Consider the following 144,179-nt stretch of genomic DNA (forward strand, 5'->3'; position numbering starts at 1 on the left):
ATTTTTTCCCTTTTTTTTAAAGGAAAGGCCCCCTGCCTATATTCAATCAATAATAAATGTGTTGTGGCCCTGCAATGTGTCACAGAACTGCAGTCTTGCACTGTTATTAACTGCAGCAGAGCGGTGATTTCCCAGCCAGGAAATAAATTGGCGCAAGCCTGCAGGCCAAATAGAATTTTTTCCCTTTTTTTTTAAAGGAAAGGCCCACTGCCTATATTCAATCAATAATAAATGTGTTGTGGCCCTGCAGTGTGTCACAGAACTGCAGTCTTGCACTGTTATTAACTGCAGCAGAGCGGTGATTTCCCAGCCAGGAAATAAATTGGCGCAAGCCTGCTGTTAAACTTAGCTGGCTGCGTATGATTTTTTTTACGTTCTCCACCCAGCACACACGTACCCAGAACGATGAGGACTGTCAGAGGCAGGCCAAATAGAACTTTTTACCCTTTTTTTTTAAAGGAAAGGCCCACTGACTATATTCAATCAATAAAATATGTCTTCTGGCCCTGCCTACACAATTCTGTCCCTGGAGTATTACTGCAGGGCGCAATGCTCTGCACGGCCGATTTTGAAAAAAATAAAAATGTGCAACACTGCTAACAGCAGCCTCCACAGTACTGCACACGGTTAGATGTGGCCCTAAGAAGGACCGTTGGGGTTCTTGAAGCCTACACTAACTCCTAACACTCTCCCTGCCTAACCACCACTTCTGTCCCTGTAGTATTACTGCAGGGCGCAATGCTCTGCACGGCCTATATAGCAAAAAAAAAAAAGTGCACCACTGCAAAAGGCAGCCTCCACAGTACTGCACACGCTTAGATGTGGCCCTAAGAAGGACCGTTGGGGTTCTTGAAGCCTACACTAACTCCTAACACTTTCCCTACAGCAGCTCCGGCACCAGCAGCACTGTCCCTCAGCTATTTCACAACGCATCTGAGGCGAGCCGCGGGAGGGGCCGATTTTTATACTCGGGTGACACCTGATCTCCCCAGCCACTCACAGCAGGGGGGTGGTATAGGGCTTGAACGTCGCAGGGGGAAGTTGTAATGCCTTCCCTGTCTTTCAATTGGCCAGAAAAGCGCGCTAACGTCTCAGAGAGGAAAGTGAAAGTAACCTGAACATCGCGTGGTACTCGTTACGAGTAACGAGCATCCCGAACACCCTAATATTCGCCCGAGCATCAAGCTCGGACGAGTACGTTCGCTCATCTCTACTTACTACTTTACTAAGGCTGGCCTATAAAAAGGTGGTCTTTGTAAACGTGAACCTATATTAGGTGGAGGGGTATCTCATCTGCCCAAGACTGTTGGCAGTCCTTTGGTTAGGTGACAATCTGTGCACAACCGCTATAGAAGTATCATCTCCCTCCCAAGGTTTAATATTTCCTCCAGGTATTGTCATGCTGCAGCTGGCAGACGGTCATGGGTCCAAGGTGGCACCTGGGTGTGCACATGATGCACCGTGTCAGTGCGTATTAATTTTCTCTTGGCGTTGGTCAGTAAGGAGTTAACTACTCTGCAGGTAAGTGGTTAATTGGCTGGTCGAACATAACAGGTATTATTGCCCCTTCCTCTTGCATCCCCCAGAATATGTCACAATTGGCACTCAGTGTGCATGTGAATTGGGTATGACTGTAGGGGGTTACTCACCTATCGTATGAGGCTAACAAGTAAAGTACATCCCCAAAATCAGTCCAAACTTCCACAAAAATGCTGCTACCACTTGGCCGCACCCGCGAATTGGCCGCACTGAACATCCGCGAGAATTCTGCTGGAAAACCACAGCTGGGAGTTTTGGAGCGGCTTTGCCGCCCGTATTTCCTCTGCGACCATCTTTCCCTATATAGAGGAGAGAGACCGCTAGGGAAAAAAAGGAATTGACACGCTGCGTCTTTACAATCCGCGCCGCCTGCCCATTTCCGCACGGTTTGGCCGCAGCGTGTGGATGAGATTTTTGCAAAACTTTGTCCACTTTGCTGGCCAATCTCGGGATTAGGAGCCACGTGCGGACATTCCACACGAAAATTCTGCAGCAATTCTGTCCCGTGTGAACCCAGCCTAAAGGTTACAGAACATGCTAGAATAACATAGAGATACATATAATACAAAAAAGAACAATAAAAAAGACAAGAAAGAAAATCAGATTTTTTTTGTTTTTACTAATTTGATCAATGAGAGATCCTGTGGAAATCTGCTATAACTTGGACAGAACTGCAAATCTGGGTTGCATCTCCTGTTGTCCGACCCCAGGTAACCCTTGAGATGCAAAGTGTATAGAGGTCTGAGTGAACCAAACAGGAATAGGACGTATTTATAACTTGAGCCAATATTGAAATCCATGGTTCCCCGAAGCCGAAACTTCCAACATTTGATATGAAATGGGGCTAAGGTCCCTGCTTATAAGCACAAAGCTGGGTTGTCGAAAACATGAATTAGAACAGGGAAATCTTTGACATATTTCATATTCCTTTGTACCTTATAGACATTTCGTATCAAAGTGTAGTTGGAGTCTTGCTGTCTAGCCTCAGCACTTCACCTCTCCTTTGTTAACAGCTCTATGTTAGCTGGAACCCACAGAGTCTGCACATGAATATTCTGACCTTTCATTTAGGGCCCTTTTACATGGGACGACAGTTAGCTAAACGATTGCATGATGTTGATGTCACTGCTAAGGTCGTTAGCACTTGTGCAGAGCATTTACAAAGGTACAGGTCGCCGCTGGACCATGTGCTTCTTGGGCAGCACTTCCGTTTTTATGCTGACTGAAAGTCAGCAATAACGACTTGCGAACGAATGTTAAGCAAGTTTTGGGGGCATATATTGCTTACATTTGTTTGAGTGAATTTTGAATGATAAATGTTACATGTAAATGGGCCATTAGCCAACTACAATGCTGCCTGACACCTATGAGGGGCAAAACCCCTGAAACAGCTATCTACAGTACATATGGATATTATGCTTTGACTTAGAATCCTATTACTATTGCAAAGCCTGTTGAAAAAGGTTGGCTGTTGATTCATGAGGCAGCTACCATTAAAAGGGGATTGGAAAAGTTCACCAAGCATAGTTGGGTTAATACCATACAGTTGAAGTGTAGTTATAGAGATTTAGTATGACACTACTAGTTACAAGGGAAATGCTCTCGGTGTATATTTCTATAAGGATTGAAAACTCTAAATGATAGCCTACCTTGTGGTAAGGTAAGGTGGCATAAGTGCTGCGTTTCCTAGAATTTAGTTGGTGAAGTGGTGAAAAAAGCTAATGTTCGTGTGGGGGGTGGGGAGGGGTGGGGTTAGTCAACAAAGTGAGTGGATGTCTGCTTGGTTATCTTCCAACATCCTGCCAAATCTTGAGATCTACAATATCCTTACTCACCTTGGCTACCCATCTTGTATTAAGTGGAGCATTTTGAAGGGTAACTTTTGCTGCCCAGGGATCTTGCATTGGTGCAGCAGCCGGAGCGTACTCAACAGCCGAAGTAGCATACTTTCCTAGCCACTCCACTTGGTATCCTCTTCACTTGGATTCACTGGCTTATGTTCCCCCGTTGGGTGCCAGCTGCTCTCTCCAGCTCTAGCACGTAGCTGCATCAATACCTGGAGCCTCTTCCTGGGGGTGTAGCTCTTGGTGGAGGTCCCCTGGTGGACCTGGGGAAGACCTCACCTTACTTTAGTGGCTGTTGTGGACTCATTTTGGAGGTAGCGGATGGAATGCTCTGTGGCGTGCGGACCCCTAGCTAGCTGGCCTGAATCTAAGGGCCCCAATATGCCATGCCAATGTGCTGTTGGGTTTTGCCCCATTTTCTGGGAGCATATTTGCCTACCACCTTTCAAAAATATTTACTTGCCAAGGAGGCCCATTGGAGATTGTGCAGTGCCCAACACGCTGGCTGCACTGTAGTGGTCCTGAAACCTTAAGAGTGCGGGACCCTGCTTGGACAACTTTGGAACACTGCATATGCATCTGCTGGGTGCATCTATCCTCAGCAGGGAATGGACTGTTTTGTGGAGGTGAAATTCCATCTTAGATACTTTTTTTGCTACAACCAGCATACTAAGGATCTGCCCCTACTCAACTCCTCCCCCCTCCCCCTTGGATTATAATAATAAGGGTCACTGTCTTACTTTTCTAACTGTTATCAGGACCTTTGCCCTGAAGGTCTGTATTATTTTTCTATAAAGTGGGTGATTCTGACCCCTTCTTGAATGGTCTGATCAATACTGAAACAGATTGATGCTAATTAGAGATGAGCGAGCATACTCGCTAAGGGCAATTACTCGATCGTGCATTGCCCTTAGCGGGTATCTGCCCGCTCGGAAGAAAAGATTCGGCTGACGGCAGAGGGCTGGGAGCAGCTGGGGAGAGCAGGGAGGAACGGAGGGGAGATCTCTCTCTCCCCCCGCTACCCACCTCTCACTCACGCCGGCAGCTGAACCTTTTCTTCCGAGCGGGGACATACTCACTAAGGGCAATGCTCAGTCGAGCAATTGTCCTTAGCAAGTATGCTCGCTCATCTCTAATTCTAATCAATTCAAGAGACTGATAATCCAAAACTTTATGTAAGAACTGACCTATATTTCCAGTAAACTGATCGCTTAAAGTTACTTAGTTGATCAATAACAACCGATAAATATGGAACCCTTATTACATTTATAGAGCCATAAACTACTGCTACTGTTGAAAAGTCCTATCAATGTTAACTATCTACTGTTCATCTCAATGAGATGTGTGTGAAATAGATGTAAAGAAATGATAGCCTAATCCTTTAATGAGACTTAATGCTGACACATGTGCGGTTGTATTATTCCTGGATGTTATGTCTAGGCATTATGCTCTGCTCTTACGGGGACATGTGATACTTTTACGGATATTCCATACAATACCAAAAAAACCTCCAATGATCCCCAATCACAAAGGGGAAAAAAATTCACAGAAGGCAACCATATACTTACTGTTATACAGATTCAAGAGGGCAGGTAAAAACACCACATATCCCTCAACTTGCAGACAGCCAAACTGCCAAACTGAGGAGCAGATAGCACATGTGCAAGGCACTGATCAACAACCACTCACACATTCCTTATAGTGAAGGGGGCAGCTGCTTAGTACTTATTCCTGCACGAAAAGCAAATGCCACATGGTATATGTAGTGCATCAATTGTATGAGCTTTAATGACAATGGAATTGTATGTTTTTAAGTGAGAAAGTGAATTGTAGCAAGATAATACTACGTAGATTCCCAGGGGCAAATTCCGCAGCATTTCCACATCCAAAACAGAGTCAAAAACTGCACCATTGGATCTGATCTAATTTCAGCAGATACGGTGCTTACATCCAAAGTGTTTCATTCCCAGCACACTTCGGTAACCAGTTGCCAGTACTAGATGCAGTGCTGCTGGTCAGGTGAGGCAGAAGTGCCATCACCTGACTAACTGTGCTGCACTCACTTATGGCCGACGGATACCGGGTGAAGGAATGCGCTGACAACCGAATAATTCGGAGGTGCTGAAATCAGTTGCGGGTACAAAGCTTATTTTGGTACGGATTTTGACTCTGTTTTGCTTGCAGAAATGCTGGAGAATTTGCTGTGGAATTTTATTCTGTGCACAATTTGCAGTATTTCACCCTCGTGTTAAAAGTAGAGGTGCTCTGCTGATCATAGACTGCAAATCAGAGAAAAGAGATATATCAATGGAAAAATCACAGAAGGTGGCCATACTTAGGTTCCTTTCACACTAGCATTTTGTCTCCGTTGAGCGTTACCATCTCTCTGTTCCATTTTTGAAATCTAGAATGGAATAAAAACTAAATAAATGTTTCAGTTGTCTTCCTTATTGATTTCAATGGGTCGTCAAAATACTGAATACTTGGGGGCGTGGCTTGGTGAGGCTCCAGAGCGGTCGCTTGAGTTTTGTGCTCCGCTCAAGATAAGGACTCCAGCTACTTTAAAGCGTCGGAAGAGGGAAAAAAAAAACATCCCAAAGCGCCGGTAAACCTCCCCAGCACCTGGAGATGACAAAGCGGAGGACGACTAGAGGAAAACCGGCAAGACTGGAGGATTTATTCTCAGCGCGCGCTGCTTCATCTAACATGGCGCCGGAGGAGACGGAAGCTGTCGGCGCGCTGATGGAGGAGCGGCAGACAGCCCTGAACGCTGCAGAGCAAGGTGAGCCGATGACAGCTGGGGAAACACCAGCAATCACAGAAGCGGGCTCCGTTGTGCAGTTAGAGGGACAAGCGGCAGATGCAGGCAGCGAGGGAGATAGAGGGAAAGGGGATAAGAGACACACAATGGCGCCACACACGAGGCTGCAGACCCCCCCCCCCCCTCTCCCACAAACAGCCCAGAGAAGCAAAAGCAAAGGCTGTCAGACGAGCCCTGTTTAAACAGCTCTGATACCACATACATTCCCTCCGATAGTATGAAAGAAAACAGATTGGCTGATCTGTCTGCTTCAAACAAACCAGCCTCGGAGCTATATATTAAAGAAATCATCATGGCTCTGCACAACACTATTCATCTCGACATTAAAAACCTAACTTCCTATGTCGATTCCTCAGTCAAAGAAGTTAAAACCCGCATAGAAAAAACGGAAACAAAGATGGGAGAATTGGTCAGGTCCCATAATTCACTAATAGACTCTCACTATGATCTAGAGGCGAGCGTCACAAAATTGCAACAAAAGCTAACTGACCTTGAGGACAGAAACAGACGTAACAACGTCAAGATAAGGGGTGTATCGGAGAAAGTTCCCAATTCTGAAATTATGAGCTTTATGTTGCGCTTCCTCCGCAAAGTTCTCCCGTACGTTCCAGAGCAGGAGCTAAAAATCGATAGAGCCCACAGGCTCCCTCTCCCAAAATTTTTGAAAGAAAGCACTCCGAGAGACATTATTATACGCATTCACTATTATAGTACTAAAGAGGCTCTGATGAGCGCCGTCAGGAAAATGAGAGTTCTACCAAGCCCATATGCGGACCTCCGTGTTTTCATAGATCTATCTCAGGCCACAATGGAGGCAAGAAGGAGCTTTGCGAAGGTGACGGCGACACTCAGGGAGGCTAGTGTTCCTTACAGGTGGGGATTCCCCACGAAACTTATCGTTTCCAGAGAGGGTGCAACGCACGTGCTCCTAAACCCCACTTCTGCATCTGAAATTTTACAATCCTGGGGCATTCGGATCCCGGAGCGAGTTCCAAACAACCCTGCCAGCGGAGGTCTGGGAAAACCCGACACAAGAAGCAGGAACGACAACACCAACTCTCGTGAGTAAGAGGCGAACCAAGACCCTCCAGGGACTCTCTCTACTCCTCTTCCCCCCCCCCCCCCCCACACTCTGTCTGAAAGTGAGTCTACTCACCACAAGGACTTATCCCCCCCAAAACGGGCATGCAAGCGAAAGCTTGTAAAAAATTCAGGACTAATTCACTTTCCTGCCGTGCTAGGGCTTATGCACAAGGTAACCTCACCCGCCAAGAAATGTGTAATGACCCCGGCGAGGAGATGTTACTAACCATGCTACTCACTATACTGTATGTCATGGATACTGTTGTTATCTGTTTTTGTAGTTTTCTGTTTTGGCAGCATCACGCAGATCTTTTATTCCCCCGAACGTCTATAACCGAAGCAATACCAGGATAAGATGTCGATCAAAATAATGTCACAGAACGCCAACGGCCTGAACACCCCCTTTAAAAGAAGTGCAATATGGAAGGAAGCCGTCCGCCACTACGTGGATATAGTATGTATGCAAGAAACACACCTGCTAGCCACTGATAGCCATAGACTGTCACATAGAAAATTTCCACAAATTATACATGCATGCGCACGTAAAAAACATGCAGGGGTCGCTATTGCGTTTAGAGACACAACCCCATTTAAAATAGAAACACAATTATGTGATCCGAAAGGAAGATATATAATCTTGGTAGGCTCTTTAAAAAATTCACAACTCACAATAATTAATGTATACGCCCCTAATTCTAAACAAATACATTTTTTTAATAAAATTCAAAAAAAGGTGAACCGGGTGGCCAAGGGAGCGTTGATCGTCAGTGGTGACTTCAATCTGGCTCCAGACAGGGCTATTGACACCTCAACATGCGAAACTAGAGGGGGCAGATCTCTGAACGAGTGGATCAGAGGAGCTGCATTGTACGACACATTCAGGTGTCTTAATGCATCGGCCAGAGAGTACACCTTCTTTTCTCCCCGCCATAGGTCCTTCTCCCGTATAGACCTAATTTTAGTGGACAAATCGCTTATAACCACAGTGGTTAAAGCAGAGGTGGGAGTTATAACGTGGTCGGACCACGCCCCAGTTGTAACATCCCTGGCTTTTGGAGGAAACAGATTGACCAATAAGCAGTGGAGGAATAATACTTTTCTGATGAAGTTACCAAAATTCCAAGACGAACTCCAAAGAGAATTAAAAAACTACTTCACATCAAATGATACACCTGATGTCGATCCTGAGACCCTCTGGATGGCTCATAAGGCCTACATGAGGGGCATATTTATAAAAATTGGGGCGAGATACAAAAAGGAAAAACAAAAAAACATAGAAACATTAACGGTGAAAATTCAAAAGTTAGAGAAACAAATACAAGCCAAACCCACTCATACATTATTCTCAGAACTATTCAGAACCAGGTTAGAAATGCGCAGAGTGTTACAAGGAGACTTTGACAGAGAAATTACCTCCCACCGAGCCAATATCTATGCCTCAACCAATAAACCCACAAAGTGGATGGCCAACCTAATAAAGAAAAAAACAATTAAAGCTAACATCCCTTATGTTTGGGATCCCAACAAAAAAGAATGTAAAATTACTCATCCAAAACAAATTCTCGAGTCATTCCGCAGCTTTTACAGCAAATTATATAATTTAAGGGAGGACCCGCACCTTTCTCCCCCAACTGAGGCGAATATCCACTCCTTTTTGAATAGGGTAAACCTCCCACAAATCAGCAAACCACAGTTAGCCACCCTAGATAGCCCAATAACACTTCAGGAACTTTCGGACACAATCGCCTCCACGAAGGGCCAGAAGGCCCCTGGGCCGGATGGCTTTTCGTCAGAATATTATAAGCTGTTCTCGAAGTACCTCTCCCCATATTTGGGGAAAACCCTAAACTCTATAATGACCAAAGGCATATTCCCAGAAGAAATGCTCCAGGCCACCGTGGTGGTGCTGCCCAAACCGGGCAAAGAACCGAACAAGCCTGCAAATTTCAGGGCAATATCTTTGCTCAACACTGACACCAAAATATATGCAAAAATATTGGCGACTAGATTGCTCAACATACTTCCTAGCATTGTGCATTCGGATCAGGCGGGCTTTGTAAAGGGGCGGCAGGCCTCGGACGGCGCGAGAAGATTACTCAACCTCATTCACTCAGTAAAAACTTCGGGTACCCCAGCCACTATACTAGCCCAGGACGCTGAGAAAGCGTTTGATAGGGTCCATTGGGGATACGCTTTCCAGACCCTAGAAAAATTTGGTTTTGGGGAGGGGGTGATTCGCGCCGTCCGGGCCCTGTACTCCTGCCCTACCGCCAGGGTGTTGATTGACGGAGCTCTGTCTGACAAATTTGTGATATCTAATGGGACCCGACAGGGTTGTCCCCTTTCACCCATTTTGTATGTCCTAATGGTGGAGCCATTGGCGGAGACGTTGAGGTGCTCTCCTGACATAAGGGGTATCAACCAAAATCTCCGACAGCATAGGATTGGCTTATTCGCTGATGACATTGTCCTCACGCTATCATCACCCCTAGAATCCCTGAGAGAGGCCTACCATATTTTACAGCAATTTGAAAGAGTTTCATACTACAAGCTTAACGTAGATAAGTCCATAATATTGGGAATGAATATCTCAAAGGACCTCAAACAGAAAATTCAAACAGAGTTCCCCTTCAAATGGAGACCGGAGGGCATTCCATATCTAGGCACAATACTATCAGCAAACTTAAAAGATTTGGAGGAGTTAAATTTTACACCACTCATGATTTCCATCCAAAAAGAGCTGGACCGCTTATCGGAGATTGGCCTTTCATGGCTGGGGAAAGTAATGACATATAAGATGAAGATCCTGCCTAGGATCCTGTACCTCTTTAGAGTACTACCAATCCCAATCTCTAACAAAACACTTAAAGGCTTACAAAAGCAACTAACAAGCTTTGTCTGGCCTGGGGGTAGACCGCGGGTGGCCCTCTCGATTTTGTCCCTACACCGCAGAAAAGGGGGAGCGGATGTGCCGTACATAGGGAAATACTTCACTGCCACTATCTTAAACCAAACAAAAAACTGGTTGAGGACCAATGGAGCGATGGCTTGGGTCGGAATGGAGACGTCTTACCTCCATCCCCTCAAGGGAGACTCGTTACTACTGGCTGCGTCGCTTATAGCGACCAAAAACCACCCCGATTTAAAAATCATCCTGGCGTCCATGCCCCCGATGGTAGAAGCCTCTATAGAGGCCTGGAAGGAATTTACTAAAAAAGCGGCCTCACAAAATTCAAACAAGAAACCGATTCTCCTATTGAGAATATTAAGTTTATTCATACCAGATATAAATATCGAATCCTGGGTCCAGAAAGGTATGAAGACACTGGATAATCTCACCACAGAAAGAGGGATAAAACCTTTTCACGTATTACGGTCGGAATTCGATCTGACAGGTAATGACTTGTTTAACTATACTAGAATATCAACCTTTTTAAAGAAAAATCCCATTTTCAGAACCAGGATCCCGACGATTGTTCTTGGGAGGATCTCCCCGCCTTCCCCGACGGGCAAATCAGATACAAGGTATTTTTACGATATTCTAACTGACAATCTCACCACACACAAAAAATCCCATATTCTCAACTGGGAGAAAGAATTAGGTAAAAGTATCCCAATGGAGAAATGGGAAGCAGCCTACAAATATGCTTGCAGTTCTACAAAAGGAATGGGCATTCTAGAAACACAACTTAAAATATACCTAAGATGGTACTATACACCTAGTTTGCTTGCCACCAGATTCCACCACAACAACGATAAGTGCTGGAGGGGTTGCAATCAAAGAGGTACAATCTCCCATATATTCTGGTCTTGCCCAAAACTGAGCAACTTTTGGAACTCAATTCTCAACCAAGTAGGAAAAACCCTAAATATCCACATACAGAAGGAAGGGAAAACCGCCCTTCTATTGTTAGGGATGGAACATTACCCCCCTTGTACTAGGTATTTGTTATCCCATGCAATGATGACAGCTAAAGCACTTATAGCTAAACGCTGGAACTCCGCTCTCTCTCCTACATACAGTGAGTTTATGGACCGTATGGCCGAACAAAAAACATTTGAAAACTGGTTAGCCCTTAGAGACAATTCATTAAAAAAACACAAAGAGGTTTGGGGATGCTGGAAAATAACCTAACACAACTCTATGATCTGCCAATGTTTTAACATGTTTTAATATGTTATGTTTAGTGCAATTGTTTATTCTATAGTGTATAATGCAAATTTACAAAGGTACAAGAAGATAAGTTAGACAACTGAATTTCAAGTATATATACCGTATACTGTGCAACGTTTTATGTAGTATAAGAAAATATACAATGCAACAATTTTACTGTTACTAATATGTGTTGTCACTCAACTTTTAATTGTATGTACACAAAAAAAGCTAATAAAAAACCTAATGTTTAAAAAAAAAAAAATACTGAATACTTTAAGTTTGCTTCAGTTCTGTTTTGATTCAGTTTTTTTATTGGAACAAATTTAGACTTAGTTCACATCTGCGTAACTAGCTGCTTAGTATTATACTTGCATATAGATAAAGCAAACAAAGGGTGTCAGGCCCACCAATATGTGTAGTGCACCACAGGCTTACAGCCTATTAATGGCTCTACTTACGATTAAGTCCCGCGGGTTGCCCTGCACCTTGGAAGTGAACCACACTGGCATCGGCATCACAGGATCTCCCAGCATTTAAAGCCTGACTGTCTGCTGCAAAAATAATTGTAAATATTAATAAGTATGGGGTATTGGTTAATATTTTGGCGCATGTATGAACAACCCAGACAATTTCTGCTATGTCTGCGGACAGTTCCCAACAAAGACAGCGGAGGAAAATGACATCTTTGGTAAAGTCTGCCTATCACAAGTATTTTGGAATAAAGCTTGGTTACCAAGATAAGAAGTGAGCGCTGCACATCATCTGTGTGTAATGTAACACTCATCTCACACAGTGGCTGAAAGCAAGAGTAGAATGCCATTCGCCATTCCAATTGTATAGCGAGAACAAAGAGACCATCATACTGACCATCATTGTTCTCCATTGTATAAATTGTCTTGTATTATTTGTATCGTCTGCAAATATTGATATTTTGCTTTGCAGTTCCTTTATCAGGTCATTGATAAATATATTGACCAGAACAGGGCCTAATACTGAACCCTGTGGCACCCCTCTAGCAACGGTGGCCCAATCCGAGTATGAGCCATTTATTACTACCCGCTGTTTTCTATCTCTGAGCCAGTTCTTTACCCAGATACACACATTTTTGCCCAGTCCAAGATGTCTCATTTTATATATCAACCGATTATGCGGCACAATCACAAAAAATGGCCATATACTTACTGACTAGGGAGTGCATAAAGATGCATCCTCTCACCGTGCAGGTAGCAGACTACCAAATGAGGGAGCTAATTGCACCTGTGAGGGACACCGATGAGACAGCCACTCACACTGCCTCTTGATATAGAGGGGGGTGGCTGCTTGGTGTATACTCCCACACAGAGTGGATACAAAGTGGCAGACCATTCTGATATATGTAATTCACTATGCAGACCAGCAACCTATTAATGACGCCATAATAATTCGTCGGGTTGCCCTGCACTTCAACCAGTGAACCACATTGGTACTGCCACCATTGGCTCCCCCTAGAGTCTTAAAGCCACACTGCATGTGAATAATAGATAATAAATGCAAGGCATTAGTTGGATTTTGGCTAAGATACATCAGCCCACTAACCACGTCTCGGTTCCTTGGATGTAGTGGGTCCCTACACTAATATAAATATATCACAGAAGGGGAAATATAGAAACATAGAAACAATAACAGAAGACGGCCATATACTTACTGACTAGGGAGTGCATATAGATGCATCCTCTCACCATGCAGGTAGCAGACTACCAAATGAGGGAGCTAATTGCACCTGTAAGAGACACAGATGAGACAGCCACTCACACCGCCTCTTGATATAGAGGGGGGTAGCTGCTTGGTGTATACTCCCACACAGAGTGGATACAAAGTGGCAGACCATTCTGATATATGTAATTCACCATGCAGACCAGCAACCTTTAGAGAAATCCAGATATACGAGATCAATAGACTATCCCAGGTCCAGCCTAGAATTTACTGTATCATAGAAGCTGATGAAATTGGTCTGACATGATCGACCTCTCTTTAACCCATGCTGATGAGGGGTTATAATGTTGTTTTCCTGGAGGTATTCTAGGTTCGCATCTCTCATAAACCCCTCAAATATTTTTCCCATTATTAAAGTGAGACTTACCGGCCTGTAGTTACCAGTCTCTCTTTTGGACCACTTTTTGTATATTGGAACCACATTGGCAATGTGCCAATCCAGAGGTACAACCCCAGTCTTTATAGTGTCCATAAATGTAAGAAAAAGCGGTCTAGCTATTATGTCACGTAGTTCCCTTAGAACCCTTGGGTGTATTCCATCTGGGCCCGGCGATTTATCAATTTTAATCCTCTCTTAACAGGTTTTGCACTTTTTCGTGTGTTAGGCATGTAATATTTAGCAGGCGAGTTGTTTTTATTCCCCTGCATCTTGTGTGACATTTCTTTCCCATTCGTGAATACACTTGAAAAGAAACTATTTAATAGATTTTCTTTCCCCCATTGTCTTCTATGGTTTCTTCTGCATTATTTGTTAAATGGCCAGTGCTTTCAGTGCAAATCATTTTACTGTTTATATAATTGAAGAATAGTTTATGGTTATTTTTGCTTTCTTTGGCAATCAAACTTTCTGCCTCCTCCTTAGCAATTTTGATCTTTTCTTTACATATTTAGTTTTTTCCATGTGTGATTTTAATGCTTCTTCACTGCTTTCTTGTTTTAGTAGTTTAAACGCTTTCTTTTTTTCATTTGTTGCCCCTCTTACAGTCTTGTTAAGCCACTTTGGTTTCCTTCTACTTGTGGTTATTTATTTTTAAAGAATATGAACTGCTCACATGAGTTAATTACAATGTTTTTAAACGTCTCCCATTTGTCATCTATGCTTTTTTTTTATGTTTGAGGACTCTTTCCCAATTAATGTTACCGATAGTAGTTCTAAGCTCATCAAATTTTGCTTTACTAAAGTTTAGTTTTTTTGTCACTCCCTGATAAGGCTTCTTCTTGAATGACAGCTGGAAATTAATTATATTGTGTTCAGTATTTCCCAAGTGTCCCTCGACCTACACCTCCATTATTCGGTCCGGTTTGTTACTAATAAGTCCAGAGTGGCCTCCCTTTAGTTGGCTCCCGCACAAGTTGGGAAAGGTAGTTGTCTTTAAAGGAGATGTCCCGCGCCGAAACGGGTTTTTTTTTTTTTAACCCCCCCCCCCCCCGTTCGGCGCGAGACAACCCTGATGCAGGGGTTAAAAAAACCACCCGCACAGCGCTTACCTGAATCCCGGCGGTCCGGCGTCTTCATACTCACCTGCTGAAGATGGCCGCCGGGATCCTCTGTCTTCGTGGACCGCAGCTCTTCTGTGCGGTCCACTGCCGATTCCAGCCTCCTGATTGGCTGGAATCGGCACGTGACGGGGCGGAGCTACACGGAGCCGCTCTCTGGCACGAGCGGCTCCATAGAAGACTGCTGAAGACCCGGACTGCGCAAGCGCGGCTAATTTGGCCATCGGAGGCCAAAAATTAGTCGGCACCATGGAGACGAGGACGCTAGCAACGGAGCAGGTAAGTAAAAAAACTTTTTATAACTTCTGTATGGCTCATAATTAATGCACAATGTATATTACAAAGTGCATTATTATGGCCATACAGAAGTGTATAGACCCACTTGCTGCCTCGGGACAACCCCTTTAATTAATCTCAAGAACTTAAGAACTTATCACCCTTGTGAGATTTGCAGGTTTAGTCTTCCCATATTATATCCGGATAATTCAAGTCCCCCATAACAATTACTTCATTGCGGCTTGACACCTCTTCTGTTTGCCTTAATAACAAGATTTCCATTTCTTCTGTTGCTTTTCACAGCCTAAAGAAAACCCCAGGATTTTGTTGTTTTTTTTTCTCCCTGAATTTCTACCCACAGAGATTCCACCCTTTTATCTCCTGCACCTATATATTTTCATAGCCTCGGCATTAGGTAGGATTTAACGTACAGACACACCCCTTCCTGTTACCCACGGTCTCGTTTAAAGAGATTGTAACCCTGTAAATTCACCGCCCAATCACACTTATCATCAAGCCATGTTTCCATTATTCCCACTATGTTGTAATTTTCATTAGTCATTCTGGCCTCAAGCTCACCCTCTTTACTGATCAGACTTTTTGCATTAGTTGCCATACAATTTATATAGTTGTGGTTCTTTATATTAATGTTTCTACTAATGGTACTATTAACTATTCTGTCAGTTCTAACTGTACTAACCGACCCCCTGCTCAACCTCTATTCCCATTACTTGGTCCCAGGTCGCTATCTACACTGTCTACCCCCCTGTTTCTCTTTTTGCCCTCCCCCCAGTCCCTAGTTTAAACACCCCTTCAGCCTTCTAGCCATCTTCTCCCCCAGCATAGCTGCCCCCTCCCCATTAAGATGCAGCCCATCCCTACGGTAGAGCCTGTAGCCGACAGCAAAGTCAGCCCAGTTCTCTAGGAAGCCAAACCCCTCCTTCTTACACCAACTCCGGAGCCACTTGTTTACCTCCCTAAGATCCTGCTGCCTTTCTAGTGTGGCTTGTGGTGCAGGTAGTAATTCCGAGAAAACCATCTTGGAGGTCCTCGCCCTAAGCTTGGATCCTAGATCTCTGAAATCATTTTTGAGGGCCCTCCATTGACCTCTAATTCATTTGCTGGTGCCAATGTGCACCATGACAGCTGGATACTCACCAGCCCCTCCTAGTAATCTGTCAACCTGATCCCAGATGTGTTGAACTTGAGCATCAGGAAGACAACACACTGTTCGATGATCACGGTCTTTGTGGCAGATTGCCCTATCTATCCCCCTTATAATTGAGTCCCCCACCACTGAGACTTGTCTAGCCTGCCCTGCACTCCCTGTTCCCTTCTTGCTGCAGCAGTCATCTCCCTGGCGTTCAGAGGGCATGTTGTGTTGCAGCTGTGCTGGCTTTGAAATAGCATCCCCCTCATCTGCCAACTTTGCAAACTTGTTGGGTTGTGCCAGTTCAGGACTAGCCTCCCTGGTTCTCTTCCCTTTACCCCTTCTAACTGTCACCCAGCTAGCTGCCTCCTCCCCCTGCTCTTCTGTACTACCATCTGCCCCTGCCTTTACTCAAGCGAGTGCCTGCTCAGTGAGCAGCAAACTCCTTTCCATGTTGTCAAAGGCTCTCAATGTTGCCAGTTGCTCATTTAGATCCAAGATTTGGGCTTCCAAATGTGCGACGAGCACGCATCTTCCGCAACAGTATGCACCTTTGATCAGTTGATCAAGGACATTATACATTTCACAAGTAGCACACTGGATGACATTGTCAAGCGTGGAGCTTATTCTAATGGGGATCTACAATTTACCTCTGGAAGTAGTAAGGATAGACTAGATCATACTCCAAACAAGCCTCTGCCCACTCGTAACCGCTCACACTTTTTAAAAAAATGCTCACACACTTACTGCTTGCTCTCACTCAATTATGATTCACTTACACTGCACTCGCACCCAGACGCTCACTAATTGGCACTCACCCACAGACGCTCACTGATGGGCACTCACCCCCAGATGCACACTGACGGGCATTCCCTCCAGATGCACACTGACAAGCACTCACCTACAGATGCTCACTGATGGGCACTTACCCGCAGATGCTCACTGATGGGCATTCACACACAGGTGCTCAATGACAGGCACTCACCCCCAGATGCTCACTGATGGGCACTCACCCCCAGATGCTCACTGATGGGCACTCACCCCCAGATGCTCACTGATGGGCACTCACCCCCAGATGCTCGCTGATGGGCACTCACCCACAGATGCTCACTGAGGGGCATTCACCTACCGACGCTCACTGACGGGCATTCACACACGGGCGCTCACTGACGGGCACTCACACATGGGCACTCACACACAGACACTTACTGACAGGCACACACACAGACACTTACTAGCAGGCACACACACATAATACACTTATCAGTCTTTAGCAGCAGCAGACTCCTGTACAGCAGCCAATGACGTCACCCTCAGACTCAGCGTCGGGACCTCTCTCCCTGCGGCCACACTCTCTGACCTGATGCTGCTCCGGGACCTGCTCAGTTGCTTTTGCCCTCTAGATGGATCCTTCAGTGGGCAATCCTCCAGTGGCTCCCTCGGTCTCCTAGCGATGGCTCCAGTGCCGCTCCAATGTCCCCTGCCGCCTTGCTCCCTGCTCGCTTCTGGCTTCTGATGACACTTCCTGTCAGATGCTTCCGGATCTCAAGAATGGCTTAGATAGCTTTTAAAAGCTGTGTGCTGAGCAGCGTGCTGAAGTAGAATGAAATTTTGAGATTCTGTGCTAGAAGAGTGTGAAATGCGACACCCACAGGGGCATGCATGCTAATGAGTGGAGTGTGTCTAGATTTGAATTCAGAATGAGGGGAGCATTGCTTAGAAGGCCCCTATAAGATTGACATGAAGTCATGTACCTTCATGTCCTAGCATATCGAGCCCCCACCTTTTTAATTCACAAGAACATAGTATAGAGATCACACATCAGCCTTTTTATAAAGCTTTATTGAATGCACATGTCAATACAATGAATGCATGTATGAATACACAGCCAATTTAGCACAGATATTGTTACATTTTTACAATAATTTACAAATTTAAACATGTATTTTGAAGCAGCGTTAGAGTCCTCTTTTTAGGCAGCAAGCAGGCCTGTGTTACTCCTAGAGGTGTGAAAGCCAAAGGATGTTTTTTTCTCTGTGGGCTAGCTTGTACAGAACCAGCATTCAAATCCATTTTCAGAGTCTGGAGAATTTCTCTAGTGCTGTGGTGCCAATGACCGTAGAAGGTATATTAATGTCGGCTATCGATTACATAAGTGTCCCAACCCAGAGGTAGAATTTTCTTGGTAGCGCTTGGCATCGTATGACGGATTAAGTCCAGTATGCTGGAGCCATGGATGGAGCTCCCCTTGCAGATGCACTCATCTTTATCGTTCCAGCCTGTAATATCACCATTTGGCGACAGTCTGTTTAGCAAAAGTTCAGCATTTTTTTGAATCGGGGATTGACATGATTTATAATTTTATGAACAGGTTTTCTATTATCAGGCTCCCTATTTTACAATTGCTGATGACCAGTTTCACTCGGAGTTACAGTGTTTAAAGTTACTAGCACTTTTGCGTCCTGTTTAGCATGAACCAAGTATCTTTCTAATTTTCACATCATCACTATGTTGTAAAATAGTGCTAATCTCATCATCAAGGCCATGCATAGCAGCCTGACATATGTAAGTGGGTCGTTGTAACTGCTTGTCTTATCTTGTTAAGCTTGTGTTTAGGGACTAAGTACATTTTCTCTAAATGTTCCACTTTCGGTTGGCAAGCAGACTCGTTATTATCGGGATTGCAAAATCCAAGAGTGAGCTTATATATTCACCAACCTGATTCACTACATGCTTCTTTTTTCTTTACAATCAGGTTTTATCACCCAAACGTCTCATAGCGCGGTGCCACTTTTTTTAGTATATTTCTTTGACGTTCTTTTAGGGGTATTCAACTTTTTAAAATATTGAAAGCAATCTCCGCTATGGCTGTAATTAAATCATTGCTTGCTTTGCGTAAAATAGATTTTTTGACATTATATTTTGCTTTCACCAACCTTTTCAAGAGACCCCAATTGCGGCGTATTCTCTCAGACATCTTGTCATCACAAAGCGCGGTGAATAAAATAAGCTACATAATTATAAACTCACTTTTTAGAGGTGTTTTTCTTGCGAATATACACAGCTGGTAAAGCTGGTGGAAACAAACCCATTCTCAACCGTAGTTCCTCAGGCGTATTGCCCCTTAAATCTACTAGCAGATAACTATAAGGATCGCATGCGACATCCTCAAAAGCTTCTAAGAAAAAGCGCGTCTTCCCGGGGTACATCTTTCTCGCTAGTGTGACAATTTGCAATTTATTGCGAGGGTTATTAAAAAGGACCATGTACTTGGTGTTTAAATTGATTATTCTACTTTTTAAAAAGGTGTTATTCAAGTCATAATAGTAATCGCTGCTGCTGGATATGAAGAATTCCAATGGAGCGTTGTGAGCCGGCACCACTATTGCCTGGATTTCAACAAATAGTGATTTTTCAATGCTCGTTTACGTGGGCAGTATGTCGAAAATGTCGAATTCAGATTTGTCACTGCACAGATCCATCATATATGAAAGCAATATTAATGAATTAGAAGATCACCTAATGGGTTTGTCCTTTATGCAAAGCGCTCTTATCCATGAGCATCGCATGAAATGTTGTGGCAACACGTCTTTTTCATGTATTTTTTGCGATGTGAACAAGGCGAGAGCCTAGCTGTTCTTGTGTGGGTCTGCGCCTGAAGGGAAAATGACATCCACAGGTATTTAACTACCTGCGGATGTCCAACGCATCCCTATGGGGCGTGGATCACGCTGCGGGAAAAACGCTGCAGATTTTTAATTACATTAACCAGTGGACATGAGGCCTTAATCCAAAAGAAATGTGCTATCTAAACTACTTTCTCAAAAAACAGATATCATAAGCATATTGCTTGAACAATATTGTATTTCAGAGGTGTCACTTGAAGCTGTTGGGTCTCATCTACCTTGTGCTATTAGTAATACTATTATCTTCTTATGTACAAGAGGAGCAGCAGGGCCAAAGTATAGCATAACGCTCTATAGCTATGCCCCTACTGGCTCTCAAAAATTCCTATTTGTAGTTTACTCTGGTCAGAGTGGTAGCCAGACTTTGCTTCACCTGGGTCAATGATTCAGTTTGCTTACCTTGCTCTATATATGCACTGTGTTTTGCCTATATACTCCCATGTTACCCACCACCTAGTCCCAGACTTTGATTCACACGGATCAAAGATTCAGTTTGCCTACCTTTTTTATATGTACCCTGTCTTTTACTTATTGACCCCCACAGTACCCAACACCTAGATTCTATACCTATTCTTGTACACCTCAGCAATATTCATGACTTAAGAAACAATTGTTTCAGCTTTAATGACAATGGAACTATATGTTTTGATGTGAAAAAAGTGAATTGTAGCAAGATAATACTTTGAAGATTTCCAGTTGCAAATTCTGCAGTATTTCCGTATCCAAAACAGGGTCAAAATCCATAGCATTGGATCTAATCTGATTTCAGCAGATACAGTGCTCACCTCCAAAGTGGCCTGTACTGGATGAAGTGCTGCTGGTGAGGTGATGTGGAAGTGCTATCACCTGGCTAGCAGTGCTGCAATCACTTAAAGGGGTTGTCTCGAGGAAGCAGTAAAATTTTTTTTTTTGCCCAGTCCCCCTAATTAAGCAAACATTACTAAGCCCCCCTGTAAATGACTTTTCTAGCTGGTTTGTACTTACAGTTCCAGCGTTTCAGCAACTTATAAAAAGTTTCCCCAAGATGGCCGCCGGCTCTTTTCCCGTCGCTTGCTGTAGCCCAACGTGCGCGCTCCCGAGACGCTACCAGCTGTGTCTCCCTGACAACCAGACGCCCCGCAGCTGCCGACCGGACCCCGGGATTGAACGCGGCCGACCAGTCACCCACCGCCAGGCAGCAGGTAACTGGCGCTAGCCCCCGGCTCCCCGCGCTAGCCCCCGGCTTCCCCGCGCTAGCCCCCGGCTCCCCAGCGGTAGGCCCCGGGGCCCAGCGGTAGGCTCCGGGGCCCAGCAGTAGGCCCCGGGGCCCAGCGGTAGGCTCCGGGGCCCAGCGGTAGGTCCCGGCTCCCCAGCGGTAGGCCCCGGCTCCCCAGCGGTAGGCTCCGGGGCCCAGCGGTAGGCTCCGGGGCCCAGCGGTAGGCTTCGGGGCCACAGCGGCACGCTCCGGGGCCACAGCGGCAGTCAGTCACGCGTCACCCCCGTCAGTCCGTCACCCATCACTTACCTGGGTGGCTGGGCGGCTCTGCTGGGCTGCTGGGCTGGGCTTCTCGGCTGGGCGGCTCCAGTTTCTGCACCTTCCTCTAACAGAGGATGGTAGCAGAATGGCCGCTCCAGCGCGCTCCCGAGAAGATACAGCTCGTCTGCGCATGCGCAGAAGAGCTGTAGCGGCGAGCACACTGAAGCGGCTCGTGCTCAGAGCAGAAGACCGGACTGCGCAAGCGCGTCTAAAAAAGCAAGCCGCCAGCGAATTTAGACGGAACCATGGAGACGAGGACGCTAGCAACGGAGCAGGTAAGTGAATAACTTCTGTATGGCTCATAATTAATGCACGATGTATATTACAAAGTGCATTAATATGGCCATACAGAAGTGTATAACCCCACTTGATTTCGCGAGACAACCCCTTTAAGGCCGACAGATGCCAGGTGAAAGAGTGAGCTGACAGCCAAATACTTCGGAGGTGCTGAAATCAGTTGCGGGTACACCGCTGATTTTGGTACAGTTTTTGTCTCTGTTTTGGTTGCAGAAATGCTGAAGAATTTGCTGTGGAATTTCCTTCTGTGCACAATTTGCAGTATTTCCACCTCGCGTTAACATACCCTAAAAGTTGAGTTGCTCTGCTGATCATAGACTGCAAATCAGAGAAAAAGGATATATCAATGCAAAAAATCACAGAAGTTGGCCACACTTAGGTTCTTTTCACACTAGTGTTTTGCCTCCATTGAGCCTTTCCATCTCTCTGTTCCATTTTCGGAATCCAGGAACGGAATTAAAACTGAAATAAATGTTTGTTTTTTTCCTTATTGATTTTAATGGGTTGTCAAAAAACGGAATACTTTGCTTCAGTTCTGTTTTGCTTCAGTTTTTTTACTGGAACAAATTCAGACTTAGTTCACATCTGCGTAAGTGGCTGCTTAGTATTATACTTGCACATAGATAACGCATAGAAAGGGTGTCAGTCATACCAATATGTGTAGTGCACCACTAAGGTGTATAGACTATTAACGATGTCACTTACGATTCAGCCCAAAGGGTTGCCCTGCGCCTTGGAAGTGAACCACACTGGCAGCATGGGCTCCCCCAGCATTTAAAGCCAGACTGCTTGCTGCAAAATTAATGATAACTATTAATAGGTGTGTGGTATTGGTTAATATTTTGGCCAAAATATACAAGCTTGCAAATCATGTTAAAGTTCCTCATTTTCTTGTAAGTTTGCCCTTAAAAAATTATACTTTATTCAATAACAATTAAAATACCCACAAATAAACAGAAATATAAATATACTGAAATTATGTATGTGTCACTGACATATCAATGCTGCAGCACAGGTGACAAGTACTATATAACTTTACTATATTGTAGGAAACTCCAGTTACTCACATTTTGGTTAAATAAATGCCCATTGCTGATATTTTTTTCTTCATGTCCAATGTCTATGGCAGCATGTTTCACTTCTTTACACACATTCTGAAGCATTAATTCTTAATGAGATTAGTATCATTAAGGTTTCATAAAGAAATAGTAAGAGTGTGCCGTTCTATAATTAGTGGAGCCGCGCTAACCATTATATTTGGTTCATAGCGCATAAACAAAAGGCCCCATGAAGAGGTTCCCCCACTGATCCTTTTTGTAAAGGGGAAACCTTGTTATCATGTAGTCCCAAAAGGGCTTCAATTACATGTTGTTTGTTTCTGTTGGTGTGCCCCAACGTGGTTGAATTTTAATAGTTGAAATAAAATTTAGTTTTAATAAAAGAAATAGTCTATACTGTGAAAGGTCTTTACACACATACCATTCACAGATGGATGTTCTTCACTCGAAAGATGGTTAAAAGGAGAGTTTTAGTGGCAAAAACTATATAGAAACAGTGTGTTAGGCTGAAAGAAGACAATGTCCATCTAGTTTAGCCTGTTTCAACCCAGCGTGCCCTTGTTGATCCAGAGGAAGGCAAAAAAAGAGGCAGAAGCCAATTTAGCCTTGTTGGGGAAACAAATTCCTTCCTCACTCCATAATGGCAGTCAGAATAATCCCTGGATCAACGTTTGAAAGTTCCTACCTGACTCCAAGTCCCGGATCAACAACCCTGCTGGTTATTTAATGTATATATCTTGTAATATCACAGCGCTCTAAAAAGACATCTAGTCCCCTCCTAAACTTCTCTATCGATTTTTGCCATCACCACATTCTTAGGAAGAGAGTTCCACAGTCTCACTGCTCTTACAGTAAAGAACCCCCTTCTGTAATAGTGATGAAACCTTCTTTCCTCTAGACGTAGAGGATGCCCTCTTGCTACCGTCATAGTCCTGGGTATAAATAGATCATGGGAGGTATCTATTTATATTGTATTGTCCCCTAATGTACATAGTCATTTGGTCACCCCTTAACCATCTTTTTTCCAGGGTGAATAACCTTACATTTATCAATATTGAACTTCGTTTGCCATTTTTCTACCCAAGCCTACAACTTATCTAGGTCAATTTGCAGCCATTGTATTAACTATCTTGTATAATTTTGTATTGTCTGCAAATATTGATATTTCACTGTGCAGTCCTTCTTTCAGGACATTGATAAATATATTGAGTAGAATGTGACCTAGTACTGAACCCTGTGGCACACCACTAGAAATAGTGGCCCAATCAGAATACAAAGCATTTATTACCACCTTCTGCTTTCTATCTCTGAGCTATTTCTTTACCCAGTTACACACGTTTTTGCCTAGACCGAGCTGTCTCATTTTACATACCAACCTATTATGTGGCATGGTTTCAAATGCTTTAGAAAAATCCAGATAAACAAAATCAATAGACTCTCCCAGGTCCAGCCTAGTACTTACTTCATTTTAGAAGCTGATCAAATTGATGTGACATGATCGACACCTCATGAACCCATGCTGGTGAGGTGTTATTTCCTTGAGGTATTCTAGGATGGCATCTCTCAGATACCCCTCAAATTTTCCAATTATTTAAGTGAGACTTACCAACACGTAGTTACCAAGCTCTCTTTTAGACCCCTTTTTGTTTATTGGAACCTCATTGGCAATACGCCAATCCAGTGGTACAACTCCAGTCTCAATAGAGTTCCTAAATATTAGAAATAGTGGTCTATCTATCACATCACTTAGTTCTTTTAGAAACCTTGGGTGAATTCCATCTGGGCCCGGTGATTTGTCGATTTTAATCTTTTTTACCCGACTCTGCACTTCTTCCAGCATTAGGCAGGTGATATTTATCGGGGGGGGGGGGGGGGTCATTTTATTCCCCTACATCTTATATGACATTTCTTTTTCCTTCATGAATACATTTGTAAAAAAACTATCCCTCGCCACTATGAACACCCTGCATAACTGTGGGACGATCATCCTGAAAAGGATGCCCCACTCTGGGCAGCTGTCACATATTATGTGCCTATTACACCCTTTAAGGATCACATACAGTTACATGTCCAACTCGTTTCTCCCATTCAGATCATCACTGGGATCATCAAAGGACTAATACAATGGATGAAATGATCAGATAACCTCCTGCATAGATTGTGATGACTCGTTTCTGCATGGATGGTCTAACAAGATCCACCAGCGGTAACAGTCAATATAAATGAGATGATAGCAATCCAAGGGCAGCGGATGGTGGGTGTTGGGGTCGCGGGTTAGACTGAAAAAGAGGATGAAAGGATTCAGTAAGACGACAGAGCAAAAGGGGAAGTTTACGTCTGTTATGAGGGACCCCTAGGAACACATTTAAAAAAAGAATTCAGGGAAAAAATGTGGCAAGATGAATACGTGAAATTTTTTTCTCTTCTCCCATTGGAGAAATTCAACTTGGACAAAGGTAAAACAATGGAGTATAAGAAGGAAGAACAGGAAAAAAGCAGATGGCGATTGATCCCATTGACAAATTGGCTGCAGGCTTTCGCCATCTTAGTGAGCATGATCGGGAAAAAAGCGCCAGAGAATTGCTCTCCGCTATTTTGCTATATGGATTCAATTAGTGAGTCCTATAGAGTGTATGCAGAACAGACCTGGCTGCAATATGAGGAGTGGTTCAGGCAGAGAAAAGTGGTCCACCCTGCTTTCAGGTGGGACCAGAAGGATATAGGCCTTTGTCTATGAGTTATGGCCCTGGTACAATACGGATAGCCCTTTAAAGCTGGTTATTTGACCAGCTAGTGGGTCAAATAACTCAAGCCAGGCGGGGAAGCAGGGGGACACAAATTGGGATTATGCTGACAGTTTAACGACGCACAGTGCAAATTTGAGGCCTCCTACAGGTTTATGCACATCTGCTCTCACTGCTATGCAGGGTCACAAGAGGCAACAAACTGCTTTAAAAAGGGAAACAGAAAAGGAACAACAACATTTGCAAAAAGGGATGATGCCGGTGAGTTCTAACGAATATGGTGCTGTTTCTAAATAGATATCTAGACGCAGACAAAGCGAAGTTATTGTTGTTAGGTTTTCAGAACGGTTTCAAAATCCCCACGCCAAATTATACTGTTCCTTTTACCATTAAAAATCTGCAGTCGGCCCCTCAGCTATCCAGAGGTGGTTACTGAAAAAATTGGAAGGGAGGTTCAGTTTGGTTGAATTGCAGGACCCTTTATGGAGCCCCCCCCCCCCCCTCTTCCTTCCAAAGTTTATAGGCAGTAGTTCCTAAGAAAGAGCCAAATAAATAAATTTGGTTAATTCACCATTTATTGCACCCAAAAGAGGCTTCGATCAATGACAGCATAGACCCTGAGCAATGTTCAGTGGTCCATACATCATTCAATGCGACGGTAGGGTGGGTAGTAAAGAAATATTGAAAGGGGGCACTGCTGGCAAAAACAGATGTTGAATTGGCTTTTTGTCTACTCCATGTACACCCCCAAAGCATTCAGCTATTGGAGTACTACTGGGAAGGGAAATACTATGCTGACTGATGTCTGACCATGGGGTGTGCTATTTCTTGCACATACTTTGAGGCATTTAGTTTCTTCATTAAATGGGTGGTAAAAGACACGTCGGGCATTGCATTGGTGATCCACTACTTTGATGATTTTTTATGCGTTGGTCTGGTGAGAGTGCCTATTTGCTCAACATTACTGGCTACAGTGCAGTGGGTGGTGCAGGAATTCGGGTTGCCATTAGCACCTGACAAAACGGAGGGACCGTCAACGTGTATGAATTTTTTAGGGATAGCCTTTGACACGGAGGTGATGGAATGCAGACTGACAGCAGAAAGTTACAGGACTTGCAATGAGAAGCGCATATGGCTCACCAGACAAGCAAAATTATGCTGCAGCAGCTACAATCATTATTAGGCAAGCTTAATTTTGTATACAGAATAATGCCAATGGGAAGGGTATTTTGTAGAGATGAGCGAGCACCAAAATGCTCGGGTGCTCGTTGCTCGAATCGAACTTCCCGCGATGCTCGAGAGCTTGTTTCGAGTCACGAACCCCATTGAAGTCAATGGGCGACTCGAGCATTTTTGTATATATCCGATGCTCCGCTTAGGTTTTCACTTGTGAAAATCTGGAAAACATACGAAAGTCATGGAAACACCACAGAAACGGATAGGGCAGGGCAGGGGCAGCGTGCAGAGCTGCATCTCAGGCTCCCAGGTCTCACTATTAAGCCACAATAGTGGCAAGAGTGTGCCCCCCCCCTAACAATTTATACTTCGGACAAACCCTCATTGACAAGGCACACCTTAGCTGAGCACTACACTACCTCCAACCAAGCACAATCACTACCTGCCAGTCACACCACTGCCTCTTCTCCAGGGTTACATGCTGCCCAACCCCCCGCACGACCCAGCGTCCACAGCGCACACAAAAGTGTCCCTGTGCAGCCTTCAGCTGCCCTCATGCCACACGCTGGCTGCATAGCCACACCACCCTCATGTCTATTTATGAGTGCGTCTGCGATGAGGAGCAACCGGCGGCACACACTGCAGAGGGTTGGCAGGGCCTCTTTAAAAGGGGGTGCGATAGCCCACAATGCAGTTCAGAATCAATGAGAAACTGATGTTCGATCTTCATTCCAATAAAGTGCCAACCTCTGTCAGGAGCTGCAAACGTGGGCATGAGTTACATAGCTATGGGGAATCCATGTGCCCACACATTATTCATTCTGTCTAGGTGTTGGATAGCTCAATCGACACCGCAAGGGGAAAGCCATCTGCACTCTGCCCCCTACCCAAGTCAGTCAGTGTCTTTGTGCCAGACAGGTCAAACACCGCAATGGGAAGTCTGTGTGCACCAACAGCATAGGTGAATCCTAGGCAACCCAAGACATGAACAATAAAGAAATCAGAGTGGCCAAACATGGCAGACTTACACTGCGCCAACGACATAGGCCTTGGCCCACAGCTTCGTAGGCATGAAGCGGACTTCGATGCTAGTACACCTGTGAAGGTCTCATTAAATCAGTTACGTTTTCTTTCACCGCTCCAAAGACTGTATTAGCCAGGAAAAAGTTCCACAGGCCCAACCCGGCGCAGTTGCATTTCCCACCGGGACATAGGCCCCGGCCAACAGCTTCAGCAATCGTGGGCATGAAGTGAACTTCGATTCTAGTACACCTGTGAAGGTCTTATTAAATCAGTTACGTTTTCTTTCACCGCTTCAAAGACTGGATTAGCCAGGAAAAAGTTCCACAGGCCCAACCTGGCGCAGTTGCAATTCCCACCGGGACATAGGCCTCGGCCAACAGCTTCAGCAATCATAGGCGTGAAGCAGACTTTGATGCTAGTACACCTGTGAAGGTCTCATTAAATCAGTTGCGTTTTCTTTCACCGCTCCAAAGACTGGATTAGCCAGGAAAAAGTTCCACAGGCCCAACCTGGCGCCTTTGCAGTTCCCCTGGGACATAGGCCTCGGCCAACAGCTTCAGCAATCGTAGGCATGAAGCAGACTTTGATGCTAGTACAGCAGTGAACGTCTCATTAATGCAGTAACGCTCCTCTCCTTTGGCCCAAACAAATATTCCTCAGATAACTGTGGTAACACGAGAGAAAATACATGATGCGCAATGCTGATCCCTTGACCCCAAGCAGGAGGAGGAGGGGGCCTTACAAAGCCAAGAAACCAGGACCAGGACCCGCTGTAGCCTGTGTTGAAAGGATGTGAGCGGGCACTTGGCCAGGCTCGGTCCCAGCAAACACCTTGAGACCCAAGGTGCCGCGACTGACATAGCAATGGGCAGTCCATGTGCCCACACAGTATTCATTCTGTCTAGGTGTCAGATAGCTCTATCGACACCGCAAGGGGAAAGGCATCTGCACTATGCACCCTACCCAAGTCAGTCAGTCACTTTGTGCTGGACAGGGAAATCACCGCTATGGGAAATCTTTGTGCACCCACAGCATAGGCGAGTCAAAGGAACCCAACGACAGCATTAAATATAAAGGAATCAGAGTGCCCAAATAGGGCAGACTTTAAGTGCGCAGGGGCCATAGGCCTCTGCCCACACCCTTAGCAATCGTGGGCATAGAGCGCACTCCGATGCTAGTACAGCAGTGAACGTGTCATTAATGCAGTTACGCTCCTCCTCTGTGGCCCAAACGAGTTTCTCAGATAACTGGTAACACGAGAGAAAATACATGATGCACATTGCTGATCCCCTGACCCCAAGCAGGAGGAGGAGGTGGCCTTACAAGGCCAAGAAACCATGACCAGGACCCGCTGTAGCCTGTGTGGGAAGGATATGAGCAGGCACTTGGCCAGGCTTGGTCACAGCAAACACCTTGTGAGACCCAAGGTGCCGCGACTGACATAGCAATGGGAAGTCCATGTGCCCACACAGTATTCATTCTGTCTAGGTGTCGGATAGCTAAAGCAACACCGCAAGGGGAAAGCCATCTGCGCTATGCACCCTACCCAAATCAGTCAGTGACTTTGTGCCGAACAGGTAAATCACCGCTATGGGAAGTCTTTGTGCACCCACAGCGTAGGCGAGCAGAAGGAACCCAAAGACAGTAATAAACATGAAGAAATGATAGTGCCCAAACATGCCAGACTTTTACTGTGCCGAGGACATAGGCTTCTGCACACACCCTCAGCAATCGTGGGCATAGAGCGGACTCCGATGCTAGTACAGCTGTGAAGGTCTCATCAATGCAGTAACGCTCCTCTTCTTTGGCCCAAACCAGTGTGTCAGATAACTGTGGTAACACGGGAGAAAATACATGATGCCCAGTGCTGATCCCCTGACCCAAAGCAGGAGGAGGAGGTGGCATTACAAGGACAAGACACCATGACCAGGACCCGCTATAGTCTGTGTGGGAAGCACGTTAGCGGGCCCAGGGTGAGGCTCGGTTTCGAGCCTCCACCTTGAATTTTGCCTCCATGAGCAAAATCAAACCTTCAGATACGAATATGAGCCAATGGACAAATGTAAAGCCATCGAACAAAAGTGGAAGCGACAACAGCTATGTGGAAAAGCTACTATTTTCTGAGACAAGAGGGGCATTTGATAGCAATGAAAAGGATATTCTAGGTACTAAAAGTCAGAACTCCTCCTCATCTCAACCTGAAATATGGAAAGGCTTCATTCATATGTTTTCTATTAAAGGGGTTGTCCCGCGCCGAAACGGGTTTTTTTTTTTTAAACCCCCCCCCCCCCCGTTCGGCGCGAGACAACCCCGATGCAGGGGTTAAAAAAACAACCCGCACAGCGCTTACCTGAATCCCGGCGGTCCGGCGTCTTCATACTCACCTGCTGAAGATGGCCGCCGGGATCCTCTGTCTCCATGGACCGCAGGGCTTCTGTGCGGTCCATTGCCGATTCCAGCCTCCTGATTGGCTGGAATCGGCACGTGACGGGGCGGAGCTACACGGAGCCCCATTCAGAAAAGAAGAAGACCCGGACTGCGCAAGCGCGGCTAATTTGGCCATCGGAGGGCGAAAATTAGTCGGCACCATGGAGACGAGGACGCCAGCAACGGAGCAGGTAAGTATAAAACTTTTTATAACTTCTGTATGGCTCATAATTAATGCACAATGTACATTACAAAGTGCATTATTATGGCCATGCAGAAGTGTATAGACCCACTTGCTGCCTCGGGACAACCCCTTTAAGGATTTCAAAGTGTTTGCAATGCAAGTTTCTGGCTATACCTCTCATGTTTGTCACGAATTACCAAAGATGATCACAAGTAAAGGCTTCATCTGTCCAGAATCAGTCTGGGAGCCCAACGATGGAGCTTTTTTCTTTTTGAAAAAGAATACAGGCTATATAGTGTGTATATGACTTTCCCTCTTTCAGTGGCTGTGGCACTGCAGACACAGACGGGTGTAAAAAATTATGGAATTATTGGCATACAGTTTGAGGCTGACAGCGGTAATGTAACGCAAACTGCTGGCAGAAAAAAATTCTACGGAAGGCTGCAAAAAGGCCTAGCTGTGCAATAGTGATGCACTACAACTCCCACCAGACAACCTGTTAAATGCAGATGGTCAGAGGTAGTCCAACAAAGGAGATTTTTTTTAATTTTTTTTGAAAAAGAATACAGGCTATATAGCGTGTATATGACTTTCCCTCTATCAGTGGCTGTGGCCGTGCGCTGTGCGTTAAGTTCACAGCAGACACAGACCGGTGTAAAAAATTATGAAATTATTGGCGTTCAGTTGGAGGCTGACAGCGGTAATGTAACGCAAATTGCAGGCAGAAAAAAATTATACGGAAGGCTGCAAAAAGGTCTGGCTGTGCAATAGTGATGCACTACAACTCCCACCAGACACCCTGTAAAATGCAGACGGTCAGAGGTAGCCCTAAGAAGGACCGTTGGGGTTCTTGTAGACAGGATCCTTCACTACCACTGTCCCTGTCTCAGCACCACTTTCCCTATACTCTGTATTACAGACTGCAGACTGAGAATGCTATAGCTGTAATAGCCTCCACAGCCATAGATGAAAAAAAAAAAACATTGGTGCAAAACTGCTCCCAGCAGCCACAACAGTAAAGCACACGGTCAGATGTGGCCCTAAGAAGGACTGTTGGGGTTCTTGTAGACAGGATCCCACACTAACACTCTCCATATAGCAGCAACAGCACTTTCCCTATGCTCTCCCAGTGTGTGAGTTGTAATGCCTTCCTTGCATGTCTATTGGCCAGAAAATGGCGCTAAACATGCAGGGAAGAAAATGGAATTGACTTGAGTACCGCGTGGTGCTCGTTTCGAGTAACGAGCATCTCGAGTACCCTAATACTCGAACGAGCATCAAGCTAGGACGAGTATGCTCGCTCATCTCTAGTATTTTGTAGAAGGCATGGGTTAAATCGTCCTATCAATTAATTTGCCTGGGAAAGCAGCATAAAGCCAATTTGAAAGTGTGGTTGTTTTTCCTTGAGCGCTATAATGGAAGGTCAGTAATGATTAGGGAGGTCATAGAGATTTGCGACTGGCAGCAGTATACAGATGCGACAGGCAGTTCAGGTTTTGCGGCCTATTTTCAGGAACAGTGGTGCATCGGCCGGTGTTCTTGGAGCTATTTCCTATTATTGCTGCAGTGCTGTGGGGAGACAGTTTTCGCAACAAAAAAGTGAGGTTTCACTGCAACAATGTGGGAGTGGTGTAAGCAATAAATAATTTAATGGCATCCTCCCCCCAGTAGTCAGTGTGCTGCACCAATTGGCTTTAGACGCATTGTCTCTAAACATGTGGATGGTGGTAGTTCATGTCCCGGGAAAAGATAGCTCAATTGCGGACTCTTTTCCCGGTTTTAGTGGGACTGGTACAAGATGCTGGCACAAGAAGCAGAAGTGGAAGTGAGGACTTGCCCTCCACATCTTTGGAACCTGGTCGAAGAACTAAGAAGCAATAGGATTAGTGTGTCAGTAGCTCCGGATATGTTGGCGGGATACGATGTAGCGGCTAAAAGGGTCGTACATTCTCACAGGCAAATTCTTCTTTTTGTTCAGTGTTTATTTATTAACACAAGGTTACAGGTTTTGAGTTCTTAATATAGTGAATCAATACTTTGCATAAGGGCTGTTTAATATTGTGTTCTTCTTTTTTGTTTTAGCATCCAGATATAAATTTATTCAAATTCTTTCCTTTGCAGTGGTTTTTCCAGGCTTCCCTGTTGGAAAGAAATTATATAAATTATAAGAAATATCAGCATGACTTTCTTCTGTTTGTCACCTAATTAAGTTCAATAAGTGGACGGCTGAGGATCTGGGCTTAGCCTGGATGGAAAGGCTTAACTATACTTGTGTTCTTTTGCAGACAGTCCACTGGGGGCGCTCCTGCTGCAGTCAGTTGTTTTAGGTTTTCCTTGTAACAGAAGTTACAACGGATGTCGTAGAGTTATATTTGGTTATATCAGAATTCATAGAGATTTAACTCTATCAGGAAGGAAATCAATAAGAGCAGGTGAGTGTGAAACAAGGCGTAAAGAAGAAAGGGCAGGACGGGAGGGATTTGGATAACATACATAGATTCTCTCAGAAGTGGCTCTTAATTTCAACTGTTTTGCTGCCAGGGCAATTTCCACACTTTTAAAAATTACAAATACCTAAATAATCAAATGAAAAGTTATATTATACCCCCTCCACCAAATATGCCCTAAAAGTAGGCACTTGGCACATTGTGAGAATGCTATGGAGCACTTTAGGCTGCTTTCACATGTGCATTAGAGCTCAGTTCAGGGTTTCCATCTCTTTGCTACATTTTTGGAGGAAAGAAACTGAAATAAAACAGAAAAATATGATCCGTTTTTACCCCATGATTTCAATGGTTTTTGTTTGCTTTAATTCCATCAGGTTTATTTATTTTTTTTAATGGGAAAATAGTGCTGTCTGCAGTGTTATTTTTATGTCCAAAAAAATGGAAACCTGACGTAATAGAAGCAAGACGATGTTTTTCCATTCTTTTTCTGTTTTTTTTTAAACTCCATTGAAATCTATAGGGAAAAAGAGGATAGTTTTTTTTTCCCATTTTTATATTAAAGGAGATGTCCCGAGGCAGCAAGTGGGTCTATACACTTCTGTATGGCCATAATAATGCACTTTGTAATGTACATTGTGCATTAATTATGAGCCATACAGAAGTTATAAAAAGTTTTATACTTACCTGCTCCGTTGCTGGCGTCCTCGTCTCCATGGAGCCGACTAATTTTTGGCCTCCGATGGCCAAATTAGCCGCGCTTGCGCAGTCCGGGTCTTCAGCTTTCTTCTATGGAGCCGCTCGTGCCAGAGAGGGGCTCCGTGTAGCTCCGCCCCGTCACGTGCCGATTCCAGCCAATCAGGAGGCTGGAATCGGCAGTGGACCGCACAGAAGAGCTGCGGTCCACGAAGGTAGAAGATCCCGGCGGCCATCTTCAGCGGTAAGTATTGAAGTCACCGGACCGCCGGGATTCAGGTAAGCGCTGTGCGGGTGGTTTTTTTAACCCCTGCATCGGGGTTGTCTCGCGCCGAACGGGGGGGGGGGGTTAAAAAAAAAAAAACCCGTTTCGGCGCGGGACATCTCCTTTAATTTCTCTCCTCCGAAAAAGGAGCAGAGATACAGAAACCCTGAACTGAGCCCTAGTTTACATGTGAAACCAGCCTTAGGGCTTTTACCCACTAGTGTTTTTTTATCGCTGCGATATTGGTGCCTTTTTTTTTTACTGCAAATGTCAATGGGACATTCTAATGTTAAAATTGCAGTGCACAAAAATCGCAAGTTTGCCCTTTTTGTGCAATACGATTTTAACATTAGAAAGTCCCATTGACATTTGCAGTAAAAAAAACGCAGTGATATCACAGCGTTAAAAAAATGCTAGTGGGTAAAAGCCCTTACACTTCAAAGATCCTTTTATGTAATTTCACATTAATTTGTAATATTTTGTAGAAAAAAATCAAGAAGGTTCATTTCAAGTCTAAGCCAAGAAGAACCTGAGGTGCGTAACACCTCCTAAATGTAAAAAAAACAGACATGCAGCGTTCATGTATGTCATGTATGGGGGGAATGTCGCAAGTGTCATTTACCGATATGTTTACCAAGAATAACACAGGCCTCATTAAAAGAGTTTGCCCAATACCCATATGCGGAGGTAATGCGGGAGTGCTGTATAAATAAACACCATGCCGTGAACGAATCAGTGAATGGGATATCTTTTTAATTGTAAGGATATTACAAAATAGGTGTTAGGCCTCGGTCAGACGGGCGTTTTTTGCCGCGATTTGCGGATCGCATGTCGGATGCGCATCCGCAAATCGTATGACCGGGGCCAACAATTCGCCGAAAAATCTGCAGCTAGCAGCGTTTTCGGCGAATCAGGCAGACACGAGGAATCGCAGATCGTGCCTATCTGCGATTCCTTGTGTTCTCAAAAATGCGCTCAATGGGTCCGGCGGCAGCAGCGCCGACCCCATTGAGAACATATACTACACAAATCATTCTCCTCTGCCACAGCTGTAACAGCTGTGGCACAGAAGAATGATGTTTGCCCATTGAATTCAATGGAGCCGGCAATACAGCCGGCTCCACTGAAAGCAATGGGCTGCCGGCGAGCGCAGGATGAATTTTCGGGAAGGGCTTAAAAATATAAGCCCTTCCCTGAAAATCATCCAAAAATGTGTAAAAATAAAAATATATATATATATATACTCACCTTGTCCCTGCAGCCGGAGTTCAGCCGTGGCCGGACGGCAGTTTTCCTGAACTGCTGTCATTCAATAGCTGAGCCAATCAGAGGCAGCACTCACTCACCCATTCATGAATTCATGAATGGGTGAGTGAGAGCTGCCTCTGATTGGTGAGGGCTGTGACCAATCAGAGGCAGCCCATTCAGCAGGCGGGGATTTTAAAGGCGCGATCTGCGATTTCTTGTGTCCTATAATTTATCGGATAACTGCATAAAAAGCGGCCATGTGTCCGATATCATTGCAATGCAATGGTTCTAAAAAAGCGCAGATCGCATGCGCAAATCGCAGGAAAAAACGCCCGTGTGACCGAGGCCTTAGACAACTCCTTTAAGTCCAGATACAGCTGTATCCAATAACACTCTGAAATTTGCACATTTGGTAGGTCCTAGGCAAATAAAGCTTTAGCCGAGGTCATGTAAGGTAACCAGCATTTCAGTAATATCTCAGCACTTCCATTTGAAGTCCAAAAAAATTTAGTATTTGCTCATGTTTCATGCAATATTTTACTGCACAGGAAAATGTCCTATAGTAGGACCGAAACGTTTCATTGAACATGAGTAAATAAACCAAATTTTTATTCCAAGTCCTGCAATAGTTTTTTTATATATATATATAATGTACCAGTCTCAATTCCCTCTTCCAATATCAGTCATATTTGCTTAGACAATAGTTTTATACACTACTCTATGTGCCACCATATGTGTATGTATTAAGAGGTGGCCATGTGCCAGACTGAAATCTACTCCGGCTTATTTTTACCTATCATTTATGGCAGTTTCTAGTATATCACAGGCCCACAAGGTTATGCCTCATTTAAGAAGTATGGTGGACACATCATGAAAAGTCCAGCTATCTGGCCTACAAGAGTTCATCAATATACCCCACTGTGTCTGTATGAACAACGGAAAGACTCCTTAATTGTGTTGTTCAGTGCGGGTTTTGGCTATTGGTTCCTCACTGATCAAACATTGATGGCCTTTCTAAAGGATCATGAAGAACCCCTTTAACTGTAAAGAAAATATTTATTAGACTATATATAAACATCTTACCAAGCGCTGATGCCCTTGGGGTTTCGTGCAACTCGTTTAGCACACTCGATATCATCATAAATGTTATCATCCAACAAACCTAAAAAAAACATGTAAGTTATGGTTAAAACTGTTTATAATTATAAAATTATAGTGAAATTAATTATGTATATTTTTCTATGCCTCATATCACACTGCGTTTGGATACTACATTTTGTCTATCCATTTTCAAATGGTCCTGACTAGAGATGAGCGAGCATGCTCGGTTAATGCAATTACTCGAGCGAGTATCGCTTTTTTTGAATAACTGCCTACTCGTCCGAAAAGATTCAGGTGGGGGGGGGGGGGAGTGAGGGAAGGGGGGGGGGGGGAGGGAGAGAGATCTCCCTCACTCTCCCCCTGCTCCCCTTCTGCCGCCCCCCGAACCTTTTCGGATGAGTAGGCAGTTACTCGAAAAAAGCGATGATCGCTCGAGTAATTGCCTTAACCGAGCATGCTCGCTAATCTCTAGTCATGACATAAACATCGAAAATACTGATATACTTTTGTAGTCTACATATCTCTGAAAAGAGTTACCTGTGATGGGTGTCTGGTGACACAGTTATAACACCCTTAAAGTGTTGAACTTAACCTGAAAAGCAAAAATAAGTACATAAAAAGTATAGTTATGCGAACCCATTCCATGGGGAAGGAAATTCTGAAGTATGTGTTTTTTTTAGAGATGAGCGAGCACCAAAATGCTCGGGTGCTCGTTACTCGAGACGAACTTTTCGTGATGCTTGAGGGTTCGTTTCGAGTAACGAACCCCATTGAAGTCAATGGGCGACCCGAGCATTTTTGTATTTCGCCGATGCTCGCTAAGGTTTTCGTTTGTGAAAATCTGGGCAATTCAAGAAAGTGATGGGAACGACACAGCAACGGATAGGGCAGGCAAGGGGCTACATGTTGGGCTGCATCTCAAGTTCCCAGGTCCCACTATTAAGCCACAATAGCGGCAAGAGTGCCCCCCCCTCCCAACAACTTTTACTTCTGAAAAGCCCTCATTAGCAATGCATACCTTTGCTAAGCACCACACTATCTCCAACAAAGCACAATCACTGCCTGCATGACACTCCGCTGCCACTTCTTCTGGGTAACACGCTGACCAACCCCCCCCACGACCCAGTGTCCACAGCGCACACCAAACTGTCCCTGCCCAGCCGTCAGCTGCCCTCATGCCACGCCACCCTCATGTCTATTTATAAGTGAGTCTGCCAGAGGAACCGCAGGCACACACTGCAGAGGGTTGGCACGGCTAGGAAGCGACCCTCTTTAAAAGGGGCGGGGCGATAGTCCACAATGCTGTACAGAAGCAATGAGAAATCCAATCCTGTGCCACCTCCATCTGGAGCTGCACACGTGGGCATAGCAATGGGGAACCTATGTGCCACACACTATTCATTCTGTCAAGGTGTCTGCATGCCCCAGTCAGACCGCGTTTTTTTATAAATAGTCACAGGCAGGTACAACTGGGAATCCCCAACTCCACAATAGGAATTCCGTGTCCACCCACACCATGGGTGGCTCCCTGGAACCCACCGGCTGTACATAAATGTATCCCATTGCAGTGCCCTGGACAGCAGATCTAACGTCAGATTAAATGCAGGTGGGCTTCGGCCCACACTGCATGCCCCTAGTCAGACTGGGGTTCTTTAGAAGTGGACACATGTAGTTACAACTCCGTGTGGACCGACAGCATGGGTGGCTCGCTGGAACCCACCGGCGGTACATAAATATATCCCATTGCAGTGCCCAACACAGCTGATGTAATGTCGTGCTTAATGCAGGTGGGCTTCGGCCCACGCTGCATGCCCCAGTCAGACTGGGGTTCTTTAGAAGTGGACAGATGCAGTTACAACTCCCTGTGGACCCACAGTATGGGTGGCTCCCTGGAACCCACCAGCGGTACATAAATATATCCCATTGCATTGCCCATCACAGCTGAGGTAATAATGTCATGTTTAATGCAGGTGGGCTTCGGCCCACACTGCATGCCCCAGTCAGACCGGGGTTCTTTAGAAGTGGACTGATGCATTTACAACTCCCTGTGGACCCACAGCATGGGTGGGTGCCAGGAAGCCACCGGCGGTACATTAATATATCCCATTGCATTGCCCATCACAGCTGAGTAGAGATGAGCGAACGTACTCGTCCGAGCTTGATATTCGTGTGAATATTAGGGTGTTCGGGATGCTCGTTACTCGTAACGAGTACCACGCGGTGTTCCGGTTACTTTCAGTTTTCTCTCTGAGACGTTAGCGCGCTTTTCTGGCCAATTGAAAGACAGGGAAGGCATTACAACTTCCCCCTGTGACGTTCAAGCCCTATACCACCCCCCTGCTGTGAGTGGCTGGAAAGATCAGATGTCACCCGAGTATAAAAATCGTCCCCTCTCGCGGCTCGCCACACATGCCTTGTGACTTAGCTGAGGGAAAGTACTATCGTGCTGGAGCTGCTGTAGGGAGAGCGTTAGGAGTTAGTGTAGGCTTCAAGAACCCCAACGGCCCTTCTTAGGGCCACATCTACTAGTGTGCAGTACTGTGTTAGCACAGTATTTTTATTTTTTTTTTCCAAAATTGGATCTGCAGAGCATTGCGCCCTGCAATAGGGACAGAAGTGGGGGTTAGGCAGGGAGAGTGTTAGGAGTTAGTGTAGGCTTCAAGAACCCCAACGGTCCTTTCTAGGGCCACATCTATCCGTGTGCAGTACTGTCCAGGCTGCTGTTAGCAGTGTTGCATTTTTTTTTTTTTTTCTCAAAACCGGCTGTGCAGAGCATTGCACCCGGCATTAATACTACAGGGATAGAATTGTGTAGGCAGGGCCAGAAGACATACATTATTCATTGAATACACGCAGTGGGCCTATCCTTTTAAACAAAAGGGAAGAAAGTAGATTTGCCCTGCCTGTGTCAGTCCTAAGGGCTCTGGGTACGTGTGTGCTGCGTGGAGAATGTAAAAAAATCAGATGCAACCAGCTACGGTTGAGTGCAGACTTGCGCCAATTTCTTTCCTGCCTGGGAAATACCTGCACTGCCACAGTTAGTAACTCTGCAACAGTAAAGTTCTGTGACAGTTTTGCAGGGCCGCAACACAGTTATTAAACTTATTATTCAGTGAATAGACGCAGTGGGCCTATCCTTTTAAACAAAAGGGAAGAAAGTATATTTGCCCTGCCTGTGTCAGTCCTAAGGGCTCTGGGTACGTGTGTGCTGCGTAGAGAACGTAAAAAAATCAGACGCAACCAGGTACGGTTGAGTGCAGCCTTGCGCCAATTTCTTTCCTGCCTGGGAAATCAAATCACTGGTAATACAGCATGCTGAGGGGTAGGGGTAGGCCTAGAGGATGTGGACGCGGCCGAGGACGCGGAGGGCCAAGTGAGGGTGTGGGCACAGGCCGAGCCAGTGCGGTGGCCAGGGGTAGAGGCAGGGCCAGACCGAATAATCCACCAACTGTTTCCCAAAGTGCCCCCTCGCGCCATGCCACCCTGCACAGGTCAAGGTGCTCTACGGTGTGGCAGTTTTTCACAGAGACGCCTGACGACCGACGAACAGTGGTGTGCAACCTTTGTCGCGCCAAGATCAGCTGGGGAGGCACCACCAACAGCATGCGCAGGCATATGATGGCCAAGCACCCCACAAGGTGGGACGATGCCCGTTCACTGCCTCCGGTTTGCACCACTGCCTCTCCCCCTGTGCCCCAACCTGCCACTCAGATCCAACCCCCCTCTGAGGACACAGGCACTACCGTCTCCTGGCCTGCACTCACACCCTCACCTCCGCTGTCCTCGGCCCCATCCAGCAATGTCTCTCAGCGCAGCGTCCAGACGTCGCTAGTGCCACAGTTTGAGCGCAAGCGCAAGTACGACGCCACGCACCCGCACGCTCAAGCGTTAAACGTGCACATTGCAAAATTGATCAGCCTAGAGATGCTGCCGTATAGGCTTGTGGAAACGGAGGCTTTCAAAAGCATGATGGCGGCGGCTGCCCCGCGCTACTCGGTTCCCAGTCGCCACTACTTTTCCCGATGTGCCGTCCCAGCCCTGCACGACCACGTCTCCCTCAACATTGTACGCGCCCTCACCAACGCGGTTACTGCCAAGGTCCACTTAACAACGGACACGTGGACAAGCACAGGCGGGCAGGGCCACTATATCTCCCTGACGGCACATTGGGTGAATTTAGTGGAGGCTGGGACAGAGTCAGAGCCTGGGACCGCTCACGTCCTACCCAGCCCCAGAATTGCGGGCCACAGCTCGGTGGTGGTATCTGCGGCGGTGTATGCTTCCTCCACTAAAGCACCTTCCTCCTCCTCCTCCTCCAACGCAACCTCTGTCTCGCAATCAAGATGTGTCAGCAGCACGTCGCCAGCAGTCGGTGTCAAGCGGCGTGGCAGCACAGCGGTGGGCAAGCGTCAGCAGGCCGTGCTGAAACTACTCAGCTTAGGAGAGAAGAGGCACACGGCCCACGAACTGCTGCAGGGTCTGACAGAGCAGACCGAGCACTGGCTTGCGCCGCTGAGCCTCCAACCGGGCATGGTTGTGTGTGACAACGGCCGTAAGCTGGTGGCGGCTCTGCAGCTCGGCAGCCTCACGCACGTGCCATGCCTGGCCCATGTCTTTAATTTGGTGGTTCAGCGCTTTCTGAAAAGCTACCCCCACTTGTCATACCTGCTCGGAAAGGTGCGCCAGCTCTGCGCACATTTCCGCAAATCCCACACGCACGCTGCCACCCTGCGGACACTGCAACATAGGTTTAATCTGCCAGTGCACCGACTGCTGTGCGACGTGCCCACACAGTGGAACTCTACGCTCCACATGTTGGCCAGACTCTATGAGCAGCGTAGAGCTATAGTGGAATACCAACTCCAACTTGCGCGGCGCAGTGGGAGTCAGCCTCCTCAATTATTTACAGAAGAGTGGCCCTGGTTGGCAGCCATCTGCCAGGTCCTTGGAAAATTTGAGGAGTCTACCCAGGTGGTGAGCGGCGATGCTGCAATCATTAGCGTCACCATTCCTCTGCTATGCATCTTGAGAAGTTCCCTGCAAAGCATAAAGGCAGACGCTTTGCGCTCGGAAACAGAGCCGGGGGAAGACAGTATGTCGCTGGATAGTCAGAGCACCCGCCTGTCTATATCTCAGCGCGTTGAGGAGGAGGAGGAGGAGGAGCATGAGGAGGATGAGGAGGAGGGGGAAGAGACAGCTTGGCCTACTGCTGAGGGTACACATGCTGCTGGGCTGTCATCCTTTCAGCGTGTATGGCCTGAGGAGGAGGAAGAGGAGGAGGAGGAGGATCCTGAAAGTGATCTTCCTAGTGAAGACAGCCATGTGTTGCGTACAGGTATCCTGGCACACATGGCTGACTTCATGTTAGGATGCCTTTCTCGTGACCCTCGCGTTACACGCATTCTGGCCACTACGGATTACTGGGTGTACACACTGCTCGATCCACGGTATAAGGAGAGCCTTTGCACTCTCATTCCCGAAGAGGAAAGGGGTTCGAGAATGATGCTATACCACAGGGCGCTGGTGGACAAACTGATGGTAAACTTCCCATCCGACAGCGCCAGTGGCAGAAGGCGCAGTTCCGAGGGCCAGGTAGCAGGGGAGGCGCAGAGATCAGGCAGCATGTACAGCGCAGGCAGGGGAACATTCTCCAAGGCCTTTGCCAGCTTTATGGCTCCCCAGCAAGACTGTGTCACCGCTCCCCAGTCAAGGCTGAGTCGGCGGGAGCACTGTAAAAGGATGGTGAGGGAGTACGTAGCCGATCGCACGACCGTCCTCCGTGACGCCTCTGCCCCCTACAACTACTGGTTGTCGAAGCTGGACACGTGGCCTTGAACTAGCGCTGTATGCCCTGGAGGTGCTTGCTTGTCCTGCGGCTAGCGTCTTGTCGGGAAGGGTATTTAGTGCGGCTGGGGGAATCATCACAGATAAGCGTACCCGCCTGTCAACCGACAGTGCCGACAGGCTAACACTCATCAAGATGAACAAAGGCTGGATTTCCCCAGACTTCTGTTCTCCACCAGCGGACAGCAGCGATACGTAAGCAATACGTAGGCTGCACCCGCGGATGGAAGCTACGTTCTCTCTCACCATCCAAAACGGGGACATTTCTGCTTCATCAATCTGTGTCTAATATTCCTCCTCCTCCTCCTGCTCCTCCTCCTGAAACCTCACGTAATCATGCTGAACAGGCAATTTTTCTTAGGGCCACAAGGCTCACTCATATAATTTTTCTAAACAATTTTTATATGTTTCAATGCTCTTAAAAGCGTTGAAACTTTTATTTGAACCAATTTTTCGTTAAACTGGGCTGCCTCCAGGCCTAGTTACCACTTAAGCCACATTAACCAAAGCGATTAATGGGTTTCACCTGCCCTCTTGGTTGGCCATGGCCAATTTTTTGGATGTACATTAGTACTGTTGATACAGCAATTTTTGTGGGCCCTCGCCTACAGTGTAATCAAATGAATTTTTAGCCCACCTGCATTACAGCTGACGTTACATCCGCTGTGTTGGACAATGCAATGGGATATTTTTGTGTATCGCCGGTGGGTTCCAGGGAGCCACCCATGCTGTGGGTCCACAGAGAATTATAAATGCATCTGTTTCCACATCTAAAGAACCCCAGTCAGACTGGGGCATGCAGTGTGGGCCGAAGCCCACCTGCATTAAGCACGACATTACTACCTCAGCTGTGTTGGGCAATGCAATGGGATATTTTTATGTATCGCCGGTGGCTTCCTGGCACCCACCCATGCTGTGGGTCCACAGCGAGTTGTTACTACATCTGTCCACTTGTAAAGAACCCCAGTCTGACTGGGGCATGCAGTGTGGGCCGAAGCCCACCTGTATTAAGCACAACATTACTACCTCAGCTGTGTTGGGTAATGCAATGGGATATTTTTATGTACCGCCGGTGGCTTCCTGGCACCCACCCATGCTGTGGGTCCACAGGGAATTATAAATGCATCTGTTTCCACTTGTAAAGAACCCCAGTCTGACTGGGGCATGCAGTGTGGGCCGAAGCCCACCTGCATTAAACATGACATTACTACCTCAGCTGTGATGGGCACTGCAATGGGATATTTTTATGTACCGCCGGTGGGTTCCAGGGAGCCACCCATGCTGTCGGTCCACAGGGACTTCACAATAGGGAGTTGTACCTGCCTGTGTCTATGAATTAAAAAGCGCGGTCTGACTGGGGCATGCAGAGACACCTTGACAGAATGAATAGTTTGTGGCACATAGGTTCCCCATTGCTATGCCCACGTGTGCAGCTCCTGATGGCGGTGGCACAGGATTCTATTTCTCATTGCTTCTGTACAGCATTGTGGGCTATCGCCCCGCCCCTTTTAAAGAGGGTCGCTGCCTAGCCGTGCCAACCCTCTGCAGTGTGTGCCTGCGGTTCCTCCTCATGGCAGACGCACTTCTAAATAGACATGAGTGTGGCGTGGCATGAGGGCAGCTGAAGGCTGCGCAGGGACACTTTGGTGTGCGCTGTGGGGGGGAGGGGGGGGGCGGTTGGGCAGCATGTAAGCCAGGAGAAGTGGCAGTGGAGTGTCATGCAGGCAGTGATTGTGCTTTGTTGGAGGGCTTTTTAGAAGTAAAAGTTTTTGGGAGGGGGGGGGCCCACTCTTGCCGCTATTGTGGCTTAATAGTGGGACCTGTGAACTTGAGATGCAGCCCAACATGTAGCCCCTCGCCTGCCCTATCCGTTGCTGTGTCGTTCCCATCACTTTCTTGAATTGCCCAGATTTTCACACATGAAAACCTTAGCGAGCATCGGCGAAATACAAAAATGCTCGGGTCGCCCATTGACTTCAATGGGGTTCGTTACTCGAAACGAACCCTCGAGCATCGCGATAATTTCGTCCCGAGTAACGAGCACCCGAGCATTTTGGTGCTCGCTCATCTCTACAGCTGAGGTAATATGAGGTAAAATGTCATGTTTAATGCAGGTGGGCTTCGGCCCACACTGCATGCCCCAGTCAGACCGGGGTTCTTTAGAAGTGGACAGATGCATTTACAACTCCCTGTGGACCCACAGCATGGGTGGGTGCCAGGAAGCCACCGGCGGTACATTATTATATCCCATTGCATTGCCCATCACAGCTGAGGAAATAATGTCATGTTTAATGCAGGTGGGCTTCGGCCCACACTGCATGCCCCAGTCAGACTGGGGTTCTTTAGAAGTGGACAGATGCATTTACAACTCCCTGTGGACCCACAGCATGGGTGGCTCCCTGGAACCCACCGGTGGTACATAAATATATCCCATTGCAGTGCCCAACACAGCTGATGTTACGTCAGCTGTAATGCAGGTGGGCAAAAAATTAATTGGATTACACTGTAGGCGAGGGCCCCCCAAAATTGGTGTACCAACAGTACTAATGTACCTGAGAAAAATTGCCCATACCCAACCAAGAGGGCAGCTGAAACCCATTAATCGCTTTGGTTAATGTGGCTTAATTGGTAACTAGGCCTGGAGGCAGCCCAGTAAAAATAACAATTGGTTGAGGTGAAAGTTTCAACGCTTTAATAAGCATAGAAACGCATAAAAATTGTTTAGAAAAATTATATGACTGAGCCTTGTGGGCCTAAGAAAAATTGCCCGTTCGGCGTGATTATGTGAGGTTTCACGAGGAGGAGCAGGCGGAGGAGGAGGAATATTATACACAGATAGATGAAGCAAAAAGGTCCCCGTTTTGGATGGTGATAGAGAGCGATGCTTCCATCCGCCGGTGCAGCCTACGTATTGCTTAGGTATCGCTGCTGTCCGCCGGTGGAGAAGAGAAGTCTGGGGAAATCCAGGCTTTGTTTATCTTGATGAGTGCAAGCCTGTCGGCACTGTCGGTTGACAGGTGGGTACGCTTATCCGTGATGATTCCCCCAGCCACACTAAACACACTCTCTGACAAGACGCTAGCCGCAGGACAAGCAAGCACCTCCAGGGCATACAGCGCGAGTTCAGGCCATGTGTCCAGCTTCGACACCCAGTAGTTGTAGGGGGCAGAGGCGTCACCGAGGACGGTCGTGCGATCGGCTACGTACTCCCTCACCATCCTTTTACAGTGCTCCCGCCAACTCAGCCTTGACTGGGGACCGATGACACAGTCTTGCTGGGGAGCCATAAAGCTGGCAAAGGTCTTGGATAATGTTCGCCTGCCTGCGCTGTACATGCTGCCTGATCTCTGCGCCTCCCCTGCTACCTGGGCCGCGGAAATGCGCCTTCGGCCACTAGCGCTGTCGGATGGGAAGTTTACCATCAGTTTGTCCACCAGCGCCCTGTGGTATAGCATCATTCTCGAACCCCTTTCCTCTTCGGGAATGAGAGTGGAAAGGCTCTCCTTATACCGTGGGTCGAGCAGTGTGTACACCCAGTAATCTGTAGTGGCCAGAATGCGTGTAACGCGAGGGTCACGAGAAAGGCACGCTAACATGAAGTCAGCCATGTGTGCCAGGGTACCTGTACGCAACAAATGGCTGTCCTTACTCGGAAGATCACTTTCAGGCTCCTCCTCCTCCTCCTCCTCCTCAGGCCTTACATGCTGAAAGGATGACAGGCAAGCTGCATCTGTACCCTCAGCAGTGGGCCAAGCTGTCTCTTCCCCCTCCTCCTCATGCTCCTCCCCCTCCTCCTCCTCTGGCCATACACGCTGAAAGGATGACAGGCAAGCTGTATCTGTCCCCTCAGCAGTGGGCCAAGCTGTCTCTTCCCCCTCCTCCTCATGCTCCTCCCCCTCCTCCTCAACGCGCTGAGATATAGACATGAGGGTGCTCTGACTATCCAGCGACATACTGTCTTCCCCCGCCTCCGTTTCCGATTGCAAAGCGTCTGCCTTTATGCTTTGCAGGGAACTTCTCAAGAGGCATAGCAGAGGAATGGTGACGCTAATGATTGCAGCATCCCCGCTCAGCATCTGGGTAGACTCCTCAAAGTTTCCAAAGACCTGGCAGATGGCTGCCAACCAGGCCCACTCTTCTGTAAATAATTGAGGAGGCTGACTCCCACTACGCCGCCCATGTTGGAGTTGGTATTCCGCAATAGCTCTACGCTGCTCATAGAGCCTGGCCAACATGTGGAGCATAGAGTTCCACTGTGTGGGCACGTCGCACAGCAGTCGGTGCACTGGCAGATTAAACCGATGTTGCAGGGTCTGCAGGGTTGCAGCGTGCGTGTGGGACTTGCGGAAATGTGCGCAGAGCTGACGCACCTTTCCGAGCAGGTATGACAAGTGTGTGTAGCTTTTCAGAAATCGCTGAACCACCAAATTAAAGACATGGGCCAGGCATGGCACGTGCGTGAGGCTGCCGAGCTGCAGAGCCGCCACCAGGTTACGGCCGTTGTCACACACGACCATGCCCGGTTGGAGGCTCAGCGGCGCAAGCCAGTGGTCGGTCTGCTCTGTCAGACCCTGCAGCAGTTCGTGGGCCGTGTGCCTCTTCTCTCCTAAGCTGAGTAGTTTCAGCACGGCCTGCTGACGCTTGCCCACCGCTGAGCTGCCATGCCGCGCGACACCGACTGCTGGCGACATGCTGCTGCTGACACATCTTGATTGCGAGACAGAGGTTGCATAGGAGGAGGAGGAGGAGGGTGGTTTAGTGGAGGAAGCAAACACCGCCGCAGACACCACCACCGAGCTGTGGCCCGCAATTCTGGGGCTGGGTAGGACGTGAGCGGTCCCAGCCTCCACTAAATTCACCCAATGTGCCGTCAGGGAGATATAGTGGCCCTGCCCGCCTGTGCTTGTCCACGTGTCTGTTGTTAAGTGGACTTTGGCAGTAACCGCGTTGGTGAGGGCGCGTACAATGTTGCGGGAGACGTGGTCGTGCAGGCCTGGGACGGCACATCGGGAAAAGTAGTGGCGACTGGGAACCGAGTAGCGCGGGGCCGCCGCCGCCATCAGGCTTTTGAAAGCCTCCGTTTCGACAAGCCTATACGGCAGCATCTCCAGGTTGATCAATTTGGCAATGTGCACGTTTAACGCTTGAGCGTGCGGGTGCGTGGCGGCGTACTTGCGCTCGCGCTCAAACAGTGGCGCTAGCGACGTCTGTACGCTGCGCTGAGAGACATTGCTGGATGGGCCGAGGACAGCGGAGGTGAGGGTGTGGGTGCAGGCCAGGAGACGGTAGTGCCTGTGCCCTGAGAGGGGGGTTGGATCTGAGTGGCAGGTTGGGGCACAGGGGGAGAGGCAGTGGTGCAAACCGGAGGCTGTGAACGGCCTTCGTCCCACCTTGTGGGGTGCTTGGCCATCATATGCCTGCGCATGCTGGTGGTGGTGCCTCCCCAGCTGATCTTGGCGCGACAAAGGTTGCACACCACTGTTCGTCGGTCGTCAGGCGTCTCTGTGAAAAACTGCCACACCGTAGAGCACCTTGACCTCTGCAGGGTGGCATGGCGCGAGGGGGCGCTTTGGGAAACAGTTGGTGGATTATTCGGTCTGGCCCTGCCTCTACCCCTGGCCACCGCACTGGCTCGGCCTGTGCCCACACCCTGACTTGGGCCTCCGCGTCCTCGGCCGCGTCCACGTCCTCTAGGCCTACCCCTACCCCTCAGCATGCTGTATTACCAGTAATGCAGAAACAGAACGCTGTAATTAAATGTGCCGCTTATTGGCCTGTGGTTGGAGGCTGACTTTGCTTACGGAACGCCAGGAAATAATTTTGTGCAAGCCTGCTGTAACACTTAGATGGCTGCGTATGATTTTGTAGAACTACTACACCCAGCGCAGACCGACCCAGAACACTGAGCACATTCACAGGCAGGCCAAATAGATTTTTTGTCCAATATTTTTTAGAAAAGGCCCACTGCCTATATTCAATGAATATGTCTTCTGTCCCTGCCTCCACACTTCTTTCCCTGGAGTATGTCACAGAACTGCAGAGTGTCGCACTGTGGACTGCAATACAGCAGTGATTTCACAGCCCAGACAGAGCCAGGAAATAATTTGGCGCAAGCCTGCTGTAACACTTAGCTGGCTGCGTATGATTTTGTAGAACTACTACACCCAGCACATACAGACCCAGAACACTGAGCACAGTCACAGGCAGGCCAAATAGATTTTTTGCCCAATATTTTTTAGAAAACGCCCACTGCCTATATTCAATGAATATGTCTTCTCTCCCTGCCTCCGCACTTCTGTCCCTGGAGTATTACTGCAGGGCGCAATGCTCTGCACGGCCGATATACCAAAAAAAAGAAAATGTGCAACACTGCACAAAGCAGCCTCCACAGCACTGCACACGGCTAGATGTGGCCCTAAGAAGGACCGTTGGGGTTCTTGAAGCCTAAAATACTCCTAACACTCTCCCTATAGCAGCAGCACCAGCAGCAGCACTTTCCCTCAACTATGTCAGAGCGCATCTGTGGCGAGCCGCGGGAGGGGCCGATTTTTATACTCGGGTGACACCTGATCTCGCCAGCCACTCACTGCAGGGGGATGGTATAGGGCTTGAACGTCGCAGGGGGAAGTTGTAATGCCTTCCCTGTCTTTCAATTGGCCAGAAAAGCGCGCTAACGTCTCAGAGATGAAAGTGAAAGTAACTCGAACATCGCGTGGTACTCGTCACGAGTAACGAGCATCTCGAACACGCTAATACTCGAACGAGTATCAAGCTCGGACGAGTACGTTCGCTCATCTCTAGTTTTTTTGTTTCTGCAGGCATTTTAGGCTGTCAGTTGACATCACAAAGTGACATCACTCTCATGTGGGGTGGGTGTGTGAGGTCGCTACTGACAGAGCGTTTCTTTCTCGTTACTTTTTCTCGATCACCAACGCAACTCAGGAAAGGGCAGAGGAGGACTTTGAGCTCACTCATGCACACCACTCATTTGCTCTACTGTCATCTTGCCTGTGAAGGTGCCTGGTCCAGCGCAACATATAGTAAGGTTCAAATATACTTTGGAAATATTTTACTGATCAATTTGTAATAAGACTGCTTTATGAATATTGAAGTGCTATTTCTCTACACAATCTGAGACTATTCAGGCATACATTAGGGACTGCTCTTGGATCCTTTTAATATAAATGACTACATGCTCACAGCTAGGAGAAAATGGATTGCTTTTAGGCTGGGCTCATATTTTGTGATTGTTTTTTAGTATCCTCATTTGTTTCAGAAGATTCAGTTAATTTTGTGAATGCAACATGTAGACGGAGACTTAAAAAAATACATAGTGCTGCTATCTTTGTAATCATACTGATTTGCTGAATAAAGTTTTCATTTAATCTATACGACATGGTGAACACTATGAGAACAAACCCAGAAACCAAGGAAGGAATTGCTTCTTTTATTACATTGTCCACCGAAAGTATTAATTAAAATTCTAAAATACATTTTATATACCACATAGAGATGAGCGAACGTACTCGTCCGAGCTTGATGCTCGTGCGAATATTAGGGTGTTCGGGATGCTCGTTACTCGTAACGAGTACCACGCGGTGTTCCAGTTACTTTCAGTTTCCTCTCTGAGACGTTAGCGCGCTTTTCTGGCCAATTGAAAGACAGGGAAGGCATTACAATTTCCCCCTGCGACGTTCAAGCCCTATACCACCCCCCTGCAGTGAGTGGCTGGCGAGATTAGGTGTCACCCGAGTATTGAAATCTGCCCCTCCCGCGGCTCGCCTCAGATGCATTCTGACATTAGTTCAGGGAAAGTGCTATCGTGTTGGAGCTGCTATAGGGAGAGTGTTAGGAGTATTTTAGGTTTCAAGAACCCCAACGGTCCTTCTTAAGGCCATAAATCTTCTCTATATGCGCTCAATGGGGCCGGCGGCAGCAGCGCCGACCCCATTGAGAACATATAGAAGACAAATCCTTCTTCTCTGCCACAGCTGTAACAGCTGTGGCAGAGAAGAACGATGTTTGCCCATTGAATTCAATGGAACCAGCAATACAGCAGGTTCCACTGAAAGCAATGGGCTGCCGGCGATTGCAGGATGAATTGTTGGGAAGGGGTTAAATATATAACCCCTTCCCTCCAATTCATCCAGAAATGTGTTACAATAAAAATATATACCGGCGTATAAGGCGACGGGGCGTATAAGACGACCCCCCAACTGTCACCTCATACGCCGGCAATACAGTGGAGCAAAGAATAAAAAGCATTACTTACTTCTTCTGACGTTCTGCGGCGCTCCTGCAGGCTGTCACTCCCTCCTGGTGTTATGCGGTGCTCCTGCAGGCTGTCGCTCCCTCCTGGTTCCCGGCAGAGCATTGATTTCTCTACGGAGGGCTTTAAATCCCCGCCTCCAGAAACACACGTGCCTTCAGCCAATCACAGCCAATGAAAATGATGTCATTGAATGGCTGTGATTGGCTGCGTTTCTGAAGGCGGGGATTTCAAGCCCTGCGTCCAGAAAGCAATGGTCTGCCGGGAACCAGGAGGGAGCGACAGCCTGCAGGAGCGCCGCAGAACGTCAGAAGAAGTAAGTAATGATTTTTATTCTTTGCTCCACTGTATTGCCGGCGTATAAGGTGACAGTTGGGGGGTCGTCTTATACGCCCCGTCGCCTTATACGCCGGTATATATTTTTATTGTAACACATTTCTGGATGAATTGCAGGGAAGGGGTTATATATTTAACCCCTTCCCGACAATTCATCCTGCGGTCGCCGGCAGCCCATTGCTTTCAGTGGAACCTGCTGTATTGCTGGCTCAATTGAATTCAATGGGCTAACATCGTTCTTCTCTGCCACAGCTGTTACAGCTATGGCAGAGGAGAACGATCTTTACGCTGACAGTGCGGGGGGGGGGGGAACTCTTGCCGCTATTGTGGCTTAATAGTGGGACCTGGGAACTTGAGATGCAGCCCACCATGTAGCCCCTCGCCTGCCCTATCCGTTGCTGTGTCGTTCCCATCACTTTCTTGAATTGCCCAGATTTTCACACATGAAAACCTTAGCGAGCATCAGCGAAATACAAAAATGCTCGGGTCGCCCATTGACTTCAATGGGGTTCGTTACTCGAAACGAACCCTCGAGCATTGCGAAAATTTCGTCCCGAGTAACGAGCACCCGAGCATTTTGGTGCTCGTTCATCTCTAATACCACACAATGGTGGTATATAAATTGTAAAAATACAACTAGTTTTGCAAAAAAACAAGCCCTCAGGCAGCTATGCCAATGCAAAAAAAAAAACAAAAAAAAAACTTAGAGCATTTGAAAAGTGGAGATGAAAAAAATTAATTGTTGTGTCGTAATCTCCAAAATGGGCCATCTTCTTAATCGGTTATTTTGCATTCAATACTTTAAAATATCTCAGAATTGTGGTCCAGGCTAGCCTAGTTAAACTGCAGTTGTGGGAGGCAGTAAAAATGGTCAGTAAAGACATAGAGGGACTGGGGACATGGGCTATACTCATAGTTTGCACTGTAAGAAGCACAGACTTCTTAGCAAGATATATTCTTGTTAAAAAAGCAAATCTTATAGACCAAAAAGTATAATATATACAGGATTGTGGCATCCTGCTGAGTTTTTGCTGCATTACAATGCAAAGACCGGGTGGCATTTTCTCAGTGAAGCTGTGTATACATTAACTTACTTTGGCAGCTAATGTGACAAGCATCTACAGCTCCTGCTGTCTTTCCATCTTGGCACCACCATTTGCTGTTGATCTGAAATATTCCATAGTCACGGCTTGGCCCATTGTTGTTTACAGCTGTTGTGTTATAGCGGCTCTCATGGTAGGCAAGGCACATCCCTGTGATTTGAAATGAATAGGTTCATATCCCAGCATCCTCACAAAAGCACACCTACTACCCAACTACCCAGTAACTCTGAGGTTAGACATTATGTGGGCAGCACAACAGATATGGTGAAGAATGACAAAAAAAGTTAGATAGTATACCCAAAATGATATAAATATATTGTCTCATCTGTGCAAATCATATTAAATGTTTTTGACTCATCTATGTAAGGGCTCAGTCACATGGGCGTCTTGACACACTAACTTTTGAACGCATCAGTTATGTGTCACGGTGGAAGAAACACTGCTGGCAGCATTTATCCGCTCAAAGAGAGTACTGCCCACTATCTCCTGCTGCGGCTGTGACAGCCGCAGCAGGGGATTCCTTGGATGTGAAACCCCTGAATGCTGTCACATCCAGGGGTTTCACCTGTGGTCAATGGGTCCGGCGGCAGCTGCGGTGGTCCCATTGACATATAGAGAACATTGCGATCCTTTGCTACAGCTGTGACAGCTGTGGCAGAGGGTTTCTTCATCTTTGCTGGGAGTCTCATTGTCACTGGACACTGTGCCAGCATTGTCACAGTGTCTAGTGAAAATGGGACTCCCTGCGGAGATGAAGAAACCCTCTGCCACAGCTGTGACAGCTGTGGCAGAGGAGAGCAATGTTCTCCAATTGAATTCAATGAATACAGCAATACAGCCGACTCCATTGAAAGCAATGGGCTGCCAGCAAGCACTGCAGTGATTTTTGGTGAAGGGCTAAAAATATAAGCCCTTCCCTGAAAATCAATCCAAAAATGTGTAAAAAAAAAAAAAAAGTCTACTCACCTCTCTGCTGCTGCTGCTGCTGCTGCCAGGGCTCAGCCAAGTCCAGCCGACTCTTCTCCTGCACTGCTCTGAGGATTTTTCAGCAGGCGGGGATTTAAAATCGGCGCTGCTGCTGCCGGCCCCAATGAGCGCAAGGTGAAATGTTTTCGCATACACAGAACACCGGTTTGCCGCAGTTGCATGCATTCTGCGAACTGGTGTCCTATAATTTTCGCGGAATGCGTTTGTGCGCATGTAAAATTCGCACATGTGCTTGCTCCCATTGAAAAGCATTGGTTCTATTTAGATGCGGCCAGCGAACACAACTGACAGACGCGCGTACAAACGCCCGTGTGACTAAGCTCTAAATAATAGCTCCAATGAACAGATGCCAACATATTCCACCCTCTAGCCATTCTTTTATTATCTTTGGGAACACTGTAGCGCTGGTCTCTGCCACATGGCAACAACATTGAATTAGATTACTAAAAAATTGTAATGGCGTATAATTTTTAACAAGATATCAAGGGACGGCACAATTTTGTGGTAAAGAGAGAATATCCAGCGCAAAATTAAAATGCACATTACATACAAAGTGAGAGTATCAGAGGCGGACATGTCATCTCATCTGGTTTAACATGGAAGCACATAATTTTTAGCCAGAAGTCACCCTGTGATTTATAGTTTTCACCCTGTTGCTGGTGAAAGGGGCTAAAAATGGGTCGCAGATAAAGAAAAAAAATCACCCGCTATTTATTTTAATAAATAGCAGTCTGTATACTTACTCTCGTCACTTGTGGGTCTTGTTCACCTCTGGGCACTGCTGCACTGAGTCTTGATGTCATCCCGCATGATGATGTATCATGTGGAAGTCAACACAACATCCCCAAGCTGGACAGTATCAAAACCCAGTGCAACAAGTGCTCATAGCTGTGCAAGAACCGGAAGTAAGGTCTGAATGAAGTTAGCAGTTTATTTTGGAGCCCAAAACTAATATAGGGGTTTGGCATGAAGTTTGAATTAAGTTAGGGGTCCAATAGAAATATAGGAGATCTGAGGCCAAAACATTTTTGGGGAGTCAGTTTTGGAGTCTGATATTGATATAAATATTTTGAATAAATTTAGGGAGTCTGAATATATATATATAGTGGGTCTGATGTCTGAAATTGATGTAGCAGCCTGTTCTGGGATTTGATAGTAAAGGGGTTGTCCAAGATAAAATTATCTTGCAACAGTGAGTCCCCCATGGGGAAAACATAATAAAGAGCTTATACTCACCTCTTCTGGCTCTCTGAAAATCCTCTGCTGAGGCTTTCAGTCTCCGCTGAGGTGTGTTGTATACATGTTGCAGCAGCCTGCGACATCCTGTAAACAAGCTGCTGCAGCCTGTAAACATTATGTCAGAAAATAGACCCAGAGCCACAGCGGGGCACATGCAAGGAGAAGGGAGACATGAGAATAAGCTCTTTATTATAGTTTTCCCATGGGGTACCTGTTTTTGCAAAAATCATTTATCTCTGATTACTCCTTTAATAAAGGGGGTCTGAATATATTTAGCTCTGTCTTATTATATCCATCTGAAAGGTCACTCACATTTTGTCACAACCTGCTGCTCAAATATCACCTTGTGATTAGCTGATGAAGTGTAATGTAAAATTCGGGGGGGGGGGGGGGGGGCGTGGCTTGGAGAGACACCAAGATGGTCGTGTTTGCTTAGGCTCCGCTCGGTAGGACACCCAGCAACTATTCACAGCGACCAGCGGTTATCCCCACTCACCATACTGTCGGGGGAAACATCCAGGACGGAAACCATGTCCAGAAGGAGAGTCTCCATGGCGAAGCCGACGAGACTTGAGAAGTTCTTTGTGCCGCGCGGCTCTCTCCCTGCAATGGCGGCGGAGGACGCTCTGGCAGCTGTTCCCACAGTAAGAGATCATCGGGACTCCACAGAGCCCCCGCTCATAAGTGAAGGATAGAATGCCAGCGATCATTATATGGACGCAGGGTCCGGACAGGCAGAGGGGGGAGCGGCAGGGGAGAGCACACAGATGTCGGGAGACTCCACAGCGCAGCATTTTGACAAAAAGGTAGTGCAGACCACGCTGGGGAAAAGCTCCTCTGCAGTCAGTAGCCCAGGCAAGCAGAGGCAGAAACTGTGTGTAGAAGCAGAGGCAGACGTCCCTGAGCCTCTCGGCTCTGACAGTGAAAGTGGCTTGGCCAGCCTCTCTGCATCTAACAAGCCAGCCTCAGAATGCTATATTAAAGAAGCAATAATGGCACTTAGAAACACCATCCAGGCTGACCTAAAAAGTCTAACACACCATGTGAATACTTCTGTTCTGGAGGTCAATAACAGATTAAATAATACAGAAAGCAAAATGGAGGAGTTGGTTAAGTCACATAACTTATTGATGTGCACTACGAGCTGGAGGGGACGTTCACCAAACTACAAAATAAATTAACAGATCTCGAGGATAGGAACAGACGCAACAATATTAAAATCCGCGGTGTTCCCAAAAAAGTCTCCAACGCTGAAATCTCTGATTATCTCGCCTTATTCGAAAAATCCTCCCGAATCTCCCTGAACAAGATCTCAAAATAGATAGGGCTCATAGACTTCTTCTCCCTCGATTCCTTAAAGAAAACAGCCCCCGGGACATCATAGTGTGTATCCACTATTACAGCACCAAGGAAGCCCTACTGAATACGGCAAGGAAGTTGAAAATGCTACCGAGTACTTACACTGACATACATCTTTTCAACGACCTCTCTCAGGCCACCATGGAGGCAAGACGCGGTTTTGCGGGTGTAACTTCTGCTCTAAGAGAGGCGAACATACCCTATAGGTGGGGCTTCCCCACAAAAATTATTGCAACAAGAGAAAACTCAGTTCATGTCTTCAAAAACCCAGCTTCGGCAATGGACACTTTGAGATCCTGGGGAGTAAAGCTGCAAGACCCCACCCTTGGCTATGCCGGAACGGGCCCCAGGAGCTCTCGAGACAAACAGTCCCAAAAAAAATTGAAGCAAAAAAAAATAAATAAATAAAAAAAGAAGAAACAAGTTTTCCTGTAATGAAGCTGTAGACCTTTCCATTCTGGTCCCGCTGCATCACAGACATTGCTTGATAGAGTGCCCACACACTCCTGCGAACTTTCGTACCCCAAACAAGAATACAAGCATCAGCTTGTCCTGCTTACTTTTTAGGGTTTTGCTATTTTTTTTGCAGCAAGACTCTTACACTTGGCTTATTGCTGCAATCACTTGAGATATACAGCATGGTTCATGTTTGTCTTTGTTGTAGTTTTCTGTTAACAGGCATCGTTTTCTACTCCTGCTCTTCTGCTCTCCGAATCCGATCGCTGTCACCACAGAAATGGCTACAAAATTACTATCTCTGAACGCCAATGGTCTGAACTCTCCATACAAGAGAAGATCCATCTGGAAAGAAGCATTATATAGTAACACCGATATAGTATGTATCCAGGAGACACACTTGCTAGACACAGACACGGCCCGCATGACACATAAAAAATATCCTCAGATAGTGTTTGCTTGTGCACCCAAAAAGCAAGCAGGGGTCATGGTAGCATTTAAGGACACTTCACCATTCACTGTAGAGAAGCAAATATGCGACCTTAAAGGCCGTTATATAGTCCTGGTTGGGTCTTTAAGAGACACATAGGTGGGGGCGTGGCCTAGCCGAGCTTGAAGATGGCAGCATAGTCCGTACGCTCTGTGCTGATACCACCGAAAACCAACTAAAAAAGCAGCTCTTTGCTCACCTGTTACAGCGCAGTGCAGCCCCCGGCTCTCCTCACTACAGCAATGACCCGATGCCGTCCCTTCAGGTCTCAACCGAGACACTTAGAGGAGATATTCCTTCCAACGGAGGTCCCGCGCCTGAGAGCCGACAGCCTCCCGGCTTGTCCCATCTCACAAACAGCGTGCAGAGAGGAGGAGAACACCAACACCGACTCAGACCACGCAGAGCGCTACCCCCTGGACCGGGAGTCATGGGACCTGGTGAGTGAAACTTCTTCATCCTCACCACACAGCCAGAAAAGCAGGGAGAGACAGAGCCTCCCATTACAGTCTCACACTAAAATGGTGGCGGCCATCTCAGCCTCCACAAAGCATGGTTCTCTTCCTCCGGCTGAAATCCCTCCAGACAACTCACTCAAACAGCGTTCCAAGGCAGAGCGTGTTAAGACCTGCCTGCTGGACTGGGAATCCGGAGATCTGGTGAGTGAATGCCCACACATCTCACCTCACAATCAGACGGGAGGAAAAAGACAGAAATCCCCCTCACAGGCTCACATCAAAATGGCTGCCGCCAGAGCTGAGCCTACAAAGCATGGTCCCTGTCCTCTAATTAACTCTCCCTCGGATAGTCCATTGAAACAGCGCCCCAGAACAGATGAAGGGAGCACCCCAGACAACCAACCAGAATCTCTACGCAATTTTATAACTTCCCTAACATCGTCATCTCAGCTAGCCTCAGAGGCTTTCATCAAAAACATGGTAGTAGCTCTCAGCAATTCTTTCCAAGCCAGCTTCAAATCACTCAACTCATCCATAAAAAACACCATCGATTCTATTGGAGAGAGAGTGTCGCACGCTGAAAATAAAATGGGAGAAATAACACAATCCCATAATGCCTTAATCGACGCGCACTACGAATTGGTAGAAGTAACCCAGCTTAAAACTAAGCTTGCTGATATAAAAGACAGAAAACGACGCAATAATATAAAATTTCGCGGTATTCCTGAGTCTATTGCAACATCTAATCTGTCCAACTACTTAAAAAAGTTCATGTCAACTCTTCTCCCGGAGGCCACTCCATATGATTTAACCATTGACAGAGCCCACAGGCTCCCCAGGCCAAAATTTGTACCTGACTCTAACCAGAGAGACACTATAGCCAGAATTCACTTTTATCATATAAAGGAAGCCCTAATGGCCTCGGCCCGCAAAAAGAATCAGCTTCCAGCTCCTTTCTCCAACATCCGACTCTTTGCAGACCTATCACAAGTCACCATGAGTGAGAGAAAAAAATTCCTACCAATCACCGCAGCCCTACGTCAAGCCAACGTTCTATACCGCTGGGGTTTTCCAGCAAAAATAATAATACGTAAGGATAACTAACACTCATGTCCTTCAAAAACCAGAGGACGTACATCAACTACCAAAGTCCTGGAGAGTAAAGATACCATCTCCACAACACTCCCAACCTCTTCTGAGGAAACAAGGAAAGCAAACCCAAGAATGGATCCAGACCTGAATTCTCAAGCGGAACTGACATTCACCCATAACAACCATTAAGGTGGTTGCGCCTTTGGAAAGCTCCTCAACAGGCGAACTTTTCCGTCCCCCCACTTATTCAGCGTGCTCACGCACTTGGCTGAGCCGACGTGTTTCATGTCTACTACCCCAACCCCAACCAAGATTACTAACTCTAAAATTGTTTGTTGTTCAAGATTTTTCTTCTTTTACATTACAATGCTACGGAAACCAAACAGTTATGCAAATGCTAATGTAATTTTCTATAATTACAAAACAAATGTTACATTCTTAAATGTTGCTTTTCTTCCTTTTTTCCACACTTCACCGACCTATACAAGGCTTCCACGGACCCTCAAATCAATGCTAAACAAACAAAAATGTCCACAAAAATATAATCCTTAAATGTAAATGGGCTAAACTCGCCATTTAAAAGGTCATCCTTCTGGTAGGAGGCGCTCAATTCAAAAACCGAAATTATATGCGCTCAAGAGACACACTTTGCCTCTGACGCATGCCCAACTGTATCACATAAAAAATTCCCAAAAATCTTCAAAGCATGCTCCTCCAAAAAACAAACAGGAGTCTTGATAGCCTTTAAAGACTCACTGCAAATAGATGTAACTCATCAAGAAGTGAACACCAAAGGCACATATCTGATCCTGACAGGCCACATCAACGGCAAGCCGTTCACAATCGCCAAGATCTACACCCCAAACTTTGCCCAACTGCGTTTTCTAAATAAGATAATGAAAAAAATAAGAAAATGTGAGAAAGGCACCCTACTAATATGTGGGGATTTCAACTCTGTACCTGATAACTTACTCGATTCTACAAAGGCACTGACGAGATCCACTCCCCCCCTACTTCCCTGGCTTCACAACAACGCCCTATTTGACACCTTCAGATGCCTCAATACATCATCAAAAGAATTCACTTTCTACTTCTCAAGACATAAGTCATTCTCAAGAATCGACCTAATCTTAACAGACAGATCTGCTTTACCCCATATCAAATCAGCACAAATAGGAACGGCCACGTGGTCCGACCACACACCCGTCTCAATATCAATCTCCCTTGGTCAAACAAACGAAATGCCAAGATCATGGAGAAACAATGTGTTCCTCATGAAACTACCCAAAAACCAAGCAGATATCTCCTCCGCTATAGAAGAATACTTTAAAATTAACACAAACCCGGATATCTCCCCCGCCACCATCTGGAACGCCCATTAAAGCCTACATTAGAGGAACTTTAATTAAAATTAGTGCAAGACATAAAAAAGAAAAAAACCACCAACTAAACGAACTCTTAGCACAAATCACTGAAAAAGAAAGCCAAATGTCCAGATCCCCCTCTGATTCCCTCCACAACGAACTATTCAAACTTAGACAAAATCTTAGAAATCTACTGATTGACAATTATGAAAAAGAAATGAGATCCTCAAAAGCAACTTACTATTCATCAAATAACAGACCCACACACATGATGGCAAACTTAGTCAAAAAAAGATCTCCAGAACCAAAATCCCATATCTCTATGACCCACATAACCACAACAACAAAGTATACCACCCCAACCATATAATAGAACTCTTCCGCCAATACTACAAAGAACTATATAACTTAAAAGACGATCGCTCCACCCCTCAACCCCACTTATCCAACATTGAACAATTTCTCAAAGGAATAAACCTTCCTTCACTCTCAGAAACTCAGCTCAACCTCCTCAATGCCCCCTTAACACCCAACGAAATCATAGATAATATCAAAACTTTAAAACCTCATAAAGCCCCAGCCCCTGACGGGTTTTCTAACGATTACTATAAACTCTTTCCAACACCCTTAGCTCCACACCTATCTAAAGCATGCAACCAAGGAATTAATGAAGGTTCCTTCCCAACTGAAATGTTAGAAGCCACAATAATAACAATCCCCAAACCAGGGAAAGACCCCACCTCTCCCTCCAACTTTAGACCAATATCCCTATTAAACTGTGACATAAAAATATACGCCAAAACATTAGCACTAAGACTTTTAAACATATTACCCAATTTAATCCATTCAGATCAAGTCGGATTCGTAAAAGATAGACAAGCCTCAGACGGAACTAGAAGGATACTCAACCTTTTATACAAACTCGAAACCACACACACTCCTTCAGTCTTACTTGCCCTCGACGCTGAAAAAGCTTTTGATAGGCTCCATTGGAATTATGCCTTTGCCACCCTACAAAAATTCGGATTCTCTGGCAACATACTTAAAGCTATCCAAGCCCTGTATACTTCCCCATCGGCAAAATTTTTTGCTGACGGTATGCTATCATCCTCCTTCCCAATCACTAACGGCACACGCCAGGGCTGTCCGCTTTCCCCCCTAATATTTACCCTGGTTATGGAACCCCTAGCGGAATATATAAGAACCTGCCCAGACGTTCAGGGAATAGTAGCTGGCTCGAGACAACACAAAATAAGCCTATTTGCCGATGATATCCTTCTTACGCTCTCCAACCCAATCTCATCCTTAAGAATAACGCAAAAAATACTAAAAAAATTCTCGGAAATCTCCTATTATAAATTGAATATTACCAAATCACAAATTTTAGGCATAAACATACAGGAAAGTCTAAAAAAGGATATACAAAAAGAATTCACCTTCCAATGGCAACTCAAGTCCATCCCATACCTAGGTATAAACTTAAGCTTTCCCACATCGCGCCTAATAGCGGCAAATTTCCCCTCACTCCTTGAAGACCTTCAAAAAGAACTAGACACATATCAGTCCTACCTTCTCTCATAGCTAGGCCGCGTCACCATATATAAAATGATGACTTTACCTAAAATCCTACACTATTTTCGCACCCTACCAATACCTATACCTAAAACCCTTCTCAATAGATTTCAAAGACAACTATCCAACTTTGTGTGGCAAAATAAAAAACGAAGAATCGCACTCTCCATCTTAACCTTAAACAGGCGCCAAGGAGGTTTGGGTCTTCCCAACCTAGACTCATACCGCAAATCTACTATCCTCAACAACTTAAGAGCCTGGACAAGACATAACTCAAAAATAAGCTGGCCCTCCTTGGAAAAGGACTTTAATAATCAAAAACCCTTAAAACATCTTCTAATCACATCTATCATAGGCATTATACACCCCACAATATCGAAACCTTTTAAAAACTCACACTTCTCTCCCCCAATGAGAGCATCGATAGAAGCCTGGTCTGATCTGATACGCAACCTCGATAACTCCACTCCTCCTACCCCCCTGAAAATACCTTTGGAAACCTTAGAACTTCTGATTCCCAACCTAAATATAGGGTCATGGTCCAGGCAGGGCCTCAAATATATACCTGACTTTTTCCTCTCAAATAAACCCCTCCCCTTTCGGGACTTGACCAACAATTTCCATCTCCCAAACTCAGACATTTATAAATACATTTAAATTTCCTCCTTCTTACATAACCACCAACTAGAAAATATCAGAATCCCTAAAATAATTGCTTCGTTCTTAGATGAACCACAAATCAAAATGAGCACCCGAATATTCTATGATATCTTCTCAGAAAACCTGAGACCACCAGGCAAATGTCATCTCATTAATTGGAGCAAAGATTTCGGGAAGGAAATACCCCTAGACCAATGGTTCAGGGCCTTTGAATGGGCTAGACAATCATCGCAGAGCGCAAATCTAATCGAGACACATCTGAAGCTGCTCACACGTTGGTATTTCACCCCTCTGGTTTTAGCCAGAAGGGGACTTTCTGATAGCGACAGATGCTGGAGAAACTGCAAAAATAAAGGCTCTCATATTCATAACTTTTGGTCATGCCCTCTCCTAACCCCATTATGGAAAGAAATATATAATCTCATATATAGACTTACAGCTTTCAAACCCCCTTTTTCTCCAGAATTTGCCTTGCTGCTCCTAAACACAGCCAAAATGCCCTCCCATCATAAAAAAACTGGTAGGCCATATACTTTTGGCAACAAAATCCCTTATAGCCAGACGTTGGAAATCTGAGACAGTCCCAACGCTGACAGACCTCATCAACCTAGTGTGGGAGCATAGCCTATACAAAAAGATTTTAGCCCTCAGAAACAATGACATCAATAGATTTGAAATGATGTGGAAGCCTTGGATCAACACATTCCATCCCTAACAACAAAAATTTCGGTGAATCTATGCTTTTCATTCTATCACTATCAAACTTCCCTTGCTTTCTACCTTCCTTAAACCACCACCGCACCCCAACCCTTCCTTCCCCCACTCCCCTCACCCCCCCGCCATTCACAAACACGCTTACATTATGTTTCAAATCAGTTTCAAACTGTTTATTCTTCACCAACTAATATCGAGCGGTTACTTGATAGCTATGAATACCGTTTTAACTTCTCTTATTCATAAATGAGTACCACTTATACAAGACCTACTGTATGTATACTGTCTATACTCAGAGCGTGATTTCTATTTCTGTAACCTTCATTATAAAATAATAAAAAACTATTGAAAGAAAAAAGAGACACATTGGTTACAATAATTAACACCTATGTCCTAAACCAAAAGCAAATTAACTTCCTAAATAAACTAAAAAAAGAAAATACCCCAGGTGGCAAAAGGCTCTCTGATTTTTTGTGGGGACTTCAATTTAGTTCCAGATAGACCTGCCGACTCCACACAACAAACCGCAAAAAAAGGCATTTCACTGGGCGGGTGGCTGCGGAGTGTGGCACTATATGACACCTTCTGCTGTCTCAATGCATCAGCAAGGGAGTACACGTTCTATTCCTCACGTCATAGAACATTCTCCCGAATAGATCTTTGCCTGGTAGACAAACACTTAATAACTTCAGTAGTTAAAGCTGAAATTGGTATAGCCACCTGCTCGGACCATGCTCCGACATTGACAACAATTGCACTAGGTAGCCATCGCCAAAAAACTAGACCATGGAGAAATAACACCTACCTAATGAAAATCCCCGACTACAAGAAAGAAATACAAAAAAACCTGAACGAATTTTTCTTTTAATAATACTCCAGATATAGACCCTGTGACACTTTGGAATGCCCATAAGGCTTATATGAGAGGAGTTCTTATAAAGCTAGGCGCCAGATATAAAAAAGTAAACTCAACAAAACTGAATCCCTCGTGGCTAGCATCCAACGTCTAGAAAATGAGCTAGAAAAAAACCCTTCCCAGTCCACCCATGATAAATTATTCAAAGCAGGACTTGAACTCCGTAAGGTGCTACAGAGTGACTATGACAAAGAAGTTAACGCACACTGAGCTAACATATATTCCTCACTAAACAAACCGTCTAAATGGATGGCCAACCTCGTAAAAAAGAAGACAATTAAAGCTAGCATCCCCTATGTGTGGAACTGAAGAAACAAAGAGTTTAAAATCACTCACCCGAAACAAATCGCGGACTCATTCTGTTCTTATTACAGCAAACTGTATAACCTAAAAAACGACACCCACTTAGAACAGCCCCACAGTGCTACGATAGAAGAATTTTTAAACAAAAATAAACAATTCACAGATAGAAGCGCTAGATAGGGAAATGACAATTCCCGAAATCACGGACACAATCTCAGACATGAAAACCCAAAAAGCCCGAGGACCTGACGGGTTCTCAACTGAATATTATAAGCTATTTCTAGGGTCATTGTCCCCTCATTTAATAAAAAAATTTAATGCAGCTATGCAGCGAGGCTCTTTCCTGGAGGAAGCGCTTCAGGCCACCATTGTAGTTCTACCTAAACAAGGGAAAGAACCGGACGACCCAGCAAATTTTAGACCAATTTCGTTACTCAATACTGACATTAAAATATACTCAAAAACGCTGGCCCATAGATTACTCAGTATTCTCCCCGAAATAATTCATTCAGATCAGGTCGGTTTTGTTAAGGGGAGGCAGGCCTCGGATGGCACAAGAAAAATCATGAACCTTCTGCATTCTCTGAAAATGTCCCGCTCTCCGGCCGTTATGCTAGCCCTAGACGCTGAGAAAGCTTTCGACCGCGTCCATTGGGACTATGCATTTAAAACCTTATCTAGGTATGGACTGGGAGAGGGGGTGCTACGTGCCATCTGGGCCCTGTATTCGTCACCTTCGGCCAAAATACTGATAGATGGAGTACTCTCAGAGCCCTTTAAAATAACAAATGGCACGAGACAGGGCTGCCCTCTTTCTCCTATCTTATACGTTCTTACAATAGAACCATTAGCGGACGCAATCTGGTCTTCACTCGAGATAGAAGGAGTGCCCCTAAATCTCCGTTAACATAAAATTGGCCTTTTTGCCGATGATATTATCCTTACTCTGACTCATCCACTAAACTCCCTGCGAGCGGCCCAACGAACTCTATCACAATTCAGTAGCATATCACTATATAAACTCAACGTGGGGAAATCAATGATTTTGGGAATAAACGTTTCAAAGGACTTAAAGATGGCGATCCAACGAGAATTTCCTTTCGAGTGGAAAGAAAAAGACTTATCATACCTGGGAGTTCATATGACACCTGACTTAAAAAACGTAGAAAAAAAATAACTACATATCACTGCTAGATTCCACTCAGAGGGAGATAAGGGGCCTATCCAAACTGAGCCTTATGTGGCTAGGAAGAATTATGACTTACAAAATGAAGATCCTGCCCAAAGTCCTTTACTTCTTCAGAGTCCTGCCAGTTCTAATCTCAAAGACCACGTTGCGAAAATTTCAAAAACAATTATCAGACTTTGTTTGGGGGGGGGGGTAAAAAGCCTCGCCTAGCGCTGTCAATTTTAGCCTTGCGTCGCACTAGGGGAGGGGCGGACATACCCAACATAGAAAAATACTTTAAAGCCACTCTTCTGAACCAAACTGGTAGTTGGCTACACCAAGGAGATAAACTGAGCTGGGTGGGCATGGAGAACAGCTTCACCAAGCTTTCTTCGAGCAAGCCGCTCTTATACGCAGCTTCCCTTGAGGCTCTATCAGGTCTCCCTGACCTAAAAATAAAAATTGAAACGCTGCCCCCCCCCCCCCCCCCTACATTGGCCTCTCTTGAGATCTGGAAGGAGCTAACTCAGAAAGTAACCACATACGACACTCTTAAGACTCCTCTTCTGCCTCTTGAAATTTAAATGTATACATACCTGAATTGGAACTAAAAGAATGGAAGAAAAAGAGCATGAGAGAACTAAATGACCTTATATCAGGAAACTCAGTCAAACCCTTTGAAGAGCTCAGAACCACCTATAATTTACCACAACAGGATATATTTAAGTACTCTAGAGCCAAACATTTCCTAAAAAAGTCTCAAATACACAGAATGAAGATCCCAACCGAAATTATTAACAGAATAATTTCAACACCTAAGTTAAGGAAATCTGACACCAGGGTATTTTATGATACCTTGACAGGTAATAATAACTTGACGAAAAAAACACAAATGCTGAATTGGGAGAAAGAATTGGGGACAGTTATTCCTATTGAAGCATGGGACAAAGCATAGACTGGCGGGAAAATCAACCAAGGGACTAGGTATACTTGAGGTACAAATGAAAATTAACATGAGATGGTACTATACCCCCACACTGCTAACGAGTAGGCTCCATAGGGGTGACGGCACTTGCTGGAGGAACTGTGGCCACAAAGGCTCTCTCTCACATATATTTTGGTCATGTCCTAAATTAAACCGCTACTGGCAAAAAATACTGAATCTGATTGACGAAATCTTGCAAATTCATATTCACAGAGAAGCAAAATTGATTTTGCTGTTGGTGGACCTAGATAAATACCCACCATCATCCAAATACCTAATTGGCCACGCTTTAATGACCGCAAAGACTATAATTGCAAAACACTGGAAAGGGCTGAGAATGTAAAGATATGCTTTGTATTTGTTACTCAACATTCTTGTATGATTATGTTTGTAATGCATATCAACGACTGTACTGTACTACTTTCTTAATCCTCAATAAAAAAAAATCTAATGGTTAAAAAAAAAAAGTGTGGGGGCGTGGCCTAGCTGCCGAGAAGTGAGGTCGCAAGTAAAGGAGCTCTCGGTTAGTCAGCACAATCTAGTGCGATAAAGGCCGACAGAAAACTTTTCAAAAAGCTCACCAGTCAGTCTGAGTGTCCCCCGCAGCTGAGGGAGAAGACCAGTGCTCCCGTGCAGCTCCAGCTGAGTAACCCGGTGAGACTTCGTAGTCCGAGGCCTAGTAGATCGCTGTGCCGGAGGCGCCATCTTGGACTGCATCTGCCGCGGCTGAGCGCGGTGAGTAGAGAAACAGTAGCGCAGCAGTGAACGAGCGCTTACATCTCCCCTGGGCATCTCGCCTTCGGGAAACTTGCAACAGCTAACTCTCCCACATCAAAGAGCCAAGCAAAAAGAAGACCCGTCGGCCATACAGCGGTAAGCTGATAACAGAGACAATAGCGCTGCAGCGCTCGAGCACCAGCAGCGGAACACTCAGGACCTGATACTCTCCTACACCAGAGCTTGCAGCCCTCACCAGGGATACAAAGATCTAGCTCCAGTGAATAGTGATCTGAGCTCAGACACATGAAAGTGCTTATACCATCTTGCCTGCACTACCACTGAACCTAACAAAGCTATAAGAGAACTTGTAGCTGCCCACTGAGCACACTGGAGAAGCTTCTTTCCCTGAAAGCAACTGACCACAACCCCCCCCCTCTTTCTCCCCCCCCCCCCAGCGGGTTAACTAGGTAACTAAGATCTAGTCCTCGAACAGGAGAAGAGGGGATAAAGGAGACGAGGGGGAGAGGGGGAGAGTCGATTGGGAGAGGGAGGGGAGGCAGGGGGAGGGGAGGAGAGGAAGAGAAAATTAAAAATTAAAAAAAAAAAATTAAAAAAATAGAAAAGAAGAGAGAGGAGAGGGGAAAAGAAAGGAAAAAAAAAAAGAGGAGAAAGAAAAAATAACAAATAAATTTAAAGAAGAGAAAAAAAGAGGACACCAGAGTACCCCAAGTACGTCCCTCCTCTCTACAGCAACAGGGATTTGGGACCAGACATGCCCTAATCCCTAACCACACCTGTGCCCTACGCAGTTAGCGACTGTACAACTAAAACGACAAAATGGTTAAAACCGGCAAAGAAAAAAAATCGGTCAAACCTCCGGTCAACACTCCACTTCAAAAAACCAGGCGGACTTACAGCGATACTTAAAAAAGAAAAGCGTTCAGTCTCCTGCAGGGACTTCCAAAAAGACTCTAGCTTACTCAAACGAAGGTGACAATCCTACAGAATCTGAATATGAGAGTGACAACGAAGTGGAACAGAGCACCTCACTGAAAGCTAATATATCTAAAGAATTCTTGAAGAGTGCCCTCGCACAAGCCATTCAACCAGTCCTCTCAGAACTTAGCGTTATCAAAACCGAAATCCTACATATTGGCAACAGAGTGGAGGAACTTGAAAACTCGTACTCAGATGTCATCACCAAAACAAACGACCTTACGGACCATATCACTAAGCAGAGAGACCAAATTGACAGAGCGCTGGTGCTGATAGAAGATCAGGAAAACAGGAGTCAGAGACGAAATATTAGAATAAAAGGCCTCCCTGAATCCCATGCACCAGACGAACTCAGAAATATTGCTTCCACCATCTTCTCGGAACTACTGGGGAAAGAGAGAGCGAGCGCAATCACAATTGAAAGAATCCACAGAGCAGTGCGCCCAAAGCCAAAACCAGGCGAATCACCACGCGATATAATTTGCGGCCTCCTTTCTTTTAACGATACTCATGCAATATTAGCTGCCTCGAGAGAAAAAGGCCAGTCAACTTACCAAGACTCTCCAATCCAGCTCTATCAGGACTTAGCCCCTTCTACACTAGCAAAAAGAAGGCAGATGAGACCCTTGCTGGAAGCTCTCAGAGCTAAAAATCTACAATATACTTGGCTATTTCCCTTTGGCCTCTTGATCCACAAAGATGGTAAACGCATCACCATCAACACTCCTGCTGACTTGGAAAGAGCATGGACTGTCCTAGACATAACACCAATCCAGATTCCATCCTGGATGCCGCTGGGGGAAAAAGCGGAATTGCCTAAAGCAGCAGCTCTAACCCCATGGAATAGAGTCACCCGCTCTAAGTCCCCAAGAAACAAAATATCACGCACGAGACTAGACTATCCTCAGAACACTCCGGAGACACCAGCGACGCCACACGATGCCAAATGAGCCCCTTACCTGATACAGCACTAAGTCCATGATCCCTGCACACGCTTCGTTGGGACAGACCGTCTTTAGGAGGGAGCCGCCAGTGCCAGGACAGATGAGAGACTAACTTTGCACCCTCTCTAAGTGCATCAGCTCCTGCAGTTCTCTCACCCCCCCCCCCCCCCCCCCATGTTAAGCTCTTTATTACAGACTCTAAACTCCTGAAGCGGAACGGTTCCACAGGCGTTTGTGGCTCGGAGGCGTGCTTCACGAATCCCCACCATCAGCCAGAAAGAACTAGAAGGCTCCACGACAGATACCGATCACCAGGACAGCTCACATCCCCCCTATAAGTATTGAAACACTTATATTTGAGAACTGTTTTAATTGTTTTAATTGTTTCATTTACTTGTTTTACTCAAGACCCCATTGCATTTGCCTTGGTGAGCCCGGCTCTAAGGCGCGCCTGTCCCTCACCTCCCCTCCCCCCATCCGCCGGCTTGCCCTCGAGACCACTGTCATCCCACCGACCCCCATAGGGACTGCTGGTGGGAGCTGGGCCTCGGGCGTAGGGCGGGGGTGGGTGGATAGGATCCCCGTTTGGAGATAGTAGTAGCTGTGCTGAAGTCCCTGTACTTGATTGCTAAATGAACCTCGAACCAACACAAAACCGCATAGCAGAGAGGCCCCTATCAGTAGACATAGCCAGCATATCTCCTGGTAGTGGAGATGTTTGACCCGTGTGGCCTGCCCGCCCCGCCCCCTTCCCCTCCACCGGAGGTGTTGTCCGGTGAACCAGGTAACTGAGTAATTTTCTACCGAGAACCTCCCCTCTCAAAGTCTAAATACAGGTTCTAACTAAACTGCATATTAGTATTTCTTAGCAAGTCGCATACTTGCATTATGTAGGTGCACGACAAGTTGTACTAAACCTAGTACCAAAACTCTTGTTAACTACACAGTTTGTTTTACGTTTTCCTTTTTTTTTTCTCATCTTCTTTTTCTCTCACTGGTTGGATTGCTATATTGCAGACCCAGCCCCTAGTGTTCTGATTGCTCCGAGTTCTTATCTCGGCCAATCCCTCATTCCTCCCCTTCGTCCTCTTAAAGGAGAAGCGAAACCAGCAGACCCCCCCCCCCCCAGCTCCGAGAAATATAACACTAACCTCTCTCACACACGTAAACCAGAACCCATAACCAGAATGACCAGCGAACTTATCTTCACCTCTCTTAATGTTAAAGGCTTAAACACACCTCAAAAAAGAAATAGAGTGATGTGGCTCCTGAAGAGACTAAAGACCTCTATTGCATTTCTCCAGGAGACTCATCTCAAAGAATCAACACCTCAGAGGTTCCCCCAAAAAATGTTCGATAGATGGTTTTTTAATAATCATCCAAAGAGTGCATCTAAGGGTGTAGCTATTGCACTTCACCCTTCAGTACCATTCATCGAGACTGGCAGCCTCTCTGACTCAGAAGGCCGCTTGCTGTTTCTAAAAGGGAAGATCCTAACCGAAACCTTTACCTTAGTCAACCTATACGTACCAAATAAAAATCAGGTGTCCTGGTTGATAGAAGCTTTAAACAAACTATCACTTTTCGCCGAGGGCAAAATAGTCATAGGTACAGACCTTAACCTTACCCTAAACCCTATCCTGGATTCGTCCGCGGGGAGATCCCAGATCTCACAACGAGCACGAAAAAGACTCCATAAAGCTCTTGCTGAATTAAAAATCTCTGACGCTTGGAGAACCCTGAACCCCTCAAGTAAAGACTACTCTTTTTACTCTCCACCTCACAAATCGTTCCAAAGAATAGATTACGTTCTTATCTCCTCCTCCCTGATTCAACACCTAAAAAATGCCAACATAGGCAACATAACAATCTCAGATCATGCCCCAGTCACAATCTCACTCAATTTAGCCCCCCCCCCATCGCACAAAAATTGGAGTTGGAGATTAAATGAATCGATCCTGGAAAACCAAAAAACTTCCAAAAATATCTCCACTCATCTGAAAAATTTCTTTAAAGAAAATCAGTTAAACCCAGACAAATACCCGATAGTGTGGGAATCACACAAAGCGTATATAAGAGGCATACTCATCTCTATTGGTTCAGCACAGAAAAAGCAAAAACTGAAAAAGATAGAAGACATATTATCTCAAATTTCTAGTCTAGAACAGCTATCAAAACAAAATAAAGTAAAAGAAGCCCATCAAAAATTAGTAGACCTAAGGGAATGCCTTAAAGATATATTAAACAGCAACTTTGCAAAATCCTTCCTATACTACAAACACCAATTATATACTCACGGTGACAAAGGTGGCCGACTCATGTCTGCGTTAATAAAAAAAGCTAGGGGAAAAACACATATCTACAAAATAAAGGACTCGGAAGGGAAGACACACAGCGAGACACCAATGATAGCAAGAACTTTCCAAAAATTCTACGCACAGCTCTATAACTTGAACCTGGCTGGAGAACAGGCGAAAGAAACAAAAAGTAGAGAACTGAGAGAATTATTAATCTCCCTGGACCTCCCCTCTCTGAGTCAATCAGAGGCAAACTCTCTGACTTCACCTATTACACTAGAGGAATTAACCTCTGTTTTGAACAGTTTCCCCCTTCATAAAAGCCCAGGCCCAGATGGGCTACCCCTAATATATTATAAAAAATTTCAAGACCTACTTCTACCACACCTAGCCTTATCTCTTAATGCTCTGCTAGCAGGTGCACAACTACCCAAGCAGACGCAGGAAGCCTATATCACCCTCATTCATAAGGAGGGAAAAGACCCGCTTCTATGTGGCAGCTATAGGCCAATCTCTCTCCTAAATTTAGATATCAAAATCTGGGCGAAAATTCTCTCTAGGCGAATCAACAAATTTATACCCAACCTAATTAATGAGGAACAATCCGGGTTTGTCAAGGGAAGGGAGGGAAAGGACAATTCAGCTCGACTCCTACACATAATCAGCTATGTTAAAAAACAGAAAATCCCCTTAGTTTTCTAGGAATAGATGCCGAAAAGGCTTTTGATAGGGTTGATTGGAATTTCATGCGAACAGTCCTGGAAAAATTTAATTTCCCCCCTCCCCTAATTAAGGCAATTTTCACTCTGTACTCAAACCCTCACGCCAAAATTAAAGTAAATGACTCACTCTCCCCAACCTTCTCTATCGCCAATGGAACACGCCAAGGCTGCCCTCTTTCTCCTACTCTCTTTATTCTCTCATTAGAAATACTACTCCAACCGGTGCGTCAGACTAAAGAAATTCAGGGAATCCGCCTTAACCACCTCTCTCTCAAATCTGTAGCTTTTGCAGATGATATACTTTTTATCCTAACCAACCCAGAACAAGCCCTTTCAATTCTAAAAAACATACTTGATCTCTATGGATACTTTTCCAACTTCAAAGTTAATGTAACTAAGTCAACTATACTAAATATATCGCTACCCCCAGACACAGCTATAAAACTGAAGAGATCCTCTGGTTTTACATGGTCTGAGACATCCATAGAGTATTTAGGTATCAAGATAACAAAAAATCTCGAACACCTCTTTGACAGCAATTTTGCCCCACTTCTTGAAAACATCTCCTCATCTCTGGAAACTTATGATCTACCAGTGATCTCATGGTTCGGCCGCAGAAATCTCATACAAACCTATCTGGTACCTAAGATTCTATACATAATGCAAATGTTACCAATCTCTCTTCCAGACTCCTTTTTCAAAAAGATTAAAATAAAATTCTCAAGTTTCATATGGAAACATAGGAGACCCCGCCTAGCACACAATCTTTTGGTCCAGAGAAGAGAGCTTGGGGGAATCAATCTACCAGATATGTCCCACTATTATAAATCAATCCAACTAACCAGATGGCTGGAATTAACTAATCCATCAAAAAACAAAACAGTGAAGAGCTTGGCACAAGCCACCTACGGTAAATATTTTCTCAGAGATATGTGGCTACCTAAGAAAAAATTCTATAGGAAATCCACCTTTGACCCTCTCCTGAAAGGTGCTTGTGCGACTTGGGACTCTATCCGAGCGGATCTAGCTCCCCACCCATCTCCCGCTACCCCCCTGACTTTAATACCAGAATATCTAGAACTGAAACTAGATACCCACACGGAAAAAATATGGTTTGCACTGGAGAAGCTCTCTATTTCAGACCTTTGGCTTGCACGCATTCACCAAAACGAACAATTTGTAGAGAATATAATCTCCCAGACAGCAATGCCTCCCCTTAACTCCCTATCATATTTACACCTTTATAAAACCTTAAAACAATTTAATCAAAGTTATCCATCCTCTAGACCATACTCAGAGCTAGAACGTGTAATGATAACATGTATCAGCTCCAGTAGAAAACTCTCTCTGATTAAAAAGAAATTCATTACTCCTCAAGTAAAGGGCAGACCAGCCTTTATTCACTCATGGGAGAAAGAACTTAACATAAAACTATCTGATGAGGATTTAAGAGTTGTGTTGGGTAACTCACATGGCCACTCCAAATGTGTCAGGCTTCAAGAAAACCATTACAAGTTATTAACAAGATGGCATAGAACATCAGAATGGCTGTTTGCCTATAAATTAACTGACTCGAACCTCTGCTGGCGCTGTGGTGACCAGGTGGGCTCGTTAATGCACATTTGGTGGTCTTGTACAGCAATAAGGCCCTTCTGGGATCAAATAGAATCAAAGATTCAAGAAATCACTGCAAACAGCTTTAAGCTTCTTCCTGAACACATCTTTCTAGCAAAACCTTCCCCTAATTATAAACCCTCCAAGACCAACATGATTACCCACCTTATAATGGCAGCCAAAGCACTGATCCCCACAAAATGGCTACAACCCGACCCTCCTACAGCCAATCAGTGGATAGTCAAAGTAAACGAAATATGTAGGTTTGAGGAACTTACAAGCAAATCCTCTAGAACACATGACAAATTTCTATCAATGTGGAAACCGTGGTTGACAAAAACCTCTCCAAGCCCTTGAGAAAGTAAAGAGACCTGTTCGTATACCTCAAGCCTTTGACATAGAGAATTAAAACTCCTCTTTGTTTCGTTATTGAAACCCTTCTGCTGAGACAGAAACATACACACGTGTGTCGCTCCTTCCTGAATAGAGACCGGAACACTATCCCACACCCACACCCTCTTTCCCCCTTTCTTTCCCCTTCCTTTCCGGCTCCCCCCCCCCCCCCCCTTTATTAAAGTATTATAAAACTTTTCTATTCAACGCTATTTTCATTGTTAAATAGATAAAACAAGTGATTTTGTCTGACACTCTTTTTTGGAAATGTACGTACTATGTAACCTACTTCCTATGGTAGGAATATATAAGGCCTGATAGTATGTCATATTGTATTATTCAGCTTTGATTAGGGTTTACTTACAGTTTGCAGCACTGTGGCCACGATATCCAGCCATTCCGGTTTCATGAACGATCCTAAGTAAGTCGCACTTGTTATAGACTTTTGCTTCTGCGCTGAGATACAAGCACAGAAGAAAACCAAGGCAAATGAAGACTTTCATATTGCTCAGCAGGCAGGCAGGCAAAGATCCAGGTGCTTTCTGTATAATGACAAAGAGAAGAACAGAAAATTAAGTTTTTTCCCCTTATTTATAGTTGCACTAACAGATTCCTTGACTTCTATAATCAGGACAGTAGCCTTGCTTTATAAGCAGAATCTTGTGAAGATCACCCATTTCAGCGATATTCAGAAAAAGCAGTTGTAACAAATCAGAGAAGAATTTGAGATCCATCTCCAGGGGCATTAGGCGAACGTGCATTGCGCATATGAATCCAAGGACAGTCTATCCTGCTCCATTACACATGCAGTGCTGTCCTCAGCTACATATGTTAATCTTCAGTAAGTCTTAACTTCTTTTCATAACTAATGGCAAAAGAAACACATTTCACAGGAGTATAAAAAATGCTTGTGGTTTAGTGACCTAAAAGTTACTGTCTGGTTCCCTTTAAGCAATTATAGCATTCTGGAAGACTGCAGAAACCACTAAAAGGAGTTTACTGCATATGCATTTTTACAATTATTATTTAACCCCTTAGTGACCAAGCCTGTTTGCGCCTTAATGACCAGGCCAAATTTTGCAAATCTGACACGTGTCACTTTAGCATGGAAAAAGACCAGAAAGGTTTTGCATATCCAAGCGATTCTGACATTGTTTTTTCGCCACATATTGTACTTCATTTAGGTGGAAAAAAAAGACAGATAGAATTTGTGTTTATTTATTAAAAGCGCCAAAATTGGGAAAATTTTGAAAAAATCGTCATTTTTTCACATTTCCAACTGCAATATCTCAAATATGTGCAAACATAATATAGACATTTTTACTAAGACTTATATTTCCATCCGTTTACTTTATTTTGGGCGCACATTGGAAAAACTTTCGCTTTTTTTTTAACCATTTAGGAGACGTACAAATGTAACATTACTTTTCAGCATTTTGAGGAACACTTTGTTTTCCTACACCAATCCAAGATTGGAAAAGCTCATAGGAGTCAAAATGATAGATACCCCCACAAGTGACCCCATTTTAAAAACTACACGCTTTAACGTATTCACTGAGGGGTATCATGAGTATTTTAACCCCACAGTTTTTTTTCAGGAGTCAATGCAATTTAGAAGAGAAAAACAAAAATTTCATATTTTTGCAAATATGTCATTTTAAAGACAGGACTTTTTTCTATAGTACACATGAAAATTAGGATTTTCACCCCAGAATGGATATCCCTGTTTGTCCCGTGCTCAGAAACATACCCATTGTGGCCCAAATCTTACGTTTGGATGCACAATGGGGCCCAAAATGAAAGGAGCAACCGGTGGCTTTCGGAACAGAAATTTTGCTTGAAGGAGATTTAGGCCCCCTTGCCCACTTGTAGAGCCATTGAGTGACCAAAACGATGGAGAACCCCCACAAGTGACCCTATTTTGAAAAGTAGACCCCCTAACGAATTTATCTAGGGGTATGATGACTTTTTTGACTTCACAGTTTTTGAATGAATCTAAGCCAAGCAGAAGGAAAAAATTATGATTTTCATTTTTTTGGCAATTGTGTCAATTTAAAAACTGTTTTTTTTGGAAAGTGTACATAGGAATGAAGACATTCACCCCAAAATGGATACCCCCGTTTGTCCCGTGTTCAGAAATATACCCATTGTGGCCCTAATCTACTTAAAGGAAACATAGCTAGGCCTATAATGGAAGGAGCACCCGTTGGATTTCAGGGTACAACGGAATAAATTCCAGTCCCCATTGCCCACTTGTAGAGCCATTGAGCGTCCAAAACAATAGGGAACCCCCACAAATGACCCCATTTTAAAAACTAGACCCCTGAAAAAAATTCATCTAGGGGTGTACTGCATATTTTGACCCCAAAGTATTTGAATGAATCTAAGCAAAGCAAAAGGAAAAAATTATGATTTTCATTTGTTTGGCAATTTTGTCAATTTAAAAACTGTTTTTTTTGTACAGTGTACATAGGAATGAAGACGTTCACCCCAAAATGGATACCCCCGTTTGTCCCGTGTTCAGAAACATACCCATTGTGGCCCTAATCTACTTACAGGACACATGGATAGGCCCATAATGGAGGGAATGCCCGCTGGATTTCAAGGCAGAACTGAATAAATTCCAGGCCCCATTGCCCACTTATACGGAAAAAAATTTGACTTCCTAAAAATAATCCCCCCGCCATCCCCATTTTTTGGCATTCCCTAAATATTAGATAAAGGTAATAATATAAACTGCGTTTTATGTCCGAAGACAGGGGTAATTACGGAGGCTGATTGGGTTGGGCACATGGGGCAAGAAAACCGGGTATCCCCCCTCCTCTCATGTATTTTGGGGGGTATTTCGTAACCTCAGCAGCGGGGATGGGGTGTAGAAAGTGGCGCTGTGAGGCTTTGTAATCTTGCTGCGGTGCGGCCGTCTCACAGAGAAGGCGCTCAACAAGCTGCTCCTGGAACTGCAGGAAGACGAACGTTCCCGGGGCTTCTTGTAAATTACGGATTACTGGTAGCGGTCTGAATAACGCCGAGCTCACGTAGCCGTAGGCGGAATCCGCTTGCGGAGGCCCGCAGCGGATTCCAGCTGTGAGCCCGGCTGTGACCCTGCGTAGGTTGCGTAATGTACTGCGCATAACTGCCTACTCACACAGGCGGTTTTTTGTTTGCATTTCCCGCGCCGTCGCTTAGAGATGACTCGGGTACCCGCAGCCCGTACACAATGTGTTTGCATATGGGGTGCGAGTATATCCGCGGTCATAGAGCACAAAGGGCTCTAGGTCGCAGATATTCGTGGTAAAATATAGCATGCTGTGTTCTGCTTCTGCGAGTGGATTACGTAATTCCGACCTGCTAATTGGGGGGAATTGTGTAATCCAATGCATGCGATTGATCCGTGGATTACCGCTGATCAAGCCCAGGCAGAACCTGTAATTCATCTCCGGTCACGCGTGACCGGCCTAATGTTAGATCGCTACTTTATCACGTGACCGGGGACCGCTCAGCAAGGCCGCCGGTCACTGCTCCAAGCACTCAGCGACCAATGGTCGCTGGGAGCAAGGAGCTTTAAAATTTCCTAGGCTTCCCGGCTCCTGTGAATGTGTCCGGCATTTTGCCGGCGGGCGCATACACAGAAGCTGGCAGGATCCATGGAGGATAATCGCATCTGGATTCAAATGCGGAAGCCTCCGAGAAGATGTTTCATCTTCCCCCACCGATCGCATCGGTGAGGGGAAATGAAACTGCCACTTTTTAAAGAACTTTTACGTGATCGCCATTATGCATTGGATAACGGCGATCACGTGACCAATAACCGCATACCGCGGCTCCCCGTGACATCTCCAGGCTCTTGGCTACCTTTTGTAGCCAGCAGCAGGGAGATTTTATATTTCTTGGGCAATATTTCACTTTTGCGCATGCATCATGCTGACGGGCGCATGCGCTGAAGCTGGGGTAAGATCCGCGGATCAACATCCCACCAGGGAACAAATCCGGGACCTTGGGTATGTAATTTCATCCCCCCTTACGGATACGATCCATAAGGGGAGATGAAACTTTAACTTTTTTTTACTTTTAACTTTTTTTTTTTTTTTACTTTTTAACTTTATATGATCACCGTTATCTGATGGATAACGATGATCATATGACTGGAAACCACATACAGCGGTCCCCAGTCATATCTCCCTGCACTCGGCTATCTGTGACAGCCGGGTGCAGGGAGATTTTGAATTTGCCGGGCTCGCCGGCTTCTGCGCATGCGCGCCGCATCGGCACATCACAGGAGCCAGCGGGTGGTCCCGACACCGGCCGGAGGACATCGGCGGACCTGAGGTGAGTATTTTCACCTCCCCTCATGGATCCGATCCATGAGGGGAGGTGAAACTTCTTTTTTTACACTTTTTTTCACTTTTCCGCGATCGCCGTTATCCATTGTATAACGGCGATCGCGGTACCGGGGACCATTCACAGCAGGCCCCGCTGACATCTCCTGCCTCCCGGCTACCTACAGGAGCCCGGAGATTTTAAGTCTCCCGCTCCGCCGGGCCTTCTGTGCATGCGGCTGACGTAATGCCGCCTGGCGCGCATGCGCAAAAGGACAGCTACGGCGCCCGAAGCATCGGGACAGCGGGGAGTCATGCGGAGGACCTCGGTGAGTAATTTCAGCTGCTCCGATGGATCCGATCCATCAGAGCAGCTGAATCTTTAACTTTTATTGCACTTTTATTTACTTTTTTGCGATCGGTGCTATCCATTGCATAGCGCCGATCGCAATGCCAGGGGGGAGTCCAAACAGCCCGGGATGACAGCTCCATGCTGTCAGCTACCTGCGGACACCGACAGCATAGAGCTGTCACGTCCACAGCCCAAGGGGCATTATTCTCTGCAGGACACATGTTTTTACGTCCTCAGAGAATAAAGCCCACTTCGGGAGGACGTAAAAACACTATGCCCCAGTCGTTAAGGGGTTAAAAGGGCTACCCAGTCTTAAAAACTTGATGGCCTATCCTAAAAATAGGCTATCAATTAGGGTTGAGCAAAACTAAATAATAGGATGGTCTTACCATGTTTTTGGTGTGCATGCAAGGGACAGGGGTGGAGGTGATGAGGTCATACCCTAATCATGGGGAACTAGTTATCCCTATCATCTCACATGGGGTAACTGCCCCAATAAGGGCAACTTTAGCCCTAACTAACTCCTGCTGTGTTTTGTCTCTTCAGAGGACTTCATAGTAGGCATTGCAAACAGAGCACAGGATATTCTGATAAGCAGCCTATAGTGACCAGGTAATGGATATTTTACATTGGATGACTGCCTGTTTGCATGATTGCATGAGCGCTGTTGCCACTGCTAGTTGTTAGCGCTCGTGCAGGGTATTTAGACAGGCAGAACACCACTGGCTTGTTGCTCAGTGCTTCACATTCTATTGAAGCGCTGAGTGGGGAGAGAATTTACACACAGCGAGAAGTCAGCAATCAAGTGATTATTTTTATGCGGGTTGAAAGTGAGCGATAATAAAAAGTAAACTAATAGTGAACAATGTTCTTGCATTCAGATGTAATGATTATCACACGCTTTCATTTGTGTGAATGAATTTTGCGCGATAATCCTTACTTGTAAATGGCCCTTAACTACTTCTGAGCTATCAGGAAGCAGAATTAGCAGGCAAATGTACCTTACTGCTGAATGCACATTCCAGTTTATGCTGTATCCCGAAAGTATTTCGGCTTTCACCTATTTTATGACCTGTAGTATTTAGCCAATACTTTACTATATGAACTATGTGGGGGAAAAAATGGCATGTTCCAAAGCATGCTATATTGCATCTTTTATAAGGGAATATGGTCCCTACTGCTCCATTATATGCAGCTATAGGGACAACATGTGTCACCTTACATGTTTCCCTAGACGTGTAGGCAGACTAAAGACTTAGCTGCATTCCAGATTACCATACTGTATCTTGTGCAAAGATGACACTTCCGAGAATGCAAATCAATAGGATAAGCTCTCTATAGATATTGATCAGCCAGTAGTACTAGGACCGTTCAGCACTGAAGCATATGAAATTAATGCAGCTCTAGATTAAAATACAGCCTTAGGACAAGAACATGAATGTCTGCAATGCACTCTGGAAACAGTAGTTTTTTAGTAATGTAAAAATGCAGCAACTTATATTCATAAATACTAATCTAATATAAAAACCCCAGAAGTAATAGTTTGTACAGCTTCTCAACATGTTAAAAGCATAGCAAAAAAGACAAATTCAAAGATTTTTTTTTTAAATTCAGAAGTCAGTAATACTTACTGTCCAACTAGAGAGTTTGTCAAGAGTAAGGTACATGTAATGAGGTGAGCTCTGCTTATATCTGTCTGGAAAGAGATGTTATCATACAAGCTGATATTTACTCACTGAAGTATGCCAACTAGTGGAAAGTATTCTAATGGATGGTCTACGAGCAAAGGTCATTGACGACAAAGAGTATAAATTTATGTCACCACGTCACCCTCGAATTGCGACGTTTTATGCCCTGCCCAAAGTCCATAAAGGACTAAATCCGCTAAAAGGTCAGCCTATTGTTTCAGGTATGGACTCAGTTACACAGAATGCAAGCATGTACCTTGACAAAATCTTAAGAGACTTTGTAATATCTCTTCCCTCGTATGTGAGGGATACCATGGATGTCCTCAGACATCTGGACGTACTCCAGGTAGACCCCCACGTACGATTGGCAAGTCTCGACGTGGAGGCCTTATATACCTCGATCCCCCATGAAGAGGTGATTCAGGCAGTGGAATTTTACCTTCAACAACGAAGGACACAACTCGAGGAGTATAACATCTTTGTGTCCAAGCTGTTGAGATTCATACTTACACACAACTTCTTTCTGTTCAATGGCCAGTACTTCCACCAGTTCAGGGGTACAGCGACGGGGACCCCGTGTGCCCCCACCTATGCCAACCTGTACCTGGGCTGGTGGGAGGAAAAACTGGTATTTTCTGAGGCCAACCATTCATGGACAGATAAGATTTTGTTGTGGTTAAGAGTAGAGATGAGCGAGCACCAAAATGCTCGGGTGCTCGTTACTTGGGACGAAATTATCGCGATGCTCGAGGGTTCGTTTCGAGTAATGAACCCTATTGAAGTCAATGGCCGACCCGAGCATTTTTGTATTTCACCGATGCTCGCTAAGGTTTTCATTTGTGAAAATCTGGGCAATTCAAGAAAGTGATGGGAACGACACAGCAACGGATAGGGCAGGAGAGGGGCTACATGTTGGGCTGCATCTCAAGTTCCCAGGTCCCACTATTAAGCCACAATACCGGCAAGAGTGGCCCCCCCCCTCCCAACAACTTTTACTTCTGAAAAGCCCTCATTAGCATGGCATACCTTAGCTAAGCACCACACTACCTCCAACAAAGCACAATCACTGCCTGCATGACACTCTGCTGCCACTTCTCATGGGTTACATGCTGCCCAACCCCCCCCCCCCCCCCCCCGCACGACAGTGTCCACAGCGCACACCAAATTGTCCCTGCCCAGCCTTCAGCTGCCCTCATGCCACGCCACCCTCATGTCTATTTATAAGTGCGTCTGCCACAGGAAAAGCAGGCACACACTGCAGAGGGTTGGCATGGCTAGGCAGCGACCCCCCCCCATAAAAGGGGCGGGGCGATAGTCCACAATGCTGTACAGAAGCAATGAGAAATCCAATCCTGTGCCACCTCCATCTGGAGCTGCACACGTGGGCATAGCAATGGGGAACCTATGTGCCACACACTATTCATTCTGTCAAGGTGTCTGCATGCCCCAGTGAGACCGCGGTTTTTTATAAATAGTCACAGGCAGGTACAACTCCGCAATGGGAATTCCGTGTGCACCCACAGCATGGGTGGCTCCCTGGAACCCACCCGCTGTACATAAATATATCCCATTGCAGTGCCCATCACAGCTGAGGTAATGTCGTGGTTAATGCAGGTGGGCTTCGGGCCACACTGCATGCCCCAGTTAGACTGGGGTTCTTTACAAGTGGACAGATGTAGTAACAACTCCCTGTGGACCCACAGCATGGGTGGGTGCCAGGAAGCCACCGGCGGTACATAAAAATATCCCATTGCATTGCCCAACACAGCTGAGGTAGTAATGTCGGGCTTAATGCAGGTGGGCTTCGGCCCACACTGCATGCCCCAGTCAGACTGGTAATATGTACCTTAACAGTAACCTCGTTGGTGGTAATGTGGTGGTGACTGCGGACCTGGTAGCGCGGTTTTATGTAGTTGGTTTTCGGAATGTGGCCAGGATTAAGTGGGCCGTGGCGGGGGGATGGTGGTGGTGCTCTCTTGTTGTGTCGTTAAAGGTGAAATTCTTGGACTGCCACCAGACGGACCAATGCAAAGGTATTTGCCAAGAATGTTTTCATTGTTGGAGGAGGAGGGGGATGTTTTGGAGGCACTATGTGTCCTCTACACGTGTCCGTGGTTATATGCACCTTAACAGTAACAGCGTTGGTGGGAAATGGCCTCGCCGCCATCATGTCTTTGTGAAGCCTCTGTTTCCACACCCCAGTGACATACCATTAGCAGCGGTATAGGCAGAGCCCAGAATTATTAACATTTAAGCAGTAGCATTAGGGACAGGCCCCACTAACATATCACTAGCAGCAGTACAGGGGGAGCACAGTCTTAGTTCCATTTCAGTAATAGTAGCACTCAAGACAGGCCCCAGTAACATTCCCATTGCAGCAGTTTAGGGAGATAACAGTCTCTTTCACATTTCAGTAGCTGCAGTATAGACAAGGCCCCAGTTACATTTATGTAGCTAAAGTGTAGGCCAACCCCACACACCTTTCTGTACCATGAGTGCAGGCGAAGAACATAGACATTACTATGATTACACTGTAGGTGAGGGCCCAAAAAAATTGGTGTACCAACAGTACTAATGTACCTCAGAAAAAATTGGCCATGCCCAACCAAGATGGCAGGTGAAACCCATTAATCGCTTTGGTTAATGTGGCTTAAGTGGTAACTAGGCCTGGAGGCAGCCCAGTTTAACGAAAAATTGGTTCAAGTTAAAGTTTCAACGCTTTTAAGAGCATTGAAACGTATAAAAATTGTTTAGAAAAATTATATGAGTGAGCCTTGTGGCCCTAAGAAAAATTGGCCGTTCGGCGTGATTACGTGAGGTTTCAGGAGGAGGAGCAGGAGGAGGAGGAGGAATATTATACACAGATTGATGAAGCAGAAATGTTCCCGTTTTGGATGGTGAGAGAGAACGATGCTTCCATCCGCGGGTGCAGCCTACGTATTGCTTAGGTATCGCTGCTCTCCGCTGGTGGAGAAGAGACGTCTGGTGAAATCCAGGCTTTGTTCATCTTGATGAGTGTAAGCCTGTCGGTTGACAGGTGGGTACGCTTATCCGTGATGATTCCCCCAGCCACACTAAACACACTCTCTGACAAGACGCTAGCCGCTGGACAAGCAAGCACCTCCAGGGCATACAGCGCGAGTTCAGGCCACGTGTCCAGCTTCAACACCCAGTAGTTGTAGGGGGCAGAGGCGTCACCGAGGACGGTGCTGCAATCGGCTACGTACTCCCTCACCATCCTTTTACAGTGCTCCCGTCAACTCAGCCTTGAATGGGGACCGGTGACACAGTCTTGCTGGGGAGCCATAAAGCTGTCAAAGGCCTTAGAGAGTGTTCCTCTGCCTGCGCTGTACATGCTGCCTGATCTCTGCGCCTCCCCTGCTACCTGGGCCGCGGAAATGCGCCTTCGGCCACTAGCGCTGTCGGATGGGAAGTTTACCATCAGTTTGTCCACCAGCGCCCTGTGGTATAGCATCATTCTCGAACCCCTTTCCTTTTCGGGAATGAGAGTGCAAAGGCTCTCCTTATACCGTGGATCGAGCAGTGTGTACACCCAGTAATCCGTAGTGGCCAGAATGCGTGTAACGCGAGGGTCACGAGAAAGGCATCCTAACATGAAGTCAGCCATGTGTGCCAGGGTATCTGTACGCAACACATGGCTGTCCTCACTCGGAAGATCACTTTCAGGATCCTCCTCCTCCTCTGGCCATACACGCTGAAAGGATGACAGGCAAGCTGCATCTGTACCCTCAGCAGTGGGCCAAGCTGTCTCTTCCCCCTCCTCCTCATGCTCCTCCCCCTCCTCCTCCTCCTCCTCTGGCCATACACGCTGAAAGGATGACAGGCAAGCAGCATCTGTCCCCTCAGCAGTGGGCCAAGCTGTCTCTTCCCCCTCCTCCTCATGCTCCTCCCCCTCCTCCTCAATGCGCTGAGATATAGACATGAGGTTGCTCTGACTATCCAGCGACATACTGTCTTCCCCCGCCTCCGTTTTTGATTCTAAAGCGTCTGCCTTTATGCTTTGCAGGGAACTTCTCAAGAGGCATAGCAGAGGAATGGTGACGCAAATGATTGCAGCATCCCCGCTCACCATCTGGGTAGACTCCTCAAATTTTCCAAGGACCTGGCAGATGGCTGCCAACCAGGCCCACTCTTCTGTAAATAATTGAGGAGGCTGACTCCCACTGCGCCGCGCAAGTTGGAGTTGGTATTCCACTATAGCTCTACGCTGCTCATAGAGTCTGGCCAACATGTGGAGCGTAGAGTTCCACTGTGTGGGCACTTCACACAGCAGTCGGTGCACTGGCAGATTAAACCGATGTTGCAGGGTCCGCAGGGTGGCAGCGTGCGTGTGGGATTTGCGGAAATGTGCGCAGAGCTGGCGCACCTTTCCGAGCAGGTATGACAAGTGGGGGTAGCTTTTCAGAAAGCGCTGAACCACCAAATTAAAGACATGGGCCAGGCATGGCACGTGCATGAGGCTGCCGAGCTGCAGAGCCGCCACCAGGTTACGGCCGTTGTCACACACGACCATGCACGGTTGGAGGCTCAGCGGCGCAAGCTAGCGGTCTGTCTGCTCTGTCAGACCCTGCAGCAGTTCGTGGGCCGTGTGCCTCTTATCTCCTAAGCTGAGTAGTTTCAGCACGGCCTGCTGACGCTTGGCCACCGCTGTGCTGCCACGCCGCGTGACACCGACTGCTGGCGACGTGCTGCTGCTGCTGACACATCTTGATTGCGAGACAGAGGTTGCGTAGGAGGAGGAGGAGGGGGGTTTAGTGGAGGAAGCATACACCCCCACAGATACCACCACCGAGCTGGGGCACGCAATTCGGGGGGTGGGTAGGACGTGAGCGGTCCCAGGCTCTGACTCTGTCCCAGCCTCCACTAAATTCACCCAATGTGCCGTCAGGGAGATATAGTGGCCCTGCCCGCCTGTGCTTGTCCACGTGTCTGTTAAGTGGACCTTGGCAGTAACCGCGTTGGTGAGGGCGCGTACAATGTTGCGGGAGACGTGGTCATGCAGGCCAGGGACGGCACATCGGGAAAAGTAGTGGCGACTGGGAACCGAGTAGCGCGGGGCCGCCGCCGCCATCATGCTTTTGAAAGCCTCCGTTTCCACAAGCCTATACGGCAGCATCTCTAGGCTGATCAATTTTGCAATGTGCATGTTTAACGCCTGAGCGTGCGGGAGCGTGGCGTCGTACTTGCGCTTGCGCTCAAACTGTGGCGCTAGCGACGTCTGGACGCTACGCTGAGAGACCTCTGCAGAGTGGCATGGCGCGAGGGGGCGCTTTGGGAACCAGTTGGTGGATTATTCTGTCTGGCCCTGCCTCTATCCCTGGCCACCGCACTGGCTCGGCCTGTGCCCACACCCTGACTTGGGCCTCCGCGTCCTCACCCGCGTCCACGTCCTATAGGCCTACCCCTACCTCTCAGCATGGTGTATTACCAGTGATTTGATTTCTGCAGGCCAAATAGAATTTTTGCCCTTTTTTTTTAAAGGAAAGGCCCACTGCCTATATTCAATCAATAATAAATGTGTTGTGGCCCTGCAGTGTGTCACAGAACTGCAGTCTTGCACTGTTATTAACTGCAGCAGAGCGGTGATTTCCCAGCCAGGAAATAAATTGGCGCAAGCCTGCAGGCCAAATAGAATTTTTTCCCTTTTCCATTCAATGACATCATTGTCATTGGCTGTGATTGGCTGAAGGCACGTGTGTTTCTGGAGGCGGGGATTTAAAGCCCTTCGTAGAGAAAGCAATGCTCTGCCGGGGACCAGGAGGGAGCAACATCCTGCAGCAGCGCCGCAGAACGCCAGGAGAAGTGAGTAATGATTTTTATTGTAACACATTTCTGGATGAATTGCAGGGAAGGGCTTATATATTTAAGCCCTTCTCGACAATTCATCCCGCGATCGCCGGCAGCCCATTGCTTTCAATGGAGTCGGCTGTATTGCTGGCTCCATTGAATTCAATGGGCTAACATCGTTCTTCTCTGCCACAGCTGTTACAGCTGTGGCAGAGAAGAATGATTTGTCTTCTATATGTTCTCAATGGGGTCGGCGCTGCTGCCGCCGGCCCCATTGAGCGCATATAGAGAAGAGAACAGAAATCGCAGATCGCACATAGGTGCGATCTGCGATTTCTATGGCCTAAGAAGGACCGTTGGGGTTCTTGAAGCCTAAAATACTCCTAGCGCTCTCCCTATAGCAGCTCCGGCACCAACAGCACTTTCCCTGAACTATGTCTGAATGCATCTGTGGCGAGCCGCGGGAGGGGCAGATTTTAATACTCGGGTGACACCTAATCTCGCCAGCCACTCACTGCAGGGGGGTGGTATAGGGCTTGAACGTCGCAGGGGGAAGTTGTAATGCCTTCCCTGTCTTTCTATTGGCCAGAAAAGCGCGCAAATTTCTCAGGGAAGAAAATGAAAGTAACCCGAACACCGCGTGGTACTCGTTACGAGTAACGAGCATCTCGAACACCCTAATACTCGAACGAGTATCAAGCTCGGACGAGTATGCTCGCTCATCTCTAATTATGTCCCATTTATTGGTATCCCAGCATTTATTAGTCCACATATAGAATTGATTTACACACATATATCACTGATGCGATATCTCTCTTGGAACCACAAGAGCTTCTGTCACGAATACTCTTCATGGACTTCGGCAAAATGGCGCTCGAAACCCAGTGTAGAACCTGGGACAACTTAGGGCACTACCCTCTTTCTGACGCCTAAGTGCCTGATTGGCCAATACCTCTACGTCATCAAGCGCCGCCCCCCTTATGACGCGCATAGGACCGACAGGCTGTTACGCCTCCCTAAAACATCCAGCACGTCATGCGCCCGATGTCATCTGATCATGTGAAAAGAGACGACCAGCTGACATGGCACGCGTGCCGCGCACCTGACGTCACTGAACCCCGTGACGCGGGACAACCACCTGACTTGGAACGTCAGCTTCGCCGGCAGGTGGAGATTGGCTGGCATAGTTTTTTTTTTTCCCTTAACCCTTTGCAATCCAAGTTTGGATTCAGGGGTTTCCTGGGGGTCTTTCTCTTTCTGACATTGTGCGGTGGCGCCATCTGCTGGCTAGAGCCAGTGTTGCGGTGTGGGACATGCTTGGGTGGCCCCGGACAAGAGAGCGGCCAGTTGTATCCAGTGGGAGTGCCCTGCTGGATGTCTTCTGGCGTTGGAGCTGTGCAGGCTTCGGTGGGAGTGTCTTTGGACATCAGACAGGGGATTGGAAAGGGTTAATCCAGCACCGCTCCGGGATGACACTAAAACCAGGCGACGATTAGGTGACATATAGCCAGCTAATATGATTTAATGGAGGACATAATAAGCGATCAGGCTTTGCATTAGCAGCGCAAACATAACGAAGCAAATAAATCAGCAACTATCACAAGCTGAGCATTATATGGTAGACAACAATTGGGTGTTATGAAGTGCAGAGATCCAATATCCGGGATCAACATAGGAAAGAGGCAGTTCATAGTATGCACATGGCTAATTATACTCCCGCTCATGATTGGTGGGCTGTAACGAGCTGGGTGTGACTAGACAAGGCTATGGGCTTTATAACATGAGAGAGCCTCAGACACAATTAGACAGCCACCTACCCACCATCAGGGCAGGAGGCTATATCACTCTCTATCTTTATCCACTATTAGCCTAACAAGTGAATTGTTCTCTTTCTCAGTTCTGATGCTCAGTTTAGACAGCTTAGCTATATGGTCAAGATTGTTTGACCCAGGCTTTAGCTAGCTATAGTAGCAAACTATATCACTTTTTTCTACAATTAGTTTAAAAAGTGAAATGCTCTCTCCTCAGCGCTGCTGCTAAGTCTGGATAGCCTATTTACATGGTCATGATTGTTTGACCCAGGCTTTAGTTAGCTTTGGTAGCAAGTGATTTGAACTGTCTGCAGCTGCAGATTGAGCTTTAGGGGTATTGCTCCCTTAAGCACTGAGATCCTAGCTGGGATAGCCTGACAACTGTGTCACTATTCTAACGTCTATTGGGTGGCATCATCAAGCCACTTAGACTAAGTGGTGGCATCATCAAGCCACTCAGACCAACGTCAGGCCAGCTAGAGGTGGGCTACATTATTCTTACCTTGGACGAATTGTTTCCCTATGACACTGCTATCTGTCACATGGGGAGCTCCAAGTGTAACAAATGAGCATCACCCTATAATTTACCTCGGGGGGGGGGGGGGGGGGGGAGAAACAATCTCGAGGTTCTAAATTTAATGTTTACCAACACTAAGATATGATAGGCACCAATTCAGACAACAACTAACTATCTTTATGTTATAGGTCATACGTCTGTTGAATACGGATAGACCTATGCACGATCTGTTACATCTGACCACCCGGTTCTTGAAAAGTCGTTGGTCCGACTGAAATGCATTGAACCTTGAACGAACTATGTACTCTGAATGAATTAGAACCTTGAATCTCTACTAGTGGAGATCATCTTAATTCACTAGGGCCTAATATATCGGCTCATCTACTTAGGCTACTTTCGTATAACATTAGAAAGTGTCGAGCCAGAGTGCCAACTAAATTAAAGGGACATTGAGCAAGTTGGTGTAATATATCATACTGACCTCTAACTATAAAACTCAAATACCCCAGATTCATATTGGACTCAACCTGAGTTACTGGCGGCCCTCTGATCTTATACTCCTATAACACTGTGACGTCTATGAGCACATGTGTCTCGTCCATTGTCTGTTTTTTGTTTATGTTTTGTCCCCATTATTTGGAGACTGTCTTGAGCCCAATGTTTTTTAACGCATATTAATAAAGAATTATTGTTTTAGGGACCTTCTGTGATTAGAAGTATGCCAAGTATTATCACACAGCGAATAGTAACCTTTAAAAAGGTAAATATCACACTTCTTTAAATCTATTGTTTCACTGGATTGATAAACCAACTTCTCTATGGTTAGTATTTGTACTATGATTTTGCAGAGAATTACAACTGGTGATAATTAGAGATGAGCGAGCACCAAAATGCTCGGGTGCTCGTTGCTCGAGTCGAGCTTTCCGCGATGCTCGAGAGTTCCTTTCGAGTAACGAACCCCATTGAAGTCAATGGGCGACTTGAGCATTTTTGTATATCGCCAATGCTCGCTAAGGTTTTCATTTGTGCAAATCTTCAAAACCTACAAAAGTGATGGAAACGACATAGATACGGATAGGGCAGGCGAGGGGCTACATGTTGGGCTGCATCTCAGGTTCCCAGGTCTCACTATTAAGCCACAATAGCGGCAAGAGTGCCCCCACCCCCAACAATTTTTACTTCGGACAAACCCTCATTAGCAAGGCACACCTTAGCTAAGCACCACACTACCTCCAACCAAGCACAATCACTGCCTGCGGGACACACACCGCTGCCTCTTCTCCTCAGTTACATGCTGCCCAACAACCCCCGCACGACCCTGCATCCAATGGGGACTCCATGTGTCCACACCTACTCATTCTGTTTGGGTGTCGGATACCTCAACGACAACGCAAGGGGTAAACCATCTGCACTCTGCACCCTACCCAAGTCTGTCAGTGTTTTGGGGACAGACAGGTAAAACACCTCAATGGGAAGTCTGTGTAAACCCACAGCATGGGTGGCCCCCAGGAACCCACAGACGGTATATAAAGAAATCCCATTGCAGTGTCCCGGATAGCTGCGGTTGCGTGAAAGGAAATACATGTTGGCTGCGGCCCACACGCCGTGCCCTAGACATTCGTGGTTTCTTTAAAAGTGCCAGGCAGGTACAACTCCGCTATGGCAAGTCTGTGTGCACCTGCAGCATGGGTGGCTAGCAGGAACACACAGACGCTACAGAAAGAAATTCCATTGCAGTGCCCCGGATAGCTGCGTTTGCGTGAGGGGAAATACATGTTGGCCTCGGCCCACAATCCATGCCCTAGTCAGTCTGGGGTTTTTTTTGGCCCATATAGGTAGAAGACCGCGATGGGGAGATTTTAAATGATCACCAAAAAGTTTTGTAAAAGCACAGATACAAACAGCCAACTATGTATAAAAGCTCTCACTATAATGAATGGAAACAAGTATACTATCTGGTCAATTCAAAAGACTCCAATGTAATTAACAAGAAAGATTTTGTATCCCAGAGTAATATCATTAAGGGGAGGGATATCCGCACCATCTGATCCCGACAGCATTTAATACAGCAAAGAGTGAAACTCAAAAAAAGAGAAAGGCTTGAAGATCCAGAAAAATGTAACCTTTTTTTATCAATATTTATAATTCTTCCCACTCAACCATCAGGAAGATTCTAAAAACGTATTGAATTGATCGATTCTTCTATAAGACCAATATTTGACAATTAATCCCACCGGCACCTTGTATAATATTTAGGAGAGCAAAGCTTTGAAAACGTGTTTAGCACCAAGTAAGTTAAGAAGACCAAATAAATGTAATGGGGTCACCCAACACCACCTCTACAGTATAGTGGGTAGCTACAGGTGCAAAAAGGAGGGCTGCAAATGTTACTCCAGTATCACAAACCAAACTAACTGTCACTTGTTACACTACAAACGAGACCTACCAGGTGAAGACCTTCATGAACTGTTCATCTAACTTTGTTCTGCTCATATCATCTTCAGTATGTGGGACGTGCGATGCAAGGCTTTAGATGCAGAATCAATAAACATAGATTTAATGTCACACATGGGTTCGCTCCAGACAGGCAACCTGGGAACACAATTGTGACTTCAATGAATTTAAAGTAATAGCATGAAAGTCGATACCCCTCAGCATCACAGAGAGATTTAGAACTCTCGAATTGCTCAGTGATATGTTCAGGACATCCTGGAGCCACATGTGTTGCAAGTCTCCATAGGCTCCCCACCACCAACAAAGAATAGCCTTGATAGGTGATATTATTACTACGGTTGTAACTCGTGAACTAGAGAGTCGCCATATCATACAGTAGGTATAATTCAATCTCTGCAAGACTGCTAAAGGTCAGTCTTGTAGAGGATAAATCAGTAGTCATTAAACTCTCTGATAAAGGTGGAACTATTGTTATAATGGATAATGTTGAGTACAAAATCATGTTAGACTTATTGTCCTTGTAGATCCCTGAATACACAATCAGTTCTTAGATCTACAACTAACTGGAGAGAACTACTTGGACACCCACATATTTTAGTACTTGGCCCGAAGTCCCCAGCTTCATCACCTGGACCCCAGGAATTTTCCAAAGGTTGGGCATCGGTCACGACAAACTACTCAGGTGAGAGAGGAACCATTTTTTCCCAATCAAGGGAAAGGCCCGAGAACAGTTCCGAGAGTAGCATCGGCAGACCTCAGTATCATTTCTGTAGCAGCAGTATAGGCAGACCCCACCACCATTTCTGTTGTTGAAGTATAGACAGACCCAAGTAACATTTTTGTAGCAGCAGTATAGGCAAACCCCAGTAACATTTATGTGGCAGAAGTATAGGCAGACCCCAGTAACATTTATGTAGCAGCAGTATAGGCAGACCCCAGTATCAGTTCTGTCGCAGCAGTATAGGCAGACCCCAGCACCATTTCTGCAGGAAAAGTATAGGCAGACCCCTGTAAAATTTACGTGGCAGCAGTATAGGCAGACCCCAGTAACATTTTTGTAGCAGACGTATACGCAGACCCCTGTATCATTTCTATAGTAACACTATAAACAGATCCCAGTAACATTTCTGTAGCAGAAGTATAGGCAGACCACTGTAACATTCAAGTGGCAGCAGTATTGGCAGACCCCTGCAACATGTAAGTGGCAGCAGTATAGGCAGACCCCTGTAACTTGCTTGTAGCAGAAGTATAGGCAGGCAGGCAGACCCCAGTAAAATTTCTGTAGTAATATTATAGGCCAACCTCTGAAACATTGGGATACCATGAGCATAGGCGAAGACCAGAAAAATTAGTCAGATAGGAGTGTAGGCGTGGGTCCCAAAAATGAGTGTACCAAGAGTACAAGTGTACCTCTGAAAAATGTATCAACTGAGAGGGCAGGTGAAACCCATAAACAATTTTTTAAAGATACAGCTCACTGTTGCTTAATTTGTAACAGAGCCTGGAGGCAGCCCTGTTGAAAAAAATTGGTTCATATTACAGTCTCAATACTTTTGAAACGTTGAAAAATTGTTAAAAAAATTGGTAAGTGTAGATGAGCCTTATGGGCCTCGGAAAAATTGTCCGTTCAGTGCGATGACATGTTGTTTCTGGATGAGGAGTAGCAGGAGGAGGACTAATGTCAGAGACAGATTGACAAAGATAAATGCCCCGTTTTCCGATGATACAGAAGAGTGCTTTTATCTGCAGTTGCAGCTAAAAGGTTCTTTAGGTTCCGCTGCTCTCCGCCGGTGGAGAAGAGAAGTCTGGGAAAATCCAGGCTTTGTTCATCTTTATAAGAGTAAGCATGTCGGCACTGGCAGTTGACAGGCAGGTATGCTTGTCCGTGATGATTCCCCCAGCTGCACTAAACACCCTCTCTGACAAGACGCTAGCGGCAGGGCAAGCCACCACCTCCAGGGCATACAGTGCAAGTTCGTGCCACGTGTCCAGCTTTGACACCCAATAGTTGTATGGAGCTGAGGCATCACGGAGGACGCTGGTACGATCGGCTACGTACTCCCTCACCATCTTTTTACAGTGCTTCCTCCGACTCAGCCTTGACTGGGGAGTGGTGACACAGTCTTGTTGGGAGCCATAAAGCTGGCAAAGGCCTTGGAGACTGTTCCCCTGCCTGTGCTGAACATGCTGCCTGATCTCCACGCCTACCCTGCTACTTGGCCCTCAGAACTGCGCTTTCTGCTGCTAGCACTGTCAGATGGGAAGTTTACCATCAGTTTGTCCACCAGGGCCCTGTGGTATTGCATCACCCTCGAGCCCCTTTCCTCTTCGGGAATGAGAGTGGAAAGGTTCTCCTTATACCGGGGGTCGAGAAAGGTGTACACCCAGTAATCCGTAGTGGCCAGAATGCATCTAACCCGAGGGTCACGAGAAAGGCAGCCTAACATGAAGTCAGCCATGTGTGCCAGGGTACCAGTACGCAACACATCGCTGTCCTCACTAGGAAGATCACTTTCCGGATCCTCCTCCTCCTCCTCCTTGTCTACAGGTCATACACGCTGAACAGATGGGAGGCAAGCAGCATGGGTACCCTCTGCAGTGGGCCCAGATATAGACATGAGGGTGCTCTGACTATCAAGCGAGATACTCTCTTCCCCTGTCTCCTGTTCCGACCGCAAAGCCTCAGCCTTTATGCTTTGCAACGAACATCTCAGCAGGCAAAGCAGAGGAATGGTGACGCTAATGATTGTAGCATCACCGCTCACCATCTGGGTAGACTCCTCAAAGTTTCCGAGGACCTGGCAGATGTCTGCCATCCAGGCCCACTCCTTGGTAAAGAATTGGGGAGGGTGACTACCACTACGCCGCCCATGTTGGAGTTGGCATTCCACTATTGCTTTACGCTGCTCATACAGCCTGGCCAACATGTGGAGCATAGAATTCCACCGTGTGGGCACGTCGCACAGCAGCTGGTGCTCTGGCAGATTAAACCGATGTTGCAGGGTCCTCAGGGTGGCAGCGTCCGTGCTGGACTTGCGGAAATGTGCGCAGACGCGGCACACCTTGCCTAGCAGGTCTGACAAGTGCGGGTAGTTTTTCAGAAACTGCTGAACCACCAGATTGAAGATGTGGGCCAGGCATGGCATGTGTGTAAGGCTTCCGAGCTGCAGAGCCTCCACCAGGTTACGGCCGATGTCACACACGACCATGCCCGGTTGCAGGCTCAGCGGCGAAAGCCAGAGGTCGGTCTGCTCAGTCAGACCCTGCAACAGCTCAAGAGCCCCGTGCCTCTTGTCACCTAGGCTGAGTAGTTTCAGCATGGCCTGCTGACGCTTGCCCACTGCTGTGCTGCTGCGCCACGCCACACCAACTGCTGGCGACACGCTGCTCACATTTCTTAATTGAGAGGTAAAGGTTGCGTAGGAGGAGGAGGAGGGGAAGGCTTTGGAGGAGGTGGCATACACCGCCGCAGATACCAGAAACGAGGAAGGGCCCGCTATTCTGGGTGTGGGTAGGATGTGTGCGGTCCCAGGCTCTGACTTGGTCCCAGCCTCCACCAAATTCACCCAATGTGCCGTCAGGGAGATATAGTGGCCCTGCCCGCCAGTACTTGTCCCGTGTCCGTGGTTAAGTGGACCTTCCCAGTAACCGCGTTGGTGAGGGCACGATTGATGTTGCTGGAGACGTGCTAGTGTAGGGCTGGGACGGCACACCGGGAAAAATAGTGGCGACTGGGGACCGAGTAGCGTGGGACCGCCGCCGCCATCATGTTTTTGAAAGCCTCCGTTTCCACAAGCCTGTACGGCAGCATCTCCAGGCTGATTAATTTGGCAATGTGCACGTTTAATGCTTGAGCGTGCGGGTGCGTGGCAGCGTATTTGCGCTTTCGCTCCAACGCTTGCGCTAGCGACAGCTGAACGCTGCGCTGAGAGACATTGCTGGATGTGGTCGAGGACAGCGGAGGTGAGGGTGTGGGTGCAGGCCGGGGGGAGAGGCAGTGGTGTGATCCGGAGGTGGTGAACGGCCTTCGTCCCACCTTGTGGGGTGCTTGGCCATTATATGCCTGTGCATGCTGGTGGTGGTGAGCCTGGTACTGGTGGCTCCCCAGCTGATCTTGGCGCGACACAGGTTGCACACCACTGTTCGTCGGTCGTCCACGCTCTCACTGAAAAACATCCACACCTTTGAAGACCTAGGCCTCTGCACGGTGGCTTGGTGCGAAGGGGGGGAGGGGGTGGGGAAACAGTTGGGGGAGTCTTCACTCTGGCCCTGCCTCTACCCCTGGCCACCCCACTGCCTTTTCCAACCTTTCCTGCTGCTGCACTTGCCTCCCCCTCTGAAGACCTTTCCTCAGATGGCTTAGCGAACCAGGTGGGTTCAGTCACCTCATCGTCCAGCTGCTCTTCCTCCGAATCCTCTGTCCGCTCCTCCCTTGGACTTACTGCCCTTACTACTACCTCACAGATAGACAACTGTGTCTCATCATCATCGACCTTCTCACCCACCGAAAGCTCTTGAGACAGTTGCCGGAAGTCCCCAGCCTCATCACCCGGAACCCCGGGAGCTTTCCAAGGATTGGGCATTGGTCACAACAAACTCCTCAGGTGGGAGAGAAACCATTTTTTCCCAATCAAGGCAGGGGCCCGAGAACAGTTCCTGGGAGTCTGCCTGCTCAGCAGAATGTGTCATTTTCATGGAGTTAGGAGGCTGGGAGGAAGGAGGAGCAGCAGCGAGAGGATTCAGAGTTGCAGCAGTGGACGGCGTAGAAGACTGGGTGGTCGATACATTGCTGGATGCATTTTCTGCTATCCACGACAGGACCTGCTCACACTACTCATTTTGTAATAAAGGTCTACCACGTGGACCCATAAATTGTGATATGAAGCTGGGGACCCCAGAAACTTGCCTCTCTCCTAATCCCGCAGCAGCTGGCTGCGATTCACCTGGACCAGGAACTCGGCCTGTGCCCACACCCTCATTTGGACTTCCGCGTCCTCGCCCGCCTCCATGGCCACGTCCTCTAGGCCTACCCCTACCCTCAGCATGGTGTATTTCGAATACAGCAGACATAGAGCGGTGTAAAAAATTAGGCAATTATTGGCGTGCACTTGGAGGCTGACAGCGGTACTGTAACGCACACTGTAGGCCGACAAAATTATACGCTTGCCTGCAGAAAGGCCAAGCTGGCTAATACTGAGCCACTACAACTCACAGCAGCCTTGTTGACAGGATTCTACACTAGCACTGTCCCTGCCTCGCCAGTACTTCCCCTATACTCTGTATAATTGGCTGCAGACTGAGAACGCAATAGTCTGCAGAGCCCAAGATGAAAAAAATAAATTGGTGCAAAACTGCTCCCCGCAGCCACAACAGTAATGCACACGGTAAGATGTGGCCCTAAGAAGGACTGTTGGGGTTCTTGCAGACGCAAACAGTAGCCTAACACTCTTCCTATAGCACCAGCAGCACTCTCCCTAATCTCTGCCAGCGTGTGTCTGAGGCGAGCAGCGGGCGGGACTGCCTTATATACTCGGCGGTCACTTGATCTTGCCAGCCACTCACTGCAGGGGGGTGGGATAGGGCTGGCACGTCACAAGAGGAAGTTGTAATGCCTTCCCTGCATGTCTATTGGCCAGAAAATGGCACAAAACATGCAGGGAAGGAAATGGAATTGACTCGAGTACCGCGTGGTGCTCGTCTCGAGTAACGAGCATCTCGAGTACCCTATTACTCGAGCGAGCATCAAGCTCGGACGAGTACGTTCGCTCATCTCTAGTGATAATATTCAAGATATAGTAGATCTGCTGGCCAATAAAGTTATCATATCTTATTTCTTATGGTATCTAAATCCAATAGTTATTTTCACAGACTGAAATCCTAATCTAAAACATAACTTTTATTCAATATTTTATTATAAAATCCTACACAAAGAGGAGAGGGCTTCATAAAAGAACACTTAATGTATATGCAGATGATTCATTTACTCATGTATATCTAATGAGGCAGTCTATCAAGTTTGGTGGTGGAAACCAGCTGTGATTATTGCTTATTCCGAAGATATTTCCAATAAAGAATATGACTTCAAAACAGCTATTACTGTTTGGCACATCCAATAGTATTGATGTGCTTTTTTTCTGGTCTAGATATACACTAATGAAGTTCAGGTAACTATGGTCCTTATTGTACAATTCAGTACCCGATATAATAGAGAGATACAAAATCTATCCGGGTTCTGTTCTATATCAAGCTCAACGCGTTTCTTCGCTTGCGCTATTCGTCAGGAGCAAAAATATCATGCAAATAGAAACAGATAGATAACAAGGATCCAACACTCTGTTATGTGTACCTAAATCCAGCATAAAATTGGATTAAGCGTATCGAGTGTATAGATAAAAGATGCTAGCGTTAAATCACAATGATAAATTTTGAGTTGATACCGCTATACAATTTAATGATCATCTGTCATGGTCAATTAAATTGATGAGAATTGCAGATGGGATGCACATCTGCGGGTATCAATCACCAGATAGATATATACTATTATATCGGGTACTGAATTGTACAATAAGGACCATAGTTACCTGAACTTCATTAGTGTATATCTAGACCAGAAAAAAAGCACATCAATACTATTGGATGCGCCAAACAGTTATAGCTGGTTTGAAGTCATATTCTTTATTGGAAATATCTTCGGAATAAGCAATAATCACAGCTGGTTTCCACCAACAAACTTGATAGACTGCCTCATTAGATATACATGAGTAAATGAATCATCTGCATATACATTAAGTTTTCTTTTATGAAGCCCTCTCCTCTTTGTGTAGGATTTTATAATAAAATATTGAATAAAAGTTATGTTTTAGATTAGGATTTCAGTCTGTGAAAATATTTAGGTATTTACTGATCCCCTGTAGCGGTGATTTCTAAATCCAATAGTTAAAATAAAAAAACAAAGGGCCACGGCACTCACAAAGAACCCCCACATAAAAAATTGCTTGTAGGGGGCGGAGACAAAAAGGACCACAATTGGTCCAAAAGCATGCAGAGCCAACTTCGGGGCTATGGGCAAATGCCCCTTAAGATATATGAAGAAAAGCAGCAGAGAAGTGGGAAGTTAAAAAGGCAACGTTTTAACCTCCATGAGGTCTTTATCAAGCCTATAGAAATGTATACAAAAAACATAAAAGACAAGTGAAACAAAAATATACAAAACAAATATGATGAAATAAAATCAGAATAAAAAGCACTTAAAAAAATGCATATTACATACCACATACAAGATAAACAAGGTGTGCTGTCCATGTCCCGCATACCCACTGTGTAATACAAAACTCCCTTAAATAGTAGCAGGCTATGACTAGAATGAGCCAGGTTACACCCTTAATTGTGTAATTTCCTGTGTCCCAGAGTATCCAACTGGGGTTGCAAAGTAATCAGTAAACAAAGCTATACAGAGACTTTACTGATATTTAGAGATGAGCGAGCGCACTCGTCCGAGTATTAGGGTATTTGAGATGCTTGTTACTCGAGACGAGCACCACGCGGCACTCGACTCCTTTTTACATTTACATTTCCTTCCCTGAGAAATTTGCACAATTTTCTGGCCAATAGAAACACAGGGAAGGCATTACAACTTCCTCCTGTGACATTTCAGCCCTATCCCACCCCCCTGCAGTGAGTGGCTGGGGAGATCAAGTGCCCCCCGAGTATTTAAATCTGCCCCGCCCGCGGCTCGCCACAGACACACGCTAAGAGAGATCAGGGACAGTGCTGCTGATGCTGCTGCTGCTATAGGGACAGTGTTAGCGTCTTCAAGAACCACAACGGCCCTTCTTAGGGCCACAGCTCATCTAGTGCATTACTGTTGTGGCTGCTGTGAACAGTTTTGCACATTTTTTTTTTTTTTTAATGTATATCGGGCGTGCAGGCTGTAGCATTCTCAGGCTACAGTCTGTACTTCAGTATAGGGGCAGTATTGGTCAGGCAGGGATAGTGGTAGTGTAGAATCCTGTCTACAAGTACCCCAACGGTTCTTCTTAGGGCAACCTGCAACCGTGTGCATTTAACTCCGTGGTTGCTGGGAGTTGTAGTACCTGTAGTGGGTGTTGTGATCACTTTTGCACAAATTTTTTTTTATGTCTATCGGGCGTGCAGGCTGTAGCGTTCTCAGGCTGCAGTCTATACTTCAGTATAGGGGCACTATTGGTCAGGCAGGGACAGTGGTAGTGTAGAATCCTGTCTACAAGTACCCCAACGGTTCTTCTTAGGGCAACCTGCGACCCTGTGCATTTAACTCCGTGGTTGCTGGGAGTTGTAGTACCTCTGCATTGCACAGCCTAGCCTGCGTGCAGCCTTCATTTAAACATTTTTCTGTCCGCACTTTGCATCGCCTCAGTTCACTCTGCCTCTAAGTGTACGCCAAGAAACCACACATTTTCTACAACGCTCGGTTATACGTGTGCTGTCTCAGAAGTTCACGGTCTGCCCGATGCCCATAGATTGAAAGTGCAATACACACTGCCTAGCCTCAGCCTGCATTGCAGAGTAAAATAAGGAGATTTAAAAAGAAATGTATTTTTACGGCTAACGGTTACCCAGTGCATTTGCCTGCGTGGCCTGTGGGACTTCACGTCCATCCAAACTGCATAGTTCACAGCCTAGCCTGCGTGCAGCCTTCCTTATAATTTATCTCCGGCTTCATTTAGCGTTATATTACCGCTGGCAGCCAGCAACTGCGTGGCAATGATTCACAAACATTTTTACACCGCTCTGTCTCTGCTCGATTCTTAATCCAGCATGCTGAGGGGTAGGGGCAGAGGACGTGGACGCGGTCGCGGTCGTGGACGCGGAGTCCCAAGTGAGGGTGTGGGCATAGGACGAGTTCCTGGTCCAGGTGAATCACAGCCGGCTGCTGCGGGAGTAGGAGAGAGGACAGTTTCTGGGGTCCCTAACTTCATATCGCAATTTTTGGGTCCACGTCGTAGACTTTTATTAAAAAATGAGCAGTGTGAGTAGTTCCTGTCGTGGATGGCAGAAAGTACATCCAGCAATCTATCGACCACCCAGTCTTCTACGTCGTCCACTGCCGCAACTTTGAATCTTCTTGCTGCTGCTCCTCCTTCCTCCCAGCCTCCTCACTCCATGAAAATGACACATTCTGAGGAGCAGGCAGACTCCCAGGAACTGTTCTCGGGCCCCTGCCCAGATTGGGCAGCAATGGTTCCTCTCCCACCGGAGGAGTTTGTCGTGACCGATACCCAACCTTTGGAAAGTTTCCGGGGTCCGGGGGATGAGGCTGGGGACTTCCGGCAACTGTCTCAAGAGCTTTCAGTGGGTAAGGAGGATGATGACGATGAGACACAGTTGTCTATCAGTGAGGTAGTAGTAAGGGCAGTAAGTCCGAGGGAGGAGCGCACAGAGGATTCGGAGGAAGAGCCGCTGGACGATGAGGTGACTAACCCCACCTGGTATGATAAGCCAACTGAAGACCAGTCTTCAGAGGGGCAGGCAATTGCAGCCGCAGGACAGGTTGGAAGAGGCAGTGCAGTGGCCAGGGGTAGAGACAGGGCCAGACCGCATAATCCACCAACTGTTTCCCAAAGCGCCCCCTCGCGCCATGCCACACTGCAGAGGCCAAGGTGCTCTAAGGTGTGGCAGTTTCTCACAGAGATGCCGGACGACCGTCGAACAGTGGTGTGGAACCTTTGTCGAGCCAAGATCAGCCGGGGAGCCACCACCACCAGCCTCACCACCACCAGCATGCACAGGCATATGATGGCCAAGCACCCCACAAGGTGGGACGAAGGTCATTCACCGCCTCCAGCTTGCGCCACTGCCTCTCACCCTGGGCCCCAACCTGCCACTGAAATCCAACCCCCCTCTCAGGACACAGGCACGACAGTCTCCTGGCCTGGACCCACACCCTCACCTCCGCTGTCCTCAGCCCCATCCAGCAATGTCTCTCAACGCAGCGTCCAGCTGTCACTAAGAGAATCGTTGGAGCGAAAGCGCAAATACGCCGCAACGCACCCGCATGTTCAAGCTTTAAATGTCCACATAACCAAATTGATCAGCCTGGAGATGTTCCCCTACAGGCTGGTAGAAACTGAGGCGTTCAAAAACATGATGGCTGCGGCAGCCCCGCACTACTCTGTCCTCAGTCGCCACTATTTTTCACGGTGTGCCATCCCAGCCCTGCACGACCACGTCTCACGCAACATCGTACGCGCCCTCACCAACTCGGTTACTGCCGAGGTCCACTTAACAGCGGACACGTGGACAAGCACAGGCAGGCAGGGCCACTATATCTCCCTGACGGCACATTGGGTGAATTTAGTGGAGGCTGGGACCGAGTCAGAGCCTGGGACCGCTCATGTACTAACCACCCCCCGAATTGCGGGCCCCAGATGGGTGCTGGTATCTGTGGCGGTGTATGCCACCTCCACTAAACCTTCCTCCTCCTCCTCCTCCTCCTCCTCCTCCAACGCAACCTCTACCTCGCAATCAAGACTTGTCACCAGCAGCACATCGCCAGCATTCGGTGTCGCGTGGCGCAGCAGCACAGCGGTGGGCAAGCGTCAGCAGGCCATGCTGAAACTACTCAGCTTAGGAGAGAAGAGGCACATGGCCCACGAACTGTTGCACGGTCTGACAGAGCAGAACGACCTTTCGCCACTGAGCCTCCAACCGGGCATGGTCGTGTGTGACAACGGCCGTAACCTGGTGGCGGCTCTGCAGCTCGGCAGCCTCATGCACGTGCCATGCCTGGCCCACATCTTTAATTTGGTGGTTCAGCGATTTCTGAAAGGCTACCCACACTTGTCAGACCTCCTCGGCAAGGTGCGCCGGGTCAGCGCACATTTCCGCAAGTCCAACACGGATGCTGCCACCCTGCGCACCCTGCAACATTGGTTTAATCTGCCAGTGCACCGACTGCTTTGCGACGTGCCCACACGGTGGAACTCTACGCTTCACATGTTGTCCCGGCTGTATGAGCAGCGTAGAGCTATACTGGAATAGCAACTCCAACATGGGCGGCGAAGTGGGAGTCAGCCTCCTCAATTTTTTACAGAGGAGTGGGCCTGGATGGCAGATATTTGCCAGGTCCTTGGAAACTTTGAGGAGTCCACCCTGATGGTGAGCGGCGATGCTACCGATGGGAAACACTGGTAATTAAAATATAACTTTTATTGAATTTATAATAAAAAATGCGCGATCAAGAAACTATAAAATAGTGCCTCTTGTTTCATAGAACAGCACTAATGTATTTTTTGTGCCTAAAGTATTTTATGGTTGTGTCCTCATAACACCATTGACACTGGAGTTCGTCTTCCCCGCACTGGAGTCCATACAAGGTATATCTAGTATATGGTGTAGATTGAAATCTCATATGGTAGTCACCTGACTATTGTCATCATTATATATCTATCACCAAAAATAATTGTGTTTAATCAATAACCAGTGGTTTGTTGATTAGCGTAACTCAAACACACTGCAGTCAAACACAAAGACTATTCACACCAGGTCAGGTTTGAAATTTTTGGACACTAAAATCAAGACACTATATATCCTGGTACTGCGCTGTTGTTTGTAATAAAGCGCTGGATTCGCCACCTCGGTATATATGTCCTATATTCATTCAATTAGTCTGTAAAGGACATATTCGTTCAATTAGTCCATAAAGGACAGCAAATATAGGGTTATTAGAGGTCCACACTTAGTTTATTGTGTGAGAATCTCCACCCCTCTATCGCTCTACATAGATGTTTACCATCTCATTACTAGGGAGGCTGTATATAAGTTATTGTGTGCTATAGATGTCCACAAAAAACTCCTAGAAGCCCCTTATTCGGCTCCACTGCGTGGCTATGGTCATTAAATATAACTGAAGGAATGACTCATGCGATGCAATGGAGGCTAGCCCACCAGTATTAGTAAATGGAGGCAATCAGCTCTTGTTCATTGTTCCATTGTGACATCTCAAGGATAAGGGTATAATCATGGCCAAACTGGACTCTGATTCTATCGTCCAACAAGGCTACAAGAAACCCATTTAAGAGCACAACACAGCGCTACCGACGTGTTTCTGCAGCTAACGCTAAGTTAGCTGTGTCATCAGGGTAGTATGCATAGGTTAAGTAGAGCCACAAGTAGTGAGCAGCATGACGGGCTGCAATTGAATGAGCATAGACGGTCAGACACCGTTCTTTAGGGCTTTAAATAGTACAGACCCAGCCTCCCTTAGTGAGGGGCTCGTCCCGCTGTTCCAATGAGCTGATTCTGTCATTACTCACCGCTCCGAGGTATCGCGATGAAGTGGCGATCTCGCGCATGCGCAGTGCCAATGGGACCGCGGCCGCCAACCACGCCAACCAACTGCATCAAGCCGCTGGGAAAGCGTAGTAGCGCGCCGTTGCCTTGGCAGCGCAGACACCAGTCTCCGGCCGTGGATCGCAAGGACAAGACACTGGACATCGTTAACCCTTGATGGGATAATGAACAGTCTGTCAGATGTTATAGGTAGCATTTGCAATGTGACCAGAAGAATACACTGTATAGATTAAAGAAAAAGATTAACCCGTACCCTCGGACAATGAAGTGCCAATATACCTTATTGTATTGCATGTTAAAGGAAGTTGTTTTTATTCATGAATTATTACAGGGTCACCCATTGAGGCGCTGCCAGCATGATCTATTTGCAATGCATTTTATGAGCTATTATTATTGTTCATGAATTAAACAAATCTCCTCCTTGTCTTTATTCATGAATTATTACAGGGTCACCCATTGAGGCGTTGCCAGCATGATCTATTTGCAATGCATTTTATGAGCTATTATTGTTATTCAGTAATTAATCAAGTCTCCTCTCGCAATATTCCGATGGCATATTTAGTATTGGAATATATATATATATATATATATATATATATATATATATACTGTATATAAATATATGAATATTACGGTGCCATCTTAAGTATTAAGGTATATATATGACTATTCAAAAATTATGGCATGACAATTGCTTATATACCTTCATGCTAATATCAACTGCCAAACCGCAGTATTTTGTGCCTGTAAAGCGATATCTTTAATATATATACCAATAGATATAAAGATTTTGACGGATCTATAGGGGAATCAATATATTCCATGTATGATAATGATTCAAACGTCAATTCTAAAGACAATTGCACCTTCATTATACGGGGGGAAAAATTATTTAACGGGGTATATACATATGTATCATATGAAGGCGGTAAATGATAGAGTCTCATTTAACCCTTTTGGCGCACAGCACTCCATTCGATGTATCCATCGTGTTTCTTTTTGCAATAACCTCTGATCTACATTGCCTCTTCTTCCATTATCCCGAATTTTTTCCAAGCCTTGAAATTTAATACATTCTGAATCGTTGTTGTGCTTGTCTCGTACATGTACCGCCACACTGGTATTTTCTCCTCTGTTGATATTACCAATGTGTTCTAAAATACGTCTTCGTAATTGACGTGTGGTCTTCCCAATATAGTCTCGAGGACAAGGGCATGTGGCGTTATAGATTACCCCAGTAGTTCTGCAATTAATGAAGTCTCGTATTTGATAGACTTTTCCAGTCGATGAACTTGAGAAGGAGACGCCACGTTGGATAAATTTGCAGGCTTTACATCCACTGCATCGGTATGTGCCATTGGGGAGTGTTGAATTAAGCCAGGTTTTGGCCCCTGATTGCAGTACAAAGTGACTATGCACCAACCGGTCACGTAAGTTCCGACCTCGTTTGTAAGTTATTAACAGTTTTGTTGGTAAGTGCTCTACCAAATCAGTATCTCTCCGCAGGATATCCCAGTGTTTCCACAACTCAATAGATGTTGTCCACTTTTTGTTCGTCTCGGAAAATACTGATAGCTCCTCCCACCAGCCCAGGTACATATTAGCATATCTGGGGGCACACGGGCTCCCCATAGCTGTGCCCCTGAGCTGGTGGAAGTGTTTTCCTTCAAAAAGGAAATAGTTTTTCGTTCGTTCTCACAAAAAACTATTTCCTTTTTGAAGGAAAACACTTCCACCAGCTCAGGGGCACAGCTATGGGGAGCCCGTGTGCCCCCAATTATGCTAATCTGTACCTGGGCTGGTGGGAGGAGCTATCAGTATTTTCTGAGACGAACGAAAAGTGGACAACATCTATTAAGTTTTGGGCTCGTTTCATCGATGACGTCCTTATATTGTGGACGGGCGAAATTGAGGATTTTCGGATGTTCTTAGATCACCTTAACAATAACAATTTAGGTCTATTCTTTACAGCTGAAATAAATCCCCACAGCATTACTTTTTTGGACCTTCGCATAACCAAACTTGATGACGGCTCACTACAGACCTCGATCTTTCGTAAGGCTACCGCCACAAATACTCTTTTACATTGGGATAGCCACCACCCTGTATCCCTAAAACGAGGTATCCCTAAGGGCCAATTTATTCGGACACGACGCAATTGTTCCTCTAATGAAGATTTTGCACATAAATCACACAAAATGAATCAGAGATGCTTAAAAAGAGGATACCCTGGAGATGTCATCCAAAAGGCCAGCAACTATGCAATTAATTGCAACAGAGAGGAATTTCTAAAACCTAGAGCAAGACCTAAAAATGATGGAAAGATCCGAATAATTGGCACCTATGATGATCATTCAAAAAAAATCAAAACGATCCTCAACAAACACTGGGATATCCTGCGGAGAGATACTGATTTGGTAGAGCACTTACCAACAAAACCGTTAATAACTTACAAACGAGGTCGGAACTTACGTGACCGGTTGGTGCATAGTCACTTTGTACCGCAATCAGGGGCCAAAACGTGGCTTAATTCAGAAATTCCCAATGGCACATACCGATGCAGTGGATGTAAAGCCTGCAAATTTATCCAACGTGGCGTCTCCTTCTCAAGTTCATCGACTGGAAAAGTCTATCAAATACGAGACTTCATTAATTGCAGAACTACTGGGGTAATCTATAAAGCCACATGCCCTTGTCCTCAAGAGTATATTGGGAAGACCACACGCCAATTACAAAGACGTATTTTATAACACATTGGTAATATCAACAGAGGAGAAAATACCAGTGTGGCGGTACATGTACGAGACAAGCACAACAACGATTCAGAATGTATTACATTTCAAGGCTTGGAGAAAATTCGGGATAATGGAAGAAGAGGCAATGTAGATCAGAGATTATTGCAAAAAGAAACGCAATGGATACATCGAATGGAGTGCTGTGCGCCAAAAGGGTTAAATGAGACTCTATCATTTACCGCCTTCATATGATACATATGTATATACCCCGTTAAATAATTTTTTCCCCCGTATAATGAAGGTGCAATTGTCATTAGAATTGATGTTTGAATCATTATCATACATGGAATATATTGATTCCCCTATAGATCCGTCAAAATCTTTATATCTATTGGTATATATATTAAAGATATCGCTTTACAGGCACAAAATACTGCGGTTTGGCAGTTGATATTAGCATGAAGGTATATAAGCAACTGTCATGCCATAATTTTTGAATAGTCATATATATACCTTAATACTTAAGATGGCACCGTAATATTCATATATTTATATACAGTATATATATATATATATATATATATATATATATATATATATATATATATATATATATATATATATATATATATATATATTCCAATACTAAATATGCCATCGGAATATTGCGGGAGGAGACTTGATTAATTACTGAATAACAATAATAGCTCATAAAATGCATTGCAAATAGATCATGCTGGCAACGCCTCAATGGGTGACCCTGTAATAATTCATGAATAAAGACAAGGAGGAGATTTGTTTAATTCATGAACAATAATAATAGCTCATAAAATGCATTGCAAATAGATCATGCTGGCAGCGCCTCAATGGGTGACCCTGTAATAATTCATGAATAAAAACAACTTCCTTTAACATGCAATACAATAAGGTATATTGGCACTTCATTGTCCGAGGGTACGGGTTAATCTTTTTCTTTAATCTATACAGTGTATTCTTCTGGTCACATTGCAAATGCTACCTATAACATCTGACAGACTGTTCATTATCCCATCAAGGGTTAACGATGTCCAGTGTCTTGTCCTTGCGATCCACGGCCGGAGACTGGTGTCTGCGCTGCCAAGGCAACGGCGCGCTACTACGCTTTCCCAGCGGCTTGATGCGGTTGGTTGGCGTGGTTGGCGGCCGCGGTCCCATTGGCACTGCGCATGCGCGAGATCGCCACTTCATCGCGATACCTCGGAGCGGTGAGTAATGACAGGATCAGCTCATTGGAACAGCGGGACGAGCCCCTGGCTAAGGGAGGCTGGGTCTGTACTATTTAAAGCCCTAAAGAACGGTGTCTGACCGTCTATGCTCATTCAATTGCAGCCCGTCATGCTGCTCACTACTTGTGGCTCTACTTAACCTATGCATACTACCCTGATGACACAGCTAACTAAAGCGTTAGCTGCAGAAACACGTCGGTAGTGCTGTGTTGTGCTCTTAAAGGGGTTTCTTGTAGCCTTGTTGGACGATAGAATCAGAGTCCAGTTTGGCTATGATTATACCCTTATCCTTGAGATGTCACAATGGAACAATGAACAAGAGCTGATTGCCTCCATTTACTAATACTGGTGGGCTAGCCTCCATTGCATCGCATGAGTCATTCCTTCAGTTATATTTAATGACCATAGCCACGCAGTGGAGCCGAATAAGGGGCTTCTAGGAGTTTTTTGTGGACATCTATAGCACACAATAACTTATATACAGCCTCCTTAGTAATGAGATGGTAAACATCTATGTAGAGCGATAGAGGGGTGGAGATTCTCACACAATAAACTAAGTGTGGACCTCTAATAACCCTATATTTGCTGTCCTTTATGGACTAATTGAACGAATATGTCCTTTACAGACTAATTGAATGAATATAGGACATATATACCGAGGTGGCGAATCCAGCGCTTTATTACAAACAACAGCGCAGTACCAGGATATATAGTGTCTTGATTTTAGTGTCCAAAAATTTCAAACCTGACCTGGTGTGAATAGTCTTTGTGTTTGACTGCAGTGTGTTTGAGTTACGCTAATCTACAAACCACTGGTTATTGATCAAACACAATTATTTTTGGTGATAGATATATAATGATGGCAATATTCAGGTGACTACCATATGAGATTTCAATCTACACCATATACTAGATATACCTTGTATGGACTCCAGTGCGTGGAAGACGAACTCCAGTGTCAATGGTGTTATGAGGACACAACCATAAAATACTTTAGGCACAAAAAATACATTAGTGCTGTTCTATGAAACAAGAGGCACTATTTTATAGTTTCTTGATCGCACATTTTTTATTATAAATTCAATAAAAGTTATATTTTAATTACCAGTGGTTCCCATCGGTGACTTAGTTGTATTAGATTAATAATTGGGATATTCGCCTGTCACGGTGACACAGTGAGCGGCGATGCTGCAATCATTAGCGTCACCATTTCCCTGCTATGCCTATTGAGAAGTTCCCTGCAAAGCATAAAGGCTGACGCTTTGCGGGCGGAAATGGAGGCGGGGGAAGACAGTATGTCGCTGGATAGTCAGAGCACCCTCATGTCTATATCTCAGCGCGTGTAGGAGGAGGAGGGGGAGGAGCCTGAGGAGGAAGAGACAGCTGGGCCCACTGCAGAGGGTACCCATGCTGCTTGCCTCTAATCCATTCAGCGTGTATGGCCTGAGGTGGAGGAGGAGGTGGATACTCAAAGTGATCTTCCTAGTGAGGACAGCCATATGTTGCGTACAGGTACCCTGGCACACATGGCTGACTTCATGTTAGGATGCCTTTCTCGTGACCCTCGTGTTAGATGCATTCTGGCCACTACGGATTACTGGGTGTACACACTGCTTGACCCACGGTATAAGGAGAGCCTTTCCACTCTCATTCCTGAAGAATAAAGGGGTTTGAGAGTGATGCAATACCACAGGGCCCTGGTGGACAAACTGATGGTAAACTTCCCATCTGACAGCGCTAGTGGCAGAAGGCGCAGTTCCGAGGGCCATGTACAAGGGGAGGCACGGAGATCAGGCAGCATGTTCAGCGCAGGCAGGGGAACACTCTCCAAGGCCTTTGCCAGCTTTATGGCTCCCCAACAAGACTGTCTCTCACCTCCCCAGTCCAGGCTGAGTCAGAGGGAGCACTGTAAGAAGATGGTGAGGGAGTACGCAGCCGATCGTACCACCGTCCTCTGTGACGCCTCTGCTCCGTACAACTACTGGGTGTCAAAGCTGGACACGTGACCCGAACTCGCGCTGTATGCCCTGGAGGTGTTGGCGTGCCCTGCGGCTAGCGTCTTGTCAGAGAGGGTGTGTAGTGCAGCTGGGGGAATCATCACGGACAAGCGTACCAGCCTGTCAACTGCCAGCGCCGACAGGCTTACACTCATAAAGATGAACAAAGCCTGGATTTGCCCAGACTTCTCTTCTCCACCAGCGGACAGCAGCGCTACCTAAAGAACTTTGTCAATCTGTGTATGGTATTCGTCCTCCTCCTCCAGCTCCTCCTCCTGAAACCTCTCGTAATCACTGCGAATGGGCAATTTTTCTGTGGGCCAAAAGGCTCATATAACTTTTCCAAATAATATTTATCTGTTTCAATTCTCATTAAAGCATTGAAACTTCCACCTGAACCAATTGTTTTTTAGATTAATCTCAAGCGATTAATGGGTTTCACCTGCCCTCTGGGTTGGGCATGGGAAATTTTTCTGGGGTACATTTGTACTGTCGGTACAACAATTTTTCGGGCCCTCGCCTACAATGTAATCCAAGTAATTTTTATGGGCTTCGCCTGCACTCATGGTACACCACTATGTCTGGGGTTGGCCTACACTTTTGCTACAGAAATGTAACTCTGTTCTGCCTACCTATACTTATGCCACAGTAATGCTACAGGGGTCTGACTATACTTCAGCAACAGAAATGTTACTTCGGTCTGCCGATACTTCTGCTCCTGAAATGTTACCTTGGTTGGTGTATACTGTTACTACTGTAATTTTACTAATACTGGGCTCTGCCCATAATGCTTCAACGGAAATGTTACTGGGGCAGGTCTATACTGCTATAACAGAAATGTAACTAATAGTGGGCTTTGCCCATACTGCTTTTACCTTAATGTTACTGGGGCCTATCTATACTCCTACTACTGAAATCTTACCAATACTATGCTCTCCCTACACTGCTGCCAGGCAATATTATTATATAGGAAGCGCTCACTGTTCAGATGACCATAGATGATGTTGCATCAAAGGAGCGATGCAATAATGGAAGAAGATGTAGATCCTGAAGTAGAGATGATGTGCACCCCAATTCATGCAGGTAATGATGGTACTGCAGAGCGGCTTGAGAAAACCCCAGACATATAAATGACGGAGAAAATATATAGGAGAAAGAGAAAAAATATCTCAGCGCTCAAGCAAAAGGGGTACCAGATGATGGAAATATAAAACCATAAATGTAATGATGGACTTACTTCACGGAGGCGTCCGTGCTCAGACGCCTCCAATCCCAGTAGGTATATAGAACAAAATCCTGCGGCAAAAGGAGTCGGTTCCACGCATTTATTACAACAATAGTAGACGCGTTTCGGCCAATAAACTCATCTGGCCTTCATCAAGTACAAGGTAAAATATGGAAAACATACAGTATTTATAACAATAAAATAAGTAAATGATTACCTCCTCATGTGGTGTGTGGAATAGTGTCCCGTTCAGCAGAAGGTCGCGTTAATTACGTCAGGGCGCCGCAGAATGACGCGGCGATTCCTCTTCAAGCCCCATTTGTAAATGGCCGAGACAAGATCAGCCGCGTGATGACGCGGCGGAACGTAACTATATTAATAGAAGTAAAGAGATCTCAATGTAATGGTGTAATCGCGCTAGGGAACGTGGTCACGTAAGATGATTACGTGAGGAACGTAGTAGCGCGATGACGTAATGCTGGTACGTAGCGTAATGACGCTATGTGGACTCACAGGGAGTATTAGGAAAGTCCCGTTGGGGTCATATGTGAATGTGGTAACGTAATCACGTTAAAGCACGTGATCACGTGTGGCAAATAATGTCCAATTATTTGCCACAAAAGAAAAGAAGTTGAATCTATCAATGGTAGCACCCCTTTCCCAAGCAAACAACATCTGGATTGTGGATCTGAATATATTATTTACCTCATCGAATGTCCTTGCCCCTTTAGATATATAGGTCGTACTATCAATTCTTTACGGACCCGAGCCAATCAACATAGGTTCAATATCAGGAATACATTTTTGAAACATAGTGTGTCTAAACACTTTTTCACCCACCATAATTCTTACCCATCCTTACTAAAAATTACTCCCATAGAACAAATTCCTGCAGGCAATTTTTCAACATTAAAAGCAAAAGAAATGTTCCACATATTTCATTTTAATACCTTAACCCCTTACGGGTTAAATGAAATTTTAGAGAAAATTTGATTTTATTACCATGATTATATATGTTGCCTCTTCTGCCATTGAGATGGTATTTTATAATTTTTATACAACTTCCCTTTTTATTAGTATATATATTGTACATATGGATTGTTATGTGACACACTTTTGCAATGGGCACCTATTCATATAATATGACTTTGTGCGTAGAGAATTAATTGTGTTGTTATACAACACCACCTACATCTGTTGATATCATGCACATGAGACACCTTCCTGTATGAAGATATTCATATAGATTGGGAGCCTCCTGTGTAGTTATACAATGGCCCTCTAATTTGATGCCATATATGTGCCCATACATGTTATCTTTCCATATGAGTCATTTATCTATTTGAATTCCTACCTTTTCCTTTGAATATGTGTCGCGTTGCTATGCGACGCTTTCCCTGCCCACCTCCGGTGACGTTGCACCATGTGTATTCCCTATAGTGTTTCCTGTGAACCCACGTAGCGTTATTACACTACGTGCCCACAGTTACTACCAGTACTACGTCATCACGTGACAATTGTCACGTGATCACGTGCTTTAACGTGATTACGTTACCACATTCACATATGACCCCAACGGGACTTTCCTAATACTCCCTGTGAGTCCACATAGCGTCATTACGCTACGTACCAGCATTATGTCATCACGCTACTACGTTCCTCACATGATCATATCACGTGACCACGTTCCCTAGCGCGATTACACCATTACATTGAGATCTCTTTACTTCTATTAATATAGTTACGTTCCGCCGCGTCATCACGCGGCTGATCTTGTCTCGGCCATTTACAAATGGGGCATGAAGAGGAATCGCCGCGTCATTCTGCGGCGCCCTGACGTAATTAACGCGACCTTCTGCTGAACGGGACACTATTCCACACACCACATGAGGAGGTAATCATTTACTTATTTTATTGTTATAAATACTGTATGTTTTCCATATTTTACCTTGTACTTGATGAAGGCCAGATGAGTTTATTGGCCGAAACGCGTCTACTATTGTTGTAATAAATACGTGGAACCGACTCCTTTTGCCGCAGGATTTTGTTCTATATACCTACTGGGATTGGAGGCGTCTGAGCACGGACGCCTCCGTGAAGTAAGTCCATCATTACATTTATGGTTTATATTTCCATCATCTGGTACCCCTTTTGCTTGAGCGCTGAGATATTTTTTTCTCTTTCTCCTATACACTGCTGCCAGGAAAATGTGAATCTGCTGCTTTTTCCCTACTGCTTCTACGTTACTGTTGCTGGGGCCTGTCTATACTCCTACTACTGAAATCTTACCAATACTACGCTCTCCCTACACTGCTGCCAGGGAAATGTGAATCTGCTGCTTTGCCCATACTGCTTATACGTTACTGTTGCTGGGGCCTGTCTATACTCCAACTACTGAAATCTTACCAATACTATGCTCTCCATACACTGCTGCCAGGGAAATGTGAATCTGCTGCGCTACTGAAATGTTACTGGGGTCTGTGTATACTGCTGCAAATGAAATGTTAGTGGGGTCTGTCCTCACTGCTGCCAATGAAATGTTACAGGGGTTTGTGCATACTCTTACCGCTGAAATGTTACTAATTCTCGGCTCTGCCTATACTGCTGCTACTGCAATGTTACAGGGTAGTGGAAACGGAGGCTTCCGAAAGACAGACAGGTTCCACAGGCGCAACAACTTTTCAGTGACGCGGTCACTGGGAAGGTGCATATAACCACGGACACGGGGACAGGACACGTACTGCCTCAAAAACTTTCCCGTCCTCCTCCTCCAACAATGAAAACATTCTTGACCGAAGCCCGCCTGCATTAAATCTGACGTTACCTCAGCTGTGCTGGGCACTGCAATGGGATATATTTATGTACTGCTGGTGGCTTCCTGGGACCCACCCATGCTGTCGGTCCACACGGAGTTGTACCTGCCTGTGTATACTTATAAAAAACCCCAGTCTGACTGGGGCATGCAGTGTGGGCCGAAGCCCACCTGCATTTAATCTGACGTTAGCTCTGCTGTCCAGGGCACTGCAATGGGATATATTTATGTACCGCCGGTGGGTTCCAGGGACCCACCCATGCTGTGGGTGCACATGGAATTCCCATTGCGGAGTTGTACCTGCCTGTGACTATTTATAAAAAACCCCGGTCAGACTGGGGCATGCAGTGTGGGCCGAAGCCCACCTGTATTTAATCTGACGTTAGCTCTACTATCCGTGGCACTGCATTGGGACAAACTACAGGAGCAATACAGATGAGATGTACACATCTACGCTAGCATAGGAATCCGCTGTAGGCCCGCGATTTCTGAGGGTTTGTGCAGAGGCCTATGTCCTGGGTGCAGTGAAAGTCCGCTTCCTGCCTAGGATTGCTGAAGCTTTGGGCCGAGGCCTATGTCGTGGGCGCGGCGCAAGTCTGCCATGTTTGGCCGCTCAGATCAATTTTATGTTCATGTCTTGGGCTTCCTAGGACCCACCTATGCTGTTGGTGCAAACTTAGTTTCCATCGCGGTGTTTGACCTGTCTGGGACAAAGACACTGACTGACTTGGGTAGAGGGCAGAGCGCTGACGGCTTTCCCCTTGCAGTGTGGATTGAGCTATGCGACACCTTGACAGAATGAATGCTGTGTGGCACATGGATTCCCCATTGCTATGCCCACGTTTGCAGCTCCTGACGGAGGTGGCACAGGATTGGATGTCTCATTGCTTCTGTACAGCAATGTGGGCTATCGCCCCACCCCTTTTAAAGAGGGTCGCTGCCTGGCCCTGCCAACCCTCTGCAGTGTGTGCCTGCGGTTCCTCCTCATGGCTGACGCACTTATAAATAGACATGAGGGTGGTGTGGCTGTGAGGCCAGCGTGTGGCATGAGGGCAGCTGAAGGCTGCGCAGGGACACTTTGGTGTGCTCTGTGGACACTGGGTCGAGCGGGGGGGTTGGGCAGCATGTAACCCAGGAGAAGAGGCAGGGGTGTGTCCCGCAGGCAGTGCTTGCACTTAGTTGGAGGTAGTGTGGTGCTTAGCTAAGGTGTGGCTTACTAATGAGGGTTTGTCCGAAGTAAAAATTGTTAGGGTGGGGGGCCCCACTCTTGCCACTATTGTGGCTGAATAGTGGGCCCTGGGAACCTGAAATGCAGCCCAGCATGTTGCCCCTCGCCTGCCCTATCCGTTTCTGTGTCGTTTCCATCACTTTCTGGGGTTTTGCAGATTTTCACCAATGAAAACCTTAGCGGAGCATGGCTGATATACAAAAATGCTCGAGTCGCCCATTGACTTCAATCGGTTTCGTTACTCGAAACGAACCCTCGAGCATCGCAAAAAGTTCGACTCGAGCAACGAGCACCCGAGCATTTTGGTGCTCGCTCATCTCTACTGATATTGTAATGTTATATTACAGATTACATACAAGAGTGTCACAGAGAGGAACTAATTCAAACCGATATGTGATAGAAAATTTTCACACAATAGAACGAAATATTTATTTAAACATAAAAGGTATCAAAAGTAGCCCATATCAAAAGCGCATGCACCTATTTGTATAAAGCGCAGCAACGTCACTGCGCTCCGGAAGATAAAACTGTAACCCGGAACGTTCAAATCAGTGAAAGGTCACGTGGATAACGTCACTATAGCTCCAGTCATGTGATCCAACGTATAGCGCAGCAACGTCATCACGTAGTGATTTACGTGCCGGCGCATCTAACGTGATGACGCGCTGTCCGGCGTGGCCACGTGCATACCACGGCCACATCAACACGCAATGATATCCAAAGTTGCACAAAGGCTCATGTGATCACACAGAGACCCACATGATCGCGTAATGGCCCACGTGAACGTGCTGGGGTGGAGTCAAAGCTCCAACATAATTGAATAGAGGCAATGACCGTATGGAAAACGTAATATCGCCTAACAATACAACATGTCAGACATAGAGTAAATAAAAGAGGCTACAAATATAAGGGATGTATGGTATCATGTCATCATCAGTAATCTACCTTAATGGATGGATACCATAATATATTAGAACGAAAGACTAATATGCTCTCAATAGCGAATATAATTCAAAGTGTAATGAACTATAGTGTAACCAGTAAAGCGTATCAAAAATGTGTCAAACAAAAAATATGGTCAAAAGAATCAACTGGTGATAAAAAACATATTTATTGTCCAATGTGAGCAGAAAAGATAAATATTATGGTAAAAATAAAATGACCAATCCTGAAAAGAGAAGAGAAAAAAAAATGTGAAAAATATATATAAAAAATAATAATAGAAAATAAAAAATAATAATAAAAATAAAAAATAATGAAAAATATAAAGTATATATTTAAAAAAATGAAAAAAATAATAATAAAAATAAAAGGAGGCCAAAAAGAAACAAGAAAAAAAAATAATAAAAGAAAAAATAGATAAAACAGAAGAAACCAAAAGAGAAAAGAAAAAAGAAAAGAAAAAAGAGAAAAAGAAGAACAGATCAACGAAAACCGAAAGGAGGGAATGAAAACAGGAAGGTAAGTGTTAACCCTACCTCAATAGGTGGAAAACTTATAACAACCAAAAAAACTTAGTGATTGAAAAAAATAGCAACAAAGCAACATGGGGACGTGTCATTAGTAGGCAGAACCGGAACATGGAGGATACATGTAACCTAAGAAAAAGCACAAAAAAGTTGTATTAAAAACATATCATTGGGGGCGTGGCCTGGATGGAGAGCTGGCTGGTCGCACCTTAACTTAGCTCCCGTCCAAACCTGTCTAGCGACTACAAAAACGGACATTTACTTAGCTCAATTTCTACAAAAACCTCTCCTGGGAACGTCCAGCACCAGAAAACATGCCTAGAAGGCCAAGAAAGCTGTTGCCTAAGAAGTTAACAGACTTCTACGCCACGAGAAGCCGAGAGGAAGATCCTAAAGATGGCGGCCCAGTGCTCCCGCGCTCGGCAACAGACAAGAAATCTCCGTCCCCCACGACTGTACTAACAGAAAGAAACAGCGGAGGTAGAACTCTGCCTGAAATCCCAACAGGTGGAGGGAAGCTCTCCCCTGCCGTGCCGAACGCAGAGCCGCCGGGAACTAATAGAGGAGAGTCCCTGCCCGACCGCTCAAGCCGCGAACCGCGGCGCTTGCCTGCCGACAGACCACACTACTCACCGGGGGGTCCTCCTGCCGCCGACAGTGAGAGCCGTCCAAGCGGGAGGCACGGAGCGCCCGCTGTCACTCCAGAGATGGCTGCTGAGCCGCCGGCGGCTCACCGGGAGAACACAGGAGCCGAAAATATGAGAAGCGCTCGCCGCGGCTCTCCCTCTCTCCTGGATGCGGCGACCTACTTGTCTCCTCCACTGACACCCGAACCCGCCGCTGAAAGCCCAGACCAGAGGCAAGAATCACAGGTGGGTGAGCGGGGTCCCCCAGGGCCGGCTCCGGATGAGAGCACTCTGTCCCGGGCAGCAGCATTAACAAATTTAAAGGCGCAGTCCCCCCCAACTCACACAGCCCAGTCTCCCAGCAGAGTCCCACACTGCAGAGCACTGCAAACTGCGCTGTTGAGAGATAACCAGGAAACAATAGCAGCCAACCTTCACAAGAGTGGGGTAGGGGCCCTGAATAAAACAAGACATGACCCACAAAATAATATAGGGAATGTCGCCAACTTGCTGACCTCCCAAGGGAGCTGTGGGGACAGATCAGACACTTCCTGAGACGCAAGATCTCCCCCACCCTCCTCCCCCACGGAAAGACCACCGATCAACAATTCCACTAGACCAGATATAAGTCTTCCAGACTGGGCCCAAGCAGGACCCTCCGATTCCCCCCAGACGGCCGCATGGTTACCAAGCAACAAAAAGAGCTTTACAGAAGCCTCCAGCAATCCCAGACCTGACGCAAAACAACAAATCAAACGGCACCAGCCCGCTAAAGCAACGAGCACGCTACTCTAATGACTCCGAGCTACTACCTGAAATGTCATTAGAAGACATACCGGCTCACAACCATGCAGCCTCTGAAAGATTCATGAAAGAAGCAATGCTGGCACTGCAGTCCTCTATAAAAAAGAGACATTGCTATAAGCCTTGCAGGCATAAATGCAACAGTAGAAGAACTACGAGATCGCGTGGACCATACAGAGCGTAAAATGGGAGACTTTGCTTCGGCACATAACTCACTGGTGGACTCACATAACACACTAGAAGAAGAGGTGGAATCCCTGCGTAACAAACTGGCAGATATTGAAGATAGAAATCGCCGAAACAAAATCAAATTCAGAGGCATTCCAGAATCGACTCCTCCCTCCGAGCTCATTACCTTTCTTCAAAGCTTAATTCGGGCGGTCATACCACAGTGCTCCCCAGTGGACCTCACTATTGACAGGGCCCATAGACTTCCTAGAGCCCAGTCTATCCCAACTTCTTACCCCCGAGACACGATTGCTTGGATACACTTCTTCCACATCAAAGAACAACTCATGAAAGCCTCAAGACAGTTATCCAAGCTTCCAGCTCCTTTCCAGGACATTTCACTCTATGCAGACCTCTCCCAAATCACAATAACAGCAAGAAAGAAACTGACCCCCATAACCTCAGCCTTACGAAATCACAACATAAGATACAAATGGGGTTTCCCAACCAAGATTATCATTATAAAAAATGGGAGAACCCATGTAATCCCGACCCTAGATAAGGGCATGGATCTCCTGGAAGAGTGGAACATTCCTTGCACAACACGGCCGAACCGAGGTCAATCCAAGAACAACAACTCTTCGTGCAGGAGTGGAGAGAAGCAACCTAGAAGTTTCAACTTGCTGAACATTGGACCCTGAGTACAGGTTTTGTCACATTTACTGCAGATATTCCCCGAGTCTGCGCAGTTTTAACCTACTGCACGTTTATGCTTTTGTTTTTCCTTACAAATGTTCTAACGTTCTTTACCCCCTGCAAGGTACCTAACATTTGCCATCCTACAGAATGTATGCTTCTGTTGAAAACTAATAATTCCCGCTGTTCTAGAATTGATTGGTGCTGGGATGCGGCTTCCTCGATGCAGACCCTTGATAACTCAAATGGCGTTAAAAATCTTCTCTTAATGCAAGGGGTTTGAATAGCCCCTTTAAAAGATCCCTCTTGTGGAAGGGAATTAAAAGATCCAAAGCAGAGGTGGCTTGCATCCAGGAAACCCATTTTAAAAAATCTGACACTAATAAATTGATTAACAGGGACTTTCCTCATATTTTCTATGCAAACAGACCAAAGAAAAAAGCAGGAGTCCTTGTTGCAATCAAAAAAAACGTTGCCTTTCAGCTTCTGCAAGAGGTCCTGGATGAGAGAGGTAGATCTTGTATGCAAGATCAATAATGTGTCACTCACCATAGTGAGTGTCTACACTCCCAACACTGCACAGACGGCCTTCCTAAACTCTGTCCTCAAACAGATCTCACACATAGTGAAAGGCAAACTTTTACTGTGTGGCGATTTCAACATCATCCACAGTTCAGATTTGGACTCCACTTCAAGAAGCGACAGGTCTCCCCCTCATCTCTCTCAGTGGCTCCGTAAAGAGGACCTGCACGATGTGTGGCGATGCAAGCATGCTTCTGAAAAAGATTTCACGATCTTTTCACACAGACACAATACCTACTCCCGCATAGATATGTTTCTAACAACCAAATGGCTTTTGCCACTGGTTGAAAGGTGCGAAATAGGAATTATTTCCTGGTCTGATCACGCCCCAATCACCATGACCCTCCGCTTGTCCCCTCCAACCAAAAATACTTTCATTTGGAGAAACAACATTCACGTAATGTCCCTAAAAGACAACATCACAACAACTGAAAAGATGCTTTCTGAATTTTTTGCCTTAAACGCCCTTCCCTCCACTAACCCAGCCACGCTATGGAATACACATAAGGCATATATAAGGGGCCTTCTCATCCAACAAACGGCGCACTACAAGAAACAACGCAACGCCAAAACAACTGACCTATTAACTAAAGTATCCACCCTAGCTGAAATTCACAAAACAGAACCCTCCTTAGCAAATTTACTCTCACTAAAAAAAATAAGAACGGAACTGCAAGCTCATCTCACAATAGACCACGAGAAACACATAAAAAGACTCAAAATGCAACACTACTACATGCATAACAAGGCGAGTAAATTAATGGCCAACAAAGTTAAAGCAATGAATGCAAACGCGAGAATTCCCTTCCTAATATCCCAGACAACTAAAAATAAAGTCTACAGCCCTCAAGAAATTGCCGAGTAGTTCAGTAAATATTACAACACACTATACAACCTAAACAAAGATAAAGACACTCCCCAGCCTAATGAGGAATCAATCAACTCATTTCTTTCTACACTCTCTCTACCATCCCTTTCACAAAAACAAACTCAGCAATTAAATCTCCCTATCACAACCCAAGAAATTGACCCAACTATCTGTTCCCTAAAAAAGGGTAAATCTCCAGACCCGGATGGATATTCCAACGAATATCTTAAAATATTTAAACCGACCTTACTCACATACATATGCAATTTCTTTAATAATATAATGTCATCAGGCACAATCCCCCGGAGAACCTAAAAGCAACAATAGTTACCATTCCCAAAGAAGAGAAACCCCCTGAGACTCCAAGCAACTTCCGCCCCATCTCTCTTCTCAACTCAGATATCAAATTATATGCAAAAATAATAGCTAACAGGCTACTTCCCATTTTACCCCAACTCATCAAAAACGACCAAGCAGGGTTTACGAGGGGACGCCAGGCTCCAGACGGAACAAGACGATTGATTGATTTGATCGCCAAAATTGGCCAAACACGAATGCCTTCTCTGCTCCTCGCTCTGGATGCGGAGAAGGCATTCGACAGGGTGCATTGGGGATTTATGCGCCACACGCTAGAAAAATTTGGCCTCTCAGGGCCGATCCTATCAGCTGTGACAGCCCTTTATTCCGCACCCTCAGCTTCCGTGCTAACAAATGGGGTCCTATCTGAGCCATTTCAGATTACAAATGGCACATGACAAGGGTGCCTACTTTCCCCTCTGGTATTCTCAATGTTGATAGAACCATTGGCGGAGGCAATACGGACTAACCCACAAATAGAAGGCATCCCCATAGGAACAAGCTCTCATAAAATCAACCTATTTGCCGACGATGTGATTCTAACTTTGACAAACCCAAGAACGTCACTTCCCCAGGTGATGTCCACCCTGCAACTATTTGGCTCTGTCTCCCTCTATAAGGTGAACCCCACCAAATCACAAATGATGGGCATCAATCTAACCAGATCGGAAAAAAATTTCCTAAAATCTTCATTCCCATTTCAATGGTGCCCCAGTTCCCTTCCCTACTTAGGAATCGCCCTAACTCCCTCAACTGACGACCTCCCATCAGCAAATTTTCCTCCTCTGAGGACCTCAATTCAAAAAGAACTAGATCGCCTCTCCACATACGAGCCCAGCTGGATGGGCAGGGTGATACTGTACAAAATGAATATACTTCCTCGAATTTTGTACTACTTCAGGACCATCGTGGTACCTATCCCGGACTCCATATTTGCCTTATTCCACCAGCAAATATGCAAATTCATATGGAGAGGAGCAAAACCCAGAGTGGCATTTTCTATCCTAAACAGGCCTCTGAGATTCGGAGGATTGGGCATTCCCAACCTCCTAAATTACCATAAAACCTTCTTAATCGACCAGACCAGACACTGGTGTAACTCGGAGACAGATAAAAAATGGGCGATTATTGAATCAACCACAACAGGAGCTCCCAACTGGAAGGCCTATCTCTTAGCTAATTCAATACAACCTCAAGGTGATCCACAACTCCTCCCGTCAGTGAAGGCCTCACTACAAGCATGGCACACAATAGGGGGAGGTGTAAACGCAGGACAAAGCACAACAAAAATCCCTCTTCCACTTCGCACCTTAAAGCACTTAATCCCAGACCTCTCCTTACACAACTGGCCACATAAAACATCCATGACTATTTCAGACCTTTTCCAGGGTAGAAACCTACTCGACTTTCAACAGATACAGGAAAAATATGCAGTTCCTCCCTCAGAACAATATACATATCTCCGTATCTGCAACTATTTAAAAGCTCATAAAGCCACCTCCATATCCCTCCCAGACCCTCTTAACGACCTGCTAAACGCAAAAATAGCAACACAGAAAAAACTAACAAAAACCATCTACACCTGTCTCTCTGGCATCCAATTTTTCAAGAAAACGATAAATTTCCTAAACTGGGAAAAAGACTTAAATAAGAAATTCTCTCAAAACATGTGGTGCGATGCCCTTAAATGGGCTCACAAATCCTCCACCTGTGCCTCTCATTGGGAACAATACCAAAAACTTTTAACCAGATGGTATTGCTCTCCATTAAGATTGGCACAGATGAAAAAAGACATCTCACCTCTTTGCTGGAGAGGTTGTGGGGGAACCAGGTCTCTACTCCACATATTCTGGTCCTGCCCCCTCATACGCCAATACTGGACTAAAATTTCACAATATATCTCTAACCTGCTACACATCTCAAACAAACTAGAAACTGAACTTGCTCTGCTTTTAATAGGTATAGGAAACATGCCTAGAAATCACAGAGTAATAGTATCTCACATACTTCATGCATCGCGAGGCCTCATAGCGAGGAATTGGAGATCCAAACATATTCCATCTATAGAAGAAATGCAGGATATTGTTTCATTAAACTGTGTACACGAAAGATTGATTGCCCATCAAAAAGACGCATTACCCCAGTTCCGTAAAAATTGGACAATATGGACCCAAGCAATAAAAATGCCTATAGGCTGCGACTAGTCGGGAACTAGTCCCCTTCTTCTCCTCCATCCTCTGCCCCTTGCCCCCTCCCCTCTATCTTCCCATCCTGCACCGCCTACCCGTTAACCCTGCCTAATGTAGGGTGCGAGAGAACACACCAAATATTCTTGGGGGACGCTAGCCATCTCATCCCCTACCACAGAGCCTATCTACAAGAGTATTTTCTTTGAAACAGCAAGAACAAAGATTCTATAGGAGCAACACTCGAATTTATAATGTTAATGATTTAAGGTACCTTAGAGTTAAGGTTTTTATTCCCTATTTTCCCCTTCCCCCCCTGCTTCTTCCCTCCAACTTTCCTTTCTCCCCGCCTAGGAATAAGTTGTAACATGCAACACTGTAAAACATTGATTGCGAAATAACTACTTAATTCTTGTACATGTTGTATGAATCAAATGCCAATAAAAATTCTTTGATTTAAAAAAAAAAAACATATCATTTACATAAAAACCATTACAACGGAGAGGAAATCAGATAAATGGCATAAAATGATATTCAACATTTAGGCCTTTTGGGGCTAGCGTATTGAGGTCATTAATCCACTTTAATTCTTTTTTCTTTAGGAGTAATTGACGGACACCACCCCTAACTAGGGGTGGGACATGGTCAATTATTTGAAAGCGTAACTGGCTTACAGTGTGATTTCTATCAATGAAGTGTTTTGGGACAGGGAGATTGACATACTTATTGTGGATAGTGCTCTTATGACTTGTAATCCAGCTTCTCACCTCCTGTATTGTTTCCCCAACGTAGCCAAAGCCACATGGGCAGGTTATGAGGTAAACAGCAAAGCTAGTGGTACAGGAGAAATGGTGTTTAATCTTAAATTTACATCCTGTGTATGGATGGCAAAAAGTAGAACCTCGCACCATATTGCCACAACAAAATCACAGAGGTGAGGGAAAAAAAACAAAGACATTATTCACAGAAAAAGCCAAAAATACAATACCTGAAGGTCTGCAAAGCAGACACGGTCGCCATAGGCACGATCGCCATAAGGCAGGCACAATCGCCACCGGCACAATCGCCGTAGGGCAGGCGCAATGGCCGTAAGCCCTGGAGATATGCAGTCAGCCAGACAATAATGTGGAGGAGCAGCTTGTTCTTGGCAGGCTAATATGCAGTCACCCACTCAACCCAGCCCAGATTGGGGAGGAGTGACTGCATATACTAATAGCCTGCACATGTGAACGATACCAAAGATGCCAGCCATAGATGGATGGTGACCCACCATACAGGATATCAACCCTGGCTGATATAACAGTGGGTTGCCCTGTATCTCTAAAGTGGGCCACACTGGCTGACATCTTGGGCTCCCCCACCAACTAGCAAACTACATACAAAAGTACTAATGCATACTAATAAAATGCGGGTGTTGGTACTGCATTTTGGCCAAAACGCATAGGCTGACGGGCCGCGCCGAGACCACACCGCTTCCGTCAGTACCTACGCTAACTCACTATAAATTACATAAAATCACAGAGGTGAGGGGAAAAAAAACAAATACATTATTCACAGAAAAAGCCAAAAATACAATACCTGAAGGTCTGCAAAGCAGACTCAGTCGCCATAGGCACGATCGCCATAAGGCAGGCACAATCGCCACCGGTACAATCGCCGTAGGGCAGGTGCAATGGCCATAAGCCCTGGAGATATGCAGTCAGCCAGACAATAATGTAGAGGAGCAGCAAAAAAAAAAAAATATTGCCACAACAAGAGCAATTATGGCACGGATAGTTGCCATTCCTCAAAGGTGCTAAAACTCTTTGTGGATTGGTTGAGGAAAGATCAAAAAAAGGTTTAATCAATTTGTCTCTTAAATTAGGAGCTTGCCTATAAGCCATGATGGGATGTTCCTTAAATTCAACTATCTTATCACACCCTGTCATCAATAGTGGGCCAGTGTTTATTTATAATACCAGTAATTTTTCTACTTAAGACCCCATAGGTGGAAACGAAAGGGATTCTCCCTGAGTTAGATTTCGCTTTGGGTATCAACAGAGCATCACGTTTAAAGGTTTGTACCTTCTGTAGAGTTTTATCCACTAGTGGAGTTTTATCCACTTTTCTTAAATCTATGACCCATCTCGCATAATCTTAAATTAAGGTGGGGGGAGTCCGTCACACGACGCACACGTAACATTTGGCTAAATGGCATTTGGCTCGATGAGCTGGGCAGCACCGCCATTCCAGACAAGAAAGATGTCATCAATGTATCTTAACCACCGTCTCACATAGGGCCAAAAAGAAGTATAAACATATACTTCCTCGAACCGCCGCATAAAGATGTTGGCGTAAGCCGGGGCTACGTTAGAGCCCATGGCTGTGCCCTGCCTGTAGTACACACCCGCAAAGAGAAAATAGTTCCTTGCGAGTATGAACTCGAGCAGCGACAGGGCAAAGCCAATGCAGCCGTTAGAGAGATCTGAGTCTCTCAAAAAAAATTCCACAGATTGTAGGCCACGGTGGTGTTCTATAGAGGTGTAGAGAGAGGTGACGTCAAATGAGACCAGTAGCGTGGTAGAAGCTACCTCAATGTCATTGATTTTTGATAGAAAGTCACTTGTATCCTGTACAAAGGAGGCCACATTGATGGAAAAAGGACGAAGTACCTTGTCCAAAAATATGGCCGCATTACTAAAGATGGAACCGCAACTTGAAACAATTGGCCTCCCCGGAGGATTCAAAAGATCCTTATGTATTTTGGGTAGAATGTACAGGGTAGGGGATTTTGGGTGTAACACATCAATGAAGCGCTGTAGGTCAGAATCAATAATTCCATCCATGACGGCGTCATTCAGAAGTATTCTAAGTTGATCTTGTAACCTAGAAGTAGGATTAGATTTCAAAACTTCGTAGACGTCGCTATCACTAAGTTGTCTCATGATCTCGTTTTGATATTGAGTGGTGTCCAGTACTACAACCGCTCCGCCTTTATCGGCCGCCTTTATTGTGATAGTTGCGTCATCAGAGAGGGATTTTAGGGCATCAAACTCAGACTTATACATATTCGGCTTACCAAATTTGTTACCCACACCATGACATCTCAATTTGGTAATGTCTTTCTGAATGAGAGAGATATAGGCCTCAAGGCAGGGGTTGGAACACGGAGGCTGATAATGACTTCTATTGCGCAGTCCAACACCAGCCAGGGAAAATCAACTACGTGGGTTGGACTGCGCAATAGTGTCACCAGCTCTACCAGAGAAGACATTCTTCAATTGTAAATTGCGAAGAAAACGCTTCAAGTCCAGGTCCAGTTGGAACCAATCAATGTGTCCTGTTTTAGGGCAAAAAGATAGACCCTTAGCGAGTACCTCAGTTTCGTCCGTGGAAAGTGGTCTTGACGATATATTAACCACTAGGTTCAATTCAGCATCGTCCGTCCCACTGGTGGATTCAGAATTGTGGATCTGTTCTTGTAAAGGGTATTTCCTCTTATAGGACCTTTTGTGTTTAGCACCTTCTCTTCGCTTGCTGTATCTTGATCTTCCTTCTTTTTGCGTTTGTTGGACATGCCACGTCCTAAAAAGATTGGTTAGAGGAAGTAGCGCCATAAACTGAGTCATCAGTGGAGTAAGACAGATTCAGAGAATGGTTAACTCTTCTGTGATTTCTTTGCCGTCTCGTTCTAGGTCTACCTCGATTATGGTGAAGACCTGGTTCATAACTATTGTAAACTTTACGTGATTGCCAACTGAAAATAGTACCCTCTTCATAATCGTGCTGGTCTCAAAAACATTTATTTCTTTTTTTTGTCTTCCAAATCCTCCTTGAATTTCTTTAAAAATGTTTCAAATTTGCGACGTCGGACCTCCCAATCATCTTGTGTCACTTTCATCGCAATCTCAGATTCAATTGACACGAGTTGTTCTTGATGGGTTTTAACTAGAGATGAGCGAGCACCAAAATGCTCGGGTGCTCGTTACTCGGGACGAAATTTTCGCGATGCTCGAGGGTTCGTTTCGAATAACGAACCCCATTGAAGTCAATGGGCGACCCGAGCATTTTTGTATTTCGCCGATGCTCGCTAAGGTTTCCTTGTGTGAAAATCTGGGCAATTCAAGAAAGTGATGGGAACGACACAGCAACGGATAGGGCAGGCGAGGGGCTACATGTTGGGCTGCATCTCAAGTTCACAGGTCCCACTATTAAGCCACAATAGCGGCAAGAGTGCCCCCCCCTCCCAACAACTTTTACTTCTGAAAAGCCCTCATTAGCATGGCATACCTTTGCTAAGCACCACACTACCTCCAACAAAGCAAAATCACTGCCTGCATGACACTCCACTGCCACTTCTCCTGGGTTACATGCTGCACAACCGCCCCCCCTCCCCCTCACAGCGCACACCAAAGTGTCCCTGCGCAGCCTTCAGCTGCCCTCATGCCACACCACCCTCATGTCTATTTAGAAGTGCGTCTGCCATGAGGAGGAACCGCAGGCACACACTGCAGATGGTTGGCACGGCTAGGCAGCGACCCTCTTTAAAAGGGGCGGGGCGATAGCCCACAATGCTGTACAGAAGCTATGAGAAATAGAATCCTGTGCCACCGCCATCAGGAGCTGCACACGTGGGCATAGCAATGGGGAACCTATGTGCCACACACTATTCATTCTGTCAAGGTGTCTGCATGCCCCAGTCAGACCGGGCTTTTTAATTCATAGACACAGGCAGGTACAACTCCCTATTGTGAAGTCCCTGTGGACCCACAGCATGGGTGGGTGCCAGGAAGCCACCGGCAGTACATAAAAATATCCCATTACATTGCCCAACACAGCTGAGGTAGTAATGTCGTGCTTAATACAGGTGGGCTTCGGCCCACACTGCATGCCCCAGTCAGACTGGGGTTCTTTAGAAGTGGACACATGTAGGTTAAACTCCGTGTGCACCTACAGCATGGGTGGCTCCCTGGAACCCACCGGCGATACACAAAAATATCCCATTGCATTGCCCAACACAGCTGAGGTAGTAATGTCGTGCTTAATGCAGGTGGGCTTCGGCCCACACTGCATGCCCCAGTCAGACTGGTGTTCTTTACAAGTGGAAACAGATGCATTTATAATTCCCTGTGGACCCACAGCATGGGTGGGTGCCAGGAAGCCACCGGCGGTACATAGAAATATCCCATTGCATTGCCCAACACAGCTGAGGTAGTAATGTCGTGCTTAATGCAGGTGCGCTTTGGCCCACACTGCATGCCCCAGTCAGACTGAGGTTCTTTACAAGTGGACACATGTAGGTCAAACTCTGTGTGCACCTACAGCATGGGTGGCTCCCTGGAACCCACCGGCGATACACAAAAATATCCCATTGCATTGCCCAACACAGCAGAGGTAGTAATGTCGTGCTTAATGCAGGTGGGCTTCGGCCCACACTGCATGCCCCAGTCAGACTGGGGTTCTTTAGAAGTGGAAACAGATGCATTTATAATTCCCTGTGGACCCACAGCATGGGTGGCTCCCTGGAACCCACCGGCGGTACATAAAAATATCCCATTGCATTGCCCAACACAGCGGATGTAACGTCAGCTGTAATGCAGGTGGGCTAAAAATTCATTTGATTACACTGTAGGCGAGGGCCCACAAAAATTGCTGTATCAACAGTACTAATGTACATCCAAAAAAATTGGCCATGGCCAACCAAGAGGGCAGGTGAAACCCATTAATCGCTTTGGTTAATGTGGCTTAAGTGGTAACTAGGCCTGGAGGCAGCCCAGTTTAACGAAAAATTGGTTCAAGTTAAAGTTTCAACGCTTTTAAGAGCATTGAAACGTATAAAAATTGTTTAGAAAAAATTATATGAGTGAGCCTTGTGGCCCTAAGAAAAATTGCCGTTCGGCGTGATTACGTGAGGTTTCAGGAGGAGGAGCAGGAGGAGAAGGAGGAGGAATATTATACACAGATTGATGAAGCAGAAATGTCCCCGTTTTGGATGGTGAGAGAGAACGATGCTTCCATCCGCGGGTGCAGCCTGCGTATTGCTTAGGTATCGCTGCTGTCCGCTGGTGGAGAAGAGAAGTCTGGGGAAATCCAGGCTTTGTTCATCTTGATGAGTGTAAGCCTGTCGGCACTGTCGGTTGACAGGTGGGTACGCTTATCCGTGATGATTCCCCCAGCCACACTAAACACACTCTCTGACAAGACGCTAGCCGCAGGACAAGCAAGCACCTCCAGGGCATACAGCGCGAGTTCAGGTCACGTGTCCAGCTTCGACACCCAGTAGTTGTAGGTGGCAGAGGCGTCACGGAGGACGGTCGTGCGATCGGCTACGTACTCCCTCACCATCCTTTTACAGTGCTCCTGCCGACTCAGCCTTGACTGGGGAGCGGTGACACAGTCTTGCTGGGGAGCCATAAAGGCTGTCTTCACTAGGAAGATCACTTTCAGGATCCTCCTCCTCCTCCTCTTCCTCCTCCTCAGGCCATACACGCTGAAAGGATGACAGGCAAGCAGCATGGGTACCGTCAGCAGTGGGCCAAGCTGTCTCTTCCCCCTCCTCCTCATCCTCCTCATGCTCCTCCTCCTCCTCCTGAACTCGCTGAGATATAGACAGGAGGGTGCTCTGACTATCCAGCGACATACTTTCTTCCCCCGTCTCTGTTTCCGAGCGCAAAGCGTCTGCCTTTATGCTTTGCAGGGAACTTCTCAAGATGCATAGCAGAGGAATGGTGACGCTAATGATTGCAGCATCGCCGCTCACCACCTGGGTAGACTCCTCAAATTTTCCAAGGACCTGGCAGATGGCTGCCAACCAGGCCCACTCTTCTGTAAATAATTGAGGAGGCTGACTCACACTGTGCCGCACAAGTTGGAGTTGGTATTTCACTATAGCTCTACGCTGCTCATAGAGTCTGGCCAACATGTGGAGCGTAGAGTTCCACTGTGTGGGCACGTCGCACAGCAGTCGGTGCACTGGCAGATTAAACCGATGTTGCAGGGTCCGCAGGGTGGCAGCGTGCGTGTGTGATTTGCGGAAATGTGCGCAGATCCGGCGCACCTTTCCGAGCAGGTATGACAAGTGGGGGTAGCTTTTCAGAAAGCGCTGAACCACCAAATTAAAGACATGGGCCAGGCATGGCACGTGCGTGAGGCTGCCGAGCTGCAGAGCCGCCACCAGGTTACGGCCGTTGTCACACACGACCATGCCCGGTTGGAGGCTCAGCGGCGCAAGCCAGCGGTCGGTCTGCTCTGTCAGACCCTGCAGCAGTTCGTGGGCCATGTGCCTCTTCTCTCCTAACCTGAGTAGTTTCAGCACGGCCTGCTGACGCTTGCCCACCGCTGTGCTGCCACGCCGCGCGACACCGACTGCTGGCGACGTCCTGCTGCAGCTGACACATCTTGATTACGAGACAGAGGTTGCGGAGGAGGAGGAGGAGGAGGGTGCTTTAGTGGAGGAAGCATACACCACCGCAGATACCACCACCGAGCTGGGGCCCGCAATTCTGAGGGTGGGTAGTACGTGAGCGGTCCCAGGCTCTGACTCTGTCCCAGCCTCCACTAAATTCACCCAATGTGCCATCAGGGAGATATAGTGACCCTGCCCGCCTGTGCTTGTGCACGTGTCCGTTGTTAAGTGGACCTTGGCAGTAACCGCGTTGGTGAGGGCGCGTACAATGTTGCGGGAGACGTGGTCGTGCAGGCCTGGGACGGCACATCGGGAAAAGTAGTGGCGACTGGGAACCGAGTAGTGCGGGGCCGCCGCCGCCGCCATCATGCTTTTGAAAGCCTCCGTTTCCACAAGCCTATACGGCAGCATCTCTAGGCTGATCAATTTGGCAATGTGCACGTTTAACGCTTGAGCGTGCGTGTGCCTGGCGTCGTACTTGCGCTTGGCCATCACATGCCTGCGCATGCTGTTGGTGGTGCCTCCCCAGCTGATCTTTGCGCGACAAAGGTTGCACACCACTGTTCGTCGGTCGTCAGGCGTCTCTGTGAAAAACTGCCGCACCGTAGAGCCACTTGACCTGTGCAGGGTGGCATGGCGCGAGGGGGCGCTTTGGGAAACAGTTGGTGGATTATTCGGTCTGGCCCTGCCTCTACCCCTGGCCACCGCACTGGCTCGGCCTGTGCCCACACCCTGACTTGGGCCTCCGCGTCCTCGCCCGCGTCCACGTCCTATAGGCCTACCCCTACCCCTCAGCATGGTGTATTACCAGTGATTTGATTTCCCAGGCAGGAAATAAATTGGCGCAAGCCTGCTGTTAAACGTAGCTGGCTGCGTATGATTTGTTTACTATCTCCACCCACCACACACGTACACAGAACGCTGAGGACTGACAGAGGCAGGGCACATAGAATGTTTCCCTTTTTTTAAAAAAGAAAAGGCCCACTGACTATATTCAATCAGATAAGATATGTGTTGCACAGAAATGCAGTTATATGAAGTGCAGCACAGCGGTTACTTTTCCCAGGCAGCAAATAAATTGGCGCAAGCCTGCAGGACAAATTGAATGTTTCCCTTTTTGGGAAACGGAGGGCCCACTGACTATATTCAATCAGATAAGATATGTGTTGCACAGAAATGCTGTTATATGAAGTGCAGCACAGCAGAGACTTTTCCCAGGCAGGAAATAAATTGGCGCAAGCCTGCAGGACAAATAGAATGTTTCCCTTTTTGGGAAACGGAGGGCCCACTGACTATATTCAATCAGATAAGATATGTGTTGCACAGAAATGCAGTTATATGAAGTGCAGCACAGCGGAGAATTTTCCCAGGCAGGAAATAAATTGGTGCAAGCCTGCAGGACAAATTGAATGTTTCCCTTTTTGGGAAACGGAGGGCCCACTGACTATATTCAATCAGATAAGATATGTGTTGCACAGAAATGCAGTTATATGAAGTGCAGCACAGAGGAGACTTTTCCCAGGCAGCAAATAAATTGGCGCAAGCCTGCAGGACAAATTGAATGCTTCCCTTTTTGGGAAACGGAGGGCCCACTGACTATATTCAATCAGATAAGATATGTGTTGCACAGAAATGCAGTTATATGAAGTGCAGCACAGCGGAGACTTTTCCCAGGCAGGAAATAAATTGGCGCAAGCCTGCAGGACAAATAGAATGTTTCCCTTTTTGGGAAACGGAGGGCCCACTGACTATATTTAATCAGATAAGATATGTGTTGCACAGAAATGCAGTTATATGAAGTGCAGCACAGCGGTTACTTTTCCCAGGCAGGAAATAAATTGGCGCAAGCCTGCAGGACAAATTGAATGTTTCCCTTTTTGGGAAACGGAGGGCCCACTGACTATATTCAATCAGATAAGATATGTGTTGCACAGAAATGCAGTTATATAAAGTGCAGCACAGCGGTTACTTTTCCCAGGCAGCAAATAAATTGGCGCAAGCCTGCAGGACAAATTGAATGTTTCCCTTTTTGGGAAACGGAGGGCCCACTGACTATATTCAATCAGATAAGATATGTCTTCTGGCCCTGCCTACACAATTCTCTACCTGTAGTATTACTGCAAGGCGCAATGCTCTGCATACAGCCGATTTTGAAAAAAAAAAAAATGCAACACTGCTAACAGCAGCCTGCACAGTACTGCACACGGATAGATGTGGCCCTGAGAAGGACCGTTGGGGTTCTTGAAGCCTACACTAACTCCTAACACTCTCCCTACAGCAGCTCCAACACGATACCACTGTCCCTCAGCTAACTCACAAGACATCTGAGGCGAGCCGCGGGAGGGGCCGACTTTTATACTCGGGTGACATCTGATCGCCCCAGCCACTCACAGCAGGGCGGTGGTATAGGGCTTGAACGTCACAGGGGGAAGTTGTAATGCCTTCCCTGTCTTTCAATTGGCCAGAAAAGCGCGCTAACGTCTCAGAGAGGAAACTGAAAGTAACCGGAACACCGCGTGGTGCTCGTTAAGAGTAACGAGCATCCCGAACACCCTAATATTCGCACAAATATCAAGCTCGGACGAGTACGTTCGCTCATCTCTAGTTTTAACTTCTTGTTGTAGGAACTCTATGTTTAATAAGATTACGTCAAACGAAAATCTATTAACAATACTTTCAAACTACTTACAAAAGTGGGCATTATTACCCAATAAGGTGGGTTGCGTATTGGGTCTCAGGCCCCTTGGGATCCGTCCTGTTTTATAATATTGTTTTAACGTGACCAATGGAGATTAGATGTAATAATCTTCTTATTTATTTGTTCCCATGTATGTGGCAACATATCGGTAGTAGGTAAATTCAACGCGAAATTCTCATCAGGTGTATCAGCCAATAACTTCTCAATTTCATCATCCGTGTAAATAGTATAACCAGAAACAACCCCTGGTGCATCATTCTCCAGGGTGGTAAATCTTGTATTGCTCCCACGTGGTGCACGTTGGACGTCCATCATAGCTCAAATCAAAAAACAAAGGGCCACGGCACTCACAAAGAACCCCCACATAAAAAATTGCTTGTAGGGGGCGGAGACAAAAAGGACCACAATTGGTCCAAACGCATGCAGAGCCAACTTCGGGGCTATGGACAAATGCCCCTTTTGTGATAATTGGAAGAATATTGCATTAATCTGAGACATGGAAACGCTAAATTACCAAAAGACTTAATTGAGGAGTACAAATATGCTGATTTAGAAACTGGCACTGTTCAGATATGGAAAGCATTGAAAGGGTAAGATATGAAGACACAACTTCAGAAGCATATTTATCCAAGATACAAATTGCTTCTGTTCTTTCTGCCAATGCTAGCTGTGAACTGGAGACAAGCTGTGTCCAAAACACTCAATGATTATGTTGATCATGTAGATGAGCAGAACCACATAATGTCCAGTATTGCACGCCTGTGCATGTCTTAAAGGACACAAATGTCGCACTGCCACATAAGAAGGCTCCAGTATTAAAATGACACATGGTAGATGGGTGGGGACCCTTTTTACAGTTTTGCACACAGACCTAAAAGTGTTGGGTTCTGTATTTAGTCTTGCAGATGATAGGTCATTTTGTTAGGGATCAAACCTGGAGCCTCCCGCATCCCAGTCAGTAGGTCTCACTACTGAGCCATCCTGCCTTTGGACAGTTCCCCTGCATGACTCTTTGCCCTGTTCTGATATCTTGCAAATCCAGCCCCTGTCCTGACCCTTCCTGTGTTCCTAATTAGGCTTATTATAAAAGCCTGACCCTGCTACTGCACCGTGTGATTATTGTACTGTGTAGCCTTAGTCAAGTTCCTCTCCTGCCTGCTTCTCTGCAAATCTAAACTCAGACCTACCAATTCTGACTGGCTTACCTCCTGCCTATGATACCCACCTCCTCCTTTGTACCGCACACTAGTATCTACCAGTACCAACCTCAGGCTTTCCTCCTGACTATGATACTCACCTCCTCCTTTGTACCGCAAACTGAAACCTACTGATACCAACCTCTGGCTCTTCTCTGACAACTCTCTAGACCTGCACAGCAACTCCAAACGCAGTGCCAGAACAAAATAATCATGCCCACAAAGTCCATAGTAACCACACTGACGAAACCAGTTACCGAGCTCCAAAGTTTTATGCCTCCGATCAGGAAATGTTTTCTGCACTACAGGCACTGGTACTGGATCAACAGAAGGAGATAGTCAGTCAGCTTACAGAGGCAGCTTCTGGAGTTGATGTCCGCATGTCACTGCCTTCAAAATTCAGTGGAAATCGTTGTCAGTATAAAGTCTTTCTTAATCAATGCCGGATTTATTTCAAGATGCAGCCCACCTTGTTTACCAGCAACATAAAGAAGGTGTTTTTCATCATTAACCTTCTCATTGATGAGGCGCTCGCATGAGCCTTGCTGTACATAGAGACCAATAGTAATTTCGATAGCCTTGCTGCCTTTACGACTGAGAAAAACAAATCTTTGACAATCCCATTCACTGTACTACAGCTGAAGGGAGGTTACACAACCTACGAAAAGGGCGATGATCCATTGCAGAGTATACAGCGAAATTTTGTTGCTGGGCGAATGACACCACGAGGAATGCAGACGCACAACAGAGCCAATTCCTTCAGGGATTATCTGAGTGGGTAAAGGATGACCTTGCTTTAGTGGAGACCCCTGATAACCTTGAAGACTTCATTCAGCTGTTTATCCAAATTGACCAGAAACTTTCCGAGTGGCAAATGATGAGACTGCGGAGTTTGGGAACCAACGCCCCCTTAGTCCTTCAGTCAATCTACGTTGAGCCCTCAGCCAAGGACTGAAGCTGCACCAGAACCAATGCAGGTTGATGTCATCCGTAAACCACTGGAAAAGAAAAGGACCATGCTGAAAATCTGTGCCTTTATTGTGGAAGCTCAGGACATTATGCCTTAAACTGTTCAAATAAGTTGCAAAGGACTCTCACCCTAACCAACATCAAGACCACGACCAATCCAGCCATCACAAAACAAGGGGATGCCAACAAACACACCTTTGCACTTGTGGTCCAAGTCGTTGTGAAAACCCTTCCTCCGCTCCACCATTTTGTCCTCCCAATAGAGATCTTAATGTTATGACAGAGGATGCAGTGCTCAGCGATGATAGATTCATGAGAGGGAGGAAACTTCATGGACTTATGATACGCTCTTGACAAAAACATTGCAACCAGACCTAAACCCATATCGATTGATATGGAAACCATGAATGGGTCACCATTGTCCTCTAGACCACTCATACAGGAGACAATTGAACTGGGGCACTGCATGAAACCTGACCACCAAGAGACGATCAGCTTCCAGCTCATGCGTCTCCTAAATTTCAAGTGATTCTCAGGATCCACTGGTTCTTTACCCATAATCCCGCTATCAACTGGGAAACAAGGATCATTGCCTTCCCTTCAGAGTTCTGTAAAGAGAACTGCAAGTTGGCAGCATCAGACCTTAAACCAGTGCAAGATCCCGATGATGGTCAACAGGACTTTGAGAAGTTACCAGTTCAGTACCAAATGTTTAGAGATGTCTGCAGCAAGAATAAAGCTGACCATCTGCCTCCTCATCAGCCCTATGATTGCACAGTGGAGTTGCTCCCCAGAGCTTCTGTTCCATTCATCCAGATCCAAAATGTTTCGGACCCAGAGATGAAGGTACTCCTAGAGTACCTGGGCAAAAATTTGAAAAAGGAGTTTATTCGACTATTTTCTTCCTCGGCTGGGGCACCCATATTTTTCATGGAAAAAAGTGGCTCAACTCTGTGACCATACGGTGATTAAATAAGATTATGGTCAAGAATTGCTACCCCTTTCCCTTGATTGCAGAATTATTAGAGAGACTTTGCTCTGCTAAGATCTTCACTAAACTATATCTAAGAGTCGCCTAGAACCTTGTTTGGATTTGCCCAGGGGACGGATGGAAGACTGTTTTTAGGCCAAGGTATGGTCATTTTGAATACCTAGTGATGCCATTCGGCCTTCGCAATGCTCCTGCCACCTTCCAGTAGTTAAGCAATGACTTATTTCAAGAACTGTTGGACAAATTTGTAGTTGCATATTTTAGCAACATTCTTATGTTCTCTGATACCTTGGAGGAACATCACATGCATGTTCAGATGGTCTTGGAACGACTCCAAAAGAATAATCTCTACTAGAGAAAAGTGAGTTTAAACAGACCCAAATGCAATCTCCCCAGACAGCCTGAGTGTGGACCCCAGCAAGATTAAAGCCATCCTGGATTGGCCCATTTCAAGAATTTTAAAGAAGAACAGTGCCTGATTGGTTTTGTGAACTTTTACAAAAGATTTATTAAGGACTTCTCAAAGGTCATCTCTCCTATCACCTCCATCACAAAGAAAGCACAAGTTGCTTTGGAGAAACCAAAGACTCTGTTTATTTCCTCACCTGTACTGATCAACCTAAGACTAGAATTGCCTTTTGTTGTTGAGCTGGATGCCTCTGAATCCACAGTGGAAGCTATCCTGCCACAACGAGTTGGAAATAAGATGCAATCAGATCCTTGTACGGAGAGAAACTATGAAGTCAGGAACAAGGAACTTCTGGCCATCAAGGTGGCTTTCATCAATGCAGGCACCTCTTGGAAGCAGCCCATCATCCAGTAATGGTTCTTATTGACCATAAGAACTTAGAATTTCTCCATACTGCCAAGAGGTTATCAGTGAGACAAGCATGATAGGCCTTGTTTTTCTTTAAGTTCAATTGTATCGTATCCTACTGCTCCAGTTCCACAAATGGCAAAGTGGATGCTTTGTTCTGGATACTTTTGGAGCATGTAAAGAGGCTAAACACAGACTATGCAATTCTGTCCCTCAAAAAATGTTTGGTAACCTGCACTGTGAAACCTTCTAACAAGGTTTAAGGGAGGATACAAAAATGATCCTTTCCTGAGTCATCCTTCTAAGGATTTGAAGCTTTCTTTCAAAAATGAACTTGGAGGTGAGAATAACAATTATGTGTTCCCACGACTGGTTGACTCGAAGTCCTTAAACTAGTCCATGATTCCAATTTTGCCAGTCACCTTGGGGTCACAATGACATTAGAGCTCTTGCTTCGTTCCTTCTGGTGGTGGCCCGACTGAAGGAGGGATGTGAAGGGGTATGTCACCTCTTGCAATGTATGTGCTCAAAACAAGATGCCACAGGCCCATCCTCTGCGATTCCTACAACCCCTTTGATTTCCATCAAGCCATGGGAATCTATATCTATGGATTTTATAGTGGATCTGCCCCCCTTAAAAGGAATGACTAGCATCCTTGTCATGGACCAACTTATGAAGATGGCTCACTTCATCTCCTTCAAAAAATTCCCACAACCAAGCACACCGTGGAGTTGATGATCTGGAAAGTTTTACGACTACATGGAATTCCTGATGATATAGCTGCTGACACAAGGGGTTCAGGTCACGTCAAAATTCTAGAAACACTTTTGCACAGCCCAGGGGACTAATGTGAATTTCTGCTTTGCCTTTCATCCTCAGTCTAACGGCCAGACCAAAAGAACAAACTAGACTATGGAGCAGTACCTCCGCTGCTTCATTTCCTAACTTCAGGATGACTGGGTGGATTATTTATCAACAGCGGAGTTTGCATACAACAATGCCCAACATAGTTCAACCACTCAGAGCTTGTTCTATGCCTACTATGGGACACACCCCATCTTCGTTCCTGGCCTTTCTATCAATACTCCTGTCCCGATGGTCAATCACAGACTGGCAGCATTGACTGATACTCAGAAGGAATTGAAGAAGGCTCTATGGGAAGCGCAGGATGCCTACAGAACTACTAAACTACCAGTGAGGAGTGATGTGGGAGGAAGTGACGTCAGTGGAACAGGAAGCAGAGCAGAAGCAGGGATCTATTGGTGTCCAGGATTAGCGGAGCCGCAAAGCCACTTAGCAACTGGCATCTGCCGTGGTAGAAGAGCTGATGAAGGATTTATCCAGCAGGAGAGAAGAAGAGCCGGTGCTGGTGCTGGCAGCCAGCCAAAGAGAGCGGATGCTGTCAGCAGCCCAACTAGGCATAAGAAGAGCTGTAAGCTGTGGAGAGGAGCTGTGTGCTGCGAGAAAGAAGATTGGAAGAAAATTTCTGTTGAACCGTGCAGATAAGTATATCCTAAGTGAACGAGTGTGATTGAGTGTAAATGAGTGGTAGGAACATGAATCCTAGCTAGCTGGTTGACTGTTAAAAGGAGTAGAGGAAAGAGAACCAGGGAGGCTAGTCCTGAATCGGCACACTCCAACACGTTTGCAAAATTTGCAGATGAATAGGATGCCATTATAGGACTAGCACTGCTGCAGTACAACATGCCCTCTCACTGCCAGGGAGATGACTGCTCCAGTAATAAGTGGAAGGAGAGAACAGGGTGGGCTAGACAGGTCCTAGTAGCGGGGGACTCAATTATTAGTGCGATAGAGAGGGCAATCTGCCACAAAGACCGGGATTGTCGAACAGTATGTTTTCCTGGTGCTCGAGTTCAACACAATGCGGATCCTGGTTGACAGATTACTAGGAGGTGCTGGAGAGGATCCAGCAGTCATGGTGCACATTGGCACTAATGACAAAGTCAGAGGTCGATGGAGGACCCTTAAAAATAATTTCAGGGATCTAGGATCTGAGCTTAGGGCAAGGACCTCCAAGGTAGTTTTCTCAGATCAGAAAGGCAGTGGGAGATTAGGGAAGTAAATAAGTGGCTTCAGAGTTGGTGTAGGAAGGAAGGGTTTGGGTTCCTGGAATTTTTTTTTTTTTTTGCTATAGCTATATACTGTATCCTCGAATAACTGTGGTAATATTTTTATCCTTTCAAACACATATGTATACCTTATATGCACATATTATATTTTATTTATAGAGAAATTGATACATTTTATTTATGTAATATATAGTAACATAATGACGAATGATCTAAGATTAATATTATTTGATTCTTATATGTTTGTATAACTTTCCAATGTATCCTAACCATTTTGTATTATAGAGATATCCATGAAGAGTTAAGTTTTAGCTGAATTGTGTGATTCTGATTGCACTTCCTATATAAGGAGGGTATGGTTGTATTTCATTTAGATGACTAAGGCTCGTCGCTATGAGCTGAAACGCGTCCTCCAGCCTTTTCTTTTTATGTGGGATATGTAATGGCATAGTTTATTTAATAACTAGCTTACCCGTCGCTCGTTGCTGCGAAGACAGACAGACAGACATACATACATTAGTTTTTATATATCTAGATAACAATCACAGCGCAGCTTTTTTATGTTACCTGAGTGGTATAATATATAACGACCAATTGCAGCGCAGCTTACATGTTACCTCAGCTTTATAATATATAACAACCAATCACAGCGCAGCTTTCATGCTACCTCAGCAGTATAAAATATAACAACCAATCACAGTGCAGCTTTCATGTTACCTCAGCAGTAAGAGAAATAACTACCAATCACAGCACAACTTTTATTCTGCCTCAGCAATATAAAAAATAGCAACCAATCACAGCGCAGCATTCATTTTACCTCAGCGGTATAATATAAAGCAACCAATCACAGCACAGCTTTCATGTTGCCTCAGCAGTATAAGAAATAGCAACCAATCACAGCACAGCTTTTATTTTACCTCAGCATTCTCAATATGCGGCAATTGTCTTGTAAAACGTCCGGCGGATGCATCATTTTGTAGTTAAACACGCACCCGTTGCTCGTAATGCCTTTTGTTTTTGTGCTTGAGATGGAAATCAAATGATCTTTGTCTGGGGGGCATAACTGTCGACGATTGATAGTTGTACTATGCCAGTAATCTTCCCAGGAGTGTACTCAACAACTTCCCAAAGTTTCATGGTGATTAGATGAATGGTGTGGTAATGCATAAAGGACAGACAGACAGACAGACATACATACATTCATTTTTATAGATATAGATGACATCAGGAAGTGAGAGAATTAGATTCCATGCGTAAAATTTGGACGCTAATTCTTTTGCGCTTAGAATTGAATAATCGAGTTGGGACCTATTAACTTTTCCTATTTATGACATAATCAATGCTCGTGCCAAATTTCAAGTTTCTATGATATTGGGAAGTGAGAGAATTAGATTCCATACGTAAAATTTGGACGTTAATTCTTTTGCGCTTAGACTTGAATAATCGAGTTGGGACCCATTAGCTTTTCCTATTTATGACAAAATCAATGCTCGTGCCAAATTTCAAAATTCTATGACATTGGGAAGTGAGAGAATTAGATTCCGTACGTAAAATTTGGACGCTAATTCTTTTGCGCTTAGAATTGAATAATCAAGTTGGGACCTATTAACTTTTCCTATTTATGACATAATCAATGCTCGTGCCAAATTACATTGGAAAGTGAGAGAATTAGATTCCGTACATAAAATTTGGACGCTAATTCTTTTGCGCTTAGAATTGAATAATCGAGTTGGGACCTATTAACTTTTCCTAGTTATGACATAATCAATGCTCGGGCCAAATTTCAAGTTTCTATGATATTGGGAAGTGAGAGAATTAGATTCTGTACGTAAAATTTGGACGCTAATTCTTTTGCGCTTAGACTTGAATAATTGAGTTGGGACCCATTAGCTTTTCCTATTTATGACAAAATCAATGCTCGTGCCAAATTTCAAAATTCTATTACATTGGGAAGTGAGAGAATTAGATTCCGTACGTAAAATTTGGACGCTAATTCTTTTGCGCTTAGAATTGAAAAATCAAGTTGGGACCTATTAACTTTTTCTATTTATGACATAATCAATGCTCGTGCCAAATTAAATTGGGAAGTGAGAGAATGCGATTCCGTACGCAAAATTTGGACGCTAATTCTTTTGCGCTTAGGATTGAATAATCGAGTTGGGACCTATTAACTTTTCCTATTTATGACATAATCAATGCTCGTGCCAAATTTCAAGTTTCTATTACTTTGGGAAGTGAGAGAATTAGATTCTGCACGTAAAATTTGGACGCTAATTCTTTTGCGCTTAGGATTGAATAATCGAGTTGGGACCTATTAACATTTCCTATTTATGACATAATCAATGCTCGTGCCAAATTTCAAGTTTCTATGACATTGGGAAGCGAGAAAATTAGATTCCGTACGTAAAATTTGGGCGCCAATTCTTTTGCGCTTAGAATTGAATAATTGAGTTGGGACCCATTAGCTTTTTCTATTTATGACATAATCAATGCTTGTGCCACATTTCATGTTTCTATGACATCGGGAAGTGAAAAAATTAGTGGCAATGATGGAAATCGAACGATCTACGAGGGGGGCGTAACTGTCCACGATGCTCGCACGCGCGCCATTTATCATAGGATAGTTGTACTATGCCTATAATCTTGCCAGGAGTGCACACAACAACTTCCCAAATTTTCATGGCGATCGGATGAATGGTGTAGTAGCGCATAAAGGACAGACAGACAGACAGACACACAGACATACATTCAATTTTATATATATAGACTAGCTTACCCGTCGTGCGTTGCTGCGAAGACAGACAGACATACATACATTTGTTTTTGTATATCTAGATAACAACCAATCACAGTGCAGCTTTCATGTTACCTCAGTGGTATAATATACTAGCTTACCCGTCGCGCGTTGCTGCGAAGACAGACATACATACATACATTCGTTTTTATATATCTAGATAACAACCAATCACAGTGCAGCTGTCAAGTTACCTCAGCGGTATAATATATAACAACCAATCACAGTGCAGCTTTCATGTTACCTCAGTGGTATAATATACTAGCTTACCCGTCGCGCGTTGCTGCGAAGACAGACATACATACATACATTCGTTTTTATATATCTAGATAACAACCAATCACAGTGCAGCTTTCATGTTACCTCAGCGGTATAATATATAACAACCCATCACAGCACAGCAGCTTTCATGTTACCTCAGCAGTATAATATATAGTAACTAGAGATGAGCGAACATGTCCGTTACGGACACATCCGCACCCGGACACCGGCTTTGCCGAACACTGCAGTGTTCGCGCGTAAAGGTCCGGGTGCCGCCGGGGGGCGGGGAGATGCGCGGCGGCGCGGGCGGCAGTAGCGGGGAACAGGGGGGAGCCCTCTCTCTCTCCCTCTCCCCCCCACTCCCCGCCGCACCCCCCCGCGCTGCCACGGCGGCCCCCGAACTTTTTCGCCCGAACACTGAAGTGTTCGCAAAGTTCGGTGTTCGGGCGAAAAAGGGGCGGGGCCGAACGTGTTCGCTCATCTCTAATAGTAACCAATCACAACACAGCTTTCATGTTACCTCAGCGGTATAATATTTAGCAACCAATCAAAGCACAGCTTTCATGTTAGCTCAGCAGTATAAGAAATAGCAACCAATCAAAGCACAGCTTTCATTTTACCTCAGCAGTATAAGAAATTGCAACCAATCACAGCACAGCTTTCATTTTACCTCAGCATTCTCAATATCCAGCAATTGTCTTGCGAAGTGTTCGGCGGATGCATCATTTTGTAGTTGAACACGCATCCCGTTGCTCGTAATGCCTTTTGCTTTTGTGCTTGAGATGGAAATCAAACGATCTTTGTCTGGGGGGCATAACTGTCGACGACGCTCGCACGCGCGCCACCTATCATAGGATAGATGTACTATGCCAGTAATCTTCCCAGGAGTGTACTCAACAACTTCCCAAAGTTTCATGGCTATTAGATGAATTATGTCGTAGCGCAAAAAGTACAGACAGACAGACATAAATTCCTTTTTATATATATAGATGACATCAGGAAGTGAGAGAAGTAGATTCCGTATGTACAATTTGGACGCTAATTCTTTGGTGCTTAGAATTGAATAATCGAGTTGGGACCTATTAACTTTTTCTATTTATGACATAATCAATGCTCGTGCCAAATTTCAAGTTTCTATTACATTGGAAAGTGAGAGAATTAGATTCTGTACGTAAAATTTGGACGCTAATTCTTTTGCACTTAGAATTGAATAATCGAGTTGGGACCCATTAACTTTTCCTATTTATGACATAATCAATGCTCGTGCCAAATTTCAAGTTTCTATGACATTGGGAAGTGAGAGAATTAGATTCCGTACGTAAAATTTGGACGCTAATTCTTTGGCGCTTAGAATTGAATAATCGAGTTGGGACCCATTAACTTTTCCTATTTTTTTTTTTTTAACAAATAGTTTTTATTGGGTTATTACATGGGTAAACAGTACATGAGAATACATGTGCACAATGTGTAACATATTGTATATTCATGAGAAAAATAGCATGGTACACATGCTTTGTCCAGCAATAAAAACTTTGTCCGTGTGAATCGGACTATTTCCCACAATTTTCATTTATAGTCCGATGCGTGGGTTAAGAATTAAGTTTAAAGATAATTAGCAGAAAGATGAAACTAAGGAAAAAATCCTTGAAAACTGAAATGCAGTCATTTGATCACTACAATATCTATATCTGATTTTCGTTATGTGTGATTACTTTCTCAGCAAGGGGGGGGGGGAGGTTATGTTAGAATAATATTGTGTCCAGGGGTTCCATGTGCGATGGAAATTAGGCATAGTTTCGTTGGATAGAGCATAGATTTTTTCATATGAGCAGTGGTCTGCCATAATATCATGTACCTCCTTTATTGTGGGGGGGGGGAGATTAGACCTCCATTTCCTGGTTAGGGCCAGTTTGGCTACCATAAGCATGTGGCAAGTCCATTTCCGCACCGTTGGAGGGATCTCGTCACATCTCAGTAGCAGTAATGCCAATTTCGGTCTTTGGGGGGAGTGCGCTATGGGTGACCTTACGTATGGTGTGGAAGACCGCCTTCCAGAACTTTTCCTATTTTTGACATAATCAATGCTCGTGCCAAATTTCAAGTTTCTATTACATTGGAAAGTGAGAGAATTAGATTCTGTACGTAAAATTTGGACGCTAATTCTTTTGCACTTAGAACTGAATAATCGAGTTGGGACCTATTAACTTTTCCTATTTATGACATAATCAATGCTCGTGCCAAATTTCAATTTTTTATGACATTGGGAAGTGAGAAAATTAGATTCCGTACGTAAAATTTGGACGCTAATTCTTTTGCACTTAGAATTGAATAATCGAGTTGGGACCCATTGACTTTTCCTATTTATGACATAATCAATGCTCGTGCCAAATTTCAAGTTTCTATGACATTGGGAAGTGAGAGAATTAGATTCCGTACGTAAAATGTGGACGCTAATTCTTTGGCGCTTAGAATGGAATAATCGAGTTGGGACCTATTAACTTTTTCTATTTATGACATAATCAATGCTCGTGCCAAATTTCAAGTTTCTATTACATTGGGAAGTGAGAGAATTAGATTCCGTACATAACATTTTGACGCTAATTCTTTGACAGGGGGGGGGGGGGAAGAGGGAGGGGGTTGGAAGGGGGGGGGTTGCTAATTGTACTGCTCAAAGGTGGGGAAAGAGCCTCACCCGGATAGAACCGGGAGATGCTACGTACACAATTCCTGCCTGTGTTAGTTAGGACATACGCACGTTTGCGCTAGAGTTGAGTCCCTTATCCACGGAGTAGGGCAGCCATAGCGCAATTCCGTTTCTTTAGCCGGAGAAGAGGCACACCAACCGCACTTTACCCTATTTCGCCTCTGATTAACCTCCACGGGTACCAGATTTTGTGGAACGTCTCATGTGAACCTCTCGTCGAACTAGAGAGTTCTTCTAAATTCATGAGAAGATCCACTTTGTCTTTCCACATACAAATAGTGGGGGAGTCTTGCTGACGCCACTTAAGTGGGATGAGGAATTTCGCAATGTCAATGAGAAATGCAATTAATTTATGTTTTAGGGGATGAAAAGTCGCTGTAGGCTTCCAAAGGAGAACCACCTCAGGGGAAAGGTCCAAACCCGGAGATAGCTTTTTCAACACAGAACCGACATCATTCCAGAAAGGTCTCAGAGAGGGACATACCCACCAGATATGGAGGAACGACCCAGTATGCGAATCGCACCTCCAACATTTATCCTACGAGGCCAGTTTGTGATCATATAACCATTGAGGGGTTCTATACCACCTCACCAATAACCTGTAGTGCGACTCCTGTGAGGCGACACAAGGGGAAAACCCATATGCTGTTCTCAGTATGAGCCGCGTTTCGCTAGGAGTGAGAGAGATCCCCAGCTCCTTTTCCCAGGAAGTGATAAAAGTGGGATTTGAGTAGCAGGAGCAATGAATTGTTTTCGAATAAGCGACATCTTCCTTTTGCTAGGGTCTTTTGCAGCTAATGTAGTCTCGAAAATGGTTAGAGGACGGGGAGCTTTATGAATCTTCAAAAAGTCCGCAATTGTTTTGTTTACGTGAGCTAGGGCAAGGAATGAGAGGTTGTGGTTAGGGAGCAGCTCCACAATAATTGTAGAGGTAGGTTCGTGGGCCATAGAATGGACTTCCGAGATAGTCTTATTTTAAAATAACAGCCAAGCACT

The 144,179-nt window shown here is 45.8% G+C and overlaps 1 protein-coding gene across 2 annotated transcripts; it reads right to left on the reverse strand.

Moving 5' to 3' along the window:
- Positions 1 to 32,216: 32,216 nt before the first annotated feature.
- Positions 32,217 to 97,226, reverse strand: LOC136610858 (lysozyme C-1-like). Of its 2 annotated transcripts, XM_066590057.1 has the most exons (6): positions 97,201 to 97,226; positions 89,923 to 90,068; positions 73,349 to 73,526; positions 51,527 to 51,685; positions 35,966 to 36,044; positions 32,217 to 32,368 (listed from the first exon to the last, which is right to left on the reverse strand). In XM_066590057.1, exons 3-6 carry the CDS (start codon positions 73,485 to 73,487, stop codon positions 32,308 to 32,310), a joined length of 438 nt encoding a protein of 145 aa, XP_066446154.1. In that variant the 5' UTR covers positions 73,488 to 73,526; positions 89,923 to 90,068; positions 97,201 to 97,226; the 3' UTR covers positions 32,217 to 32,307. The 2 variants fall into 2 exon arrangements, with proteins under 2 accessions (XP_066446154.1, XP_066446153.1); XM_066590056.1 differs by lacking the exon at positions 89,923 to 90,068 and having other exon boundaries at positions 97,201 to 97,225.
- Between the last annotated feature and the right edge of the window lie 46,953 nt (positions 97,227 to 144,179).

The sequence above is a fragment of the Eleutherodactylus coqui genome, chromosome 2 (assembly GCF_035609145.1).
Source record: "Eleutherodactylus coqui strain aEleCoq1 chromosome 2, aEleCoq1.hap1, whole genome shotgun sequence".
Classification (NCBI taxonomy): Eukaryota; Metazoa; Chordata; class Amphibia; order Anura; family Eleutherodactylidae; genus Eleutherodactylus; species Eleutherodactylus coqui.

What these genes read in the sequence shown, in the direction of transcription:
- LOC136610858 (XM_066590057.1), bottom strand. Translation starts at nt 73,487, where the DNA reads ATGAAAGTCTTCATTTGCCTTGGTTTTCTTCTGTGCTTGTATCTCAGC. An exon ending in TTGTCACATTAGCTGCCAAA is followed by an intron (nt 36,045 to 51,526) that starts GTAAGTTAATGT and finishes TGTTTTTTTTAG; the next exon opens with GTTTGTTGGATGATAACATT. An exon ending in CCCAAGGGCATCAGCGCTTG is followed by an intron (nt 32,369 to 35,965) that starts GTAAGATGTTTA and finishes TCTTTCCAACAG; the next exon opens with GGAAGCCTGGAAAAACCACT.